The sequence below is a fragment of the Pinus tabuliformis genome, chromosome 9 (assembly GCF_031772625.1).
Source record: "Pinus tabuliformis cultivar Carrire ecotype Pingquan chromosome 9, CPIR1, whole genome shotgun sequence".
NCBI lineage: Eukaryota > Viridiplantae > Streptophyta > Pinopsida > Pinales > Pinaceae > Pinus > Pinus tabuliformis.
The window spans coordinates 533,438,867-533,583,045 of NC_142307.1; the positions used below are offsets into that span (position 1 = coordinate 533,438,867).

General features: G+C 36.8%; 1 long non-coding RNA gene and 2 pseudogenes across 1 annotated transcript; all 3 read right to left on the bottom strand.

Moving 5' to 3' along the window:
- Positions 1–6,773: 6,773 nt before the first annotated feature.
- LOC149149592 (uncharacterized) lies at positions 6,774–58,801 on the bottom strand (annotated as a pseudogene).
- Positions 58,802–67,094: 8,293 nt separating this feature from the next.
- Positions 67,095–109,689, bottom strand: LOC149149593 (transcription factor GAMYB-like; annotated as a pseudogene).
- A 1,337-nt stretch (positions 109,690–111,026) lies between these two features.
- Positions 111,027–112,209, bottom strand: LOC149149594 (uncharacterized). Its single transcript, XR_016263679.1, has 3 exons — positions 111,777–112,209; positions 111,206–111,687; positions 111,027–111,086 (listed from the first exon to the last, which is right to left on the bottom strand). It is a non-coding gene; the product is annotated as an uncharacterized LOC149149594 (long non-coding RNA).
- Positions 112,210–144,179: the final 31,970 nt, after the last annotated feature.

Consider the following 144,179-nt stretch of genomic DNA (forward strand, 5'->3'; position numbering starts at 1 on the left):
TTTATGGTTAGTTTTGATATTGTCTCTCTTTACACTAACATCCCCATTAATGAGGCTATTGATGTTATCAATCACATAACGGATCCTGATACTGCAAGGCTTATATAAATTTTCCTTACGTCAACCTTCTTTAGTTTTGAAGGTGAATTCTATGAGAAAATGTGCAGGGTGGCAATGGCTTCCCCCCTCTCTCCAGTGATTGTTAACCTCTTTATGGAAGATTTTGAAGCAAGAGATTTAGCTTTGGCTATATTTAAGCCAAAAATTTGGAAAAGATTCGTTGATGATACCTTCAACGTATGGCCCCATGGGTAGGAAAAATTGGTATCCTTTTTCAAGCATCTCAATAATCAATATAATTCCATTACATTTACCATGGAATGTGAGGTTAATGGAAGCTTTTCCTTCCTTGAAGTGTTTATCTCAAAGAAAGATAATGGTTTTTTCTCCCACCGGGATTTTCATAAGGAAACCCACATGGAACAGTATCTTCATGCTAAATCTCATCACTTTCCAACCCAAATACTAGGAGTTCTCAACACTCTAGCAACTAGGTCTTTAAGGATTTCTGATGAATAACATCTAGAGGTTGAGAAAACCCATCTCTTTAATGTCTTCAAGAAGAATTGTTATAATAAGTTCGAGGGTTTCCGATCCTTTTCAAAAGCTAGTCAAGGACCTAGATCTAAGAAAGAGGTTGAGGTGGCCTCTAGTATCCAACTTCCCTTTATCCAAGGGACGACTGACAAGATTGCTAGGATCTTGAAGAAGCATAAGATTGGATCCACCTTTAGACCTTTCAAAACCATTTGTGGCTCTTTAAGATCCGTCAAGGACCTGATTGATCCCAAAAGCATGAAGGGTGTTTATTTAATTCCATGTTCTTGTGGAACCCCCTACATTGGAGAGACTGGTCGTTCCATTTCTCAGAGGATTCAAGAGCATGCAACGGATCTTAGGCACTATAGGACTCACTCCTCTGCTCTAGCAGAACATGCTAAATTAATAAAACACCATATTTTCTTAGAGGATTATAAGGTCCTCGCGAGGGTTGATCATTTCCATCTTCGAAAATTAAGAGAAGACATCGAGATTGAAAAGAGAAGTAAGACTCTTAATAGGGACGATGGATGGAAGTTAAGCAACCCATGGGTACCTTCTCTTTGTTCTTAACCCCCCGCCGGGTTTCTCTCTCCTCCTTTGGTCTTTCTTCTTTCTCGATTGGAATGTGTATGGCTCTATGTTTTCTTTTATTGTAATTGTTTTGGATTTTATTTTGAATTTTGGTTTATTATTGATTATATGTATAAAAATATTATTATATTATTAGATAGATATAATTTAATTGGTTTTTATTAATAATATTATTGTTATTATAAAAAATTCCCTTCTTATTACATAAATATTTCTTTTAGTAAATCATTATTTATAATTAATATAATTTGAATTAATATGATATTTGAATCCTAAAAAAAAAATTAAAATTAAAAATTTGTTGGAGTATATAATAATTTCTGAAGTTTGAAAATTAAACAAATTAAATATAAAATTCAAAAATAAGTAACAATTAAATTGCTTTTATCCCTTAACCGATCTTTGCATTTATTTTTCTTTCTGAACATTGGTAATTTACCATTGCATCTCTGGTATAAATTAATGGTCAGTTGATCTTGCTCCTCATCCTTGTCCTGATGATGAACCTAGATAAAGGTTCGAAACGCATAGACCCTAAAATGGTTATGTGATTTCTTTGGAAGATCTTAGCTTATAACAATTAATAATGTTTCAAAAGAAACATTAATATTACTATGTATGATTTGAGTGCTTAAGGATTAAAAATATGTGCTTCTTTTGGAAAAAAACTATATATTCAAAGTTAAGAAAGATAAAATATATACACAATCACTCTGTAATACAAACCAACGTAGATCCATCTTAAGCACGGATCTAACATGAGCTGAGAGGACCAAATTTCTTTTGCAAAATTATTTTAGAGTGCAAAAAAAATAATGTGTAATTTTTCATTGTTTAAATTGTATTATTGAATGCTAGATATTTTTAAGTATGCATGATTCAATATTAATTCATATTAAAATATTTTATTCATAACCTACATGGGATATTTTATTATATACAACATTAAAATATTTTCTTTTTAATATTTTTTTCTATATATAGATAGGTATGAAGTTGATATTCACATAAGTTAAATAACATAGATATCCAAATAATTTATTTAAATAAAGTGTTAAAATATTTTTGAAAAATCTAAAGGTTTAAACATCTTACTCATTTGTATTTGTTTACTTCTAATTACTTTACATGAAATTATATTAGATTATATAGACAACTAATTAAACATGAATAACATATTCTTTTTTATTTTTTATTATAGGTGACATTGCTCTTCTATTTAGAGAATATTTTATTTTTATTTTAAGAGGGACATGTGTCAACTCCAAATTGAGCATGAACATACTTACACATTGCCTTCACATTGGGTTGTAGAATGAACCTCTAGAATCAATCATGCTATAACTTAAAATCACATAACCTTATGCTCTATGAAAAAAAATCCTCTTATAACACTATGCTCTATGAAGAAAAATCCTCCTAACCCAAATGTCACCCTCAAAATAAATTCTCCAAAAAAAAAAAAAAATTGAGGCGAAAAATTCCAACCATAAGGCCTTTATGAACCAAATTGTCAACACTTTAAGACGACGACAAACATTTGCTTCAAATAAACTAGCAATTGCGCAAAAAGGTGCAAAAAGAGGCCGATGGGTTTTTTAAATTGGAAAAATGATATGAAAACTGGTATGAAAAATTGTTGTGTGTGGAAACACCTTAGGGTCTTGGGTTGAAAACACCAACAGAGCGGAGGGCATACAACAAAAACAAATGTGCAGACAAAAATTCTAAATTCTTAAACTACTGAAGTGGGAAGATGTGGTATTACCTGGAGGTCTTACGTTCGAGGTCGATCTCGCAGGGTTCAAACCATCTCCTCCTTCTGATGCCTTTAGAACCTATATCTTATCCAAGAAAAAAATATACAACAACAGTAACAGAAAACATGTTCATGATATATGTGTTAGATCATATAAGCAAATGAGCAATTGAGCATTATATAAGATTTATAAGAAAATCACAACATGGATCAACACATAAACACGATAAATATCAAAAACAGGACAACATTTCTTTATTGATGTAAGCTAAATGAAAGGTGGAAAACTACAACCTGAGTCTTCCTCCAAAGCGGAACCGTCCTCCAGATACATCCTGTCCCAGCCTCAGCAATATTCCTTCATCGATACACACAAGGATGACATAAGAGGGATGAAAGACATCTCAAAAGAGGAAACAAAGGTTTACTATAACTTGGGAGTGCAGGAGGCACAGGCTTTTCTTCAGACTTGATCAGGGATCAATCAACTATAATAACAATATTTGATCCCTTCTCCCCTTAGGCCTTCCCATGGAGGTTTATTTATACTTCTCCAAATTAGTTTTTTCAGTTAGGAAACAGTTGGGCCACAAGCTATAGTAGGTGAGTAACAGGTAAAACCCGTAAACTCCACTCGAATTTAAGGAGATTATTTATTTGTAAGTGTTTTAATACATATATGCAGGTTGGGTATATACTGACCCATGTGTACACGCTTTTAACATCGGGCAAAGTAGCGTATGGGAAGTAAAACATTGTTTTTTAGAACTTGGACCAAGTCTGGAAAGGAAGGGTTACCCTAGGCCATAACCAAAGCATCAAATCTACCAACAGTGGTAAATGGTGCTATAACAGAAATATATAATTTCTAGAGCTCAAACTAAAACACTAATTTGATATACTTCTAACAAAATACTAAAAATCTAGACCAACGACTGTTGGAAACCACCATTTAAATTCAATTAAAATGATTGGATTATAACATCTATAGTCTAGATTATATTATTAATTAATATTTTTTTCAAAATAATTAAAATTTATTTACATTGTTTTTTAATTTATATATGAATGATAAGTGGTGCTATTTTAATTTCATATATAATCCAAATTAAAATACAAAATAATGAAATTTTGTAATAAAGATTAACTCCATATAAATATAAATTCTTAATAAAAATATATAATCGTTATATTTAAAGAAATACTCTTGTCATTCATAAAATTTATAATTTACTAATGCATAACTTCATAAATAACTTAACTATTTATAAAAGAAAAATTCAAATTATAAAATTTATAATTTAGGAATGCATAACTTCATAAATAACTCAACTATTTATAAAAGAAAAATTCAAATTATAAAATTTATAATTTAGTAATGTATAACTTCATAGATGACTTAACTATTTATAAAAGAAAAATTCAAATCGAAAGATACTCTCTCCATATATCTTGATATAAATATAAAAATTAATTGAACTTGTGTATGATTCTATAATTCGAGAAGATCAAAACCGAGAAACATATCAGAAACATTAACCTTGATAGGGGCGATGTGAGATTGTTTTAATTTTAATTGCTTTATGAGCAGTCGGCCAATGTTTATTCCAATGGTTTTAATTTGAACGAATGAGTATTTATCTATCTCTGATTTCACACACATTGTATCTATCATTCACTTAATGATTGTTCACATTTGTTTTACAGTTTTTGAAATTGTGATTAGAAGTATAGAGTTAAAATTCTGAAGAACTACATTTCTAATTCACAATGGTGTCAACAAAAATAATTGTCACATGCATGCGAATTAGAACATTAGCAAAACTAGCATGGTCAAATTTGACATAGTGTTTTAGAAGTCAACTACTATCATTGCAAAAAAACAATAATTTCTTTCTCTTTGGTTCCATGAAGTTCCTAGTAACATTAGCTAAAACCACAAATAACTGACATGCTACCCAGAACTCGAATATGAAGTTAACTTTTACCAAATATGGCTCGAAGCTCACTGGATACCTTAAAGTGTCACTCTTGTATAAAAAAATTGCATTTCAATCACTGGTATCCAAATAATGGCTTTCTGAGTATTAACTTTTACCAAATACAACTCGAATTTCACTAGATACCTTAAAGTGTCACTCTTATAATATAAAAAAATTGCATTTCAATCACTGGTATCCAGATAATGGCTTTCTGATTATTAATTAAAAAGTGTGTTTTCTACATAATGACCTAGCAACTACAATAGAGCCTGGCACTTAGAGATATTCTATTTCTAAGAAAAGCAAATCATGCTAACTCTAGCAATTTTCATATAATTAATAACTATGTATGCATCCACATAATGGATTTCTGAATATTAGTTCAAAGAACTTGCGCTCTGCATAATGCCCCTTATGACTATGATAAAGCCCAACTAGAGACCAATACTAATAAGTATTTTACTTCTCGTAAAAACACACTGTCCTAGTTCTGGAAATTTGAATATAATTAATAAACACAGTGCACATATTTCCATGAAATTCTTGCAAAGGGCATGCCCTTTTAGAAAATTTGCCAAATCTACCCATCCAAAAATTGATCATGAAAAAGTAAAAACATAATCAAACAGTACAAACAACTTGAAAAGTTAAAAATGGTAATAATTGCAATAAAATCAATTACCTAGGTATAGCCACCAAGTTAGTAAAAGGAAGACATCCCAACTATTATTGTTCATGTTCACAGTAATTACTTGCCAACAATTACTGCTCATATTAACGGTAATTACTTGTCAACTATTTACAGATGCAAGATGCATCTTTCAAATAAAATATTTCTAATGCAAAAGATTATCATATAGCATGACATCAGGAATATTATTTTGGCACAACACAAGAATGAATTGATGAACTTTACAAGTTTCATGCCACAACAATTATGACAAATAAAAGTGGGTATAGAAATAATATAAATTGTACATACAGACTGTATTATCTTAAACTTTAGGTTTTATATTTAGACAGATGCAATGGAAACTTAACATCTTTAACATAAGAAAATTTTAACTTTAGCTACTGATAAAAGGAAACAATAGCAGCAGTAATGATTAGTGTATAACATTGTAATTTTAATTACTGCTAACCACGCAGTAACAATTAACAACAAATTGCAAAAGGATAAAGAAACTAGACCACAATAACAAAGGGATTAGGATGTATTAAAATATATATATTTAAAATTCATGCATTTGAGATACAAAGGTCATAAACAAAAGATGCATGTTTTTTTTCACATAAAACCATAACTTCTTACTGAATCATAATTGGAAGAAAAGTGGATAAAGTAAGAATCAAACACAAACGTAACACCATCAAATATATCATCAAATGATATATTTCCAAAAATTATGATCGAACACACGAGACCACTAGAATCATAAAAAAAACCATCAAGGAGAATTACATAAGTACCAATAGATCATAATAATTTGTAGTGAATTAGAATTCTATATCAAAGACCTTCTACAATGACTATCCAACTACACATTTACAACAATTTCGCCTCACTACTGCTACTCTAGCAAAAGAAACTACTAATCTAATTGAAACTTAATCTTTGCCTTTAATATCTGGCTTAGCCCACACATAGTAGATGGATACCACTTTAATATACTATAAATATGCTTGCTTTTGCATTTGAAATCCAGTTAACCTGTTATAGCTATGTGTTGAAGACTATCAAGTGCAAAAATTCATTGAATTAGCTTTTGTTTACACTGTCTTGATACACCGACTATCTTCAAGACCCTATACTATAGTTAAAGATGAAATTCAAAATCTCAAGGAAGATCAGCAATTTGTGCGACACCAAGCATATTATTCCAATGGCAAGAACCAAACCCCCAAACATGATTTGATGTAGAAGGTCTTGAAGCCATTTGTTGAATATCTACATAGAAATCATCATTGATTAGAGTGGCAAGAGCATCACTAATAGCATATTTCTCTTTCTCAACAAGCTCAGCATAGGAATCTTACCAATCTGAGACAGGTGAAACATTTGACCTTGCAAGGTTCAATAACGTGGAAATTCTTCATCTCCACAGTTAGTGCTCGACATAGATTCATTGCGCTCTTCAATCTTTATGTTCACCCGTGACAAAAATGCAATTAAAAAAATGAGCCTTCTCAAAAAGAGGGGTGAGACTGTAACAGATTCAGTGCCTTTAGTTGCAATAATAGGTTTATGTAGTTTCCAAAATAGAAATATGTTAAGAGATGAAAATCTGTGTGTTTTCCCTATTCTTTTCATGAAAACAACTCACTGAATGGAAACACTTACCAATTGCTGACTGAGTGGATGATGACTCATCCCATGGACTGGTGCTCAAGAGATGGGGAGGCTGTTTTCACTGAATATTGAAGTAGCGGGACCACCCAGAGGGGTGATTGGATAACTTTATTCACTACATTATGTTTTTGACTCGCTTGCTCCAACACAATTGGTCAAGTTACTTCTTGATGAGATTGGTGGAAATTGTGTAATCATTTATGAAGATCACTTATTCCGGCCACCACCTATTGCTTGAGACTCATGCAGCAAAGCTTCTAACAACCCACAGTTGTGTGGGGAGAAGCCATCAACATGGGTGGATGGAATATGAGGTGGTAGTGTGTATGAGTTATCTTCTATAGGAGTAGTCATTGTCTCCATATGCGTGCCAGTGGTATGTGTTAGGTTCCTATACCAATAGGAGTCATAATTTTGAATGACTAAGGTTAAACCTTGTAATATTGTACATACCTTTGCTTTTGCAAATGTTTTCCATATTCAAAAAATTTAAAAATGTAAAGAGGGTATGTCCTAAAATAATAATCAAAGGACAAAAAGAACAAAAAGGTAAAAAAAGATGAAAAATATGAACCCCAAGAAAAGAAAAAAGACCATGAAAGTGAGCAAGCCAAAATGCCACTCCTATTTACTTTTTATGCATAATAATGATTGTGTGCAGCTTGTTATTATTACCACAATCCATGATAGTCAAAATGTTTAAACTTGGCTAGTTCATGTTTTCAATTTCATGTCTATAGATAGAAAATAAAAATCTGGCCAAACAGTGTAACCTTGGCATATAATCAGATAAGTAGAGTAAATAAAAGGAGCTCAACTGTTTAATCTAGGCCCTTGGAAGTAATAAGGTTAGATTTAGTTAGTTTACTATTGTAAAGAAAAAGAAAAATATTTGATAAGGGTTTGCTAGCTCAAATGCACCCTAATAAAGAGAAGTAAAAATGGTAGGATGAGTAGATGGGTAAGTAGAAGAAAGGTTGTAGAAGTATGACGATTGGCACATTTATCATATTTCAACATGTATTTCAAACGTGAATGGGAAATCAAGCATGCAAATGGACTTCAAAATCAATTAATTAACTTCCTCCATTAATTTCACCTTTTACTTGACTAATTTCCCATAATAAAGTTCTGAGTACAAAAACCTTTAAGTCAAAAGAAGCTAAGAGCATTTCTCTGACTTTTGAAGGGACCGGACACTTGGCTTAATGACTTAAAGACAACAAGTACTAGATTCTACCTCATAAATCCATCTCCCTTCATCCCCCCCTCATTTCCCTAGTAAAACCCATTTTCCTAAGGATAAAACACTATTTTCCTAGGGAAAATAATAACCCCCCATGAAAAACCCTTTTTTCCAAAAAAACCCACAAAAACACATTACCCTAAGCATTAATGTTAATATGTGAAAACATCAAAGCTCACAAAAACGAGCATTTGCTTATTGATTTTTCTTTTGTCCGCTCATCTTTTCACATTAATTACTAATTTATTATATTAAATCCAGATGAAAACCCCTTTCCCTATATATATATATATATATATATATATATATATATATATATATATATATATATATAGCTCCTACATATTAATTAAACCCACCCCTTAGTTTAAATATAAACTATAATATATAGTCACCCCAACCAAAATCTCTAATTGATCGATCTGCATTCAAAAGGAATAAAGTGCCATTTAAATGCTCCGTTAATCACCCTGATGGCTTAATCCCGCCTTAATCCATCATTAACCCTTATATCACCACACTTAAGCTCCTGCCGGGCCCCCCATTAGCCTCCGTGCAGCTTTCCCGCCCGATCACCGTGTGATCACTTCCCTCCACATCCAACGGCCCTTATCCATATCGGGCCAACCCATCCGCATAATGATACCCTCCCTGATAAAGTGGTTTGTCCACGAGCCCCGATGCTACGTGTTAGACGATGAGTGGAATCGGGTAGCCCCACCTGAATACCACCAAGCGCCCAAAAGTGGTGCGATAGAAACCATTTACCGACCCTCTACATGACAAAACAATCATTGTTCACCCTGTACTTGCCAAAATTGACTTTTACACATAAAGCCAAAAAAGCCCCAAATCATTTGTTTTCACTGGAATTTGAACTGTAAACCTCTATTTGCATGCACACCACCTTTCGAATGTTGAAGTCGTCAACCCACATCCAATTGCACTCCAAAGACGCCGCAGACCGCCAAGAGAACCTTACAGCCTATACAAAACCCCTTCAACCATCTGCAGTCACCAGCTACCCTGTTCATAGCCATTTTTACCTCATTTCGAGGTATTTAAGCCACAATTCACCGAAAAACCCTGTTAATTTCAAAGAAAACCAATGATTGATTAGTCTTAGTTAATTTTAAAATTAATTAAGGAATCTTAACCAACCTAAGCCTACTCTGTGTTAAACCACCATTGCCCTAAAACCACTGCAAATTACCTCCCCCATTCTCAAATCCACAAGAATTGAGAATGGTTGCCCCAATCGCCATGGATGTGAGACCCATCTCTACCCCCACTTAGACCTGGACCACCTCCCCCTGGCTGATAGGGATTTCCAGATAAAGGACACCTCTATCCATGAATCCCCACTCAAAGTATACTGCCAAAGTAGGGATAGATACTTGAACCAGGCTAATGAAATTGGTCTGTGGGAGTCCAATTTTCCTAAGTACCAGTTCCCTAGAGTCCACGTTTTCCCAGAAATTGTACATTATTGCCATGCCAACTATGTCTCCAGTCAAAGAGCCGTCATGTCCCCCAACAAGGCCATACTTTTCACTATCACTGTTGAATCTATAAATGAGATGCTACAACACTAGCCTGGCCAAAACTTAACTCCCCTCTCCATTGGAGACTTGTTGGACTTATATCCCAAACTCAGCCCTGCAAGATTGGCCCAAATAATCCAAACCTTCATCGTAGAAGAGAAGTATACCCCCAAAGACCCCCCTCCATATGTAGCAGCTTTATTTTCTCCTTGGGGCAGAAGTATTGTGGATATGATATCTAGTGTCTTGGGTTATACCACCAGTGAATATATTGATGAGATTATTTTAGCCTTCATGTCCATATACACTCCAGGACAGCCTCCTACTGTCATATATGACTATGCTCAGTTCATAGCTGACAGGATGCATGAACAGTTCCTCAGAATGAGTAATGAGAGAGTCTTCAAATACTCCTCGGTCTTGTATCACCTTTTCCTATATTACTAGTCAGACAAATTCCCACTTACCTTGCAAAAATTGGACACCAAGGGCCAACCAAGATCAGTTATCTTCTGGACCCCATTGATTCATCAACATCCCTCCCCCTATTCATATAATGAATTCATATATTCCTTTGTCCACCATGTGATGACCATGCTCAGTGGAACCCCTCCACTAAGAATCAGTCCTGAGATTAGGAGAGTCCTTCATCTAAACATCAATCATTAGGTGGGAGATTGGTACTTATACCAAAAACACACTAAAAGTAGGATTTATGGTTGTGAGTTGGCCCCATACAAACTACCTAAATACCTCCCAATGAGGTTATTTGCCCTGGAGTACTACAGGCAGATAATAAATTCAGATTAGGTAAACTTTGTTAAAGCCAAAAACAAAGCCTAGATCAAGATCAAAGACCAATTGGGTCCTTTTATTTGTAATAGCAGAGAAGCTGGAAAGGAGGAAGACTTGATCCTTCAGAGACTAAAATTAAAACAGAGCTTCATATGGAGATATGATCCCTTGGATTTCATCTACAAAAGAAGGCAGAAAAACAAGATGGCTCCCTATATCCATCACCGCATCCCTGAGATAGAAAAGTATGCCAACCAATTGCAATGGGTGGAAAACACTTTAGAGGACAAGGATAATACTAAAGTTGTTGTGGAAAACACATTAATAGATCTGGAAAAACAAATTGATGAGGATTCTTTCCTGCAAGTTCCAGGACAGTCAGATAGGCTAGAACAATCAGACAGGCCAGATCAGTCAACTAGAACATAACCATCAGAAGAACCAGCAACTACTTCAAGTGCCCTTCCAGTCATGCAAACTCCTTAGAATGAGGAAAAGGTCCCAAAAAGGAACAGAGAAGGGGCTTCTACTTCAAGAATGTCTACTTCTAATGTACAACAAGAGTCAAACAAAAGGCAAAAGCCCAATCCAGCCTCTGAGCAAGAGTTCACTAATGACTCAGCTGAGGTCACTAATACAGAGGTTGAAAGAAGCAAGCCCACCACTCCATCTGGGAGTATGCAAGAGCCCTCCACATCACAAACTCAGATATTGATGAGGCAACAAATTGTTGAGGCATACTCCTTTAGAATGCCTGCAGATAAAGATCAACACATAAAGGAAATATACAAAGAGATTAAAGCTAGGAATGAGAGGCTTAAAGCCCAAACATATGCATAGTATCTGAAAATGACCCCCACCAATCAAACAAGGCTAATGTCAGCCTTTGATATCAAAGAGGGGAAAATGCAGATGACATTTATCAAGCCAACCACTCAGCAGCCAAGAGCAGCATCAGATTTCATAAAGGTGGACTTTGAAGTACTGGCAAGGGATATTCATCCCATTGACCAGATTGAATTGCAAAAGCAAATAGGAGAGATGATTTACTCTACATTAATAGGGAAGGCAATTGTTGCCCACCAATTACAAAACTCCCTGAACAATATATCAGCACAATTTCAGTTGGAGAAGACCTCCTCACAGACTAAGGATAATAGAATCAAGTCCTTAGAGGACTTAGTGATTGAATTGGGACACAATCCCAAAGATGTAAAAGCTACAGAGCAACTGATTAAAAAGAAAAATGATGACATTGTTGCACTCAAGAACCAGCTAAAGATACCTCAGCTGCATCACCCACAGACACAGGAAGTCCTAGAAGCACAGCAAGGACATGAAGAGCTCATGGACTTGGTCTTGAAACTAAACGATCAACTCAAGGATACAGAGAATGAGTTGGACACTTTAATTCTGTCGAAGCAAAATGACTTGGCCACAACTTCTAGAACTGTCATCCCCACAGTATCTGCAGTAGTTCCTTCCACACTAGCAGCATCACTGGCACCCATAGCTCCACCTGCCACAGCATTGCCAGTGATAGTAGAGTCTACAACAGCAACAGGTACACAAGGAGATAAAGCAACAGAATTAGTAAAATCCATGGAAGAGATGTCTATCCAAGCTACAGAGATGAAGAGACTAAAGGACAAGGTAGCAAGTCTGGAAACTGATTGTAAACTTTCCCAGCTCTAGCAAAATGAAGAAACACAAAAGGCATTGAGAATGGGTGAGAGAATAAAAATACTGGAGAAGGATTTAACACTACAAAAACCACTGGGTCAAACCAAAGAAATTCTCTGGGCCAATATCATTAACTCTATCAATGACATTTGGCCATCAATTCAAGTTATATTTGAGCATACAGAATTAGTGAAGATAGCTACTGAAGCTATCCATAAAGTAAAGGAAGATCTACGGAATAAACCAGAAGATGCCAATCGACTCATCCACTTTCTAAACAGCAAGAACATATATGAGCTCCATGAGCTTAACATAGAATATAGGACTAAGGCCATTGTGGAGATTAGGAAGGTTCTTTCCAAAAGAAACCTTATGCTTAAGTTAGAAGAGAAATGCCATAACATGTAGGTAGCCATTGATAGATTCATGGCTAAGTTTCAGATTTTGAGGGAGAAGGGTCTTCCTAGTCCTATGGTCATCAATGACAAGCTCATGCCTCAGCTGGACTATGGAGATAGATTAAGAAAATTGGCTAAGGAACAAGCAAGTTCTTCTACAATTAAAGCCTTGCCAACAGGGAAAGTGTTATATACCACATTGGAGAAATTATTTTTTCTAGAGCATGAGGTGAAACACTTGTTCCTAACTAAGCCAAATTTTGTAAAGTACATAGAGGCAGATGAAATCTACAGAAGGATGATGAATGTAAAACTACCTAATGTGGAATGGTGGCAAAATATGACAGATTTACTGTAATAAATTTACATTAGAAAGTTATTGTACAGTAAATGAAGGCAACCAGTTAAAACAGGTAAAAGCAGAGCAACAGGGTCAAAGAGTAGCAAGGTCAAAGAGTATCAGTTGAAAGATAAAAGTGAAGAAGATTCCAGCATAGAAATGCTACAAATATTAGTCAGCTTAAAGGGCTCCAACTTAACTGAAAACGGCCAGCAACACCACAATAAAAGGGACAGCATGAAGCAGTTCAACATCTGTCTCTATCTTCATGCAAGAAGCTATTTTTATTCCTTAGATTAAGTCTCAAGTTGTTTTGAGATATTTTGTAAATATTTTTGTATATATACTTCATATTTCGAAGTATTAGGTGTGGATTCTTATACTTTCAATATAATTTTGTTCAAAGACTGTAAAAGCTCTTGTATCACTAACTGGGCCAGCATGCTAGATTGAGGAATAAAGATCATATATTTTAAGGGATTCATGTGTAAAGCAGAGTACAAATGAGTAATTTTCTTGTGTTGTTTTATCTCTCTTAAAGTTGTTTCAAAATATTAAATGTTTCAGAAGTCTTAATGTTTAACTTGAATATTATTTCAAAATTTGCTTACTGCACTCTCTCTTCCTGTTATACATTCTTAATGTTTTCTCTTAAACTATCTTAGCTAGGGAATTCTTAATTGCTCCTTAGCTTCCGTAGTTTCTCCTCTAGTCCATAGTAAAGGATTCTTAATTTCCCTTTACTCATGATTCACTGATGTTCCCTCATCTTAGCCTCGATATGAGGATTCTTGATTGCCCTCTCACCCACATTAAGACTCATTTTACCATTTAGTCCAAGGATTTGTACTTCACTCTGCTATCTTGCCCCTTGAACACTCCCTTTAGTGATCTAACTCCAGCTTTGATGCCCCTTCTTTGACTCCATGGCCCAATGGTCTAAAGGCATCAACCCATCAGCCTGTTTTAAGGATTCCACCACCAAATCTTAATATAAATCAAAAACCCCCCTAAACTCTAGAACTAGCCTAATATCTAAGAAAACATAACTAAATTATATATAGAGAGAGCCCTCTCTGAGCCATAGGTTGGCTAGAGCCTATGCTTAAAAGTTGGTTTGTGGTTACCTCGAAGCCTTCCCTTCTTCCAAAACTTCTAAGGAAAATTTTTGAGTAATAACATAGTGGCGACCATACTAGGGACTCGATCCCCAGTCTCCTAAAGCTTTAAGCAAATATTAATCATCATCTTGAGCCCCTTAAAGTCAGTTTCTACGCAATTTTTAAAATTTACACTAAAAAACATTTAAAAAATTATAATTCTGGCTACCAAGAAAGCTCATTATACCAGGGCCAACCCGGATCCAAACCTTGTAGTTATTGTGGATGATCCAGACAGAATTGTAAGAAAATCCAAAAAAGAAGAAAGTTCAGCTTATAAAACACCATTAGTTAAATCTAATTCTTGTCCTTATCAGTGGTTGTTTTTAGAAGATTTACCTTTTGATTTGCAATTTGATCTCTCATTGTTTAGAACAAAATCTGAAAGTGTGCTTAATGAAATTGTTCTAGATCCTGATTTTATTGCAGACCTTGAAGTTCCAAGAGCTAATAGATCAATTAATGAATATATTATGAATACTCCACTATCATTCATTAATACTGCTCTGACTGCTTAACTTTCTGCTCAATCCTCCAACGTTATTAATACCCCTTCCATCACTACCACACCATCTATTATTTCTACTACAGTTCATTCCACTGGCCCATTCATTCCACATCTCCCTATACAACCTAGAATCTTGTTTCCACCTATAGACACTCCCACTTCACCCATTAGCTCTTCAAGTTCACTTATAAATACTTCCATCTCCCCTATACACACAACTGTCCCTTTTATCCCAATTTCCGTTATAGAAACCCCTTCATCCACTGTTAATATTTCAAGTTCAATTGTAGATATTCCAAATTCCACTGTTAATACTTCCATTTCAATTAGAAATCTTTCATTTTCAACTGTAAGTACTGCTAGCTCATCCATCTCCATCTCAACCCAAACTAACCTTCCCTTATCTCCAAGCCAAGCCAAGGCTTTAGCCATGGCCAATAGATATGCCCCTTTGGTGTTGCCTGGTCAGTTACATGACCTACCTCAGGACTATCAAAGAAAAATTCAATTATTTGATGCTACAGGCCTATACACTGCTCAACAACATGTTAACAGAATGAATGATTATTTTGAGTTACATGAGATAGATGATGCAAATGTAAGAATGAGACTTTTTTCCCAAACATTAGTTGGGGAAGTTAGAACCTGGTTTAGAAACTTAGCTGTTGGTAGTATTGCAGATATGACAAACTTTCATAGGATGTTCATTGAGAGATGGGAAAGGAAGAAAAACCCATTGCAGATACTTTATGAGTATGAGAACATTAGGAGAGGTCCTAAAGAATCAGTTCAAGACTACTGCACCAGGTTTAATAGCACTTACAATGCCATCCTTTCCAACCTTAAGCCTCCTCCTGATCTCGTAATGATGAATTTCCCTAATGGTTTCAATCTAGATATGGCCTACCAACTTACGGAAAGAGAGCCTGAAACCCTAGAGAAAATCCAAACCAATGCAGTGAAAGTAGAGGCTAATCTTTTAGCCAAAAAATCCCAAGCAAAGATAGAAAGGAGAGTAGGATTTGCTGATGGAACTTCAACATCTGATCGTAAAGTAGATCTTTTGGCCAAAACTGTAGAAAGAATCATGGATAGACTTGACAACCTAGATAGAAAAACATGGGATAATCAACAAGTACCCCCAGTTAGGAATGCTAATTTCAAGAAAAACCAAAATCAAAACCAAAACACAGGAAAGAATGGACCTGATCAAAACATTAGACCCCCTTTTCAAGAAAACTATGCAAAATCATTTGATCCTGAACAAGATACCCAAATCAACCTAATGGGATTAGATGATCAAAACCCTATATTCCTCTCCTAGGATGAGGAAGAATTGCATATGTTACAACAACTTCAAACCCAATCTGGAGAGTCATTTGACTATAAACAGGGATATGACTCTGCCATATTTGAAGTGCACAAACAATATAATTTGAGAAGTAAAAATAATGTTGGTCCTCCTAACCAAACTAAGAAATCAATGGTAAATCAACCCAAAATAAAAATAAAGTTCATGTTTCGGAAGTGTGTAAAATCCTCCCTAGACCAAACCAAAATCCTCCTAGCCCCATCATTGAAGACATAACTGCCAACCAACCCCTAGTTGAGCAGCCATCCACATCAGTTCCACTTAAAGAACCACAGAAAAACACCCATAATGCTAGATCTAAAAGTCCCCATAAGGAAATCCCAAGTAAACAAAAGAAAGATAGTTCCACTGAAAACCCTGTTCCAAAGGTCTACAACCCTTCCTCATTATTCAATTTGGGAGCATAGATATCCAAGCTGAAAATTTCAGTCCCTTTGACTGAACTAGTTAAAAACGAAACTTACAAATCACAGGTAAATCAGAACTTGAACATTACTGAAAACGAAGACTCAGTTAACTTGTTTGATGATAAACCAGAATTAATATTTGGACCAGATGTTAATGGCAAACCGCAAGGAGGAATTCCCCCTTTTTACATTAGCCTTAATATTCATGATAAAATACTACACAATGCCATGTTAGATTATGGGGCTTCTCACAACCTAATGCCAAAATCAATGATGGAAAAATTGAAACTTGATATTACTAGACCTTACGAAGACTTGTTCTCTTTTGATTCAAGTCAAGTAGGATGTCTAGGATTAATCAAAGATTTGTGTATTACCTTAGTCCAATATCCTGCCAAGAGCATCCTCATGGACATTGTAGTGGCTGATATTCCACCAAAATATGGCATGTTATTGTCTAGCTCTTGGGCAGCCAAGCTTCAAGGATCCCTCCAACTGGATATGTCATATGCCACAATTTCTATGTTTGGACAACCCAAGAAACTATACAGAGAAACTTTCATGAAATACATGGTAAGCAGTCAAGATCGACCTCAAAACTATCCCATCTACTCCATGCATTCAGATGTAGACTCTTTTATCATGTTCAACTGATCTGGATTTAAACAGGAACGCAAAAAATTACAGAGATAACCATAAACACAGAGATGCAACGGAAGTAATACTTCGTTTCATTAATGTAAAATACTGAAATATGCTTACAAACAGCAATGGAAATAAACCAGCTAGGGCGATGGTAGCTTATCTCTGAGAAGAGATGTTGCAGCTACATGCCTCTAAGCTGCCTTACAATGAGGCTCAAGGGCCTTTTTATTATTAAACAATAAGAGCAAACCCTAAACAACCAAAACCCTAACCCGAGGAGATGTAACACCAAGAGTTTCTGGGCCCCGTTGGGGTGAGTTGGACAGCCAACTTCCCGGGGTCGCGACTTGGTCATATTATCTCCATTTGACGTGCATGATAGCATGTTAGAAAGATCTATCCGGAGAATATGATGGAAAAGATGATTTAAAAAAAAAAAATCACTAGTGGTGGATTTCTAAAGAAATGTCGTTTAGGGCCTCAAAACGGCTCCGGAAGTTTAGGACCTGAAAAACTACTAAAAATAGTAAACTCTGCAACAATTAATGAAACTGAAAAACTGAAAGAAGCGATGGTGGGGGTCCAAGTGGAATTGGTGGGTGGCCACCAATATCCACTTGGATCATTCCTCCCCCCTTAGGAATCAATGGTCCCCATTACATTGAGTTCCTCCATGAGATGAGGGAACTTCTACTAAACTTGGTCCCTGGTGAGCCACTTGCCTCCATGAAGGAGTTAGCCTGCTTTGACAACTCGATACAGTTGGATATTCTAGTGGCAAGTGTGCTTGATCTGTGTGTCCATGATCCGATCAGTTGCAGCTTGTTCCATGCAATATGGATTTAACTCTGTGGGTGTGAGTTGTTCGGCAATGTCGAATGTGTCTAGTAATGGTGGAAAGTATGGCCAAAGGCAGTCCATATTGAACACTGGGTGTAGGCCAAGGAATGGGGGAATGCTGAGCTCAAATGCATTGTCTCCCACAGCCTTGGTAATGGTATAAGGACCATATCGGAGTGGTCTAAGTTTCCGATAAGCTCCGGTAAGGTGTTCCTTTTGCAAATGCTACCAGACTTTGTAGCCCACCTAAAACTTGTGTGGTACCCGATGTTGATCATGTCGCTGCTTGTACTTAGCATTTGATTTCTCCAGAATGCCATGGATCTGCTGGCAAATATGTTGGATGTTCTCAATGAAGCTGTTTGCCTTATCTGTTTCAGACTAGACATGAGCCAAATCTGCGTGAGTAGCTACAAATGGCATGGCCACATCAATGGGACATAGTGGCTAGAATCCCAAGCCCACCTGAAAAGGGTTGTGGCCAATCGAGCTGTGGAGAACCCGATTATAGCTGTGCCGAACATAGGGGAGGCTCTCGTCCCATGTGCGTGGATGCTTTGAGTTGTACATGCACAGAATGTGTACGATCATCCTGTTGACAACCTCTGTCTGGCCATCAGTTTGAGGATGGAAGGTTGTGGACTTAGTGAGTTTGGTTTCCAACAACGACTAGAGACTGGACCAAAATGTACTGAGGAACTTGATGTCCTGACTTGAGATGATAGACTTTGGGATCCCAAAGCGTACCCACACTCGTTCAAAGAAGAGTTTAACAGTGGCTTCTGCTGTGATATTCTTCTTGCAGGCCGCCATAATGGCCATCTTCGAGAACTTGTTGATGACCACAAAAACATAGTCATTTCCATGCTTAGTGGAAGGAAGGCTTGACATGTAATCCATGGAGATGGATTCCCAAGGTTGACTAGGGGTAGGCAGCGGCGTATAAAGGCCTTGCTTCTTGATGGTTGGTTTGGCAATGGCGCAGGCATTGCATGATCTGATGTACTTCCTCACATCCTGTCGAAGATTCAGCGAATAGAAATACTTCTAGAGTACTGCCACCATTTTCTTGACCCCGAAATGCCCAGCAGCCCGACTGTAGTGTGCTTCCCAAATCATCTTGGCATGCTCGCTTGAAGAAACACAAAGGTGACCTAGGTAGAATAATAGGGCATCCTCGAGGTGAAAATATAGAACATGCTGACCCTCCAAGAGTGTCTGGTATGTGTGGCTGAATTCTGGGTCACTTTTGTAGAGAAGTGGCCAATCAGAAGTCTCATGCCCACAAGAGTTGAGCATGGTGGTTAATGCCATGATCAGTGGTCGACTCAGGCAATCTACAACATTATTGGTGCTGCCCTTCTTATACTTGATATTCAAATGGAACTATTGCAGGTATGTGGACCACTTCTGCTAACGATCATTCTGCAATTTCCCTCAGGTCTGTATGAACAGCAGGGGTCGGTGGTCTGTGTGGATGACTGTTTCCTTCCCCAAAATGTAATGCTTCCATTGTTGGCAGGCTTGAACAATGGAATACATCTCTTTGTCACAAGTGGGATACTTCCGGACTGTGTCTGAAAGTGTCTCACTGTGATATGCCACTGGATGCCCGTGTTGAGTAAGGACTGCCCCAATAGCATAGTTAGAGGCATTTGTCTCGACCTCAAATGGTTGTTTCAAGTTTGGTAATGCAAGCACTGGTGTCGAGCAAAGGCGATCTTTCAACTTTGTGAATGCCTTCTGTTGAGATCCGGACCAAAATATTTTTGCTTTCACTCCTCCCTTGGTGACTTGACTCAAGGGCCAAGTGATATGAGAAAATCCCAACATGAACCTGCAATAGAAGTTGGCAAGACCCAGAAAATTGCGAAGCTCTGTCAGAGTGGTTGGAGATGGCCAATCCCAAATGACTTGGATCTTGGCTGGATCCACTTGCACCCCATGTTCATCAATAATGTATCCCAAATACTGAACCTGGGTCATGCCAAAAGTGCATTTATCTAAATTGGCACATAATTTGTGTTTCCGCAGTGTTTGGAGAACCTGTCGAATGTGGTGAGGTGCTCTTCCCAACTCTGGCTGAAGATCAAGATGTCATCCAAGTATACCACTACAAATGAGTTGGTGAATGGCTGCAAGATGTCATCCATTAGCTTCATGAAGGTTGTAGGATTATTTGTCAATCCGAAAGGCATAACCAACCATTCAAAAAGGCCCTCCTTGGCTTTGAAGGCAGTCTTCCACACATCGGAGGGTTCGATTGGTACCTGGTGATATCTTGACTTCAAATCGATCTTGCTGAAATATTTTTCCCCCTTCAGTTGGTCTAGGAGGTCATCAATCCATGGGATCAGGTACCTATTACAGACAGTGATCTTGTTCAGCACTCGGTAGTCAATATAGAGTCTCCAAGTCCCATCCTTCATTATTACCAACACGATCGAGCTCCCACAGGGTGATGAACTCAGACGGATGTGACCTTTTTGCAGCAGCTCCTGAATCTGCCTCTTGATTTCATCGTTCTCCAAAATGGAGCACCGATAGATTGGTCCATTGGGCAGCAGCGCACCTGGGGTCAAATCGATGGAGTGCTTAACCTGACAGTGTAGAGGAACCCCTGCGGAGGAGGTGAAGATGTCCTCGTACTCCTCCACGACCTTGTCCATCTGTAGTTGTCATGCGGAGGAACCCTGTCTGGAGGTCGTGGCCACCGTCTTCTTCTTTCCTTAAGGGCGTATCATTAGGAAAACAAATTTCCCGGTTTTGGAAATGAGCTTACTACATTGTTTTGTAGTAACCAAAGAGATGGCAATAGGCAGTGCTACCTCTGGTATCTTGTACAACTTATTTCCCAAAGTAATAATAACAGCACAGGGTCTTGTTTCATACACAGCATGTCTCTTCCACAAGTATGGTTGTCTTAATTACAAACTTCAAGGGGAGCAATGTCACACAATACCTCATCTGTGAAGTCAGCCGATGGTGTACGGTTGGGGATGCGTTGTGGTCAATAAGCCCAGCCGCTTCATGACCTCTGCCGAAATGAGGTTCTTTTGGCTCCTGCTGTCGACAATGAACTGTAGCGGGGAGCCCTTTACCCACATCTGGGAGTGGAAGAGATGCTCCTCCTCCTCTGGATCTTTGGGTTCCTCCTTCTGGATCTTCATGGTGGCAACGGTGGTGTTGGGCTCCGCATCGATAATCTGCTTCCCTTTGTCATTCCCCTTGTTGGGTTCTGACTCAGAGTCAGAACATGCATCTGATTCTGAAACTTTTAGCTCAGCCACTAGTGATTGCTTCACCCGACACTCACTTGTGTTGTGAGTGGCGCTCTTATGGAACTCACACCACTTTTCTGTGTCCTTTTTTGGCTTCGTGGCGCTATTCTTTGCTTGCAGCTTTGCAGGGTTATCTTGGGCCACCCCACCTTGGCTTTGTCCTTTGTTCTGCAGCTTGGGAGCACCTTTCCCTTGCTTTGGATTCGTAGATCCAAAGTCTCGCTTCTTCTATTTAAACTTCTGCTCGACCTTGACAACATATCGGTATGCCATGCCGAGTGAGGAGATGTTCAATAATTCTATTTCTTCCTGGATGTACTCGTGCAGGCAGCCGCGGTACTTGAGTACCAAATGCTTCTCGGTATCCTTAATACCTAACTTTGTGTGAAGGGTATGGAAAATATTGGTAAATTCCGGCATGTCTTGGTCCCTTCCCTGCGACAACGTGGTCCACTTTATGCATTGATCCTCAAAGCTTCCGACAGGATAGTACTGCTCCTTGATGGCATCCCGGAATGAATTCCAAGTGGGTGTGGCTGAAAATAGTGAGCCTGTACATTCATCCTTCTGCTCGCAGTAGGTTTCCCACACTTCCTTGACATGGGGGGATGCCTTGAGAAGAGCGAAAATAATCTTTTCTCGACTAGAAAAATCATGAACAGAAAAATCACCCTCTAGCAGATTTAAACATTTATTGATGGCATCTGTGTCTATCTGACCCTCGAATATGGATATTTCAAAATTAACTTGTACCTTAAATGGTGTGGCATTTCCAGAGTAGCTGTTGGAAGCCGATGCGTCGCCCATGGGTAGCCACTAAAGGATCTGGGCAAAGCTGTCCATCATCGCGTTCCTTTGTCGCTTGAGGGCTTCTTCGAGCAAGATTTTGATAGGATCTCCAGCCCCCTTGTCTTTCTTTTCATCCGCCATGGGAGGCTGTCGGGATTTGCGAGGCTGGTCTTGCAAAGGTTCGACCAATTCAAGCCCTAACTCCTTATATCCCGACCTCATTGGGGACATGCAAATAAAAACAGAGAAAAAAAAGCTGACCGCTCTAATACAACTGATCTGGATTTAAGCAGGAACGCAAAAAATTACAGAGATAACCATAAACACAGAGATGCAACGAAAATAATACTTCGTTTCATTAATGTAAAATACTGAAATATGCTTACAAACAGTAATGGAAATAAACCAGTTAGGGCGATGGTAGCTTATCTCTGAGAAGAGATGTGGCGGCTACATGCCTCTAAGTTGCCTTACAATGAGGCTCAAGGGCCTTTGTATTATTGAACAATAAGAGCAAACCCTAAACAACCAAAACCCTAACCCGAGGAGATGTAACACCAAGAGTTTTTGGGCCCCGTTGGGGTGAGTTGGACAACCAACTTCCCGGGGTCGCGACTTGGTCCTATTATCTCCGTTTGACATGCATGATAGCTCGTTGGAAAGATCTATCTGAGGACTACGACAAAAAAGAAGATTTTAAACAAAAAAAAATTGAAAGTAGATTTCCAAAAAAAACGTCATTTAGGGCCTCAAAACGGCTCCAGAAGTTTAGGACCCGAAAAACTGCTAAAAATAGTAAACTGTGCAACAATTAAGGAAACTGAAAAACTAAAAGAAGCAATGGTGGGGGTCCAAGTGGAATTGGCAGGTGGCCATCAATATCCACCTAGATCATCAACATTGATCAAACACCAAACAAAACTCCTAACATTGTTGTTGCAGAACCAAAAGAAATTTCAGTTTCCTCTGCTAATGAATCTAAAGAAACTTTAGAATTGTATAATGAAGAAATTAATCAGATTGCTAGAAATAAAAATAAATGGGATACCAATGATGAGAACTATGTACATTAAATCTTATGGCATGTAGAATTCAATGGCTCTGGAAATAAGTTAGGAGCAGGAGTAGGAGAATGGATTTATAATTTAGAAAACAATCACTCAGAGGGCCATGCCTATAGGTTAAATTTTAGATGTACCAATAATATGGCCGAGTATGAGGCTTTGATTCTAGGTCTCAAGGTAGTTAGGAATTTAGGTGCTCAAAGAGTTTCAATCATAGGAGACTCAGAGCTAGTTGTAAATCAGATTAAGGGTGTATATATGACTAAAGACACTAGATTAGGTTATTATAGAGGAACCATTATAGAAATACTCAATACTTTTCTAGAAACACATCTTGCAGTAGTTCCTAGGAAGCACAATATGCCTGCCCATAGTTTGGCAATGTTTGCTAGTACCTGCAGGTTACCCTTCCAACCTAACCATCAGTACATCGCTGAGGTCAGGCATAGACCTTCAATCCCAGATAATGTGTAGAACTGGCAAGTATTCTCAAATGATAGACAGATAAACAACTTTTTAACTTTAGAAGAAGAATTTGCACACAGTAACATAGACATTGATAGATCCATAGATCTTAACTCTACGGATGAAGTAATAATAAATGAGCTAGAAGGTAATGAAGTAGATAGTTTTAATCCCACTAAATTCACAAGGTCAGATATAGACAACCTAGAACAGGTTGAGATTGATGAAACAATTAATGATGAAAACAAAGTAATTAATCTCAAGGATAATTTCTTACCAAAAGGTTTAACCCCTCTGGAAGACTTATTCGATTCAAATGATGTTCCTAGGAAGCCTAAAATGGAACCATTAAAATCTGATATTGAAGAGTGTAACATAGGCACTGCAGACAATCCCAAGCTAATTAAACTGTCAAAGTCACTCCCCTTAACAGAAAAGGTGAAATATATTGAGTTATTGAAAGAATTTCAGGATGTCTTTGCTTGGAGCTATGAGGACCTTAAATCCTATGACACCAGCATCATCCAACACAAAATTCCTCTCAAAGAGAATCAAAAACCTTTCAAACAAAAGCTTAGAAGAATTAATCTTGTCTTGTTACCTTCAATAGAAAAAGAAATTAAGAGAATATGTGATGCCAAGATAATTGCACCAATAAGGTTTTCTAAATGGGTCTCAAACTTGGTCCCAACCAGGAAGAAAATTGGTGAGATCATACTATGTGTAGATCTCAGAAACCTGAATAAAGCATAACTTAAAGACAATTACCCCCTTCCAAAATGGACCACATATTACAAAGGGTAGTTGGATCAACCAGGATCTCATTACTGGATAGGTTTTCTAGTTACAACCAAATTTTGGTTCACCCTGACGAGCAACCCAAGACTGCTTTCACCACTCCTTGGGGCACATTTATGTATGTCAAAATGCCTTTTGAGCTAATGAATGTAGGAGCCACTTTCCAGAGGGCTATCGATATAGCCTTTTCTAAAGAAATCCATTATTTCCTTGTGATATATCTTAATGATATTACTATTTTCTCAAAATCAGACAATCAACACCTAGATCATCTAAGGGAGGTCTTTATAAAAAGCAGAAAGTATGGCATCTCCTTAAACCCCAAGAAATCTTTATTTGGATTGGAAGAAGGGAAATTGTTAGGACATATCATTTTTAAAAATGGCATAAAAATACATCCTGCAAGAATTGAAGCCATCTTGTTGATAGCACCCTAGGAATATCAAAGAACTTCAAGCCTTTTTAGGAAAGATTAACTTCCTTAGAAGATTTATTTCTAACCTAACAGAGTTAATTAGAGCACTAAATAACATGTTGAAAAAGGATTCGACCCTAAGTTGGACTGTCGAAGCTAAGAAATCATTTGAAGACATCAAGATAACCTTGAAAAAAACCTCGATATTAGTTAGTCCCAAATTTGATAGGGATTTCAATTTGTTTTCCTTTGCTTCTGAGCATACAATAGTTGCAGTTTTACTGCACAAAAATTACCAAGGACATGAACAGCCCATTGTTTTCTTTAGCAAATCCTTAAGAGATGCTCCCTTAAAATACAACATAATGGAGAAACAAGGATTGGCTTTAGTCAAAGCTATCAAAGATTTCAGGGTATATATTTTGTATTCTCATATAGTAGCCTATGTTCCTAATTCTGTAGTCAAATACATCCTGACTCAGGAAGGTCCTGATGGGAAAAGGGGAAAATGGATTGCTACTATCTTAGAGTATGATATGGAGATCAAACCTACAAAGTTAATCAAAGGCCAAGGCTTAGCTAAACTTATGGCTGAGTCAAACTGTCAGGCCTTAGACATAAACTTTATTGCTGCACTAGATGAAGGAGAGGAGATGGCGACTCCACCGATCAGTCAAGCCTTTGTTGAATCACCATGGTATGCTGATATCACCTACATTTTACAAAACTTACAAGCTCCTCCTAGATTATCTAGAACCAAAGGTAGGTTTTTAAAAATGAAATCTTTGAAATTTTGTATACTTGATAATGCTTTGTTTTGGAAAGATCATGAAGGAATTCTTCTTAACTGTTTGTTAAAATATGAGGTTGAAAAATTTCTACAAGACTTTCATGCAGGTGACTGTGGTGGATACCTCTATTGGAGAACCACTGCAGATAAAATCTTAAGGACAGGTTTCTACTGGCCAACTTTGTTCTTTGATGTCAATAAATTTGTGACCTCTTGTCATAAGTGTCAAATTTTTTAAGGAAAAAGAAAAATTTTGTCATTACCCCTTAAACCAATCACTGTTGAAGTACCTTTTCAACAATGGGGTTTAGACTTCATTGGTGAAATTCACCCGCCATCCTCTGCCCAACATAAGTGGATCCTCACAGCCATAGACTATTTCACAAAATGGATAGAGGCCATACCTTCAAGGAAAGCCACAAATATTGTTATTATTAACTTCCTTGAAGCCAACATTCTATCTAGATTTAGATGCCCAACCAAGCTCATTACTGATAATGCAGCAGCTTTTAAATCCAAATGAATGATAGAATTTTGCAATAAGAATCACATTACCCTAGGTCATTCTATAGCCTACTGCCCTCAACGAAATGGACTGGCAGAATCTTCAAATAAAATCTTGGTTAACATTATTAAGACGTTACTAGAAGATAATAAGAAAACATGGAACAAGAAGTTAGTCAAAGCCTTATGGGCCGACAGACTGACCACTAAGAAGTCAATTGGTACATCCCCCTATCAGCTAGTGTATGGTATGGAAGCTATTTTTCCATCCTCTTTGGGAGTACCAGTGATGAAGATGCTTCAAGAACTGCAATCTGAACCAAATGATATAAAGAGAAGGATAAACCAGACTATTCATCCCCAACAAACCATAGAAGAGGTCTACATTAGATCTCAACTTATGCAAGAAAGGATCAAAAATAGTTTTGATAGAAGGACCAATGCAGATGATTTCTACTTAGGTGATAAAGTACTCAAGTGGGATTCAAGAAGGGAAGATAAGGGTAAGCATGGGAAATTTGATTTCCTATGGAAAGGCCCCTATATCATCTATGCTTACAGAGGGAACAATGCTTTCTTCCTTAAAGGACTAGATGGTATTGAAGAAGCAGGAGGACCAGTAAATGGTCGAATGTTGAACCACTATATTGAACCTAGTTACTAATTTCACTTATCATTTATACATACTTTGCTTTTAAAAGTCTAGAGTTGATTGGATGGTGATTTTTGAAGTTGAAGCCCGAAGAGAAGGCCCTAAGCTTTAAAAGTTTTACTGTCATAAATAGTAATAATGCAGAAACATAAAAGGGAAATGTTGCAAGGTAATATCACAGCAATTCAGAAGGCCATTGATCTACAAAGTTCTTGACATTTCACTAGGAAATGCCATCCCCAAGTGGAGCCACTGTTAGGTTCCTATACCAATAGGAGTCATAATTTTGAATGACTAAGATTAAACCTTGTAATATTGTACATACCTTTTCTTTTGCAAATGTTTTCCATATTCAAAAAATTAAAAAATGTAAAGAGGGTATGTCCTAAAAGAATAATCAAAGGACAAAAAGAACAAAAAGGTCAAAAAAGATGAAAAATATGAACCCCAAGAAAAGAAAAAAGACCATGAAAGTGAGCAAGCCAAAATGCCACTCCTATTTAATTTTTATGCATAATAATGATTGTGTGCAACTTGTTATTATTGCCACAATCCATGATAGTCAAAATGTTTAAACTTGGCTATTTCATGTTTTCAATTTCATGTCTATAGATAGAGAATAAAAATCTGGCCAAACAGTGTAACCTTGGTAGATAATTAGATAGGTAGAGTAAACAAAAGGAGCTCAATTGTTTAATCTAGGCCCTTGGAAGTAATAAGGTTAAATTTAGTTAGTTTACTATTGTAAAGAAAAAGAAAAATATTTGATAAGGGTTTGCTAGCTCAAATTCACCCTAATAAAGAGAAGTAAAAATGGTAGGGTGAGTAGATGGGTAAGTAGAAGAAAGGTTGCAGAAGTATGATGATTGGCACATTTATCATCTTTCAACATGTATTTCAAATGTGAATGGAAAATCAAGCATGCAAATGGACTTCAAAGTCAATTGATTAACTTCCTCCATTCATTTCACCTTTTACTTGACTAATTTCCCATAATAAAGTTCTAAGTACAAAAACCTTTAAGTCAAAAGAGGCTCAGAGCATTTCTCTGACTTTTGGAGGGATCGGACCCTCGGCTCAATGACTTAAGGACAACAAGTACTAGATTCCCCCTCATAAATTCATCTCCCTTCATCCCCCCTCATTTCCCTAATAAAACCCCTTTTCCTAAGGATAAAACACTATTTGCCTAGGGAAAGTAATCACCCCCATGAAAAACCCCTTTTTCCCAAAAAAACCCACAAAAACACATTACCCTAAGTATTAATGTTAATATGTGAAAACATCAAAGTTCACAAAAAAGAGCATTTTCTTATTGATTTTTCCCTTTTCCGCTCATCTTTTCACATTAATTACTAATTTATTATATTAAATCCCGATGAAAACCCCTTTCCCCATATATATATAGCTCCTACATATTAATTAACCCCACCCCTTAGTTTAAATATAAACTATAATATATAGTCACCCCGACCAAAATCTCTAATTGATCGATCTATGATCAAAAGGAATAAAGTGCCATTTAAACCCTCTGTTAATCACCTTGATGGCTTAATCCCGCCTTAATCCATCATTAACCCTTATATCGCCACACTTAAGCGCCCGCCCAGCCCCCCATTAGCCTCCGTGCAGCTTCCCTACCCAATCACTGTGCGATCACTTCCATCCACATCCAACGGCCCTTATCCATATTGGGCCAACCCATCTTCCAAATGATACCCGCCCGATAAAGTGGTTTTTCCATGAGCCCCCGATGCTACATGTCAGCCGATGAGTCGAATCGGGCGACCCCTCCCGAATACCACCAAGCGCCCAAAAGCAATGCAATAGAAACCATTTACCGCCCACCCGCTACACGACAAAACAATCATTGTTCACCCCGTACCCATCAAAATTGACTTTTGTGCATAAAGCCAAAAAAGCCCCAAATCATTTGTTTTCACTGGAATTTTAACTATAAACCTCTGTTTGCATGCATGCCACCTGCGAACGTCGAAGTCGTCAACCCACGTCCAATTGCACTCCAAAGATGTCGTAGACCGCCCAAACAACCTTGTAGCCTATGCAAAACCCCTTCAACAGTCTGCAATCACCCGCTGCCCTGTTCAGAGCCATTTTTACCTAATTTCCAGGTATTTAGCCACAGTTTACTGAAAAACCTTGTTAATTTCAAAGAAAACCAATGATTGAGTAGTCTTAGTTAAGTTTAAAATTAATTAAGGAATCTTAACCAACCTAAGCCTACTCTGTGTTAAACCACCATTGCCCTAAAAACACTGCAAATTACCTCCCCCATTCTCAAATCCACAAGAACTGAGAATGGTTGCCCCAATCGCCATGGATGTGAGACCCATCTCTACACCCCACTTAGACCTGGACCACCTCCCCCTGGCTGATAGGGATTTCCAGATAAAGGACACCTCTGTCCATGAATCCCCGCTCAAAGTATACTGCCAAAGTAGGGATAGATACTTGAACTACGCTGATGAAATTGGTCTGTGGGAGTCCAATTTGCCTAAGTACCAGTTCCCCAGAGTCCACATTTTCCTAGAAATTGTACATTATTGCCATGCCAACTATGTCCCCAGTCAAAGAGCAGTCATGTCCCCCAACCAGGCCATACTTTTCACTATCACTGCTGAATCTATAAATGAGATGCTACAACTCTAGCCTGGCCAAAACTTGACTCCCCTCTCCATTGGAGACCTGTTGGACTTATATCCCAAACTCAACCCTGCAATATTGGCCCAGATAATCCAAACCTTCATCATAGAAGAGAAGTATAACCCCAAAGACCCCCCTCCATATGTAGCAGCTTTATTTTCTCCTTGGGACAGAAGTATTGTGGATATGATATCTAATGTCCTGGGTTATACCACTAGTGAATATATTGAAGAGATTATTTTAGCCTTCATGTCCATATACAGTCCAGGACAGCCTCTTGCTTTCATATATGACTATGCTCAGTTCATAGCTGACAAGATGCATGAACAGTTCCTCAGAATGAGTAATGAGAGACTCTTCAAATACTCCTTGGTCTTATATCACCTTTTCCTATATTACCAGTCAGACAAATTCCCACTTACCTTGTAAAAATTGGACACCAAGGGCCAACCAAGATCAGTTATCTTCTAGACCCCATTGATTCATCAACATCCCTCCCCCTATTCATATAATGAATTCATAGATTCCTTTGTCCACCCTGTGATGACCATGCTCAGTGGAACCCCTCCACCAAGAATCAGTCCTGAGATTAGGAGATTCCTTCATCTAAACATCAATCTTCAAGTGGGAGATTGGTACTTGTACCAAAACCACATTGAAATTAGGATTTATGGCTGTGAGTTGGCCCCATACAAACTACCTAAAGACCTCCCAATGAGGTTATTTTCCCTGGAGTACTACTAGCAGATAATAAATTCAGATGAGGTAAACTTTGTTAAAGCCAAAAAGAAAGCCCAGCTTAAGATCAAATGCCAATTGGGTCCTTTTATTTGTAATAGCAGAGAAGCTGGAAAGGAGGCATACCTGATCCTTCAAAGACTAAAATTAAAACAGAGCTTCATATGGAGATATGATCCCTTGTATTTCATTTGCAAAAGAAGGCAGAAAAACAAGATGGCTCCCTATATCCATCACCACATCCCTGAGATAGAAAAGTATGCCAACCAATTGCAATGGGTGGAAAACACTTTAGAGGACAAGGATACTACTGAAGTTACTGTGGAAAACACATTAATAGATCTAGAAAAACAACCTGATGAGGATTCTTTCCTACAGGTGCCAGGACAATCAGATAGGCCAGAACAATCAAACAGGCCAGATCAGTCAACCAGAATAGAACCATCAGAAGAACCAGCAACTACTTTAAGTGCCCTTCCAGTCATGCAAACTCCTCAAAATGAGGAAGAGGTCCCAAAAAGGAACAGAGAAGGGGCTTCCACTTCAAGAATGCCTACTTCTGATGTACAACAAGAGTCAAACAAAAGGCAAAAGCCCAATCCAGCCTTTGAGCAAGAGTTCACTGATGACTCAACTGAGGTCACTAATACAGAGGTTGAAAGAAGCAGGCCCACCACTCCATCTATGAGTATGTAGGGGCCCTCCACATCACAAACTCATATATTGATGAGGCAGCAAATTGTTGAGGTATCCTCCTTTAGAATGCATGTAGATAAAGATCAAGACATAAAGGAAATATACAAAGAGATTAAAGCTATGAATGAGAGGCTTAAAGCCCAAACATATGCACAGTGTCTGAAAATGACCCCCACCAATCAAACAAGGCTAATGTCCGCCTTTGATATCAAGCCAACCACTCAGCAGCCAAGAGTAGCATCAGATTTCATAAAGGTGGACTTTGAAGTACTGGCAAGGGATATTCATCCCATTAACCAGATTGAACTGCACAAGCAAACAGGAGAGATGATTTACTCTACATTAACAGGGAAGGCCATTGCTTCCCACCAATTACAAAACTCCCTGAACAATATATCAACACAATTTCAGTTGGAGAAGGCCTCCTCACAGGCCAAGGATAATAGAATCAAGTCCTTAAAGGACATAGTGATTGAATTGGGACATGATCCCAAAGATGTAAAAGCTGCAGAGTAGCTGATTAAAAATAAAAATGATGACATTGCTACACTCAAGAAGTAGCTAAAGATGAGCCAGCTGCATCACCCACAGACACAGGAAGTCCTAGAAGCACAGCAAGGACATGAAGAGCTCATTGACTTGGTCCTGAAACTGAACGATCAACTCAAGGAGATAGAGAAGGAGTTGGACACTTTAATTCAATCGAAGCAAAGTGACTTGGCCACAACTTCTAGAACTATCATCCCCACAGTATCTACAGCAATCCCTTCCACACTGGCAGCATCACTGGCACCCACAGCTCCACCTGCCACAACATTTCCAGTAACAGCAGAGTCTACAACAGCAATAGGTACACAGGGAGAGAAAGTAGTAGAATTAGTAAAATCCATGGAAGAGATGTCTATCCAGGCTACAAAGATGAAGAGACTAAAGGAAAAGGTAGCAATTCTAGAAACTGATTGTAAACTTGCCCAACTCCAGCAAAAGGAAGAAACACAAAAGGCACTAAGAATGGGTGAGAGAATCAAAATCCTGGAGAAGGATTTAACACTACAGAAACCACTGGGACAAACCAAAGAAATGTTGTGGGCCAATATCATTGACTCTGTCAATGATATTTGGCCATCAATTCAAGCTATATTTGAGCAGACAGAATTAGCGAAGATAGCTACTGAAGCTATCCAAAAAGTAAAGGAAGAACTGGGAAATAAACCAGAGGATTCCAATCGACTCATCCACTTTATAAACAACAAGAACAAATATGATCTCCATGAGCTTAACATGGAAGATAGGACTGAGGTCATTCTGGAGATTAGGAAGGTTCTTTCCAAAAGAAACCTTATGCTTAACTTAGAAGAGAAATTCCATAACATGCAGGTAGCCATTGATAGATTCATGGCTAAGTTTCAGATTTTGAGGGAGAGGGGTCTTCCCAATCCTATGGTCATCAATGACAAGCTCGTGCCTCAGCTGGACTATGGAGATATATTAAGAAAGTTGGCTAAGGAACAAGCAAGTTCTTCTGCAATTAAAGCCCTGCCAACAGGGAAAGTGTTATATGACACATTAGAGAACTTATTTTTTCTAGAGCATGAGGTGAAACACTTGTTCCTCACTAAGCCAAATTTTGCAAAGTACAGAGAGGCAGATGAAATCTACAGAAGGATTATGAATGTAAAATTACCTAATGCGGAATGGTGGCAAAATATGACAGATTTACTGTACTAAATTTACATTAGAAAGTTACTGTATAGTAAATGAAGGAAACCAGTTAAAACAGGTAAAAGCAGAGCTGCAGGGTCAAAGAGTAGCACAGTCAAAGAGTATCAATTGAAAGATAAAAGTGAAGAAGATTCCAGTGTAGAAATGCTACGAATATCAACCAACTTAAAGGGCTCCAACTTAACTGAAAACAGCCAGCAACACCACAATAAAAGGGACAGCCTGAAGCAATTCAACATATGTCTCTATCTTCATGCAAGAAGCTATTTTTATTCCTTAGATTAAGTCTCAAGTTGTTTTGAGATATTTTGTAAAGATTTTTGTATATATACTTCAGATTTCGAAGTATTAGGTGTGGATTCTTATACTTTCAATAGAATTTTGTTCAAAGACTGTAAAAGCTTTTGTATCATTGACTTGGCCAGCATGCTGGATTGATGAATAAAGATCAAATATTTTAAGGGATTCATGTGTAAAGCGGAGTACAAATGAGTAATTTTCTTGTGTTGTTTTATCTCTCTTAAAGTTGTTTCAAAATCTTAAATGTTTCAGAAGTTTGAATGTTTAACTTATATATTATTTTAGAATTAGCTTAACTACACTCTGTCTTACTATTATACATTCTTAATGTTTTCTCTTAAGCTATCTTAGGTAGGGAATTCTTAACTACTCCTTAGCTTTCGTAGTTTCTCTTCTAATCTATAGTAAATGGTTCTTAATTACTCTTTACTCATGATCCATTGTTGTTCCCCCATATTAGCCTCGGTCTGAGGATTCTTGATTGCCCTCTCACCCCCATTAAGACTCATTTCACCATTTAGTCCAAAGATTTGTACTTCACTCTGCTATCTTGCCCCTTGAACATTCCCTTTAGTGATTTAACTCCAGTTTTGCTGCCCCTTCTTTGACTCCATTGCCCAATGGTCTAAAGGCATCAACCTATCAGCCTATTTTAAGGATTGCACCACCAAATCTTAATACAAATCAAAAACCCCCTTGAACTCTAGAACTAGCCTAATATCTAAGCAAACATAGCTAAATTATATAGAGAGCCTTCTCTGAGCCATAGGTTGGCTAGAGCCTATGTTTAAAAGTTGGTTTGTGGTTACCTCGAAGCCTTCCCTTCTTCCAAAACTTCTAAGGAAAAGTTTTGAGTGATAACAGTATGCACAGGCTCCACAAGTTGGCTTGAAGGGAGCTCCAACTTCACACTTGGGAAGGGTGTAGGAGGAGAGAGATTTCCAATGAAAAGGACATGGCTGCCAATCTTCAAACCCCCAAGGGGTGTTGATAGATTATGATTGGAATTCCTATTGCTCAAATTAGGATCATAAGGAAAACCATTTGCCCCAAACCCATCCAATCTTGGAGGTTGAGCATGTGATGACCCATCCAATCTAATATATTCACATAGAATTTTCTCCTTCAGTTTCTTGTCTTGTCATATATCTCTCTCTTCATACCTTCTACAACACGTAAACAATTTATTAACAACCTCTAAATAAATAACAATTACATAAACTTCAAGAAACAATCTAAGGTACACAGAATGAGTAGAACAACAAAGTCTCATTGAAAAATTACCATCATTCAATCCCTGGAAAGAGCTTTGAAAGAAAATAATACTCAAAAGAATAAAATCCTTACCCATTCATCTAAGACGCCTTCTGTAGGACCATGAGGTTTTGCAGCCTTGTAATCTACAGGCTTCTTGTGTGCTTCATTATGAGCTTCTACTTCTTCTATAGGCTTCTTCAATTTCTCGAGCTCCTTGTAGAAACAATTAACATTTTAGGGCTTTCAAGTCACAAAAATAAATGCAAAACCAATTTAATTTGAATGACCTGAATAAAAATTGAGTCCATCTTGTGAAGAACCATAAATTATATCTTGAATGGTTGTTGTGGATCAACAAAACCACACGCAATTCATTCTCCACTACTAGTGACTCCTTATTCTCGTCAAACTTCAGATCAAGACAATGGTCATGTTTCAGTTTTGATAACAAAAGAATAAACATTTCAAATTCCAATGCCTTAAATCCACATAAAGAACAAAATGATTATTATTTAACCTATACTATTTTTACAAAGGGATGAAATAGTGATCCAATTTCACAGAAACTAAGTACGTATATCTTAAAAAATATCAAAATTATAATAAAAATTTCCAAAACCACAATGTGCGTAAAGATTCTACCAATATTAAAAAATCTAAAATCCACCCAAAAGAGCTAATATTAAATCAATCAAAATAGGGCACTGAGAAAATTAAAGATAAAGAAATTTAATGAATGTCTCAGCAATGAGAAGAATGGCTAATTATGGTTGAAAGGTATAATAACAGTATGTTCGTGTTGAATCAAAAGGGTTGGAAGCAATGCATGGTGGTTCTAAGAGTTTTAAAACAGAACTCCACAGACCAGTTCTAGAGTAGATTCAGTGCCCTCTCTTAGGTTAAAGCTCACAATTTTGAATTTATCCTTCGTCTTCTTCTTTTTCTGAGGGTTTTTTTGGCTTCTCTACAAATTTTACAACAGTGCCAAATTATCATCACTATCAGAAAACCTCTTTTGGAAGCCACGCATAACATCCAAACATAACATTGATTTAATTATAAAGAAAAGGCATTGTTCAAATCCATGCTCCCAAGTACCATATAGCTCAGAAAGTAAAACTAAGTATTTTATATCACCAAGACTTGTATTTTACCAGTTGTAGTTATGGAATCTTTGAACCAAGGATACCATTTGGAGGTCTCGTAAAAGATATTTTGGGAGCATTTTACTGGAACTGCAAGCATCATTCAAAAACATTTAGTAACAGAGTAAAACAATCGAGAACTTCTTTTGAATGAGATTTGGTTGGATTGAAAATGTATACATAACTCCCTAAATCCAATTGAAATCTTCTCGTCAAACTTTAGTTCAAGACAATGGTCATGTAAGTTGAAATTTACAAAGGCAAACCAAGAGTCTGAGAGTGGCAGAATCCTTTCTGGAAAAATTACAAACCATATAGTGGAGAAGGCAAATGGAGTTCTATTATTAATCAAAAATACTTAAAAGGCAAGCCCATAGTTACTGGTACAGGATGAGATCTCTGGGCACGGGAAGAGGATCATCCATCTGGCGCGGCTTTAGAAAGGTACAGGACCTCTTCTTTCTCTTTTTACGATGGCGCATCACAACTGGCTCCAGCATACTAATTGGGCTTGACTCCACGGTTCATGGTTTGGAAAAAGTGCTCTCTCCTGATCTCATCTCGTTTCTGCAAACAAGGGGTCACTTTACATGGAATTCTCTGATTCAATCTTGGTCCTCTACTTCGCCAATATGGAAGGATGCCGAGGTCCTTCGTCTCCCTCTCTCTATGCGACAGATTTGGGATGCGGCGGTCAAATATTTCAATGAAAAGGGTATTAAAAAATCTGGATCCAAAGATACATTGGTATGGTCAGCGCCGACTTCAACACAGCCAGTTCGCGTCAAGGACTTATATGAAGTCGCATTGGAGAACATTCAGCCAAGACCCTCTCCTTTTTTCCCAGCGAAATTTTGGAAAGCCACAGGCCCGCTCAAGGCAATATTATTTTCATGGTTGTTGTTCTCCAATCGGAACCTCACATGGGAGGTGCTCCAGCGAAAGGGATGGGCTGGTCCAGGCCGATGTGTCATGTGCTGCCAGGCTTCAGAAACCAATGCCCACATGTTCTTCCACTGCCCAGCAACGGCGCAAATATGGTATGATCTCTCCGTTTCTCATGGATTTCCTCACAATGTTTTCTCTTCTGTACAGGAGGGGTTTATGTGGTGGAGTGCCCAGCGTCCAGAATGGAGATCTCTTTTTATCATCACGTGTTGGTGTCTCTGGAAGTGGAGGAATGCCTGCATCTTCCAGGATTCCAAGTCTCCTATTGCCTCTACGCTGGATGTTATATCTGCAATGCTTCAACAGGCTTGAATAATTTTGGCTCCGCTCTTTATGTTTTCATTTATCTGGATCTATCTCTTCTTCTTATATAGTCTAATTGCTGCACCATGCGGAACTTCTTCCATATCTTTTTGGAAGCATATTCTCGGTTATTTTGTTTTTTTCTGGATAACCTCTTATGGTTCATGTTACAGGCCTGTATCAGAAGGCTTATGTGTTTTGGCTCTATATGTACATGCTCATTATATTTCCTGAATATAATATATCTTGATTTTCTCTCTGAAAAAAAATACTTGTGTAAACATGAATATAAATTTAAACCATACCGCAACCAGAAGAAAGGTTCCTACAAACTAATATTATACACAGATTCTTGTCATCTAAAAGTATTTTCAATGATAATCTCTTATGCATTGATAACTAGTCTGCATATAAAGCAAACTCAAACTTAACATAGACCCTATATACAAAACATACCCAAAATTAACACAGACCCTGGAGCATTATTGCTGAAGATAGACGAAAAGAAGTGGGGTTTTCAACATAATACCACTAAACGCTTGTTGAAGAGGGCCGAACCCTGATACTGCAATCACAAGAGGCTGAGGTTGTTCAACTGAGATAAACAAAAAAATAATGGTAGTTAAACAAAGAAGGAACAATAATTAGTGAAACATTTACGTTGTTGTCGAAATTGCAAGCCATGCTTGTTCATTCGACTACGAACCAAAGCAAGGAAATGAAGAAGATGAAACATAAGACAGTCATTGGTGATGATTGTAAGCCAAGAACAACAGTCATGTGTATGAGGTAGAAACCATAGTGAAACAAGGGTTTGAGAGGAATTTTTCTCCAGCAGCAAACCCCTTGACCCTAGAAATAATCTTTATATCAGTCATATTTAAACACAAGGGACAAAACCTTTACTAAATGTTTATATGATATTTCTTAACTCTTCTCGCAGCAATTCTCGCATTTTGGTGTCCTCCATGTTCAGTGCCATAAAAACAACACTAAAATTCAAATGGACTCTCCTGAAAATGGTACACACAAATGTCAAATGGAAGGCAGAAAGGTGGTCTAAAAATCTGTGCACAGATGTCAGGCGGACACTAAAAGTGTAGATGGTCGACTGATTCAAAAGAAGGCCTATCGGCCTAAACATCTGATAACATTGCCACGAATACAAATCCACCTAGCCCAAATATCACCTTCCAAAAATGAGTCTCAGGCTGAAAATTCCAACAGTATGGCCCTCGTACTAAATTTCAATACATCCAACAATGAAGTGAATCCTTAACTCTTTGTGGGTCCAAATTGTCAGTCATCTTGAGGACAAACAATTGATTTTCAGTGGAGTTTGATTTGGAATGTATGTCATCCCACAATCTGTAAGTAAAAGAACAAACTACAATTAATTAAATCATAACAATGCAAAATTCCTAAATTGCTTGTGGGATTTGGTAAAAGAGATAACCAATCAACCTTGAGAGCTTACTTCTTGTTAAGGGAACCTTTTTCTTGACACTACAATTTAGGGAGGGTGTTATGTTTTATTGAGATTTTTGATAATTATTTTATATTTATAAAAAGGACTAAAATTAAATTTAAATCAATGAAAATATTTTTAATTAATTTAAATAATTGAGTTTAGGAGATAACCAATCAACCTTGAGAGCTTGCTTCTTGTTAAGGGAACCTTTTTCTTGACACTACAATTTAGGGAGGGTGTTATGTTTTATTGAGATTTTTGATAATTATTTTATATTTATAAAAAGGACTAAAATTAAATTTAAATCAATGAAAATATTTTTATATTAATTTAAATAATTGAGTTTAGTAGTGTTGATTGAGAAAAATGTTGTTACCTTGTTCATTTACATTTAAATTTATTATGAATATTTTTTATAATGATTTTGTTTAAGCAATTCCTCAAAACGAAACATATATATATATATATATATATATATATATATATATATATATATATTAAAATATATATATATATATATATATATATATATATATATATATATATATATATAATCTATATTGGGCCTGGAGTATGCCCTAAAACGGCTTCTGCTTGGCTAAGAGCTCGTCTTCCTCGGACGTAAGGAAACAGGTTAACGGCCCAAGACCCAGAGGCATCTGGCAGGAGTGAAAGCCTGCTCCCTTACGGACCACCAGCGGGTTATTTCAGGTGGCGTGGTTTTCCTTGATAACAGTGATGTGTCAACTGACATTCGCGGATAGCAGCCAGAGATGGCTGTCCTCACTGTTGGTTTGACAAACTGAGTTTGATAGGTTTTTCCACCTTTTGAAAAAAAAAAAAAAAATCTATATTCACATATTAATAATTAGAATTTTATGTGATCTTATACTTTTTCTATAATATGAATGGATTAAGCATGAATATTAGAATATAATAACTTGAAGCAAAGGAAAGGGAATGTTGTAGTTTTAATGATAAAGAGTTTTGTTTCTAAATAGAAAACAAATGTAACAAAACATTTTCTACCAAAAAAGAAATTATATGGTAAAAATATAATATACTAACTTATTTTATAGAATTTATAGAGTAGATTTTTTTAAGGAAAAAAAATAATAATAATAATAATAATTAATATAACATGATTAGTATATTATCAAATTATTGATATCAAATTATTATTATCAAATATTTTTATTAATTAAAATTTCAATTATTGAAATATTATTTATATCAATTTTTTTAAATTTTATTATAAAATATTATAAATATATAGATTTAAATAAAATAATATAAACACAAGAAATTTTAAATATTTTTGAACATATAATATAAATTCAATGCAAACTACACATAATTTACATAAAAAATGAGAAACTGCATGATCACAAGGAGCGATGACCCATAACAATTAATATAATAGGGAAAATGTAATCACATGTTAATTTAGATTTCATAGTTTGTTTTCAGAATTATGATATTACAAGTTTATTTTTGAGTCAAGACGTGTATTCCACAGCCAGTATAATGGTTAACGTTGTTCATCCATTTGTCATCAAAATTAAAATTTTGGTTATATCGACCAAAATAAAAAAAATTTAAAATCTAAAAAATAAATAACTAACTCTACAAAACATTTAAATAATGTCAAAATCATAAAAAATTGCACATAAAAAATTAGATTTCTCTACTCATATTAGACCCATATTTAAAATAAATCTATACTAGTTCTATACCTACATTGTTATTAAAACATTATTAAAACCATGTTAAAATTATGTTCTTACACGTTTATTTTTCCATACCTATCATTGTAAATATAGAAGTATGCGCATTTCGATTAGTGTATATGTCTCTCTTTCATATCTCCATACCAATCAATGTATTTATAGAAGTATGTGCATTTCAATTAGTGTATATGTCTCTTCATTTAAATTGAGAAGGTGGATTTTATACTTTGGGAGGTCCACGATTTTTACGATGTTTATATTTATTGTTATGAAAAGGTAGCCATTGCTATGAATTACCCATTAACATGTGATAAGGGATTTTAATCAAGGTGATCCATTATCAAAATGAGAATGCTATTCAAGATGAGGGAACTTTTAAAAACAAAGGTTTATATATATAGAAATTAAATAAAGCTATTATTAAAATTAATATGAAAATAAATTTTATTCATAATAATAAAAATTTAAATTTAAATTAATTTTATTTATGTATATATATATGAGTGAGCATATAATATGTGTTCTTTTTTATATATATAACTACAATGTAATTTATTTTGAGTTGGTAAAAAATATGCACAAATGGCACTAAACAGAGTTGACTTACATTCATATTTTCATAATAGTCATAAAATTCAATTTCATGTTAATTTAATTTAATGATAATTATCTTTGAATTTTAAATGTAGAGAATGGATATATATAATTATATGCTATACACATGCAATATATAAATTTATTTTAACTTGGGATTTTTTAAGCATTAAGAGATTTACATTTTAATGGAGTTGTTTTTAGTGTGATTTTTTGGAATTTTTATGGTAGGTTTTTCTGGTCAAATTTCTCTAAAATCTGACAAGAATTTATTGAAATCACAAGTTTGATGGGTAATCCTATGGAATCAAAGTGCCCTAAGGGTTTTCCAGGGTGTTGAATCCATATATATAGTCAAAAAACTAATTTAAATAACACAAATCAAAATTTCACCTAAATTTTTTCCACCAGATTCTGGCACGAGAAAGTCTAAGAAATCGCACTAAAAAAACTCTCATCTTAATTATTTTTTGGACCATTCATAATGTTTAATAAATTTGGAGTTAAGATGGATTTACATTAATAATATCTCAAATCCAGATTTTAATAGAACACATATTACATTTTTAACAAAAAAGATTAACCAGAAGAGTAACCATGATAAGTATAAAGGAATTTAATGAGAAATTAATGAAAGTTTAATTAATCTCTTTAGATTTGATTTCTATGTCATTGTTTGATATAAATTTACATATAAGTGAAGTTATGATTTGATTTACAATACAAAATACTAAGTGAATAACATTTGCAGTTATTAATCATGGCTAAGCACACTATATTTTTTCGTATACAGTCAAACCAATTTGACTTTAATTACTTTACTTCTATATAAATATTTTAAATTTTACTAATGTTTAGAGATAAGTAACAAAAATGTTATTTATGTATTTTGCTTAATTATTTATATTCAAACGGGAAAGGGAAAAAAGAAAAACAACATGTCATCTTTAAGTTTGGCCTCTAAGGGGAGTTATTATACCATGGAAATATTTTTCATTCCATGAGTAAAACTTTTGTTAAACATTTCGACATAAATCGAGTTCATTTAATATGTTTTTTCAAATGTAATAAATATATAAGTGGGAAATTGTTCCATAATATTTTACAAGATGATGTGGAAAAAAGGTGGAATTTACTTAAGCATGGCATGATCATGGCATTATTAGATGAAGAATATGAAAAAAAAAATAGGTGGTATCACTTTGAGAAGATTTTTTTTGTAAGCTAGTAAAAAAAATTATTAATAAAAAGATTTTACATTGATATCATGATTGTCCAAAAAGACTAATCTAGAAGTATAAGTCTCCAACCAAATATTCCTAAAAGAGCATCCAGGCTTCCAAAAAGAAGGATCAAAATTGATCAACATTTGCTATTGTTCTTATAGAGCTAATACAAAGATAAGCAATAAATTTATGTGCTCCGAAACCAAAAGAGTTAACAAAACTAGTATCAGAAAACTATGCCAAGAGTGAGCCTTTGTTATCATTTTGTTGCATCAAGAACCATTGAGAAGGTCTAAAATAGAAGAGAAAAAAACGCCAACATCATTTGTTTGCCTAAAAGATACAACTAAAATGTCATACCTGTTGATACTACTGAAATGAAAGAAACTATGAACTCCTTGGAATCAAGAATAAAACACAAGTACAAAAGAGGGACCAAAATCTTTGGGTTGGGCCCAAACCCAAGGGTCTCAGACCTCTGAAACTAACTTAGATGCAACTTAGTATCCAACTTCACATTATCATAAAGTAAAGGTCTCATACATCACATAAAATTTCAAAATGATAATGTCAAGCTTCAAGCTCAATAGCTACACCTAGCTGAATAAAAACTTCAAATCCTAATGAGATTTTCTTATTTTTTATTTATAAAAAATGGTAGCTGATAGTAGCTCCCTTGAAAATAGGAGTGATTCCCTCCTTGATCTCGGAAATGGTGGATCTTGTCCCTCTTGAGCTTCACTTGGACTAGGATTTACTCGGCTTCCAATGAATTCAAACTAGTGAGAGAGGATGTTGTGATCCCAAGCCGAGTTAGGGAGTTAAGGAGGTGGGAAAATCCCCTAGATTCTCTCATGGTTGACTCCATAAAGCCCCTACACAGTAATCACCTAAAAATGTTTATTTTTCCTACAATTAAACCACATTAGGCCGCATGCAATGACAAACCCCTTTTACTCCTCTTACTAAGCATAATATAACAAAAATTGTGTATTAATGTGAGATAATGATAGTTTTAAGGCTAGAGGATGGCATGATGATCTTCAAAATATACCTATTGATGGGACTCATCAGCAGGATCATGAAGGTTATTCACAAATTTGTCGGCCATAATTAGGGTTTTCTGACTTTACGCCCAACCGGTCTAAATCTACTATAAATCTCCACAAAATACCCAAAGAAACCTTCTCTTATACAAATATGATTCATAAACTGCCATGGATATTCCATCGAACAATTCGTCACAGCATATCTGATAAAATTATATTTAAAATCTGAAATTCTACACTATTACAGATTTATTAAATTTTTGGATCTATATATTTATTGTTAATAGTTGATGAAAGGTGGTTTTCCCCTTGATGAAAGGAGATTTTGGGGTAAGTAAAAAAACCCCTTTCATTTACAAATTTCGATCCTGAGCCTTGTGGATTATGAACCCACTCTTTATCGGAAGCGTTAAAAATTGCACTCAACCTCAAAACCCAGGACCATACAACATATCGGAATACATGGATGCACAGGAAATACACGGAAAACCCGACCCTAAACACTTAAGGCCAGACTTCAAAATTATACACCCATGTTCAGAACTCCATCGGATCCATACAGGTCCAAAGCTTTTCCACTACTCCGATCATTCATTATCAGCCATCGGCACATCGCATTCCTCGAAATCCGATCACCGATCAAATCAGGACCGTCGATCCTGGCTCAAATCTGACGGTCCTCATTCAATCACAAAACCGCTATCGCATCATCTCTTCGGCCAGTTCTGATATCGTTCCAATGGGTTTTCTCCGATGCGATATATCAGTGATCGCTCATCGGCATTTCTTGAAGCCTGAGGCTCGTCCCTTTGTAAACCATATTTGCCGATGCGATATTGATGCGACTCTGTCCTCAGCGATATGATCCTATCCATTGATCATATCGATCCAACGGATCCTGTGTATTGACCCATCCATTCCTCTTTGGCTTGGTCTCGTTTGCCTTTGATGGATCTCTGCGTTAAAACACGAATCTGCCACATTCGTTTAAGCACGCAACACAACAATTAATTCTATATCTTTAGATCGCCATTGATCCTACAGTGATCGATGGTCGATCAACAATATCGCAACACAGGATTTAACTCATTTATGAAATACACACACAGGTGTACAATATCAACACTGAAACACACTTTTATATTATACATCTACAGGCTTCTATTACAGCCTAAGGCATTTCAGCCTTAGGAACAGTTCTCCTTCGATTACATTTTGATCACTCTGTTCTCACAAATTTCTATCTATCACTCTGTATTCCTCTCCCTGTCTGTCTCATGATATATATATAGAACACGCAGGTTCATCGTTACAAAAATATTGGATCGGATCACTAAAAGGATCCGATCAATCCTCTCCTTGATTTCCTCTCACAAATCACTCAACAATGCATACATGGAAGATAATTACAAATGACAAGTCTTCTAGAGACTCTATTAATTCCATCAAATAAGCTCTATTTTAAAGAAATTTTCCCCGGTTTACTCCAATGGTCCACGTCTCCTCCTTCTCCGCTTTAAAATTTGCATTTTTATTAAGGGGGGTTAGATGCTCCCGCATCAATAGTGCATGCATGCGAATTAAAATTATGAAAAAAATAGAGAATGGAAAAATAAAAACTTGCACATACATTTGACACAAGATATGCTCAAGGAAACCCTTTCGAGAGAAAATCCCAATTGGAAGGTAACACTGCTTCACTTTCTTTCTTTGTATGGAAATATGGCTACAGGTTCAGACAAATCCTCTCTATGTACTCTACCTCCTATAACTCTTGGTTATTTTTTTCAGTTATGGAACAAATGCACTCGAAAGAATGAAACCCATTTTCCTCTCTGTGGCCCGGTTATAACACAACCAAATAACCTACTAGTGGTTAGGATTGACTAACTAAAATCTTAACTAGAGTTACAATATATACTCTTATAGAGTTTTCTACATCATAATAACATTGATAGCCCCTTTTCCATGAATATTGGGGGCTAACATTGTATCCTTACGAATTATGGTGGTGAAAATAGGAATGTCAACTTCTAAGTGGCATAACTTTTGCATACTAACTCTGATTGACACAATTCTTGCACCATTAGAAAGGTATCTATGTGTAGAATAGGAAAAAAAGATTACATATTAAATTAGTATTTTTCTACTACAACACCCTCCAAAATTTCACTACATTTGAATTTTGGAGCCTACTTTATTGTCATATCGACTGTCACCTTGGTTTTCAAGTGTCGTTTTGTGTCGATTCATGTGTTTTGAGTGTTCTTAAGTGTTTTCGCATTGATTTAAATATCCACATATGAATTTCATGGCCACAACACCTTTCTTGTCATAAAATGACACTTTTGGGTCGCAGTCGCACACACTTCACTATTTGTACTTAGGAAATTTGCATAAAGTGGTGTTTTGATGTATATTCATTGTTGGTAGCATTTGTCTAATATTTATTGATGATTTAGTATGTGTTTCACTTATTTTTATGTCCAAAACTCATCTTTCCCATTCCTTGACCAATCGTCCACACTTCGAAAAGTTTCAGTTGAAAAGAGAGCCTATTAATGCCAAGAGCACATGAGCGCACTCCAAAGCCTTGATGGGAGATCCTTAATTTCTCAGAAGCGTGCCTTGTGCCCTCCCTCAGAGCTGGGTGCACTCTCAAAGCATGAATCCCCTTCCTTGTCCCAAACTACGCCCTCTAAGAATGACTAGGTCTTTCTAGAGTGAACTCCTTTGAGTCGAAGAAGTGCACCCTCCTTGAGTGCACTGGTACATCCTGAAGACCCAAATATTATCCCTTCAACCTTCCCCTATGCGCCATATGCCCTCCTGAACTTATTGAGCACATTGTCGCATCCTGAAGGCACAAATCCCAAGCCTTCAGTCTTCAGAATTGTGCCCTGCACCCTCCTTGTGCCCTCTTGAGCACATGAGCTCACCTCAAAGGCATGAAGCTTTAGCCTTTAGCCTTCATGAGTGTGCCCATGTGCCCTTCCTCTCTCACTTGAAAGCATAACGCACTTGGGAAGCTCGAATATTTTCCCTTCCTCCTTCAAACTTGTGGCATGTGCCCTGCCCTGCCTACCTTGCTTTTTAGGTTGCATGAGCACATCCTGAAGCCTCAAAGCTCCTCCTTCTCAACCCTTCAGTATTTCAAAGTGCACCCTTATGTTGTGTAGCTCCATTGACTTTTTTAGGCATGCCCAAAAGGCATGAAGAGTAAAATCTGCATAAAACATGGTAGAGTAGGATATTTTTAGGCTGGTGGTTGGTCATCATGAGTGATTGTAGAAACAGGTATTATAGGGACCTCACGGAAAGCACACAAAAAGAAGATAGGATAAAGAGGATAAACAAATGAAGCACTAGAAGAACCAAGAATACACTTGAAACTTGATGATCAAGGTACCATGAATACTCCAAGATTGAAGACCCTTCGGAGGGTGGAAGCATTGTGAGCATAATATGATAAAGAAAAAACATAGCAACAACAATGTCATCGGTAAAGCAAGTCCATATAATTAGTCACTATTAGTCCCAGTCATGTCAGATGGTGATGTGTCAAGCTTCATCATATGATGACATGGAATACAAAATATATTTTTATAAGTATTGTAAATACAAGCAAGTAGAAGTCCAAGAGTCATGTAAATTCAAGAGTCACCAAAGTCCAAAGGACATTTAATACCACAACTCATACGTAATTCCAAAAGTCATTTAGAACTTCAAAGGTTGTAGAGGTCCAAAGGCCACTAGAAGTTAGAAAGTCAAGAGCCATGAGGATATGAAAGGTCACTCCTCAGGTTATAAATAGATCATAATTTCTCATATAAAGGACTTTTAGCCTTGGCTTCTCCCACAAAGCATAAGAGAGATAAGTTAGTACTTTTGGGGAGGAAGTAGTTGTCCCAATGCTCCACTATTGGAGCAAGTGATGTTTGTTGTATTCCTGCATCTTGGAACTTTCCCTTAATATTTGAAGCCTTGATGGCCAGCACATTTTCACACATGGATTATGGATGTTTCTAAGACTATTCTATAAATGTTCATGGTTCATTTTTTCTTTCACCAGTACTAAGGTTTGTGAACTATTTCAGTTATTTTAGTGTGTATTCTATTGAGAATGTGTTGTAATGGTTATAACATTTTTTGTGTTCGTGTGGACTAATTTTTTTGGATGTTAGACGAGGAATCCTTGTTTTTATGTGTCTTTATTTGGGTGGTACTATTACCTCTCTCCTAGAGGCTCACTTTCTTTCCCCTCTATGGTAGAAGAACCTTGATGCACTAGCAACTAAAATTTCTCCAGGCACACTTGTTTGCTTTCCAAAGGTACATATGTGACTCTCTCTCTTACTGAGAACTAAATCCAATGAGGTCTAGCTGGGACCACATGCCAGGGAGACCCCTTGAATGTTTATAGGTCCAGCACTATCAACAATGCTGGAGCTAGAAGGAGGGCATCTATATTTTTATAGTTGATAACTCCACCCACCTACATCATACTTCCTCTGGACATGGCAACAAAATTCCCAGCACTTCTCTGACTCATATTCTTGAAGCAAGCAGATATTCTCAACCCAACCCATAACAAAGTTGCGAGATTTCTTACGAGCATATCTGGGCAATTCGACCCATAACTAATAAGTTCACAAAGGTTATCGAATTAATTCTTGCAGCAAATAATATTCCTTATTTCCGAAGAATAAAGCAACCACTCCTACTGGGATAGTGGTTTATACAGTAGAATATTTTATTTTCGCTACTCTCAAAGAGTTGGCGAAATTTGTAAAAAATATATAAAAATGAGAGCAACCTCCATCTTTTAACGTGGGTGATGGGGACAACATTGTGCTTTCAGACGATACTTTCCACATGTTATGAGGACACAAATAAGAGGAATAAGATCCCTCGGATTCTAAAAAAGAGGAGGAGGAACAGATAAAGACATTGCATACCAATGTCTGGATTGGATGACTTAGAGTCCACTTTCCCTTTGGGTATTTTACATAAGATGCCAAGACACCCAGAAAATATATTAACAAAATATGATCCTGACAAGGCGATCAAAGAAAAAGACCATTTGGATAATTTCTACCTACACTTGCATATGCTAGAGGTACCTTACGATAATGTTGCATGTAGAGTCTTTCCTTGTACCTCATATGGTAGAGTGATTGCTTGGTATCATAGTCTTCCTGCAAATTCAATTCAGAATTGAAGGGGGTTTAAGAATTTGTTTCTAGAAAAGTTCGTCGATGGCAAAACAACAACCATGTTATTAAAAGAGTTGGGGAATGTGAAGATGGGGGGAAATAAAAGGTGAAGGACTTTAATCATAGATTCAATTGAATATTGAACCAATTTCCTCCGGAGACATCACCTCATGCCTCCATTATAATTGATTACTATACTTTTGCCTTGCCAACAAGCATATCATAGTTTGTGAAGAGGGAAGTGAAATAAACTTTGGCGCAAAATTTTGATGAAGCCATTGTTGTTGAGAATAACTTGCGTTCAATCGGGGTCATGTTGATGATGATTCATCCAAATACTCCAAGGATATAGACAAAAGGGGCCTCTTCAAATAAGGCCAAAGACAAAGAAGCTACTGATCTGGAAAGCTTAACCCTAACGATCAAGACTATGTCCAACGAGTTGGCAGAACTACAACCGAGCACAAGTTGGACCACTTTCAGCAGTAAGCCCTTGAAGTCTAACTTCTTGAGGAAGTTAAATAACAACAACAATAAAAATAGTAAGCAGACTAAGTCTATACTGAGCTCGAATGTCGTGTTGAATGTCGAGAGTATGGGCATGGACCAATATTGTTCTTTTCACCAAGAATATCATTCAAAAAATACATGCCCACAGTGGAATCACAACATGAATGCTTTAGCTTCACATATGATTGACTCAGTGCTTGCAGATGAGAAGATTGAACAAACAAAAGAAAAGTAAGAATCTAAGGCGGCTGAAGGGACTGCAAGTTTCGAACACACAATTAATAGTTTCGTTTGTGTGTTCAATGATAAGAAGAAAAACACTAAAGAACCACCACCAAATGAGGCCCCAACTCAAAATCGAAAAAACCAATATAAATTGAGACATCAAGGGCCCGTTCCTAAACAAGACATGACGAGGCAAAAGATGAAAGAACATCAATTAATAAAACTCACTCTTCCCATCAGCCAAGCTTCGAGCAAGTCTGGAGATACTAACACAACAAACAAGACTTCTGCCAACACTAAAAGCAAGACCATCACACCAAAAGTACCAGGTAAAGTCACTCCTCCAGACACTTCAGCAATCCTCGCTACACTTGACTACAACATAGTCGAGGATATGAAGAAAGAAAATGCAAATATTTTAATCTTTGACCTCACAAGAATAGCAGGCCAGCTGGAACTTCTTGTACGAGCCCTTGATTAGGCCTCATCAGGCAATAATGCTTCTTCCCAAAGGATATCTGGTAATTCTTTTGTTCCCATTGATTATTTTGTTAACGCTGCAACATTAGAAGATAATACTCTTTGCCCTCCATTTCTATTGACTTAAAATTTTCAATTACAATGTTCACAATTGTTTAGTTGATTCTGGTGCATCCATAAATGTAATTCCATTATCTGTTGCAAAGAAAATAAATGCCAAATGGGAAAAAATGAAGGCACAAATTATTTAGTTGGAAAGATCTTTGGTCGAGGCTATTGGTGAACTTAGAAATGTTCTTATTAGATTATCTAAAGACAATCGAGTTCACCAATGTATAAATACCATATTCGAGACATACCAGAAGCATATGGTTCACTCCTTAGTCAAGATTAGTCAAAAAAATTACAAGTTTATTTTCAAACCGACTGGCCACATGTGGCTTCCATATAGGGGAAAGAACAATCAAATCCGAGTGGAAACAGAAACTTACATGAAATACACGGTTACATCCTTGGAAGGTAAAAATGAGTTGATCGCTTTCGCTGAACTATTTTTTGGTAATTTCTTTTTGGAAACTGACCTTGGGTGCTATCTTGCACAACCATCACTGATTCCACCAGATACACAGCTGGAGCACCTTCCTTTCTCTCTAACTAGTGAAAATTATTTATGTAATATAGATGTACATAGTATTACTAGCCATAATGGTAGTAATTGTACATGAAATAGCTTCGTATCTTGTAAATTTTGGACTCTTCACTTTGATGGTTCCACAGTAGGTTGTGTCCTTACAGACCTGTAAAATAAGAGACATGTACCTTCATGCCATCTATAGTTCGAGTTCACTAATAACACTGCAAAATATGAAGCACTCATACTTGGATTGAAGAAAGTTATAGTCCCGAAGGTAGAGTTTCTAAAGGTAATCGATGACTCAGAGGTAGTCACTCGTTAGGTACGAGATACTATACATTGCGTTTCATCTCATCTCAAAAACTATGAACAGGAGGGATGGTGTTTGAAAAATCATTTTAAATATTTCAATATTGTTTCTATTACAAGAGTTAGAAACGCAACAGCATATACATTATCAAATGCTACTACTAGGATGTCGCCATTGAAAAATGGTTTTTCTATTGAAATTTTATATAAACCATCTTTTCCTAACAATGCCACTAATTTACGTGTATATAATGACGATCGAAAGATACTACACTTTATGGAAAATTTTGATGTATTTAAATACGTCGCCATAAAGGAGGATGAACACAAGCAGGATCTACAAGAAGCATCTCAAGCACCAAAAGGAAACACCATGCCAAAAGGCATAGTGTCCTTAGAGAAATTATATGAGTTTCAGAACCGGTTTATAGGGCCAACAAATAAAAAGACTCAGAGTTCAAAGCTTGCATCTGAACAAGTATATCTAGGAACCCCACAAGATCCAAAGTATGTCAATATTGGTACCTTCTTTTCTCCACAAGAGCGACAAGAATTTATTCATTTATTTAAGTAGTATCAAGATGTGTTTTCTTGGATATATGATGATTTAAAGACTTATGATACCCACATCATACAACACATGATTCCTATCAAATAAGGGGTGAAATCGTTCCAGCAGAGGCTATGAAAAATCCACCCAACACTCGAGCCCATTATTCAGAAAAGATTGAGAAAGTTGTTGGATGCTCGGATCATCTTTAAAATCAGACATTCCACGTGGGTGTCCAACTTGGTCCCAGTAAGAAAGAATTCTACTTAAATACGTCTGTGTATTGTTTTCTAAAATATTAACTAGGCTTCTCATAAAGAAAACTATCCAGTGCCATCCATGGAGTAGATACTCCATACTCGGGAGAATGTTGGGTTGTGTTATATTCTTTCCACGATTAGTCCACGTAGTTAACCAGGGGGTTAGAGGGGGGGCGGAGCCCCCCCCTTCATTGTGCCGATTGCGTAGCGAGGGGGTCACAGGGGGTTTGAGGGGTGCATGTAACCACCCTCTATGGGGTCCAGGGAAGCGCCTCGGAAAAAATTGTTTTTTGGACCATATATTAGGTTGGGCGGACCTACTTATGGTTTTTTGCAATATTTTCACACATGGTTTTGGACGCAATGGTTTTTGGTCCATGGTATTGGATGATTCAGCATGTATAAATATGTATTGTAACATTGAAAGGAAGATAATGAAAAATCAAGATGGTAGTCCCGGTTTTGGGATCCAGGGGAAAATCTCAGTGTATATGTGTTCTATGTGTTATGCTCTTGCATTGTTTATTTTCTGTGTGTTAGAATTCGTATGCAGGTAATTTATGTATGGGGTTAAAATCTACAAGTTTTACCAAGTGATCTATGTTTTATTCTTAAAACAACATTCATAATTTATCTACAGTTTAATTCTCTTTGAGTTGTTTCCATTTTTCTCACACTCACCCTCCTACAAAGAATTAATTCCATCAGTAGGACTGTCTACCTTGCCCTTGTGTAAAAAAATTTCTCTCTTCATTTTATCACTCGACAAATAATCAATTTGACATGAATCCATGCCCAGTGCATTTGTCTTCTTTCTTACCAGCAACCTTTGAAAATCATACCTTATTTAGCACTATACCTAGCCTAAAATCATATTAGTTGAACAAACTAAGTGAGAGAGGCCTCTCCAAGGATAGAAGGGCTAAACTCTAGCCTAAAAGTGGTTTTGTTGTTACCTCTGAATTTCTCTCCTCGGCATAAGGAAATTATGGAGTGCTAACATTATGGCATCATTGTCGGGTAACAAAAGGTTCCATCTTCCCCAGGAAAGATCATCAAAGTTTCAGGTTTGATTTTTGATGGTGGACAACAATCAGACACATGAAGGTTGTACCAATCACCTGGAAACTCCAATCAAGTTCCAACCTGATCCAAAGACTCCATTGGTGGCAAGATCCAGAAACTAGAGTTTTACTGGCAACTCTATTGGCCAAAAATGAACTCAAATGTGAGGTATGCGCCCATGAATCATGCTCACATTCCTAGTTTTCCAAAACGAATGTCTTGCATAGATTGGAAAACTTATTTATTGAGATTCAAATATCAGGTAAGAGATTATGTTGCACTTCACTTGGTCAAATTTCACATGCATGTGTGTAAGCTAAGGGTTGATTTTCATGAATATTTTCTCATGAAGATGTTCATGGTATCCTTGGAGGGAAATGCACAATCATGGTATGAAAAAGTTCCAATTGCTAGTTTATATTGTTTAAAGGATTTTCATACAAATTTCTCTGAAAATAAAAAAGAATCTTATCCATATTTATTGTTGGTTCAAAATTGATGTGGACATTTTGAGAGTTTCATTGAAAATTTAGAAAACTTGTATGGAGATAACAAGTTCATCGATGAGGAAATTTTAGAGGCCCTTCATGATAATCCTTTTCAACATCAAGAAGAAATGTTAGAGGCTAGCTGCCATAACACTCAAGACAATCTTTAACACAATACAATTTCTCCTTTGATTATAGATCAAAATTTTAATGTTCAAATTCATACTTTTGTCCTTGAGAATGTTGATCAAATTCTACAGTCCTCAGAAGCTTTAAAGAATCAAAACAATGATTTGGATAAGTCATCAAATTTTGGAATTCTCTAATCTTTTTATGAGTCACCTACTCAAGTAAACAGTCAGATTAGATTCAATGAAGAGTTGATACCTGCATATGAAAATTGTGATTTGGAGCTTAAAAGAAGATATAAAAAAGAAAATGTTGCTCTAGGTCCTTGAGTGCACTGGTGCACTCATTTTTAGAGCGCACTCATTTGACTCGAAGAAGTGTGCCCTCCTTGAGTATACTGGCACATTATGATACCCAAATATCATCCCTTCAACCTTCCCCTATGCACCATATGCCCTCCTGAACTGTTTGAGCGCATTGCCACATCCTGAAGGCACGAAGTCCAAGCCTTCAGCCTTCAGGAGTGCACCTTGTGTCCTCCTTGAGCCCTCTTGAGCAGATGAGCACACCCCGAAGGCACAAAGCTTCATCCTTCAGCCTTCAGGAGTGTACCTTGTGCCTTCCCTCTCTCCCTTGAGTGCATAGCACACTTGGGAAGCCCGAAGCTTTTCCCTTCATTCTTTGGACTTGCGACATGCGCCCTTCCCTGGCTACCTTGCTTTTTAGGGTGCATGAGCGCATCTCGAAGCCTCTAATCTCCTCCTTCTCAACACTCTAGACTCTCGAAGTGCATCCTTTGCACCATATAGCTCTGTTGACTGTTTTAGGTGCACCCAAAAGGCATGAAGAGTAAAATCTACATAAAACATGGTAGAGTAGGAGATTTTCACACTGATGGTTTTTCATCATGAGTGATTATAGAAACAGGTATTACAGGGACCTCATGGCAAGTACACACAAATAAGATCGAGCAAAGAGGATAAAAAAAGGAAGCACAAGAAGAACCAAGAACACACCTGAAACTTGATGATCAAAGTACCATCAAGACTCCAATATTGAAGACCCTTCGAAGGGTCGAAGCACCATGAGTAGATTATGAGAAGGAAAAAACACAGTGGTAGCCATGTCACCACTAAAGAAAGTACATATCATCAGTCACTATCAGTCCTAGTCATCCCAGATAGTGACATGTCAAGTTTCATCATATGATGACATGGAAGAAAAAATATATTATTGTAATTATTGTAAAATACAAGCAAGTAGAATTCCAAGAGTCATATGTAAACTCAAGAGTCACAAAAGTCCAAAGGACATGTAATACCAAAATTCATATGTAATTCCAAAAGTCATTTGGAACTTCAAAGGTTGTAGAAGTCCAAAGGTCACTAGAAGTTATAAAGTCAAGAGTCATGAGGATATGAAAGGTCACTCCTTAAGTTATAAATAGATCATCATTTCTCATGTAAATAACTTTTAGCCTTGGCTTCACCCATAAGGCATAAGAGAGATGTTGGGTGTGGAGCCTGATTATCTTCTATAGTACCGGCATTTTGGACCCCAGTTCAAAATGGGGCGGCAACGCCGCCCGTAAAATAATCGCTGCCGTGGGGGGTCTAGGGGGGGGAGGCAGCGACTTTTGGGAGCCCCCCCCTGGCGGGGGGTTTCGGGGGCAGCGCCCCCGAAGCTAAAAACAGCTGTAAAATTGCCTTGTAAAAGTATAGTAATTTCTAGTCAATCTGGGCCGTTCATTAGGCGGATGATCTGATGGTAGAACTTATGTTTAGTTTAGGGTTTTTTGCCCTATAAGGAAACCCCTCTCTTTATATGAGGGCATTGTATTTGAGGTTGTGAGATATAGATGTGTATTCGGTGAGCGAGAAACATAGAGGTGAGACTGTGAGAGAAAACAGAGGATATTACAGCGGTTTTTCTGTAGGTTGTATCTCTTCATTTTGCTGGATAATAGAAAGGAAGGACTGGCTATTCGGGGTGGACGTAGCCCAAACTGGGTGAACCACGTATATCTGTGTCTCTCTTGTTTTGTGCGTTTTATGTGTTTATATTTCTGCAATATTTTATGTGTTCCATTGCTCCGTAATATATAATTTTCTAACAAGAGATAAGTTAGTACTTTTTGGGAGCAAGTAATGGCCCCAACGCTCCACTATTATAGCAAGTGATGCTCTTTGTATTCATACATCTTGGGGCTTTTACTTAATATTTTGAAGCCTTGATGACCAACACGTTTTCTCATGGTTCATTTTTGCTTTCACCACTACTAAGGTAGTTGAACTATTTCAGTTATTCTAGTGCTTATTATATTGAAAATGTGTTGTAATGGTTATAACATTAGCCGTATTCATGTGGAATATTATGTTCGATGTTAGACGAAACATCCTTGTTTGTGTGTGTCTTTATTAGGGTGGTACTATTACCTCTCTCCCATAGGCCCAAAATTCATATGTAATTCCAAAAGTCATTTGGAACTTCAAAGGTTGTAGAAGTCTAAAGGTCACTAGAAGTTATAAAGTCAAGAGTCATGAGGATATGAAAGGTCACTCCTTAAGTTATAAATAGATCATCATTTCTCATGTAAATAACTTTTAGCCTTGGCTTCACCCATAAGGCATAAGAGAGATAAGTTAGTACTTTTTGGGAGCAAGTATTGGCCCCAACGCTCCACTATTAGAGCAAGTGATGTTCTTTGTATTCATACATCTTGGGGCTTTTACTTAATATTTTGAAGCCTTGATGACCAACACGTTTTCTCATGGTTCATTTTTGCTTTCACCACTACTAAGGTAGTTGAACTATTTCAGTTATTCTAGTGCTTATTATATTGAAAATGTGTTGTAATGGTTATAACATTCGCCGTATTCATGTGGAATATTTTGTTCGATGTTAGACGAAACATCCTTGTTTGTGTGTGTCTTTATTAGGGTGGTACTATTACCTCTCTCCCATAGGCTCACTTTCTTTCCCCCCACCAGTAGAAGAACCTTGATAAGCTAGAAACTGAACATTCACCAGGCACACTTTGCTTGTTTTTCGAAGACACATATGCGACTCTCTCTCTTGTTGATAGCTAAAGCCAAAGAAAATATTTAAGTAAATGACAGTCAGGTCATATTCTGGATGGGGCTCCTATCCCATATCGTGTGAGGTCTAGTTGGGACCAAATATCGGGGAGACCCCTTGAATATTGGCAACTCCAATGCTGTAAAAAAGAAACAAGGTTTTACCCCCAAAAAAATGTCAGTTGATGCCTCAAAATGATCCTGGAAGGTTTCAGACCCTATTTTGCTAAACTAGGTCCCACTGGTAAAAGCGGTCCCGTGAGTTGACTCCTCCAGTTTTTCCACTCTAAAAGCATCGAGATAGATGAAAAGCAACATAATGATCTAATCTAGATCAACAAAGCCTTTTTCCCACACTCCCCGTATAGCCTTTCTCTGCACACCAAAATAGATCAGTGTACATAGTATTGCCACATTATTCACTTCACTAAAATCATCAAAATCCTCACAATAACTTTAATTTTGGAAACAGTGGTCGCTTTTGCCAAAAATATTTCTAATATTCCCGAGAATTAACGAAATGTTTGTGGCCTTTAAGTCTAGTGAATAAATTAAGAATTTATAGTGGTTGAACAAAAATTTACAAGAATTTATAAATGTTAACTAATAAGAATGTGTGTTTGATGAATAAAGGAACTTGTATCTGAGTTTTATATAGACAAAGAGATAGTGTGTAATAAGATTTAAGAAACCAAAGCGCCCAAAACATATGTCAGGTGTAATTTTTTTTATTCTTTAAGTTAAAAGGTATACAAAATTTTGCATGGATCATTCCTATCGAGCAATAGAGGTGAAAGAGATTGATGTCCCTAATCAAATCCTTGGCCCGTTTATTTAGAAAGTAAAGGCAATCCCCTTTGTCGCAAGAAAATAACAACAGGGTTTCTCCTCCTCATCTTATTCTTCTCTAGGTGTTGCATCTACATTAATACTAGTGATTTTTTCCTAGCAATGATTACAAAGGAAGCACAAGGTCCTTGTGATAGTATCCACAGCCAAAATGAGCTTTGAATATTGTTGTTATCATTATCAACCCATGCAAATGAATGATTAGATTTAATCTCTCATTTGAGAGAGGAGGAGGATTTTACCTTAAGATAAGAAATTGTTAGCAAAATCACGAGTACTTCTTCCTAAGTCGTCGACTGTTAAGAAATTTACTGCATAACATAAATAATTACTGAGAGGAATAAATATAAAAATAACCAGCAACAACCATAAACACATAAGCACAAATGTTTATCCGGGAAAACCCCAAATCTGGGGAAAAACCCAACCTAATAAGACCTTATTAGCATTGGCCAAAACTCTGACCAATCCAACCAAGTGAACCTTCACCGCTCACCTCCAGGTCTTGCCTTACAATGAAGTCCTTCCAGCTTTTTATAAGCTCCATTACATATAATACCACGGGCAGAATACCATGGGTGCACAATACCATGTGCCCCAAAACCATCACTGTTTAACCTGGTCAACTTTGACTCTATCTCGAGTCAAGTTTACCTAACAATTCCCCCCTTAAACTTGACTTGGGGTTCCTTGACTAACTCCAGCCAAACCTGCTAAGTGAGACAATCCCGCTCACTCTAGCCCTTACCCCCCTCAAAGTTTTTACCCGGGGTATTGTTAACCCGACATCCCCCCTCTCAGGGGTACACATGCCTTACCAGGTCTTACAGCAGTATGCCCATTTTCATGCAATAATTTTGACTTCATTAAAATATTTTTTTTTGTTTATTGCTGCTGCCATTCTGATCCATCCTCTCTTAATTTGATTTGCTCAAAAACTTCTATCAAACCGCTCCAACTGCAAGCCCGACGAGAACCTCATAGATTCCAGCACCGGTGGCCTCACGTAGCAGAAAACGAACAATTTTCGAAGCCGCATGAATCCCGAACAATTCGTCAGCATGTTCCAAACCGGTAAATATCGCAAATGCACTGCGATCCCTGGCAGTTACGGACATTCTCCTCGAGGTTCCACGTACGATTGTTCCACCATTATTTTCAGACCCAGATATGTAAAAAGGTTGCATTGATCTTATCAAGCACTATAAACCCCTGGCATCAAAGAATCCCTTTGAAGCTGCATTGATCTTATCAAGCACTATAAACCCATGGCATCAAAGAATCCCTTTGAAGCCAAAATCTGGCTCTGATACCAGTTGTTAAGAAATTTACTGCATAACATAAATAATTACTGAGAGGAATAAATATAAAAATAACCAGCAACAACCATAAACACATAAACACAAATGTTTATCCGGGAAAACCCCAAATCTGGGGAAAAACCCAACCTAATAAGATCTTATTAGCATTGGCCAAAACTCTGACCAATCCGACCAAGTGAACCTTCACCGCTCACCTCCAGGTCTTGCCTTACAATGAAGTCCTTCCATCTTTTTATAAGCTCCATTACATATAATACCACGAGAAGAATACCATGGGTGCACAATACCATGTGCCCCAAAACCATCACTGTTTAACCTGGTCAACTTTGACTCTATCTCGAGTCAAGTTTACCTAACATCGACTGCCCCACCTCATTTGTTAACATTACAATGAAGGTGTGCACACCGATATCCATTGTGCCATAAAAGGAAATTTCTTTCTATTGTGAACAACATGATCCATGAGAAAACACATTAGTGCGAAATTAGTTGTATGGAAGAGGAGTATGTGCAAGAGAAACTTTATTCTGCACACATCCCCACCTTCATACACATATTGTTTTGCACAACTACCAAGCCATCTAATACATAGTTTGGCCCACGCCACTATTACTTGTGTGTTGTAATCTCATTTGATATCAAGTTGTAAATATTTCAAGCAAAACCATTTTGTTCAAGGCCAGATATTTGTTCAGCACCCGCCCCTCCTCGGGCCTCCGATGCTTACATAAGGAACTTGACACCCCATTAGTTCTAGCATCCTTGGGCAGAACAATAGCAGTGTCAAGAGTAACAATGTTAGTGTCAGTGTCAGAGCGTTCACTGACAAAATGGCCACTTACAATATTAGCCCTTTTTTTCATTTTAAAATGATTTGTCATGCATTGGAAAATAGGAAAAGAAATCCACTCTGCCAGGGCTATTAGGTCCCATCAAAGTGCTCTAGGACTATCAGAAAATGAGAAATACATTTTTCAAAAATTATAATTTTTTTTTAATAATTTAATGAAAATTGAAAATAAGGAAAAATCGCTACAACTTTGATTATGCACATGAAACTTTGGTTAAAGTAATAAATCTTAGCAAACTAATCCATAGTCAATGGACTATTAACTATGAGGTGATTGCTATAGTCCCCAGTAGAGGTGAAGACTAATAATGGCTTTTTTGTGAGTGGATAATGCCCTTAAGTGGAAAAAAGAAAAAAACCATAAAGAATTCCTCATAAATTACAATAATACTCTCATCGGATATGAGCAACATCTTAACAATGAGTAGAGTAATGTTTTTTTTATCCCTTCTTGTCTTTTATTCAAGAAACCCAGTATTCCTCGGAGGTACAATTTGGAATTTCAAAATTGGGTTGGCTTAAATGAAAAATATTTGATAGCTCTAAAAAAATTTAACTATAATTATATTTGATAGAAAAGAATAATTAATTTATTACACTTCATCATATTTAAAAAATAGTTTGTAATTAAAAACAATTATTAACGGAAAATTGAATAATTATAATAAATCTAACTATTTTAATTCTAGTAATTATGATAACATTAATCCTAATAACTCTAACATTTTAGATAATTCTAGTATCAGTAATAATCCTAATAATTCTTCATTTAATAAAAATAATAATAAGTCTTCGTTTAATAATAATAATAATAATAATGAATCATTCGCTTGCTCTTTAAGAATTAGGTTATTAACCTTTCTAAGTTCTCTTTTGATCCTCCGATCTATAATCTTCTTGAGAAAGTTTTGAATTTTTCCCTAGCCTCTAGAAAGATTCCAGTTGAGGAGATCATCTGCTCCACTGAATCTGGCATCAAGGAGTTGCCTAATCACACTGAGGATGTTATTAGGAAATATTGTTCCATGATTCTTAGGAATTCTAAGCCGCCTAAAAGAAATATTAGCAAGGCTGAATTTGAAGCCCTAAAATCTTTAAACAACCTTGATGTTGTTGTCCTTAAAGCAGATAAAGGAGGAGGGGTGGCGATTTTAGATAGAGATGATTACAGGAAGAAGATGTTATATCATCTATACAACAGTAGGAGCTATAGAAAGCGAAATAAGAACCCCTTTAAAATGGTTTCAAAAGTTGTTTCCCTGGCAATTAAGTCTAATACTTTTGTAAGCTCATTAAGTCACAAGCTTATAGAAAGTAACCCTCTCACTCTTCGAGGATATATGGGCTTCCCAAGATTCATAAGAAAGGGACCCCCCTTAGACCTATTGTCAACACCATAGGTGGACGAACGTATCTCCTTCCTAAGTATTTAGCTCAGAAGCTTAAGCCATTGGTAGGTAAGTCTAGTTCTTTTGTTAAGGATTCTTTCTCTTTTGTGAATGAATTGAAAAATGTAAAAATTGAGCCTGAAGATATTATGGTTAGTTTTTATATTATCTCTCTTTACACTAACATCCCCATTAACGAGGCTATTGATGTTATCAATCACATAACGGATCCTGATACTGCAAGGCTTATAGAAATTTTCCTTACGTCAACCTTCTTTAGTTTCGAAGGTGAATTCTATGAGAAAACGTGCAGGGTGGAAATGGGTTCCCCCCTTTCTCCACTGATTGCTAACCTCTTTATGGAAGATTTTGAACCAAGAGATTTAGCTTCGGCTAGATTTAAGCCAAAATTTTGGAAAAGATTCATTGATGATACCTTCAACATATGGCCCCATGGGTAGGAAAAATTGGTATCCTTTTTCAAGCATCTCAATAATCAATCTAATTCCATTACATTTACCATGGAATGTGAGTTTAATGGAAGCTTTCTCTTCCTTGAAGTTCTTATCTCAAAGAAAGATAATGGTTTTTTCTCCCACCAAGTTTTTCATAAGGAAACCCACATGGAACAGTATCTTCATGCTAAATCTCATCACTTTCCAACCCAAAAACTAGGAGTTCTCAACACTCTAGCAACTAGAGCTTTAACGATTTCTGATGAAGAACATCTAGAGGTTGAGAAAACCCATCTCTTTAATGTCTTCAAGAAGAATGGTTATAATAAGTTCGAGGGTTTCCGATCCTTTTCAAAAGCTAGTCAAGGACCTAGTTCTAAGAAAGAGGTTGAGGTGGCCTCTAGTATCCAGCTTCCCTTTATCCAAGGGATGACTGACAAGATTGATAGGATCTTGAAGAAGCATAAGATTGGATCCACCTTTAGACCTTTCAAAACCATTTGTGGCTCTTTAAGATCTGTCAAGGACCCGATTGATCCCAAAAGCATGTCAGGTGTTTATTTAATTACATGTTCTTATGGAACCCCCTTTATTGGAGAGACTGGTCATTCCATTTCTCAAAGGATTCAAGAGCACGCAACGGATCTTAGGCACTGTAGGACTCACTCCTCTGCTCTAGCAGAACATGCTAAATTAATAAAACACCGTATTTTCTTAGAGGATTATAAGGTCCTCGCGAGGGTTGATCATTTCCATCTTCAAAAATTAAGAGAAGCCATCGAGATTGAAAAGAGAAGTAAGACTCTTAATAGGGACGATGGATGGAAGTTAAGCAACTCATGGGTACCTTCTCTTTGTTCTTAACCCCCCTGGGTTTCTCTCTCCTCCTTTGGTCTTTCTCCTTTCTCGATTGGTATGTGTCTGGTTCTATGTTTTCTTTTATTGTAATTGTTTTGGATTTTATTTTGAATTTTGGTTTATTATTGATTTTATGAATAATAATATTATTATATTATTAGATAGATATAATTTAATTGGTTTTTATTAATTGTTATTATAAAAAATTCCCTTCTTATTACATAGATATTTCTTTTAGTAAATCATTATTTATAATTAATATAATTTGAATTAATATGATATTTGAATCCTAAAAAAAAAAATTAAAAATTTGTTAGAGTATATAATAATTTCTGAAGTTTGAAAATTAAACAAATTAAATATAAAATTCAAAAATAAGTAACAATTAAATTGTTTTTATCCCTTAACCAATCTTTGCATTTATTTTTCTTTTTGAACATTGGAAATTTACCATTGCATCTCTAGTATAAATTAATGGTCAGTTGATCTTGCTCCTTATCCTTGTCCTGATGATGAACCTAGATAAAAGTTCGAAACGCATAGACCCTAAAATGGTTATGTGATTTCTTTGGAAGATCTTAGCTTATAACAATTAGTAATGTTTTAAAAGAAACATTATTATCACTATGTATGATTTGAGTGCTTAATGATTAAAAATATGTGCTTCTTTTGGAAAAAAACTATAAATTCAAAGTTAAGAAAGATAAAATATATACACAATCACTCTGTAATACAAACCAACATAGATCCATCGTAAGCACGGATCTAACATGAGCCGAGAGGATCAAATTTCTTCTGCAAACTTATTTTAGAGTGCAAAAAAAATAATGTGTAATTTTTCATTGTTTAAATTGTATTATTGAATGCTAGATATTTTTAAGTATGCATCAATATTAATTCATATTAAAATATTTTATTCATAACCTACATTGGATATTTTATTATATACAACATTAAAATATTTTCTTTTTAATATTTTTTCTATATATAGATATATATGAAGTTGATATTCACATAAGTTAAATAACATAGATATTCAAATAATTTATTTAAATAAAGGTTTAAAATATTTTTGAAAAATATAAAGGTTTAAACATCTTACTCACGCGTATTTGTTTACTTCTAATTACTTTACATGAAATTATATTAGATTATATAGACAACTAATTAAACATGAATAACATGTTCTTTTTTATTTTTTATTATAGGTGACATTGCTCTTCTATTTAAAGAATATTTTATTTTTATTTTAAGAGGGACATGTGTCAACTCCAAATTGAGCATGAACATTATTACACATTGCCTTCACATTGGGTTGTAGAATGAACCTCTAGAATCAATCATGCTATAACTAAAAATCACATAACATTATGCTCTATGAAAAAAAATCCTCCTATAACACTATGCTCTATGAAGAAAAATCCTCCTAACCCAAATGTCACCCTCAAAATAAATTCTCAAAAAAAAAATTTGAGGCCGAAAATTCCAACCGTAAGGCCTTTATGGACCAAATTGTCAGCACTCTTTAAGACGACGACAAACATTTACTTCAAATAAACTAGCAATTGCCCAAAAAGGTGCAAAAAGAGGCCGATAGGTTTTTTAAATTGGAAAAAAGATATGAAAACGGGAAAACTGGTATGAGAAATTGTTACGAGTGGAAACATCTTAGGGTCTTGGGTTGAAAACACCAACAGAGCAAAGGTCATACGACATAAACAAATGTGCAGACAAAAAGTATAAATTCTTAAACCACTGAAGTGGGAAGAGGTGGTATTACCTAGAGGTCTTACGTTCGAGGTCGATCTCGCAGGGTCCAAACGATCTGCTCCTTCTGATGCCTTTAGAGCCTATAACTTATCCAAGAAAAAAATATACAACAGCAGTAACAGAAAACATGTTCATGATATATGTGTTAGATCATATAAGAAAATGAGCAATTGATCATTAATATAAGATTTATAAGAAATTCACAACATGGATCAACACATAAACATGATAAATATTAGAAACAAAACAACATTTCTTTATTGATGTAAGCTAAATGAAAGGTGGAAAACTACAACCTGGGTCTTCCTCCAACTCCAAGCGGAACCATCCTCCAGATTCGTCCTGTCCCGACCTTAGTAATATTCCTTCATCGATACACACAGGGATGTCATAAGAGGGATGAAAGACATCTCAAAAGAGGAAACAAGGTTTCCTATAACTTGGGAGTGCAGGAGGCACGGGGTTTTCTTCATACTTGATCAGGGATCAATCAACTATAATAACAATATTTGATCCCTTCTCCCCTTAGGCCTTCCCATGGAGGTTTATTCATACTTCTCCAAATTAGTTTTTTCAGTTAGGAAACAGTTGAGCCACAGGCTATAGTAGGTGAGTAACAGGTAAAACTTGTAAACTCCACCTGAATTTAAGGAGATTATTTATTTGTAAGTGTTTTAATACATATATGTGGGTTGGGTATATACTGAACCATGTGTACACGCTTTTAACATGGGCAAAGTAGCGTATGGGAAGTAAAACATTATTTTTTAGAACTTGGACCAAGTTTGGAAAGGAAGGCCATAACCAGAGCATCAAATCTACCAAGAGTGGTGAATGGTGCTATAACATAAATATATAATTTCTAGAGCTCAAACTAAAACACTAATTTGATATACTTCTAACAAAATACTAAAAATCTAGACTAACAACTGTTGGAAACCACCATTTAAGTTCGATTAAAATGATTGGATTATAACATCTATAGTCTAGATTATATTATTAATTAATATTTTTGTTTTTCTAAAAATTAATTAAAATTTATTTACAGTGTATTTTAATTTATGTATGAATGATAAGTGGTGCTATTTTAATTTCATATATAATGCAAATTAAAATACAAAATATTGAAATTTTGTAATCAAGATAACTCCATGTAAATATAAATTCTTAATAAAAATATATAATCGTTATATTTAAAGAAATACTCTTGTCATTCATAAAATTAATAATTTAGTAATGCTTAACTTCATAAATAACTTAACTATTTATAAAAGAAAAATTCAAATTATAAAATTTATAATTTAGTAATGCATAACTTGATAAATAACACAACTATTTATAAAAGAAAAATTCAAATCATAAAATTTATAATTTAGTAATGCATAACTTCATAAATAACTTAACTATTTATAAAAGAAAAATTCAAATCGAAAGATACTCTCTCCATATATCTAGATATAAATATAAACATTAATCGAACTTGTGTATGATTCTATTATTCGAGAAGATCAAAACCGAGAAACATATCAAAAACCTTAACCTTGATAGGGGCGATGTGAGATTGTTTTAATTTTAATTGCTTTATGAGCAGTCGGCCAATGTTTATTCCAAATGGTTTTAATTTGAACGAATGAGTATTTATCTATCTCTGATTTCACACACATTGTATCTGTCATTCACTTAATGATTGTTCACATTTGTTTTATATTGTTTGAAATTGTGATTAGAAGTATAGAGTTAAAATTCTGAAGAACTACATTTCTAATTCACAATGGTGTCAACAAAAATAATTGTCACATGCATGCGAATTAGAACATTAGCAAAACTGGCATGGTCAAATTTGACATAGTGTTTCAGAAGTCAACTGCTATCATTGCAAAAAAAAAAAAATCTTGCTCTTTGGTTCCATGAAGTTCTAGTAACATTAGCTAAAACCACAAATAACTGACATGCTACCCAGAACTCGAATATGAAGTTAACTTTTACCAAATACAACTCGAAGCTCACTGGATACCTTAAAGTGTCACTCTTGTAATAAAAAAATTGCATTTCAATTACTGGTATCCAGATAATGGATTTCTGAGTATTAACTTTTACCAAATACAACTCGAATTTCACTGGATACCTTAAAGTGTCACTCTTATAATAATAAAAAAAATTGCATTTCAATCACTGGTATCCAGATAATGGCTTTCTGAGTATTAATTGAAAGGTGTGTTTTCTACATAATGCCCTAACAACTACAATAGAGCCTGGCACTTAGAGATATTCTATTTCTGAGAAAAGCACATCATGCTAACTCTGGAAATTTTAATATAATTAATAACTATGTATGCATCCACATAATGGATTTCTGAATATTAGATCAAAGAACTTGCACTCTCCATAATGCTCCTCACGACTATGATAAAGCCCAACTAGAAACCAATACTAACAAGTATTTTACTTCTCGTAAAAACACAGTATCCTAGTTCTAGGAGTTTGAATATAATTAATAAATACAGTGCACATATTTCCATGAAATTCTTGCAAAGGGCCTTATAGAAAATTTGCCAAATCTACCCATCCAAAAATTGATCATGAAAAAGTAAAAACATAATCAAACAATACAAACAAATTGAAAAGTTAAAAATGGTAATAATTGCAATAAAAGCAATTACCTACATATAGCCACCAAGTTAGTAAAAGGAAGACATCCCAACTATTGTTGTTCATGTTCACAGTAATTACTTGCCAACAATTACTGCACATATTAACGATAATTACTTGTCAACTATTTACAGATGCAAGATGCATCTTTCAAATATTTCAAATAAAATATTTCTAATGCAAAAGATTATCATATAGCATGACATTAGGAATATTATTTGGCACAACCCAAGAATGAATTGATGAACTTTACAAGTTTCATGCCACAACAATTATGAAAATAAAAGTGGGTATAGAAATAATATAAATTGTACATACAAACTGTATTATCTTAAAATTTAGGTTTTATATTTAGACAGATGCAATGGAAACTTAACATCTTTAACATAATAAAATTTTAACTTTAGCCACTGATAAAAGGAAACAATAGCAGCAATGATGATTAGTGTATAACGTTGTAATTTTAATTACTGCTAACCACACAGTAAAATTATCAATAAATTGCAAAAGGATAAATAAACTAGACCACAATAACAAAGGGATCAAGATGTATTTAAAAAAAAAAAATCTTTACAATTCATGCATTTGAGATACAAAGGTCATAAACAGAAGACACATGTTGTTTTTCACATAAAACCATAACTTCTCACTAAATTCCATCAAAACATAATTGGAAGAAAAGTGGATAAAGTAAGAATCAAATACAAACGTAACAACATCAAATATATCATCAAATGCTATATTTCCAAAAATTATGATCAAACACACGAGACCACTAGAATCCTAACAAAAACCATCAAGGAGAATTACATAAGTACCAATAGATCATGATAATTTGTAGTGAATTAGAATTCTATATCAAAGACCTTCTACAATGACTATCCAACTATACATTTACAACAATTTAACCTCACTACTGCTACTCCAGCAAAAGAATCTACTAATCTAATTGAAACTTAGTCTTTGCCTCTAATATTTGGCTTAGCCCACACATAGTAGATGGATACCACTTTAATATACTATAAATACACTTGCTTTTGCATTTGAAATCCAATTAACCTGTTATAGCTACATGTTGAAGACTATCAAGTGCAAAAATTCATTGAATTAGCTCTTGTTTACACTGTCTTGATACACCGACTATCTTCAAGACCCTATAATATAGTTAAAGATGAAATTCAAAATCTCAAGGAAGATCAGCAATTTGTGTGACACCAGGCATATTGTTCTAATGGCAAGAACCAAGCCCCCAAACATGATTTGATGTAGAAGGTCTTGAAGCCATCTGTTGAATATCTACATAGAAATCATCATTGATTAGAGTGGCAAGAGCATCACTAATATCATATTGCTCTTTCTCAACAAGCTCAGCATAGGAATCATACCAATCCAAGACAGGCAAAACATTTGACCTTGCAAGGTTCAATAACGTGGAAATTCTTCATCTCCACAGTTAGTGCTAGACATAAATTCGTTGTGCTCTTCAATCTTTATGTTCACCTGTGACAAAAATGCAATTAAAAAAATGTGCCTTCTCAAAAAGAGGGGTGAGACTATAACAGATTCAGTACCTTTAGTTGCAATAATAGGTTTATGTAGTTTCCAAAATAGAAATACGTTAAGAGATGAAAATCCATGTGTTTTCCCTATTCTTTTCATGAAAACAACTCACTAAATGGAAACACTTACCAATTGCTGACTGAGCGGATGATGACTCGTCCCATGGACTGGTGCTCAAGAGATGGGGGGGTGTTTTCACTGAATATTGAAGCAGCGGGACTACCGAGAGGGGTGATTGGATAACTTTATTCACTGCATTCTATTTCTGACTCACTTGCTCCAACATAATTGGTCAAGTTACTTCTTGATGAGATTGGTGGCAATTGTGTAATCATTTATGAAGATCGCGTATTCCGGCCACCACCCATTGCTTGAGACTCATGCAGCAAAGCTTCTAACAACCCACAGTTGTGTGGAGAGAAGCCATCAACATGGGTGGATGGAATATGAGGTGGTAGTGTGTATGAGTTATTTTCTGTAGGAGTAGTCATTGTCTCCATATGCATGCCAGTGGTATGTGTTAGGTTCCTATAACAATAGGAGTCATAATTTTGAATGATTGAGGTTAACCCTTGTAATATTGTACATACCTTTGCTTTTGCAAATGTTTTCCATATTCAAAAAATTAAAAAATGTAAAGAGGGTATGTCCTAAAAGAATAATCAAAGGACAAAAAGAACAAAATGGTCAAAAAAGATGAAAAATATGAACCCCAAGGAAAGAAAAAAGACCATGAAAATCAGCAAGCCAAAATGCCACTCCTATTTACTTTTTATGTATAATAATGATTGTGTGCAGCTTGTTCTTATTACCACAATCCATGATAGTCAAAATGTTTAAACTTGGCTATTTCATGTTTTCAATTTCATGTCTATAGATAGAAAATAAAAATTTGGCCAAACAGTGTAACCTTGGCAGATAATTAGATAGGTAGAGTAAATAAAAGGAGCCCAACTAACCCCAAGGGTTAGCTCCATCGGTCAAACCGGGGCCTCGCCAATGGGAGGTCACAGGGTCGAAACCCGAAAGCTCTTGGGGTCAGGTCAGTTAATAGGCCGAGGGGTGTGACCCCCTTTGGGTGGGGTCCACCCTAGCGTTGTTCGATCCTGGACGTAGCGGACCCACTAACCATGGGTATCCGTGAACCAATAGTTAAAAAAAAAAAAGGAGCCCAACTGTTTAATCTGGGCCCTCGGAAGTAATAAGGTTAGATTTAGTTAGTTTACTATTGTAAAGAAAAGGAAAAATATTTGATAAGGGTTTGCTAGCTCAAATGCACCCTAAGAAAGAGAAGTAAAAATGGTAGGATGAGTAGATGGGTAAGTAGAAGAAAGGTTGGAGAAGTATGATGATTGGCACATTTATCATCTTTCAACATGTATTTCAAATGTGAATGGGAAATCAAGCATGCAAATGGACTTCAAAGTCAATTAATTAACTTCCTCCATTCATTTCACCTTTTACTAGAATAATTTCCCATAATAAAGTTCTAAGTACAAAAACTTTTAAGTCAAAAGAGGCTCAGAGCATTTCTCTGACTTTTGGAGGGACCGGACCCTCGGCTCAATGACTTAAGGACAACAAGTACTAGATTCCCCCTCATAAATCCATCTCCCTTCATCCCCCCTCATTTCCCTAGTAAAACCCATTTTCCTAAGGATAAAACACTATTTTCCTAGGGAAAGTAATAACCCCCCATGAAAAACCCCTTTTTTCCAAAAAACCCACAAAAACACATTACCCTAAGTATTAATGTTAATATGTGAAAACATCAAAGTTCACAAAAAATATCATTTGCTTATTGATTTTTCCCTTGTATGCTCATCTTTTCACATTAATTACTGATTTATTATATTAAAGCCCGATGAAAACACCTTTCCCCGTATATATATAGCTCCTACATATTAATTAACCCCACCCCTTAGTTTAAATATAAACTATAATATATAGTCACCCTGACCAAAATATCTAATCAATCGATCTGCGATCAAAAGGAATAAAGTGCCATTTAAACCCTCCATTAATCACCCTGATGGCTTAATCCCACCTTAATCCATCATTAACCCTTATACCACCGCACTTAAGCGCCCACCGGGCCCCCCATTAGCCTCAGTGCAACTTTCCCGCCTGATCACTGTGCGATCGCTTCCCTCCACATTCGACGGCCCTTATCCATATCATGCCAACCCATCCGTCGAATGATACCTACCCGATAAAGTGGTTTGTCCACGATCCCCCGATGCTACGTGTTAGCCGATGAGTGAAATCAGGGAGCCCCTCCCGAAAACCATCGGGCGTCCAAAAGCGGTGCAATAGAAACCATTTACCGGCCCGCTACATGAAAAAACAATCACTGTTCACCCCATACCTGCCAAAATTGGCTTTTGCACATAAAGCCAAAAAAGCCCCAAATCATTTGTTTTCACTGGAATTTTAGTTGTAAACCTCTGTTTGCATGCACACCACCTGCGAACATTGAAGTCGTCAACCCACATCCAATTGCACTCCAAAGATGCCACAAACCGCCCAGATAACCTTGCAGCCTGTACAGAACCCCTTCAACCATCTGCAGTCACTAGCTGCCCTGTTCATAGCCATTTTTACCTCATTTCCAGGTATTTAAGCCACAATTCACTGAAAAATCCTGTTAATTTCAAAGAAAACTAGTGATTGAGTAGTCTTAGTTAAGTTTAAAATTAATTAAGGAATCATAACCAACCTAAGCCTACTCTGTGCTAAACCACCATTGCCCCCGAACGTAAAGTAATGGCTCTCGTGCAACGTCGAAAGGGTCCTAATGTAGTTGGATCGTTCGGATTGTTACAACCTTTAGTAGATGGTTTGAAATTAGCTATGAAAGAACCTATTTCACCAAGAAACACTGCAAATTACCTCCCCCATTCTCAAATCCACAAGAATTGATAATGGTTGCCCCAATCGCCATGGATGTGAGACCCATCTCTACACCCCACTTAAACCTGGACCACCTCCCCCTGGCTGATAGGGATTTCCAGATAAAGGACACCTCTATCCATGAATCCCCACTCAAAGTATACTGCCAAAGTAGGGATAGATACTTGAACCAGGCTGATGAAATTGGTCTGTGGGAGTCCAATTTGCCTAAGTACCAGTTTCCCAGTGTCCACATTTTCCCAGAAATTGTACATTATTGCCATGCCAACTATGTCCCCAGTCAAAGAGCAGTCATGTCCCCCAACCAGGCCATACTTTTCACTATCATTGCTGACTCTATAAATGAGATGCTACAACACCAGCCTGGCCAAAACTTAACTCCCCTCTCCATTGGAGACTTGTTGGACTTATATCCCAAACTCAACCCTACAATATTGGCCCAGATAATCCAAACCTTCATCGTAGAAGAGAAGTATAACCCCAAAGACCCCCCTCCATATGTAGCAGCTTTACTTTCTCCTTGGGGCAAAAGTATTGTGGATATGATATCTAGTGTCTTGGGTTCTACCACCAATGAATATATTGAAGATATTATTTTAGCCTTCATGTCCATATACACTCCAAGACAGCCTCCTGCTATCATATATGACTATGCTCAGTTCATAGCTGACAGGATGCATGAACAGTTCCTCAGAATGAGTAATGAGAGAGTCTTCAAATACTCCTCGGTCTTGTATCACCTTTTCCTATATTACCAATCAGACAAATTCCCACTTACCTTGCAAAAATTGGACACCAAGGGCCAACCAAGATCAGTTATCTTCTGGACCCCATTGATTCATCAACATCCCTCCCCCTATTCATATAATGAATTCATAGATTCCTTTTTCCACCCTGTGATGACCATGCTTAGTGGAACCCCTCCACCAAGAATCAGTCCTGAGATTAGGAGAGTCCTTCATCTAAACATCAATCATCAGGTGGGAGATTGGTACTTGTACCAAAAACACACTGAAATTAGGATTTATGGTTGTGAGCTGGCCCCATGCAAACTACCTAAATACCTCCCAATGAGGTTATTTTCCCTAGAGTACTACAAGCAGATAATAAATTCAGATTAGGTAAACTTCGTTAAAGCCAAAAAGAAAGCCTAGCTCAAGATCAAATACCAATTGGGTCCTTTTATTTGTAATAGCAGAGAAGTTGGAAAGGAGGCAGACCTAATCCTTCAGAGACTAAAATTAAAACAGAGCTTCATATGGAGATATGATCCCTTGGATTTCATCTGCAAAAGAAGGAAAAAAAACAAGATGGCTCCCTATATCCATCACCACATCCCTGAGATAGAAAAGTATGCCAACCAATTGCAATGGGTGGAAAACACTTTAGAGGACAGGGATAATACTGAAGCTATTGTGGAAAACACATTAATAGATCTAGAAAAACAACTTGATGAGGATTCTTTCCTGCAAGTTCCAGGACAATCAGATAGGCCGGAACAATCAAACAAGCGAGATCAGTTAACCAGAACAGAACCATCAAAAGAACCAGCAACTACTTCAAGTGCCCTTCCAGTCATGTAAACTCCTCAGAACGAGGAAAAGGTCCCAAAAAGGAATAGAGAAGGGGCTTCCACTTCAGGAATGCCTACTTCTGATGTACAACAAGAGTCAAACAAAAGGCAAAAACCTAATCTAGCCTCTAAGCAAGAGTTCACTGATCACTCAGCTGAGCTCACTAATACAGAGGTTGAAAGAAGTAGGCCCACCGCTCCATCTGGGAGTATGCAGGAGCCCTCCACATCACAAACTCAGATATTGATGAGGCAACAAAGTGTTGAGGTATCCTCCTTTAGAATTCTTGCAGATAAAGATCAAGACATAAAGGAAAGATACAAAGAGATTAAAGCTAGGAATGAGAGGCTTAAAGCCCAAACATATACCCAGTGTCTGAAAATGACCCCCGCCAATCAAACAAGGCTAATGTCAGCGTTTGATATCAAAGAGGGGAAAATGCAGATGAAATTTATCAAGCCAACCACTCAGCAGCCAAGAGCAGCATCAGATTTCATAAAGGTGGACTTTGAAGTACTGGCAAGGGATATTCATCCCATTGACCATATTGAACTGCACAAGCAAACAGGAGAGATGATTTACTCTACATTAACAGGGAAGGCCATTGTTTCCCACCAATTACAGAACTCCCTGAACAATACATCAACACAATTTCAGTTGGAGAAGGCCTCCTCACAGGCCAAGGATAATAGAATCAAGTCCTTAGAGGACTTAGTGATTGAATTGGGACACGATCCCAAGGATGTAAAAGCTACAGAGCAGCTGATTAAAAAGAAAAATGATGACATTGCTACACTCAAGAAGCAGCTAAAGATACCCCAGCTGCATCACCCACAAACACAAGAAGTCCTAGAAGCACAGCAAGGACATGAAGAGCTCATGGACTTGGTCCTGAAACTAAACGATCAACTCAAGGAGATAGAGAAGGAGTTGGACACTTTAATTCAGTCGAAGCATAGTGACTTGGCCAAAAATTCTATAACTGTCTTCCCCACAGTATCTATAGCAGTTCCTTCCACACTGGCAGCGTCACTGGCTCCCACAGCTAAACCTACCACAGCATTTCCAGTGACAGCAGAGTCTACAACAGCAACAGGTACACAGGGAGAGAAAGCAACAGAATTAGTAAAAGCCATGGAAGAGATGTTTATCCAGGCTATAGAGATGAAGAGACTAAAGGAAAACGTAGCAATTCTGGAAACTAATTGTAAACTTGCCCAACTCCAGCAAAAAGAAGAAACAAAAAAGGCATTGAGAATGGGTGAGAGAATAAAAATCCTAGAGAAGGATTTAACAATACGGAAACTACTAGGTCAAACCAAAGAAATGCTCTGGGTCAATATCATTGACTCCATCAATGATATTTGGCCATCAATTCAAGTTATATTTGAGCAGAGAGAATTAGTGAAGATAGCTACTAAATCTATCCAAAAAGTAAAGGAAGATATGGGGAATAAACCAGAGGATGCCAATCGACTCATCCACTTTCTAAACAGCAAGAACATATATGAGCTCCATGAGCTTAACATAGAAGATAGGACTGAGGCCATTCTGGAGATGAGGAAGGTTCTTTCAGATTTTGAGGGAGAAGGGTCTTCCCAGTCCTATGGTCATCAATGACAAGCTCATGCCTCAGCTGGACTATGGAGATAGATTAAGAAAATTGGCTAAGGAACAAGCAAGTTCTTCTGCAATTAAAGCCCTGCCAACAGGAAAAGTGTTATATGACACATTGGAGAAATTATTTTTTCTAGAGCATGAGGTGAAACACTTGTTCCTCACTAAGCCAAGTTTTGTAAAGTACACAGAGGCAGATGAAATCTATAGAAGGATGATGAATGTAAAACTACCTAATGTGGAATGGTGGAAAAATATGACAGATTTACTGTAATAAATTTACATTAGAAAGTTATTGTACAGTAAAAGAAAGCAGCCAGTTAAAACAGGTAAAAGCAGAGCAGCACAGTCAAAGAGTAGCATGGTCAAAGAGTATCAGTTGAAAGATAAAAGTGAAGAAGATTCTAGTGTAGAAATGCTACAAATATCAGCCAGCTTAAAGGGCTCCAACTTAACTAAAAATAGCCAACAACACCACAAGAAAAGGGACATCATGAAGCAGTTCAACATCTGTCTCTATCTTCATGCAAGAAGCTATTTTTATTCCTGAGATTAAATCTCAAGTTGTTTTGAGATATTTTGTAAATATTTTTGTATATATACTTCATATTTCGAAGTATTATGTGTGGATTCTTATACTTTCAATAGAATTTTACTCAAAGACTGTAAAAGCTCTTGTATGATTGATGAATAAAGATCAGCCTAGGGCCTATGCTTAAAAGTTGGTTTGTGATTACCACGAAGCCTTCCCTTCTTCCAAAACTTCTAAGGAAAATTTTTGAGTGATAACATAGTTTTGACCATACTGGGGACTCGATCCCTAGTCTCCTAAAGCTTTAAGCAAATCTTAATCATCATCTTGAGCCCCTTAAAGTCATTTTCTACGGAATTTTTAAAATTTACACTAAAAAACATTTTAAAAGTTATAATTCTGGCTACCAGGAAAGCTCATTATACCAGGGCCAACCTGGATCCAAACCCTATAGTTATTGTGGATGATCCAGATAGAATTGTAAGAAAATCCCAAAAAGAAGAAAGTTTAGCTTATAAAACACCATTAGTTAAAGCTAATTCTTGTCCTTACCAGTGGTTGTTTTTAGAATATTTACCTTTTTATTTGCAATTTGATCTCTCATTTTTTAGAACAAAATCTGAAAGTGTGCTTGATGAAACTGTTCTAGATCCTTATTTTATTGCGGACCTTGAAGTTCAAAGAGCTAATAGATCAATTAATGAATATATTCTGAATACTCCACTCTCATCCATTAATACTGCTCTAACTGCTGAATTTTCTGCTCAATCCTCCAACGTTATTAATACCCCTTCCATCACTACCACACCATCCATTATTTCCACTTCATTTCATTCCAGTGGCCCATTCATTCTACATATCCTTATACAACCTAGAATCTTGTTTCCACCTATAGACACTCCCACTTCACCCATTAGCTCTTCAAGTTCACTTATAAATACTTCCATCTCCCCTATATCCACAATTGTCCCTTTTATCCCAATTTCCGTTATAGAAACCCCTTCATCCACTATTAATATTTCAAGTTTAATTGTAGATATTCCAAATTCCATTGTTAATGCTTCGGTTTCAATTGGAAATCTTTCATTTTCAACTGTAAGTATTGTTAGCTCATCCATCTCCATCTCAACCCAAACTAACCTTCCCTTATCTTCGAGCCAAGCCATGGCTTTAGCCATGGCCAATAGATATGCCCCTTTGGTGTTGCCTAGTCAGTTACATGACCTACCTCAGGACTATCAAAGCAAAATTCAATTATTTGATGCTACAGGCCTATACACTGCTCAGCAACATGTTAACATAATGAATGATTATTTTGAGTTACATGAGATAGATGATGCAGATGTAAGAATGAGACTTTTTTCCCAAACATTAGCTGGGGAAGTTAGAACCTGGTTTAGAAACTTAGCTGCTAGTAGTATTGCAGATATGACAAAATTTCATAGGATGTTCATCGAGAGATTGGAAAGGAAGAAAAACCCATTGCAGATACTTTATGAGTATGAGAACATTAAGAGAGGTCCTAAAGAATCAGTTCAAGACTACTACACCAGGTTTAATAGCACTTAAAATGCCATCCCTGCCAACCTTAAGCCTCCTCCTGATCTCATAATGATGAAGTTCCCTGATGGTTTCGATCTAGATATGGCCTACCAAATTAGGGAAAGAGAGCCTGCAACCCTAGAGAAAATCCAAACCAGTGCAATAAAAGTAGAGGCTAATATTTTAGCCAAAAAAGCCCGAGCAAAGATGGAAAGGAGAGTAGGATTTGTTGATGAAGCTTCAACATCTGATGGTAAAGTAGATATTTTGGCCAAAAATGTAGAAAGAATCATGGATAGACTTGACAACCTAGATAGAAAAACATGGGATAATCAACAAGTACCCCTAGTTAGGAATGCTAATTTCAGGAAAAGCCAAAATCAAAACCAAAACACAGGAAAGAATGGACCTGATCAAAACATTAGACCCCCTTTTCAAGAAAACTATGCAGAATCATCTGATCTTGATGATCCCGAACAAGATACCCAAATCAATCTAATGGGATTAGATGATCAAAACCCTATATTCCTCTCCCAGGATGAGGAAGAATTGCATATGTTACAACAGCTTCAAACCCAGTCTGGAGAGTCATTTGACTATAAACAGGGATATGACTCTGCCATATTTGAAGTGCACAAACAATATAATTTGAGAAGTAAAAAGAATGTTGGTCCTCCTAACCAAACTAAGAAAGCAATGGAAAATCAACCCAAAATAACAAATAAAGTTCCTGTTTCGGAAGTGCTTAAAATCCTCCCTAGACCAAACCAAAATCCTCCTAGTCCCATCATTGAAGAAATAACTGCCAACCAACCCCTGGTTGAGCAGCCATCCACATCAGTTCCACTTAAAGAACCAGAGAAAAACACCCATAATGCTAGATCTGAAAGTCCCCATAAGGAAATCCCAAGTAAACAAAAGGAAGATAATTCCACTCAAAACCCTGTTCCAAAGGTCTACAACCCTTCCTCATTATTCAATTTGGGAGCAGAGATATCCAAGTTGAAAATTTCAATCCCTTTGACTGAACTAGTTAAAAACGAAACTTACAAATCACAAGTAAATCAGAACTTGAACATTACTGAAAACGAAGACTCAGTTAACTTGTTTGATGATAAACCAGAATTAATATTTGGACCAGATGTTAATCGAAAACCGCAAGAAGGAGGAATTCCCCCTTTTTACATCAACCTTAATATTCATGATAAAATACTACACAATGCCATGTTAGATTCTGGGGCTTCTCACAACCTAATGCCAAAATCAGTGATGGAAAAATTGAAACTTGATATTACTAGACCTTACAAAGACTTGTTCTCTTTTGATTCAAGTCAAGTAGAATGTCTAGGGTTAATCAAAGATTTGTGTATTACCTTAGTCCAATATCCTGCCAAGAGCATCCTCATGGACATTGTAGTGGCTGATATCCCACCAAAATATGGCATGCTGTTGTCCAGATCTTGGGGAGCCAAGCTTCAAGGATCCCTCCAACTGGATATGTCATATGCCACAATTTCTGTGTTTGGACAACCCAAGAAACTATATAGAGAAACTTTCATGAAATACATGGTAAGCAGTCAAGATCGACCTCAAAACTATCCCATCTACTCCATGCATTCAGATGTAGACTCTTTTATCATGTTCAACTGATCTGGATTTAAACAGGAATGCAACAAATTACAGAGATAACCATAAACATAGAGATGCAGCGGAAATAATACTTATCTCTGAGAAGAGATGTTGCGGCTACATGCCTCTAAGCTGCCTTATAATGAGGCTCAAGGGACTTTTTATTATTGAAAAATAAGAGCAAACCCTAAACAACCAAAACTCTAACCCGAGGAGATGTAACACCAAGAGTTTCTCGGCCCCGTTGGGGTGAGTTGGATAGCCAACTTCCCGGGGTCGCGACTTGGTCATATTATCTCCATTTGACGCGCATGATAGCCCATTGGAAAGATCTATCCGAGGACTACAATGAAAAAGAGAAATTTTAACAAAGAATTGATGGCGGTAGATTTCCAAAGAAGCGTCGTTTAGGGCCTCAAAACGGCTCCAGAAGTTTAGGACCCAAAAAACTGCTAAAAATAGTAAACTATGCAACAATTAAGGAAACTGAAAACTGAAAGAAGAGATGGTGGGGGTCCAAGTGGAATTCGCAGGTGGCCACCAATATCCACTTGGATCATTCCTCCGCCCTTAGGAAGCAATGGTCCCCATTGCGTTGAATTCCTCCATGAGATGAGGGAACTTCTGTTGAACTTGGTCCCTAGTGAGCCACTTGCCTCGGTGAAGGAGTTGGCCTGCTTTGACAACTCAATACAGTTGGATATTCTACTGGCGAGTGTGCTTGATCTGTGTGTCCATTATCCAATCAGTTGCAGCTTGTTCCATGCAATATGGATTTAAGTCTATGGGTGTGAGTTGTTCAGCAATGTCGGATGTGTCTAGTAATGGTGGAAAGTATGGCCGAAGGCGATCCACATTGAACACTGGGTGTAGGCCAAGGAATGGGGGAATGTTGAACTCAAATTCATTGTCTCCCACAACCTTGGTAATGGTGTAAGGACCATATCGGAGTGGTCTAATTTTCTGATAAGCTTCGGTAAGGCATTCCTTTTTCAAATGCAACCAGACTTTGTCACCCACCTAAAACTTGTGTGGCACCCGATGTTGATCATGTCGCTGCTTGTACTTGGCATTTGATTTCTCCAGAATGCCATGGACCTACTGGCGAATATGTTGGATGTTCTCAATGAAGTTGTTTTCCTTATCTGTTTCGGACTGGACATGAGTCGAATCTGCGTGAGTAGCTATAAATGGCATGGCCACATCAATGGGACATAGTGGCTAGAATCCCAAGCCCACCTGAAAAGGGATGTGGCCAGTCGAGCTGTGGAGAGCCCGGTTGTAGCTGTGCCAAACATAGGCGAGGCTCTCATCCCATGTGCATGGATGCTTGGAGTTGTACATGCACCGAATGTGTACAATCATCCTATTGACAACCTCTGTCTGGCCATCAGTTTGAGGATGGAAGGCTATGGACTTAGTGAGTTTGGTGTCCAACAATGACCAGAGACTGGACCAAAATGTACTGAGGAACCTATTGTCCCGACCTGAGATGATAGACAGTGGGATCCCAAAGTGTACACACACTCATTCAAAGAAGAGTTTAGCAGTGGCTTCTGCTATGATATTCATCTTGTAGGCCGCCATAATGGCCATCTTCGAGAACCTGTCGACGACCACAAAAACACAATCATTTCCATGCTTAGTGGAAGGAAGGCCTCACATGTAATCCATGGAGATGGATTCCCAAGGTCGACTAGGGGTAGGCAGTGGGGTATAGAGGCCTTGCTTCTTGATGGTTGGTTTCGCAATGGCGCAGGCAGTGCATGATCTGATGTACTTCCTGACATCTTGTCGAAGATTTTGACAATACAAATACTTCTAGAGTATTGCCACCATTTTCTCGACCCCAAAATGCCCAGCAACCCGACTGTAGTGTGCTTCCCAAATCATCTTGGGACTCTCGCTTGAAGGAACACAAATGCTACCCAAGTGGCATAATAGGGCATCCTCAAGGTGAAAATCTAGAACATGCTGACCCTCCAAGAGTGTCTGGTATGTGTGTCTGAATTCTGGGTCAATTTTGTAGAGAAGTGGCCAATCAGAAGTCTCATGCCCACAAGAGTTGAGCACGGTGGTTAACGCCATGATCGGTGGTCGACTCAGACAATCTGCAACATTATTGGTGCTGCCCATCTTATACTTGATATTCAAAGAAACTATTGCAGGTATGTGGACCACTTCTGATGGCGATCATTCTGCAATTTCCCTCAGGTCTGTATGAACTGCAGGGGTCAGTGGTCTGTGTGGATGACAATTTCCTTCCCCAAAATGTAATGCTTCCATTGTTGGCAGGCCTGCACAATGGAATACATCTCTTTGTCATAAGTGGGATACTTTCGGACTGTGTCTGGAAGTGTCTCACTGTGATATGCCACTGGGTGCCTATGTTGAGTAAGAACTGCCCCAATAGCATAGTCAAAGGCATCTGTCTCGACCTCAAATGGTTGTTGCAAGTCTGGTAATGCAAGCACTGGTGTCGAGCAGAGGCGATCTTTCAACTTTGTGAATGCCTTATGTTGAGATCCAAACCAAAATATTTTTGCTTTCGCTCCTCCCTTGGTGACTTGACTCAAGGGCCAAGTGATATGAGAAAATCCAAACACGAACCTGTGATAGAAGTTGGCAAGACCTAGAAATTTGCAAAGCTCTGGCAGAGTGGTTGGAGATGGCCAATCCCGAATGACTTGGATATTGGCTGGATCCACATGCACCCTGTGTTCATAAATAATGTATCCTAGATACTGAACCTGGGTCATGCCAAAAGTGCATTTCTCCAAATTGGCACATAATTTGTGTTGCCGCAAGTGTTTGGAGAACCTGTCGAATGTGGTGGAGGTGCTCTTCCCAACTCTGGCTGAAGATTAGGATGTCATCCAAGTAGACCACTACAAATGAGTTGGTGAATGGCTGCAAGATGTCATCCATTAGCTTCATGAAGGTTGTAGGAGCATTCGTCAATCCGAAAGGCATAACCAACCATTCAAAAAGGCAAGGCAGTCTTCCACACATTGAAGGGTTCGATTGGTACCTGGTGATATCCTGGCTTCAAATCGATCTCGCTGAAATATTTTTCCCCCTTCAGTTGGTCCAAGAGGTCATCAACTGTGGGATCGGGTAGCTATTACGGATAGTGATCTTGTTCAGTGCCCGATAGTCAATACAGAGTCTCCAAGTCCCATCCTTCTTCTATACCAACACGATCGGGCTCCCACACGGCAATGAACTTGGACGGATGTGACCTTTTTGCAGCAACTCTTGAATCTGCCTCTTGATTTCATCGTTCTCTAGAATGGAGTGCCGATAGATTGGTCCATTGGGCAGCGGCGCACTTGGGGTCAGATTGATGGAGTGCTTGACCTGATAGTGTAGAGGAACCCCTGCAGGGGAGGTGAAGATGTCCTCGTAATCCTCCATGACCTTGTCCATCTACAGTTTTCGTGCGGAGGGGCCCTGTATGGAGATCGTGGCCACTGTCTTCTTCTTTCCTTGAGGGCATATCATCAGGAAAACAAATTTCCCAGTTTTGGAAATGAGCTTACTACATTGTTTTGCAGTAACCAAAGAGATGGCGGTAGGCGGTGCTACCTCTGGTATCCTGTACAACTTATTTCCCAAAGTAACAATAACAGCACGGGGCCTTGATTCATACACAGCATGTCTCTTCCACAAGTATGGTTGTCCTAATAATACATTACAAAATTCAAGGGGAGAAATGTCACATAATACCTCATCCGTGAAGGGCTTGATGTTGTATGGAAGGCGACACTGCTGGCTTATGCGGAGATGCCATCCTTGGTGAAGCCACCTGATGGTGTACAGTTGTGGATGTGTCATGGTCGGTAAGCCCAGCTGCTTCACGACATCTGCCGAAATGAGGTTCTTTTGGCTCCCGCTGTTGATAATGAACTATGCGGGGAGCCCTTTACCCACATCTAGGAGTGGAAGAGATGCTCCTTCTCCTCTGGATCTTCGGGTTCCTCCTTCTGGATCTTCGTGGTGGCAACAGTGGCATTAGGCTCTGCATCGATAATCTACTTCCCTTTGTCATTCCTCTTGTCAGGTTCTAACTCAGAGTCGGAACATGCATCTGATTCTAAAACCTTTAGCTCAGCGACCAATGACTACTTTGCCCGACACTCACTTGTGTTGTGAGTGGCGCTCTTATGGAACTCACACCACTTTCCCGTGTCCTTTTTCAGCTTCGCGATGCTATTCTTTGCTTGCAGCTTTGGCGGGTTATCTTGGGCCACCCCACCTTGGCTTTGTCCTTTGTTCTGCGACTTGGGGGCACCTTTCCCTTGCTTCGGATTCACGGATCCAAAGTCTCGCTTCTTCTATTTAAACTTTTGCTTGACCTTGACAGCATATCGATATGCCATGCCGAGCGAGGAGATGTTCAGGAATTCTATTTCTTCCTAGATGTACTTGTGCAGGTAGCCGCAATACTTGAGTACCAAATGCTACTGTGTATCCTTGATACCCAACTTTGTGCGAAGGGTATGGAAAATATTGGTAAACTCCAGCATGTCTTGGTCCCTTTCCTGCCACAGCATGGTCCACTTTATGTATTGATCCTCATAGCTTCCAATAGGGTAGTACTACTCCTTGATGGCATCCCAGAATGAATTCAAAGTGGGTGCGGCTAAAAATAGTGAGCATAAAATTTCATCCTTCTGCTCGCAGTAGGTTTCCCACCAATCCTTGACGTGGGTGCTGCTTTGAGAAGAGCAAAAATAATCTTTTCCTGACTGCAAAAATCATGAATAGAAAAATAACCCTCTCGTAGATTTAACCATTTATCGACGGCATCTGTGTCTATCTGACCCTCGAATATGGATATTTCAAAATTAACTTGTACCTTAAACGGTGTGGCGTTTCCAGAGTAGCTATTGGAAGTCGATGCATCACCCCTGGGTAGCCGCTGAAGGATCTGGGCAAAGTTGTCCATCATCGCGTTCCTTTGTCGCTCGAGGGCTTCTTCAAGCAAGATTTTAATAGGATCTCCTGCCCCCTTGTCTTTCTTTTCATCTGCCATGGGAGGCCGTTGGGATTTGCGAGGCTAGTCTTGCAAAGGTTCGACTAGTTCAAGCCCTAACTCCTTATATCCCGACCTCATTGGGGACATGCAAATAAAAACAGAGAAAAAAAGCAGACCGCTCTGATACCACTAATCCAGATTTAAATAGGAACGCAAAAAATTACATAGATAACCATAAACATAGAGATGCAATGGAAATAATACTTCGTTTCATTAATGTAAAATACTGAAATATGCTTACAAACAGCAATGGAAATAAACCAACTAGGGCGATGGTAGCTTATCTCTGAGAAGAGATGCGGCGGCTACATGCCTCTGAGATGCCTTACAATGAGGCTCAAGGGCCTTTTTATTATTGAACAATAAGAGCAAACCCTAAACAACCAAAATGCTAACCCGAGGAGATGTAACACCAAGAGTTTCTCGGCCCCATTGGAGTGAGTTGGACAACCAACTTCCCGAGGTCGCGACTTGGTCATATTATCTCCGTTTGACACGCATGATAGCCCGTTGGAAAGATCTATCCGAGGACTACGACGGAAAAGAAAATTTTAAACGATATATTGTTGGCAGTAGATTTCCAAAAAAACGTTCTTTAGGGCCTCAAAAGAGCTCCAGAAGTTTAGGACCCGAAAAACTGCTAAAAATAGTAAACTGTGCAACAATTAAGGAAACTGAAAAACTGGATGATAAACCACCTGTCTGGCCGCTCATTGAAGCCAGCATCATTTCTGCTTTCAGAGAACTGCCTGAGCCGCCTCCCCCAAAGACTCGTCGACCAAATCCCCCTCCCATCATTGATCAGAGTACTCCCTGGGCGTATTTCGATGGTGCTGCAAATGCCCAAAGCTGTGGGGGTGGTTTCATTCTGCACATTTCCACGAATCTTTCATATCATATCAAAGCGGGACTGGGGGTAGGCACCAACAATTTCGCGGAGCTAATCACTTTACGCCATCTCCTTCACTTTGCTATTAGTCATCAGTGCTCTAGTATTAACATATTTGGAGACTCACAGATTATCATTAACTGGTTCAATGAGATCTCAATATGCCACTTGCACACACTCAGAGTCATATTTGATGAAGTTCGGCAACTCAAAGAGGTTTTTAACCATATCTCTGTTGCTCACATTTACAGGGAGCATAATATGGCAGCTGACAAGCTGTCAAAGGAGGTCGCGCTGATGGAACGTGGAACATGGGAGATCACAAAATTTTTGGATCAGCAAGAACAGAAATTTTATCATAGGCCTTATATAGACCCGGGTTATCCTACAGCGGGTCCACCACACTTCTAATATATTTGACTCGGCAGCAACATTACAGAACACAGCTTTATGCATAAACTTACTCTTTCTTTGAACAGACTGAAGGTTGCTGACAAGCAACACAACTTTTGATAGATAAACAGAGCACAAAATGTTTATATCAGACAGGAATATATGTAATTTTTGTATCTTTGTACAGATCTACAGCGATCATGGCATATGCTATAGCATCTACATATGTAATCTTTTCATATATTAATGAAAACTTTACGGATTTTTCCAGTGGAAAAAAAAAAGGAAACTGAAAAACTGAAAGAAGCAATGGTGGGGGTCCAAGTGGAATTGGCGGGTGGCCACCAATATCCACTTGGATCATCAACATTGATCAAACACCAAACGAAACTCCTAATAGTGTTGTTGCAGAACCAAAATAAATTGCAGCTTCCTCTGCTAATGAATCTAAAGAAACTTCAGAATTGTATAATGAAGAAAGTAATCAAGTTGCCAGAAATAAAAATAAATGGGATACCAATGATGAGAACTATGTACATGAAATTTTATGGAATTTAGAATTCGATGGCTCTGTAAATAAGTTAGGAGCAGGAGTAAGAGTATGGATTTATAATTTAGAAAACAATCACTCAGAGGGCCATGCCTATAGGTTAAATTTCAGATGTACGAATAATATGGCCGAGTATGAGGCTTTCATTCTAGGTCTCAAGGTAGTTAGGAATTTAGGTGCTCAAAGAGTTTCAGCCATAGGAGACGCAGAGCTAGTTGTAAATCATATTAGTATGACTAAATACACTAGATTAGGTTTTTATAGAGGAACCATTGTAGAAATACTCAATACTTTTCTAGACACACATCTTGCAGTAGTTCCTAGGAAGCACAATATGCAAGCCTATAGTTTGGCAATGTTTACTAGTACCTGCAGGTTACCCTTCCAACCTAACCATCAGTACACTACTGAGGTCAGGCACAGACCTTCAATCCCAAATAATGTGCATAACTGGCAAGTATTCTCAAATGATAGACAGATAAACAACTTTTTAACTTTAGAAGAAGAATTTGCACACAATAACATAGACATTAATAGATCCATAGATCTTAACTCTACGGATGAAGTAATAATAAATGAGCTAGAAGGTAATGAAGTAGATAGTTTTAATCTCACTAAATTCACAAGGTCAAATATAGACAACCTCGAACAGGTTGAGATTGATGAAACAATTAATAATGAAAATGAAGTAATTAATCTCAAGGATAATTTCTTACCAAAAGGTTTAACCCTCTGGAAGACTTATTCGATTCAAATGATGTTCCTAGGAAGCCTAAAATGGAACCATTAAAATCTGATATTGAAGAGTGTAACATAGGCACTGCAGGCAATCCCAAGCTAATTAAACTGTCAAAGTCACTCCCCTTAACAGAAAAGGTGAAATATATTGAGTTATTGAAATAATTTTAGGATATCTTTGCTTGGAGTTATGAGGACCTTAAATCCTGTGACACCAGCATCATCCAACACACAATTCCTCTCAAAGAGAATCAAAAACCTTTAAACAAAAACTTTGGAGAATTAATCTTGTCTTGTTACCTTGAATAGAAAAAGAAATTAAGAGAATGTATGATGCCAAGATAATTGCACCAATAAGGTTTTCTGAATGGGTCTCAAACTTGGTCCCAACCAGGAAGAAAACTGGTGAGATCAGACTCTGTGTAGATCTCAGAAACCTGAATAAAGCATCACTTAAAGACAATTACCCTCTTCCCAAAATGGACCACATATTACAAAGGGTAGTTGGATCAACCAGGATCTCATTACTGGATGGGTTTTCTGGTTACAACCAAATTTTGGTTCACCCTGACGACCAACCCAAGACTGCTTTCACCACTCCTTGGGGCACCTTTATGTATGTCAAAATGCCTTTCGGGCTAATGAATGCAAGAGCCACTTTCCAGAGGGCTATGGATATAGCCTTTTCTAAAGAAATCCATGATTTCCTTGTGATATATCTTGATGATATTACTGTTTTCTCAAAATCAGACAATCAACATCTAGATCATCTAAGGGAGGTATTTATAAAATGCAAAAATTATGGCATCTCCTTAAACTCCAAGAAATCTTTATTTGGATTGGAAGAAGGGAAATTGTTAGTACATATCATTTCTAAAGATGGCATAAGAATAGATCCTGCAAGAATTGAAGCCATCTTGCTGATGCAGCACCCTAGGAATATCAAAGAACTTCAAGCCTTTTTAGGAAAGATTAACTTCCTTAGAAGATTTATTTCTAACCTAACAAAGTTAATTAGAGCGCTAAATAACATGTTGAAAAAGGATTCTACCCTAAGTTGGACTGTCGAAGCTAAGAAATCATTTGAAGACATCAAGATAGCCTTGACAAAAACCCCAGTATTAGTTAGTCCCAAATTTGATAGGGATTTCATTTTTTTTTCCTTTGCTTCTGAGCATACAATAGCTGCAGTTTTATTGCACAAAAATGACCAAGGACATGAACAGCCCATTGCTTTCTTTAGCAAAGCCTTAAGAGATGCTCCCTTAAAATACAACATAATGGAGAAACAAGCATTGTCTTTAGTCAAAGCTATCAAATATTTCAGGGTATATATTTTGTATTCTCATATTGTAGACTCTGATCCTAATTCTGTAGTCAAATACATCCTGACTCAGGAAGGTCCTTATGGGAAAATGGAAAAATGTATTGCTACTATCTTAGAGTAGGATATGGAGATCAAACCTACAAAGTTAATCAACGGCCAAGGCTTAGCTAAACTTATGGCTGAGTCGAACTTTCAAGCCTTAGACGTAAACTTTATTGTCACACTAGATGAAGGAGAGGAGATGGCGACTCCACCGATCAGTCAAGCCTTTGTTGAATCACCATGGTATGCTGATATCACCTACATTTTACAAAACTTACAAGCTCCTCCTGGATTATCTAGAACCAAAGGTAGGTTTTTAAAAATGAAATATTTGAAATTTTGTATACTTGATAATGCTTTGTTTTGGAAAGATCATGAAGGAATTCTCCTTAACTATTTGTTAAAAGATGAGGCTGAAAAAGTTCTACAAGACTTTCATGCAGGTGACTGTGGTGGACACCTCTATTAGAGAACCACTGCAGATAAAATCTTAAGGGCAGGTTTCTACTGGCCAACTTTGTTCTCTAATGTCAAGAAATTTGTGACCTCTTGTCATAAGTGTCAAATTTTTTAAGGAAAAAGAAAAATTCTATCATTACCCCTTAAACCAATCACTGCTAGAGTACCTTTTCAACAATGGGGTTTAGACTTCATTGGTGAAATTCACCCGCCCTCCTCTGCCCAACATAAGTGGATCCTCATAGCCATAGACTATTTCACAAAATGGATAGAGGTCATACCTTCAAGGCAAGCCACAGATACTGTTATTATTATCTTCCTTGAAGCCAACATTCTGTCTAGATTTAGATGCCCAACCAAGCTCATTACTGATAATGCAGCAACTTTTAAATCCAAACGAATGATAGAATTATGCAATAAGAATCACATTACCCTGGGTCATTCTACAACCTACTACCCTCAAGGAAATGGACTGGCAGAATCTTAAAATAAAAGCCTGGTGAACATTATTAAGAAGTTACCGGAAGATAATAACAAAACATGGAACAAGAAGCTAGTCAAAGCCTTATGGGCTGACAGACTCACCACCAAGAAGTCAATTGGTACATCCCCCTATCAGCTAGTGTATGGCATGGAAGTTATTTTTCCATCTTCTTTGGGAGTACTAGTGATGAAGATGCTCCAAGAACTGCAATTTGAACCAAATGATATGAAGAGGAGGATAAACCAGACTATTCATCTCCAGCAAACTAGAGAAGAGGTCTACATTAGATCTCAACTTGTGCAGGAAAGGATCAAAAATATTTTTCATAGAAGGACCAAGGCAAATGATTTCTACTTAGGTGATAAAGTACTCAAGTGGGATTCGAGAAGGGAAGATAAGGGTAAGCATGGGAAATTTGATTTCCTATGGAAAGGCCCCTATATCATCTATGCTTACAGAGGGAACAATGCTTTCTTCCTTAAAGGACTAGATGGTACTAAAGAAGCAGGAGGACCAGTAAATGGTCGAATGCTCAAACACTATATTGAACCTAGTTACTAATTTCACTTATCATTTGTACATACTTTGCTTTTAAAAGTCTAGAGTTGATTGGATGGTGATTTTGAAGTTGAAGCCCGAAGAGAAGGCCCTAGGCTTTAAAAATTTTACTATCATAAATAGTAATAATGCAGAAACATAAAAGGGAAATGTTGTAAGGTAATATCACAGCAATTCAGAAAGCCATTGATCTACAAAGTTCTTGACATTTCACTAGGAAATGCTATCCCCAAGTGGAGCCACTGTTAGGTTCCTACACCAATAGGAGTCATAATTTTGAATGACTAAGGTTAAACCTTGTAATATTGTACATAACTTTGCTTTTGCAAATGTTTTCCATATTCAAAAAATTAAAAAAATGTAAAGAGGGTATGTCCTAAAAGAATAATCAAAGGACAAAAAGAACAAAAAGGTCAAAAAAGATGAAATATATGAACCCCAAGAAAAGAAAAAAGACCATGAAAGTGAGCAAGCCAAAATGTCACTCCTATTTAATTTTTATGTATAATAATGATTGTGTGCAGCTTGTTATTATTACCACCATCCATGATAGTCAAAATGTTTAAACTTGGCTATTTCATGTTTTCAATTTCATGTCTATAGATAGAGAATAAAAATCTGGCCAAACAGTGTAACCTTGGCAGATAATTAAAAGGTAGAGTAAATAAAAGGAGTTCAATTGTTTAATTTGGGCCCTTGGAAGTAATAAGGTTAGATTTAGTTAGTTTACTAATGTAAAGAAAAAGAAAAATATTTGATAAGGGTTTGCTAGCTCAAATGCACCCTAATAAAGAGAAGTAAAAATGGTAGGGTGAGTAGATGGGTAAGTAGAAGAAAGGTTGGAGAAGTATGATGATTGGCACATTTATCATCTTTCAACATGTATTTCAAATGTGAATGGGAAATCAAGCATGCAAATGGACTTCAAAGTCAATTAATTAACTTCTTCCATTCATTTCACCTTTTACTTGACTAATTTCCCATAATAAAGTTCTAAGTACAAAATCCTTTAAGTCAAAAGAGGCTCAGAGCATTTCTCTAACTTTTGGAGGGATCGGACCCTCGGCTCAATGACTTAAGGACAACAAGTACTAGATTCCCCCTCATAAATCCATCTCCCTTCATCCCCCCTCATTTCCCTAGTAAAACCCATTTTCCTAAGGATAAAACACTATTTGCCTAGGGAAAGTAATCACCCCCCATGAAAAACCCCTTTTTTCCAAAAAAACTCACAAAAACACATTACCCTAAGTATTAATGTTAATATGTGAAAACATCAAAGCTCACAAAAAAGTGCATTTTCTTATTGATTTTTCCCTTTTCCACTCATCTTTTCACATTAATTACTAATTTATTATATTAAATCCTGATGAAAACCCCTTTCCTCGTATATATATAGCTCCTACATATTAATTAACCCCACCCCTTAGTTTAAATATAAACTATAATATATAGTCACCCCGACCAAAATCTCTAATTGATCAATTTGCAATCAAAAGGAATAAAGCGCCATTTAAACCCTCCGTTAATCACCCTGATGACTTAATCCCGCCTTAATCCATCATTAACCCTTATACCGTTGCACTTAAGCGCCCGCCAAGCCCCCCATTAGCCTCCATGCAGCTTCCCTGCCTGATCACCGTGCAATCTCTTCCCTCCACATCTAACAGCCCTTATCCATATTGGGCCAACTCATCCGCTGAATGATACCCGCTCGATAAAGTGGTTTGTCCACGAGCCCCCGATGTTATGTGTCATTCGATGAGTGGAATCGGGTGACCCCTTGTGAATACCATCGAGCACCCAAAAGCAGTGCAATAGAAACCATTTACCGCCTGCCCGCTACACGACAAAACAATCACTCTTCACCCCGTACCCACCAAAATTGACTTTTGCGCATAAAGCCAAAAGAGCCCCAAATCATTTGTTTTCACTAGAATTTTAACTGTAAACCTCTGTTTGCATGCACGCCACCTGCAAACATCGAAGTCGTCAACCCATGTCTAATTGCACTCCAAAGATGCCGCAAACTGCCCAGACAACCTTGCAGCCTGTACAGAACCCCTTCAACCATCTGCAGTCACCAGCCGCCCTATTCAGAGCCATTTTTACCTAATTTCCAGGTATTTAAGCCACAATTCACCAAAAAACCCTATTAATTTCAAAGAAAACCAGTGATTGAGTAGTCTTAGTTAAGTTTAAAATTAATTAAGGAATCTTAACCAACTTAAGCCCACTCTGTGCTAAACCACCATTTCCCTAAAAACACTACAAATTACCTCCCCCATTCTCAAATCCACAAGAACTGAGAATGGTTGCCCCAATCGCCATGGATGTGAGACCCATCTCTAAACCCCACTTAGACCTAGACCACCCCCCCCTAGTTGATAGGGGTTTCCAGATAAAGGACACCTCTGTCCATGAATCCCCGCTCAAAGGATACTGCCAAAGTAGGGATAGATACTTGAACCAGGCTGATGAAATTGGTCAGTGGGAGCCCAATTCTCCTAAGTACTAGTTCCCCATAGTCCACATTTTCCCAGAAATTGTACATTATTTCCATGCCAACTATGTTCCCAGTCAAAGAATAGTCATGTCCTCAAACCAGGCCATACTTTTCACTATCACTACTAAATCTATAAATGAGATGCTACAACTCCAGCCTGGCCAAAACTTAACTCCCCTCTCCATTGGAAACCTGTTAGACTTATATCCAAACTCAGCCCTGCAATATTGGCCTAGAAAATCCAAACCTTCATCATAGAAGAGAAGTATAACCCCAAAGACCCCCTTCCATATGTAGCAGATTTATTTTCTCCTTGGGGTAGAAGTATTATGGATATGATATCTAGTGTCCTCGGTTATACCACAAGTTAATATATTGAAGAGATTATTTTAGCCTTCATGTCCATATACACTCCAAGACAACCTCCTGCTGTCATATATGACTATGCTCAGTTCATAGCTGACAGGATGCATGAACAGTTCCTCAGAATGAGTAATGAGAGAGTCTTCAAATACTCCTCGGTCTTGTATCACCTTTTCCTATATTACCAGTCAGACAAATTCCCACTTACCTTGCAAAAATTGGACACCAAGGGCCAACCAAGATCAGTTATCTTCTGGACCCCATTGATTCATCAACATCCCTCCCCCTATTCATATAATGAATTCATAGATTCCTTTGTCCACCCTGTGATGACCATGCTCAGTGGAACCCCTCCACCAAGAATCAGTCCTGAGATTAGGAGAGTCCTTCATCTAAACATCAATCATCATGTGGGAGAATTGTACTTGTACCAAAACCACGCTGAAATTAGGATTTATGGTTGTGAGCTGGCCCCATACAAACTACCTAAATACCTCCCAATGAGGTTATTTTCCCTGGAGTAATACAGGAAGATAAAAAATTCATATGAGGTAAACTTTGTTAAAGCCAAAAAGAAAGCCCAGCTCAAGATCAAAGACCAATTGGGTCCTTTTATTTGTAATAGAAGAGAAGCTAGAAAGGAGGCAGACCTGATCCTTCAGAGACTAAAATTAAAACAAAGCTTCATATGGAGATATGATCCCTTGGATTTCATCTGCAAAAGAAGGCAGAAAAACAAGATGGCTCCCTATATCCATCACCGCATCCCTGAGATAGAAAAGTATGCCAACCAATTGCAATGGGTGGAAAACACTTTAGAGGACAGGGATAATACTGAAGTTGTTGTGGAAAACACATTAATAGATCTAGAAAAACAACTTGATGAGGATTCTTTCCTGCAGGTTCCAGGACAGTCAGATACGCCAGAAAAATCAGACAAGCCAGAGTAGTCAACCAGAACAGAACCATCAAAAGAACCAACAACTACTTTAAGTGCCCTTCCAGTCATGCAAACTCCTCAGAATGAGGAGAAGGTCCCAAAAAGGAACAAAGAAGGGGCTTCCACTTTAGGAATGCCTACTTTTGATGTACAACAAGAGTCAAACAAAAGGCAAAAGCCCAATCTAGCCTCTGAGCAAGAGTTCACTGATGACTCAGCTAAGGTCACTAATACAGAGGTTGAAAGAAGCAGGCCCACCACTCCATCTGGGAGTATGCAGGAGCCCTCCACATCACAAACTCATATATTGATGAGGCAGCAAAGTGTTGAGGTATCCTCCTTTAGAATTCCTGTAGATAAAGATCAAGACATAAAGGAAAGATACAAAGAGATTAAAGCTAGGAATGAGAGGCTTAAAGCCCAAACATATGCACAATATCTGAAAATGACCCCCACCAATCAAACAAGGCTAATGTCATCCTTTGATATCAAAGAGGGGAAAATGCAGATGACATTTATCAAGCCAACCACTCAGCAGCCAAGAGCAACATCAAATTTCAGAAAGGTGGACTTTGAAGTACTGGCAAGGGATATTCATCCCATTGACCAGATTGAACTGCACAAGAAAACAGGAGAGATGATTTACTCTACATTAACAGGGAAGGCCATTGCTGCCCACCAATTACAGAACTCCCTGAACAATATATCAACACAATTTCAGTTGGAGAAGGCTTCCTCATAGACCAAGGATAATAGAATCAAGTCCTTAGAGGACTTAGTGATTGAATTGGGACACGATCCCAAAGATGTAAAAGTTGCAGAGTAGCTGATTAAAAAGAAAAATGATGACATTGCTGCACTCAAGAAGCAGCTAAAGATAAGCCAGTTGCATCACCCATAGACACAGGAATTCCTAGAAGCACAACAAGGACATGAAGAGCTCATGGACTTGGTCCTAAAATTGAACGATCAACTCAAGGAGATAGAGAAGGAGTTGGACACTTTAATTCAGTCGAAGAAAAGTGACTTGGCCACAAATTCTAGAACTGTCATCCCCACAGTATCTACAGCAATCCCTTCCACACTGGCAGCATCACTGGCACCCACAGCTCCACCTGCCACAGCATTTCCAGTGACAGCAGAGTCTACAACGGCAATAGGTACACAGGGAGAGAAAGCAGCAGAATTAGTAAAAGCCATGGAAGAGATGTCTATCCAGGCTACAGAGATGAAGAGACTAAAGGAAAAGGTAGCAAGTCTGGAAACTAATTGTAAACTTGCCCAAATCCAGCAAAAAGAAGAAACACAAAAGGCACTGAGAATGGGTGAGAGAATCAAAATCCTGGAGAAGGATTTAACACTACAGAAACCACTGGGTCAAACCAAAGAAATGTTGTGGGCCAATATCATTGACTCTGTCAAATATATTTGGCCATCAATTCAAGTTATCTTTGAGCAGACTGAATTATTGAGGATAGCTACTGAAGCTATCTAAAAAGTAAAGGAAGAACTGGGTAATAAACCAGAGGATGCCAATCGACTCATCCACTTTCTAAACAGCAAGAATAGATATGATCTTTGAAATTTTGTATACTTGATAATGCTTTGTTTTGGAAAGATCATGAAGGAATTCTCCTTAACTGTTTGTTAAAAGATGAGGCTAAAAAATTTCTACAAGACTTTCATGCAGGTGACTGTGGTGGACACCTCTATTGGAGAACCACTGCAGATAAAATCTTAAGGGTAGGTTTCTACTGGCCAACTTTGTTCTCTGATGTCAAGAAATTTGTGACCTCTTGTTATAAGTGTCAAATTTTTGAAGGAAAAAGAAAACTTTTGTCATTACCCCTTAAACCAATCACTGTTGAAGTACCTTTTCAACAATGGGTTTTAGACTTCACTGGTGAAATTCACCTACCCTCCTCTGCCCAACATAAGTGTATCCTCACAGCCATAGACTATTTCAAAAAATGGATAGAGGCCATACCTTCAAGGCAAGCCACAAATATTGTTATTATTAACTTCTTGAAGCCAACATTCTATCCAGATTTAGATGCCCAACCAAGCTCATTACTAATAATGAAACAGCTTTTAAATCCAAACGAATGATAGAATTTTGCAATAAGAATCACATTACCCTGGGTCATTCTACAACCTACTACCCTCAAGGAAATGGACTGGCAGAATCTTCAAATAAAAGCCGGGTGAACATTATTAAGAAGTTATCGGAAGATAATAACAAAACATGGAACAAGAAGTTAGTCAAAGACTTATGGGCTGACAGACTCACCACCAAGAAGTCAATTGGTACATCCCCCTATCAGCTAGTGTATGGCATGGAAGCTATTTTTCCATCCTCTTTGGGAGTACCAGCGATGAAGATGCTTCAAGAACTGCAATCTAAACCAAATGATATGAAGAGGAGGATAAACCAGACTATTCATCTCCAGAAAACCAGAGAAGAGGTCTACATTAGATCTCAACTTGTGCAGGAAAGGATCAAAAATAGTTTTGATAGAAGGACCAAGGCAGATGATTTCTACTTAGGTGATAAAGTACTCAAGTTGGATTCGAGAAGGGAAGATAAGGGTAAGCATGGGAAATTTGATTTCCTATGGAAAGGCCCCTATATCATCTATGCTTACAGAGGGAACAATGCTTTCTTTCTTAAAGGACTAGATGGTATTGAAGAAGCAGGAGGACCAGTAAATGGTCGAATGTTGAAACACTATATTGAACCTAGTTACTAATTTCACTTATAATTTGTACATACTTTTCTTTTAAAAGTCTATAGTTGATTGGATGGTGATTTTTGAAGTTGAAGCCCGAAGAGAAGGCCCTAAGCTTTAAAATTTTTACAGTCATAAATAGTAATAATGTAGAAACATAAAAGGGAAATGTTGCAAGGTAATATCGCAGCAATTCAGAAGGCCATTGATCTAGAAAGTTCTTGACATTTCACTAGGAAATGCCATCCCCAAGTGGAGCCACTGTTAAGTTCCTATACCAATAGGAGTAATAATTTTGAATGACTAAGGTTAAACCTTGTAATATTGTACATACCTTTGCTTTTGCAAATGTTTTCCATACTCAAAAAATTAAAAAATGTAAAGAGGGTGTGTCCTAAAAGAATAATCAAAGGACAAAAAGGTCAATAAAGATGAAAAATATGAACCCCAAGAAAAGAAAAAAGACCATGAAAGTGAGCAAGCCAAAATGCCACTCCTATTTAATTTTTATGTATAATAATGATTTTGTGCAGCTTGTTATTATTACCGCAATCCATGATAGTCAAAATGTTTAAACTTGGCTATTTCGTATTTTCAATTTCATGTCTATAGAAAGAGAATAAAAATCTGGCCAAACAGTGTAACCTTGGCAGATAATTAGATAGGTAGAGTAAACAAAAGGAGCTCAATTGTTTAATCTGGGCCCTTGGAAATAATAAGGTTAGATTTAGTTAGTTTACTATTGTAAAGAAAAAGAAAAATATTTGATAAGGGTTTGCTAGCTCAAATGCACCCTAATAAAGAGAAGTAAAAATGGTAGTGTGAGTAGATGGGTAAGTAGAAGACAAGTTGTAGAAGTATGATGATTGGCACATTTATCATCTTTCAACATGTATTTCAAATGTGAATTGGAAATCAAGCATGCAAATGGAATTCAAATCCTCCATTCATTTCACCTTTTACTTGACTAATTTCCCATAATAAAGTTCTAAGTACAAAAACCTTTAATTCAAAAGAGGCTCAAAGCATTTCTCTGACTTTTGGAGGGATCGGACCCTCGGCTCAATGACTTAAGGACAACAAGTACAAGATTCCCCCTCATAAATCCATATCCCTTCATCCCCCCTAATTTCCCTAGTAAAACCCCTTTTCCTAAGGATAAAACACTATTTGCCTAGGGAAAGTAATCACCTCCCATGAAAAACACCTTTTTTCCAAAAAAACCCACAAAAACACATTACCCTAAGTATTAATGTTAATATGTGAAAACATCAAAGTTCACAAAAAAGAGCATTTGCTTATTGATTTTTCCCTTTTCCACTCATCTTTTCACATTAATTACTAATTTATTATATTAAATCCCGAGGAAAACCCCTTTCCCCATATATGTATAGCTCGTACATATTAATTAACCCCACCCCTTAGTTTAAATATAAACTATAATATATAGTCACCCGACCAAAATCTCTAATTGATCGATCTGCGATCAAAAGGAATAAAGTGCCATTTAAACCATTTGTTAATCACCCGATGGCTTAATCCCACTTTAATCCATCATTAACCCTTATATTGCCGCACTTAAGCTCCTGTCGAGCCCCCCATTAGCCTCCGTTTAGCTTCCTTGCCCGATCACCGCGTGATTGCTTCCCTCCACATCCAACGGCCCTTATCCATATTAGGCCAACCCATCTGCCAAATGATGCCCGCCCAATAAAGTGGTTTGTCCACGAGCCCCCGATGCTACGTGTCAGCTGATGAGTGGAATCGGGCGACCCCTCCCGAATACCACTGAGTACCCAAAAGCGGTGCGATAGAAACCATTTACCGCCCGCCCGCTACACAACAAAACAATCGCTGTCCACCCCGTACCCACCAAAATTGACTTTTGCACATAAAGCCAAAAAAGCCACAAATCATTTGTTTTCATGCCGCAGACCGCCCAGAAAACCTTGTAGCCTATATATAACCCCTTCAATCGTCTGCAATCACCAGCTGCTCTGTTCAAAGCCATTTTTACCTAATTTCCAAGTATTTAAGCCACAATTCACCGAAAAACCCTGTTAATTTCAAAGAAAATCGGTGATTGAGTAGTCTTAGTTAAGTTTAAAATTAATTAAAGAATCTTAAACAACCTAAGCCTACTCTGTGTTAAACCACCATTTCCCTCAAAACACTGCAAATTACCTCCCCAATTCTCAAATCTACAAGAACTGAGAATGATTGCCCCAATCACCATGGATGTGAGACCCATCTCTACACCCCACTTAGACCTGGACCACCTCCCCCTGGCTTAGGGGTTTCCAGATAAAGGACACCTCTGTCCATGAATCCCCGCTCAAAGTATACTGCCAAAGTAGGGATAGATAATTGAACTAGGCTGATGAAATTGGTTTGTGGGAGTCCAAGTTGCCTAAGTACCAGTTCCCCAGAGTCCACATTTTCCCAGAAATTGTACATTATTGTCGTGCCAACTATGTCCCCAGTCAAAGAGCAGTCATGTCCCCCAACCAGGCCATACTTTTCACTATCACTGCTGAATCTATAAATGAGATGCTACAACTCCAGCCTGGCCAAAACTTAACTCCCCTCTCCATTGGAGACCTATTGGACTTATATCCAAAACTCAACCGTGCAAGATTGGCCCAGATAATCCAAACCTTCATCATAGAAGAGAAGTATACCCCCAAAGACCCCCCTCCATATTTAGCAGCTTTATTTTCTCCTTGGGGTAGAAGTATTGTGGATATGATATCTAGTGTCCTGGGTTATACCACTAGTGAATATATTGATGAGATTATTTTAGCCTTCATGTCCATATACACTCCAGGACAGCCTCCTACTGTCATATATGACTATGCTCAGTTCATAGCTGACAGGATGCATGAACAGTTCCTCAGAATGAGTAATGGGAGAGTCTTCAAATACTCCTCGGTCTTGTATCACCTTTTCCTATATTACCAGTCAGACAAATTCCCACTTACCTTGCAAAAATTGGACACCAAGGGACAACCAAGATCAGTTATCCTTTAGACCCCATTAATTCACCAACATCCCTCCCCCTATTCATATAACGAATTCATAGATTCCTTTGTCCACCCTGTGATGACCATGCTCAGTGGAACCCCTCCACCAAGAATCAGTCCTGAGATTAGGATATTCCTTCATCTAAACATCAATCATCAAGTGGGAGATTGGTACTTGTACCAAAACCACACTGAAATTAGGATTTATGGTTGTGAGCTGGCCCCATACAAACTACCTAAATACCTCCCAATGAGGTTATTTTCCTTGGAGTACTACAGGCAGATAATAAATTCAGATGAGGTAAACTTTGTTAAAGCCAAAAAGAAAGCCCAGCTCAAGATCAAAGACCAATTGGGTCCTTTTATTTGTAATAGCAGAGAAGCTGGAAAGGAGGCAGACCTGATCCTTCAAAGACTAAAATTAAAACAGATCTTCATATGGAGATATGATCCCTTGGATTTCATCTGCAAAAGAAGACAGAAAAACAAGATGGCTCCCTATATCCATCACCGCATCCCTGAGATAGAAAAGTATGCCAACCAATTGCAATGGGTGGAAAACACTTTAGAGGATAGGGATAATGCTGAAGTTGTTGTGGAAAACACATTAATAGATCTGGAAAAACAACTTGATGAGGATTCTTTCCTGCAGGTTCCAAGATAGTCAGATGGGCCAAAACAATCAGACAGGCCAGATCATTCAACCAGAATAGAACCATCAGAAGAACCAGCAACTACTTTAAGTGCCCTTCCAGTCATGCAAACTCCTCAGAATGAGGAAAAGATCCCAAAAAGGAACAAAGAAGGGGCTTCCACTTTAGGAATGCCTACTTCTGATGTACAGCAAGAGTCAAACAAAAGGCAAAAGCCCAATCCAGCCTCTGAGCAAGATTTCACTGATGACTCAGCTGAGGTCACTAATACAGAGGTTGAAAGAAGCAGGCCTGTTATAGACATTTTTGTGCCTTGCATCACTGAGCATGAAATGTCAATAATCAAGGGATCCAAAGTCCCTAAACATGTTGTTCCTACCCCTAGAGGAACAAGGCCAGCAAACTACAGCAATTCACTGAAGTTCTCCACCTGAAAACACTCAAAAACAGGCCAATTCTAGATCATGTCAACTGCTCCACTGAGCATCTGCGCTGAATGTCAACTGCTCCACTGTCTACCTGCGTTGAATGTCAACTGCAACAAAGGCTACCTGCGCTGAGCGTAACTGGACAAGTGGCAGGCTCATTTCTCAAGGTGTCAATGCCCAGGAAGCTTCCAAAATGACACTTGGATCAGGGAATTCGACTGGTGATGAGTAAGAGGTTCCAAATCTCCAAGTGGAAGCAAGAACCTCCAAGTGGACTCAAGAACTGAAGTGGGAGAGGACACTAGTCAGTTTCATACCAGCCTCAAGCTGACTCATCCTCTCTTCAAAACTCCTATATATAGATCTCTCTCCATGAGGTCAAGGGGGCTGGAATGTTGTGATTGCAAAGAATTGCTGTTGGTTTGTGGTTAGATCATTGGGTGTTTATGCTTTGAAAGGGGCTGAAGAAGGAATTCCATTCTGCTGGGAAGGAGATGCTGGGTTGGAGGCCTATGGGTTGTATCTCTTCCTGAACCTTGTTTATCAATCAATAAAGCTTCTTGGTTATTTCCTATATGCTGGTGTATTTTGTATGATTTGCATTAGTATATTTGATTTACTTCTAATCCTGAATCATTTATGAATATGTATATTTGCCTTTGTGTTGTGTCCTTCTCTTGTCGCAAGTAGTTGTTCTCTTGTCACAGGTAGCTATTCTCTTGAGCAAGCGAGGAGGCGAGTAGCTGTGGACACCCCAAAGAGGAGAGGATCTAGATCGAGGGACAACCGAAAGATAACAGTAAGTCTACCAATATCCTCTCTTTCATATTTCATAAAGGAAGAAACCGAAGTAGCTGTATTCGTTTGTTGCTAAAGTACTGTCACACCTTAGGTGGATAGGATCGTCCTGCATAGGCATTTTTCCCCACAACAAATTGGCGACTCCGCTGGGGAAATTTGTTTTAGTCATTTTGTTTGTGTTTGCATCATTGTTTACTTCATAGACTCAACGGCAACAATCGAACTGCTTTGCAAAGTAGAATGTTGCTGCTTTGATCCTTCACTGGGTTTTTGTCTATGATCTCAACAATGGACTCACAAATGACTTGATGATCCTTTGTGATAGTCTTTAGTACCCTCTCAAAGCATCCCTCTGTTTATACCTTGCTTGTGTTTCTGATTTGGCCTGAAACAGTTGATTTTTGAGCATTTTATGACCCGGAAACCAAGAGAAACGAGAGTTTCTCCTTTCAGCGCAGACACTGTGAAGGCAGTCTACATTTCAACACAGGTCCCGTGAAGGCAGTCTGCATTTCAACGTAGGTCCCGTGAAGGCTACCTACGCTGAATGTCAAACTGACAGTGTTACACTTGCGCTGAACCAGTGCGGCCTTGTGCAGCTGGGGTTCCTTGCCGTCTTTTGCCCTGTTTTGATCTCTGTTTTTGCAGCCTTTAACCAGCATAGGTACCACCTCTGATAACCCCTTTTCTTTGCTTGAATTCCGCCTCATTTTTGTACAAAAAGACTGTAGGTGTTTTTATGTGTTTGTGGCGTCATTTACAGTTTTCCTTTGCATGAGCGAAATAGTCATCCAGTAGCCTTGATTCAGATCTGATTGATTGATTGATTGTGATCTTAGGAGAGAGTTCATTGGCTGTTTGCAGTTTGATTATCATTTACTTTTGCTTATTGGTTTGAATTTGTCACTTTTAAGTGTCGAAACAAGTACTTCTTTCGAAAAATCGCAAAGTGATTGTAATCTCTTCTACCCTTGCTGATTTTGGAAAAAGTAAACTTGTTTATTTTCAGTCATTTAAAAGCAAATTCAAAGTTGTACAAAGAGCTTTCTTTGTAGGCATTTATACTAAGAAAGTGGAAAACAAACACCTGCATTGTGCATTTGCATTTTGATGAGTTTGCATGATTGATTTAGGAAGAGTGCATTAGAGTGTGCTGATTGCTCTTTGAGAAAAGATAGTCGCTCTCTTTTCCCTTAGTAGCTAGGATTTTCAAAGTTGAAAGATTATAAAGCTTGCTTATCATCTTAGACTGCATTTAGGAATTTGTACCATACATCTCGTGGTGATCCTGAAAGACAAACTTTAAAAAAGATCAACTTAAAATAAACTGAATGAACCTAACAACGCTTTGCAACATAACGCACAACATAGAGGTCTAGGTAGAGACGTGTTCCGGCGTCGTTAAACCTAGTGACTGTCGATCTCAAAGAAGGTGGGTGATTCCTCCTGAGCGACGATAGCGCTAATACGGACTTGTGTTCCCACGTACCGTCGCGTATATATTGGGAGACCCCTATAGGCATATATCCTTTATCCTTAGGAAGCCGTGTCGACCGCCCTACTGATCGCAATGCAGTGAACACAGCATTCACGAAGATCGACCACCCGTACCGTAAAAAGTATTCTGTGGTTTTGCGAAAAGTTTGGCACACCCTCTGCCTAGATCTCCAGAGCAGTTTCTTTTGGCCTTTTTCAGACTATATAACAGAAAAAGTCCATCCGAGCATTTGTCACTTCGGGCTTGTTAAAACATCGAAGGAGACTAGAGTCATCTTTAGTTTTTTCTCGACTCTTTAAAACTGAAAAAGCAAGTTGTGTCTAAAGCATCGTTAACAATTTATTTTAAACGGAACAATCACCCTTATTCCCGCGTTGATCTTTAGGTTGAAAAGATGGAGCACACCAACCAAGGAGTTCCCCTTGGTGGAAATCCTAGTCCCTTCTCCTCTTGGGGAGATGTTGGTGCGCCCCACATGGCCACATTGTCGCTTCCAAGACTGACAATTGCCCTACCAGTTTGGCTCTTTTCAACCAATGTCGTTCAGAATACCACCATTCCTGAACAGTCGAGTCAACAGTTAGATCAGACAAGAGTTGCCTCCCAGCCTTCTACTTCATCTTCCTCTCCTCCTTCCTCTTCGCTTAACGGAACTGGTCGGTCAAAGAACCGGGTTCCTAAAGAGAAGAAGGAGAAGAAGAAGAAAGAAAAGAAGCAGAAGGAACCTAGGGCGACTGGGGGCAAACAAGCGTCATCTAACAGAAATACACACACAGCACTCGTAAGGCCTAAATCGCCATGTGTCATATGCAGGGGAGACCACTTCCATAGAGATTGTCCATGTATCCCCCAGATACTAAGAGACTGGTCCCCCCGTTTGCACAATTCGGTAGCATCGACCTCTGATAGCCATGTCGATTGTTCACCGTCAACTAGTGGGAGTGAAGCTCCAGGACAGAGCGGGAAAGCTAAATTTCCCTGCAGACTGTGTGAAGGCGATCACGCCATCCACCGTTGTCCCTTCTTAGACGAGGCAAAAAGAGTTCTGGAAGATCGCCCGATATTACGAGCAAATCTTCCTCCTGGATATCAAAAACTCTTGCCAAGTCCCTCGCTAGTTGAGAATCCGGTTGACCCGCCCAGGTGGTCAGCCGAAGCACCTGTCATTGAAGATGAACCGTCTGAATCCATACCTGACGAAAGTCTAAAGGTTGAAACGGCAGTTGACCCGGTTTTGCCTTCAGAGGCTCTATCTTCGGATGACACCATCACAGAGGAGAATAAAGACGACATCGTCCAAATTCTCTTCATCAGCACTGACTCTGATGATCAAGGGGGCAATGCCACCATTCCTTTATCGCAGGAAGGAAGTTCATCAGAGCGCTATCCGGCCGTCTACTCGGTCCTACCACCAAGCAACCTGGTTGTGTCCTTTGACTGGAACCAACTAGGCAGACCCTGCTTGCCGGCTAGCATACCATTCAGAGTTATTGTCCAAATATACAGAATGGTAATGGCTGGTACAGTTATTGATGAAGGGGAATCTGTGAGTATCCTTTCCTCTATTGCTTGGAAAGCGCTTGGTTCGCCTGCGCTTTTGCCTGAAATGAGAAATCTATCAGGCTTTGATAAGGGAACCAGTCGCCCTTTAGGGATCCTCCCCAATGTGCCAATAACATTGAAAGGGAAGACCGTTCAACTAAACGTGATGGTCGTTCAAGGACCCTTGGATTATAACCTACTCCTTGGACGAAACTATATATATTGCATGGGAGCTATAGTCTCCTCACTCTTTAGAGTAATGTGTTTTCCGCATGAAGGAAGAATGGTCAAGCTCGTGGACCAACTTTCGTTTCCCGGATCACACATCGCAAATAGTCATATACCATCCCTAAATGGTCTGTTCACGAAAGAAGTGTCTCAACCCACGGTCCGTCCTCCTGATGAGCGCGAGTAATCCGGGAGGATATGACTGGAACCCAGGGGGCATGCGTCCTGGTCTGCTTCGACAGAGAACTTTGGGTATAAGATAGGTTTCCGCGGGAGAATATGACTAGTCCGTACCCCGTCCGTAGAGGAAAGAGGGTTGTTCTAGAATAAGATTCTTTTGTCAAAGTTATGTGAGTGGAATAATCTGCTTTTCACTCACCTTTGTCTATTTCGGTAGGCATTGCCGAGGAAGTGTTTTGTTTAATCTGCTAACGAGACAATCTTTGGGTAACCTGAAAGAGGTAAGCCTCTCCCGGTAAAACGAAAGTTTTAGTGGAAAAGAAGTAGAGGTAACCTTGAAATTCTATCTTATGCCTGGGGGCATGCAAACCTTTTGGAGTGCTTGCAAGGGGCGACTATTTATTTTTTAAATTTTTAGGTCCTTCCCTTTAAACCTGTAGGTCTAACCCTTTAAACTCGTAGGATTAGTCGTTTCCAAGCTTGCATAACGAAAGGATGTTGAGAAAAGCGTAGTGAGATGAAGCTCCGGGAAAAAATAGCAATCTCACATGAGACACTCTTATCATATGACTGGTATAATCGAGCAGTTTTACCGCGGAATTTATGCTCGTTAAAAAATAGAAAAGCGAGATCCGAGCAGTTTTAGCACATAGTTCATGCTCGTTAAAAAATAAACATAAGATTGAGCAGTGTTTTGGCGCATTCAAGCTCGTTAAAAAATGAACCCATCCCGGTAAATAACCATTAAGAATGTAACCTGATCAACCATAAAAGCCTTGGTCGTGTTTGTGTACCGTCACCTCCACTTTTCATTTGGCCGATCGTTTACCTCCATATGATTGTTTACCCATTTTGAGGAACAGCTGCGAAGAGTGATTTCACCTAGCCATCCTTGTGACACTGCCGTGATTGGAAAATTCCAACCTGTACCTGGAATCAGCTGCTAACCCTGTTCATCACTCGTTCCTCGAAAGACGAGTCTTCTTTAAGCTCTTTTCAATTGACTCGTAAAATATGAAAAGATTGCCGAGTTTTGGCCTTCCAGCTCGTTAAACGACCGGAAGAGCTATCCCTCCTCTAGATTTTAATCTTTTTGGACCTGAGGGATTATTGCACAAAAAGATCGAGCGCTTGTTTTGTTCGGCTCGTTAAAAATACCGAAAATTCATCCCTTCTGTATTGTTTTATACTTTTTCGGACTTAAGGGATTAGATGACGAAAAAGGAATTTTGGAGTTAACTTTATGTACCTTTTCAGACTCTCTAAAAATGAAAAGGGCCGAGTTTTCCTTGTCGTTAGATTCGTTAAAATCACTAAATAGCGACAAACTTGTCTTTAGACGAGAACGAGTTTCACTATTGCTAGGCTCGTTAAAACATAGCGATGGGCTTGCCCGAAGGGCAAGTTATAGAACAAGCATATGTTATCCTCCTCAAGCTTGACAAAAATAAAGAGGTACTGGTCAGCAATGACTGGGGAAAAATTGGGAAAAATCAAGAAGTTTTTGATGGTAGCAGGTCGCTCTTGAACATGACACTTTTCCTCCGTACCACATCGGGTTGGGTTGTTTCATTCACCGGTCATATCACCATGGTCTCGCCATACCATCCATACTTGGGGTAATGATACCAATCCATCGCATCAGTGTCGCCATATGTTCAAGAGAAGTCGTTCAGAAAGAGTCAACCGGGTCCCATCCACTGCCATACATTATCCTTCATCCATTCATGACCGCCACCCTGAATCATATGTCACAGATTGTTTTCACCTCCACTAAAATCATTAGCTCCGTTCCGTGTCACTGATGTGGGATTCATTAAGGCCCTCCCTTGACGGATCGCTTCTTGTCGACATCAGCTCATTATCCAAGAAGTTGATCTAGGAACAACCCCTTCAGTACTTTGAAGCTTGCATGCCTCAATGGAAAGTTTCTCACTTCCGGCGACAGGTATACCTCAATGACCTTCGACCGGGAGATTTTGCGTGGTGTTCGACGCCAAGTCCTTTATTCACACCACGTGAATTGTACTGCAGTACCTTGAGGGTCATTATCATTATCGGTGATTCCTCTCGCGCTTGTTAACGGTTTACATCATTGACCGGTAATCAAGCGATGTCTTTCCATGTTCGACTTCAGCGCAATTCTCACATGGATCGACTTGTACTTAGAGTGAAGATCGAATGAGTTTGAAGACCCCGGATCTAGTTTCATCCATCCGGGCTGCGATATATATTCAGGAAAAATAAAGACATTTGACATGTACATTATTGCAGCAGATGATCATCCTACTCAAAGGATGATAGTTTCGCCAGAATTATCAGTCTACCATCAGACGATCGTCTGTTCTATGTACCAAAATGTATTTATAAAGCTGAGCATGGGAATGCCCGCCTCAGCTAGATCATGAAAGCAGAATGAATCATAATGTATTGTATTGTATCTTATTACAGGTCTCCTCCCAGCAAATGGATGAACTTCGGACTCCCCTGGATAAAGCATTTCACCCGATAAACGGCCTCATACTTTAGGGGGCAACTGTTATAGACATTTTTGTGCCTTGCATCACTGAGCATGAAATGTCAAAAATCAAGGGATCCAAAGTCCCTAAACATGTTGTTCCTACCCCTAGAGGAACAAGGCCAGCAAACTACAGCAATTCACTGAAGTTCTCCACCTGAAAACACTCAAAAACAGGCCAATTCTATATCATGTCAACTGCTCCACTGAGCATCTACGCTGAATGTCAACTACTCCACTGTCTACCTGTGTTGAATGTCAACTGCAACAAAGGCTACCTGCGCTGAGCGTAACTGGACAAGTGGCAGGCTCATTTCTCAAGGTGTCAATGCCCAGGAAGCTTCCAAAATGACACTTGGATCAGGGAATTCGACTGGTGATGAGTAAGAGGTTCCAAATCTCCAAGTGGAAGCAAGAACCTCCAAGTGGACTCAAGAACTGAAGTGGGAGAGGACACTAGTCAGTTTCATACCAGCCTCAAGCTGACTCATCCTCTCTCTAAAACTCCTATATATAGATCTCTCTCCATGAGGTCAAGGGGGCTGGAATGTTGTGATTGCAAAGAATTGCTGTTGGTTTGTGGTTAGATCATTGGGTGTTTATGCTTTGAAAGGGGCTGAAGAAGGAATTCCATTCTGCTGGGAAGGAGATGCTGGGCTGGAGCCCTATGGGTTGTATCTCTTCCTGAACCTTGTTTATCAATCAATAAAGCTTCTTGGTTCTTTCCTATATGCTGGTGTATTTTGTATGATTTGCATTAGTATATTTGATTTACTTCTAATCCTGAATCATTTATGAATATGTATATTTGCCTTTGTGTTGTGTCCTTCTCTTGTCGCAAGTAGCTGTTCTCTTGTCACAGGTAGCTGTTCTCTTGAGCAAGCGAGGAGGCGAGTAGCTGTGGACACCCCAAAGAGGAGAGGATCTAGATCGAGGGACAACCAGAAGATAACGGTAAGTCTACCAATCTCCTCTCTTTCATATTTCATAAAGGAAGAAACCGAAGTAGCTGTATTCGTTTGTTGCTAAGGTACTGTCACACCTTGGGTGGATAGGATCGTCCTGCATAGGCATTTTTCCCCACAACAAGGCCCACCACTCCATCTGGGAGTATGCAGGAGCCCTCCACATCACAAACTCATATATTGATGAGGCAGAAAATTGTTGAGGTATCCTCCTTTAGAATTCCTATAGATAAATATCAAGACATAAAGGAAAGATACAAAGAGATTAAAGCTAGGAATGAGAGGCTTAAAGCCCAAACATATGCACAGTTTCTAAAAATGACCCCCACCAATCAAATAAGGCTAATGTCAGCCTTTGATATCAAAGAGGGGAAAATGCAGATGAAATTTATAAAGCCAACCACTCAGCATCCAAGAGCAGCATCAGATTTCAGAAAGGTGGACTTTGAAGTACTGTCAAGGGATATTCATCCCATTGACCATATTGAACTGCACAAGCAAACAGGAGAGATGATTTACTCTACATTAACAGGGAAGGCCATTTCTGCCCACCAATTACAGAACTCCCTGAACAATATCAACACAATTTCATTTGGAGAAGGCCTCCTCACAGGCCAAGGATAATAGAATCAAGTCCTTAGAGGACTTAGTGATTAAATTGGGACACGATCCCAAAGATGTAAAAGCTACAGAGTAGCTGATTAAAAAGAAAAATGATGACATTGCTGCACTCAAGAAGCAGCTAAAGATGAGCCAGCTGCATCACCCACAGACACAGGAAGTCCTAGAAGCACAACAAGGACATGAAGAGCTCATGGACTTGGTCCTGAAACTGAACGATCAACTCAAGGAGATAGAGAAGGAGTTGGACACTTTAATTCAGTCAAAGCAAAGTGACTTGGCCACAACTTCTAGAACTGTCATCCCCATAGTATCTACAGCAATCCCTTCCATACTGGTAGCATCATTGGTACCCACAACTCCACCTGCCACATCATTTCCAGAGACAGCAGAGTCTACAACAGCAATAGGTACATAGGGAGAGAAAGCAGCAGAATTAGTAAAAGCCATGGAAGAGATGTCTATCCAGGCTACAGAGATGAAGAGACTAAAGGAAAATGTAGCAAGTCTGGAAACTGATTGTAAACTTGCCCAACTCCAGCAAAAAGAAGAAACACAAAAGGCACTGAGAATGGGTGAGAGAATCAAAATCCTAGAGAAGGATTTAACACTACAGAAACCACTGCGTCAAACCAAAGAAATGTTGTGGGCCAATATCATTGACTCTGTCAAAGATATTTGGCCATCAATTCACGTTATATTTGAGCAAACAGAATTAGTGAAGATAGCTACTGAAGCTATCCAAAAAGTAAAGGAATAACTGGGGAATAAACCAGAGGATGCCAGTCGACTCATCCACTTTCTAAATAGCAAGAATAGATATGATCTCCATGAGCTTAAAATAGAAGATAGGATTGAGGCCATTCTGGAGATTAGGAAGGTTCTTTCCAAAAGAAACCTTATGTTTAACTTAGAAGAGAAATGCCATAACATGCAGGTAGCCATTGATAGATTCATGGCTAAGTTTCAGATTTTGAGGGAGAGGGCTCTTCCCAGTGCTATGGTCATAATGACAAGCTCGTGCCTCAGCTAGACTATGGAGATAGATTAAGAAAATTGGCTAAGGAACAAGCAAGTTCTTCTGCAATTAAAGCCCTGCCAACAGGCAAAGTGTTATATGAAACATTAGAGAACTTATTTTTTCTAAAGCATGAGGTGAAACACTTGTTCCTCACTAAGCCAAATTTTGCAAAGTACACAGAGGCAGATGAAATCTACAGAAGGATTATGAATGTAAAATTAGCTAATGTGGAATGGTGACAAAATATGATAGATTTACTGTAATAAATTTACATTAGAAAGTTACTGTACAGTAAATGAAGGAAACCAATTAAAACAGGTAAAAGCAGAGCAGCAGGGTCAAAGAGTAGCATGGTCAAAGAGTATCAGTTGAAAGATAAAAGTGAAGAAGATTCCAGCATAGAAATGCTACGAATATCATCCAGCTTAAAGGGATCCAACTTAACTCAAAACAGCCAACAACACCACAATAAAAGGGACAACCTAAAGCAATTCAACATCTGTCTCTATCTTCATGCAAGAAGCTATTTTTATTCCTTAGATTAAGTCTCAAGTTGTTTTGAGATATTTTGTAAATATTTTTGTATATATACTTCATATTTCGAAGTATTAGGTGTGGATTCTTATACTTTCAATAGAATTTTGTTCAAAGACTGTAAAATCTCTTGTATCACTGACTGGGCCAGCATGCTAGATTGATGAATAAAGATCAGATATTTTAAGGGATTCATGTGTAAAGCGAAGTACAAATGAGCAATTTTCTTGTGTTGTTTTATCTCTCTTAAAGTTGTTTCAAAATCTTAAATGTTTCAGAATTCTGAATGTTTAACTTATATATTATTTCAGAATTTGGTTAACTACACTCTGTCTTACTGTTATACATTCTTAATGTTTTCTCTTAAACTATCTTAGCTAGGGAATTCTTAACTGCTCCTTAGCTTTCATAGTTTCTCTTCTAATCTATAGTAAAGGATTCTTAATTTCCCTTTACTCATGATTCACTGTTGTTCCCCCATATTAGCCTCGGTCTAAGGATTCTTGATTGCCCTCTCACCCCCGTTAAGACTCATTTCACCATTTAGTCCAAGGATTTGTACTTCACTCTGCTATCTTGCCCCTTGAACATTCCCTTTAGTGATTTAACTCCAGTTTTTCTACCCCTTCTTTGACTCCATTGCCCAATGGTCTAAAGGCATCAACCTATCAGCCTATTTTAAGGATTCCACCACCAAATCTTAATACAAATCAAAAAACCCCCTGAACTCTAGAACTAGCCTAATATCTAAGCAAACATAGCTAAATTATATAGAGAGAGCCCTCTCTGAGCCATAGGTTGGCTAGAGCCTATGCTTAAAAGTTGGTTTGTGGTTACCTCGAAGCCTTCCCTTCTTCCAAAACTTCTAAGGAAAAGTTTTGAGTGATAACAGTATGCACAGACTCTGCAAGTTGGCTTGAAGGGAGCTCCAACTTCACACTTGGGAAGGGTGTAGGAGGAGAGAGATTTCCAATGAATAGGACATGGCTGCCAATCTTCAAACCCCCAAGGGGTGTTGATAGATTATGATTGGAATTCCTATTGCTCAGATTAGGATCATAAGGAAAACCATTTGCCCCAAACCCATCCAATCTTAGAGGTTGAGCATGTGACGACCCATCCAATCTAATATATTCACATAGAATTTTCTCCTTCAGGTGCTTGTCTTGTCATATATCTCTCTCTTCATACCTTCTACAACACGTAAATAATTTGTTAACAACCTCTGAATAAGTAACAATTACATATACTTCAAGAAATAATCTAAGGTACACAGAATGAGTAGAACAACAAAGTCTCATTGAAAAATTACCATCATTCAATCCATGGAAAGAGCTTTGAAAGCAAATAATACTCAAAAGAATAAAATCCTTACCCATTCATCTAGGACGCCTTCTGTAGGACCATGAGGTTTTGCAGCCTTGTCATCTACAGGGTTCTTGTGTGCTTCATTATGAGCTTCTACTTCTTCTATAGGCTTCTTCAATTTCTCGAGCTCCTTGTAGAAACAATTAACATTTTAGGGCTTTCAAGTGACAAAAATAAATGCAAAACCAATTTAATTTGAATGACCTCAACAAAAATTGAGCCCATCTTGTGAAGAACCATAAATTATATCTTGGATGGTTGTTGTGGATCAAGAAATATCACACACAATTCATTCTCCACCACTAGTGACTCCTTATTCTCATCAAACTTTAGATCAAGACAATGGTCATGTTTCAGTTTTGATAACAAAAGAATAAACATTTCAAATTCCAGTGCCTTAAATCCACAGAAAGAACAAAATGATTATTATTTAACATATACTATTTTTACAAAGGGATGAAATAGTGATCCAATTTCACAGAAACTAAGTACGTATATCTTAAAAAATATCAAAATTATAATAAAAAATGCCAAAACCACAATGTACGTAAAGATTCTACCAATATTAAAAAATCTAAAATCCACACAAAAGAGCTAATATTAAATCAATCAAAATAGGGCACTGAGAAAATTAAAGATTAAGAAATTTAATGAATGTCTCAGCCATGAGAAGAATGGCTAATTATGGTTGAAAGGTATAATAACAGTATGTTCGTGTTGAATCAAAAGGGTTGGAAGCAATGGATGGTGGTTCTAAAAGTTTTAAAACAAAACTCCACAAACCAATTCTAGAGTAAATTCAGTGCCCTCTCTTAGTTTAAAGCTCACAATTTTGAATTTATCCTTCGTCTTCTTCTTTTTCTGAGGGTTTTTTGGCTTCTCCACAAATTTTACAACAGTGCCAAATTATCATCACTATCAGAAAACCTCTTTTGGAAGCCACGCATAACATCCAAACATAACATTGATTTAATTATAAAGAAAAGGTATTGTTCAAATCCATGCTCCCAAGTACCATATAGCTCAGAAAGTAAAACTAAGTATTTTATATCACCAAGACTTGTATTTCAGCTGGTTGTCTGGCCAGATATATCTCTCCTTGTACCTTCTACAACACAAAAATAATTTATTAACAACCTTTAAATAAATAACAATTACATGAACGTCAAGAAACAATCTAAGGTACAGAGAATGAGTAGCACAACAAAGTCTCATTGAAAAATTATTGGCATACAATCTGTGGAAAAACCTTTGAAAGCAAATAATACTCAAAAGAACAAAATCCTTACCCATTCATCTAGGTCACATTCTATAGGACCGAGAGGTTTTGCAGCCTTGTCATCTACTGGCTCCTTGCATGCTTCATTATCAACTTTTGTTTTTTCTATATGCTTATTCAATTTCTCCAACTCCTTGTAGAAATAACCAACATTTCAGGGCTTTTGAGTAGCTAAAATAAATGAAAAAGCAATTTAATTTGAATGATATGAATAAAAAATGAGCTCATCTTGTGAACAGCCATAAATTATACCTTGGATAGTTGTTGTGGATCAAGAAATACCTCACAAAATACTTTCTCCACTGCCAGCGACTCCTTATTCTCTTCAAAATTTAGGTCAAGACAGTGGTCATACAAGTTGAAATTTACAAAGGCAAACCAAGAGTTTGAGAGTGGTAGAATCCTTTTTGGAAAAATCGCAAACCATATACTTGTGTAAACACGAATATAAATTTAAACCATGCCACAACCAAAAGAAAGGTTCCTACAGACTAATATTATACATAGACTCTTGTCATCTGAAAGTATTTTCCATGATAATTGCTTATGCATTGATAACTAGTCTGCATACAAAGAAAACTCTAACTTAACATAGACCCTACATACAAAACATACCCAAACTTAACACAGACCCTGGAGCATTATTGCTGAAGATAGACGAAAAGAAGAGGGGTTTTCAACATAATACCTCATAATACCTCTAAACGCTTGTTGAAGAGGACCGAACCCTGATACTGCAATCATAAGAGGTTGAGGTTGTTCAGCTGAGAAACAAAAAAGAAAAATGGTAGTTAAACAAAGAAGGAACAATAATTAGTGAGACCTTTTCGTTGTTGCCGAAACTGCAAGCCATGCTTGTTCATTCAGCTACGAACCAGAGCAAAGGCAACGAAGAAGATGAAACATAAGACAGTCATTAGTGACGACCGTAAGCCAAGAACAACAGTCTTGTGTATGAGGTAGAAACCCAAGTGAAACAAGGGTTTAGCAGAGGAATTTTTCTCCAATAGTAAACTCCTTGACCCTAGAAATAATCTTTATATCAGTCATATTGAAACGCAAGGGACAAAACCTCTACTGAATGTTTATATGATATTTCTTAACTCTTCTCGCAGCAATTCTCGCATCCTGGTGTCCTGCTGTTCAGTGCCATAAAAACAACACTAAAATTCAAACGGACTCTCCTGAAAATGGTACGCACATATGTCAAATGGAGAGCAGAAAGGTGGACTAAAAATTTGTGCACAGATGTCAAACTGACACGAAAAGTTCAGATGGTTGATTGATTCAAAAGAAGGTGTATCAGCCTAAACATTTGATAACATTGTCGCAAATACAAATCCACCTAGCCAAACGTTACCTCCCAAAAAAGATTCTTAGTCCGAAAATCCCAACGGTATAGCCCTCATACTAAATTTCAGTACATCCAACAATGAAGTGAATCCTTAACTCTTTGTGGGGCCAAATTGTCAGTCGTCCTGAGGACAAACAATGTTTGATTTTCAGTGGAGTTTGATTTGGAATGTATGTCATGTCACAATTAAATCATAACAATGCAAAATTCCTAAATTGCTTGTGAGATTTGGTAAAAGAGATAATCAATCAACCTTGAGAGCTTGCTTCTTGTTAAGGGAGGGTATTATGTTTTTATTGAGATTTTTGATAATTATTTTATATTTATAAAAAGGATGAAAATTAAATTTAAATCAATGAAAATATTCTTTTTATTAATTTAATTAATTAGATTTAGTTATTAATTTAATTAATTAGATTTAGTTTTGTTGGTTGAGAAAAATGTTATTATCTTGTTCATTTACATTTAAATTTATTATGAATATTTTCTATAATGACTTTGTTTAAGCCATTCCTAAAACAAAATAAAACAAAACTATATATATATATATATATATGATAAATAAATAAATAAATACATATAATCTATATTCACATATTAATAATTAGAATTTTATGTGATCCTATACTTTTTCTATAACATGAATTGATGTCTTTTTCTATAACATGAATTGATTAAGCATGAAGATTAGAATATAATAACTTGAAGCAAAGGAAAGGGAATATTGTAGTTTTAATGTTAGAGAATTTTGTTTCTAAATAGAAAACAAATGTTACAAAACATTTTCTACGAAAAAATTATATAATAAAACTATAATATAACAATTTATTTTATAAAGTAGAATTTTTAAGAAAAATACAATAATAATATGTATAAAAAAAAAATTAATATATCATGATCAGTATATTATAGAATTATTGATATCAAATTCTTGTTATCAAATATTTTTACTAATTAAAATTTCAATTATTGAAATATTATTTATATCAATTTTTTTTAATTTTATTTTAGTTTTTTTTAATTTTTTTAATTTTATATATATATATATAGAAGAAATTTTAAATATTTTTTAACATATAACATAAATTCAATGCAAACTACACATAATATACATAAAGAATGAGAAACTGCATGATCACAAGGAGCGATGACCCATAACAATTAATATAATAGGGAAAAGGTAATCACATGTTAATTTAGATTCTATAGATTGTTTTCAGAATTATGATATTACACGTTTATTTTTTAGCCAAGAGGCATATTCTACAACCTAGTATGATGTTTAACCTTGTCTATTTGTCAGTCATCAAAATTAAAATTTTGGTTATGTCGACCAAAATAAAAAAATTTAAAAATCTAAAAATAAAAATAAAAATTAAATAATTATACAAAACATTTAAATAATGTCAAAGTCATAAAAAAAAATGCAAATGAAAAAATAGATCTCTCCACTCATATTAAATCCATATTTAAAATAAATCTCGTTTTATACCTACATTATTATTAAAACATTATTAAAACCATGTTAAAATTATGTTCTTACACGTTTATTTTTCCATACCTATCATTGTAAATATAGAAGTATGTGCATTTCGATTGGTGTATATGTCTGTCTCTTTCATATCTCCATACCAATCAATGTACTTATAGAAGTATGTGCATTTCAATTAGTGTATATGTCTCTTTATTTAAATTGCGAAGGGGGATTTTATACTTTAGGAGGTCCACGATTTTTACGATGTTTATTTTATTGTTATGAAAAGGTAGCCATTGTTATGAATTAACCATTAACATGTGATAAGGGATTTTAATCAATGTGATCCATTATCAAAATGAAATTGCATGCTATTCAAGATGAGGGAACTTTTAAAAACAAAGGTTTATATATAGAAATTAAATAGAGTTATTATTAAAATTAATATGAAAATAAATTTTATTCATAATTATAAAAATAAAGATTTAAATTAATTATCTTTAATTCTATTTATGTTTTTATTTGTATATATATGAGTGAGCATATAATGTGTGTTCTTTTTTACATATATACCGATCATGTAATTTATTTTGAGTTGGTAAAAAATATGCACAAATGGCACTAAACAGAGTTGACTTATATTCATACTTGTATAATAGTTGATAAAACTCAATTTCATGTTAATTTAATGGCAATTATCTTTGAACTTTAAATGTAGAAAATGGATATGTATAATCAATTTCATGTTAATTTAATGGCAATTATCTTTGAACTTTAAAAAGTAGAGAATGGATATATATAATTATATGCTATACATTCTTAATATATAATTCATTTTAATTTGAGATTTTTAAGCACAAAGAGATTTAATTATTTTTTGGACCATTCATAGTGTTTAATAAATTTGGAGTTAAGACGGATTTACACTAATAATATTTCAAACATGAATTTTAATAGAGCGCATGTTACATTTTAAAAAAAAAATTAACGAGAAGAGTAACCATGATGAGTATAAAGGGATTTAGTGAGAAATTAATGAAAGTTTAATTAATCACTTTAGATTTGATTTCTATGTCATTGTTTGAAATAAATTTACATATAAGTGAAGTTATGATTTGATTTACAATACAAAATATTAAGTGAATAGCATTTGCAGTTATTAATCATGGCTAAGCACACTATATTTTTCTCTATATAAAGTCAAACCAATTTGACTTTAATTACTTTACTTGTATAGAAATATTTTAAAGTTTACTAATGTTTAGGGATTAGTAACAAAAATGTTATTTATGTATTTTGCTTAATTATTCATATTCAAACAGGAAAGGGAAAAAAGAAAAATAACATGTCATCTTTAAGTTTGGCCTCTAAGGGGAGTTATTATACCATGAAAAAAAAATTCATTCCATGAGTAAAACTTTTGTTAAACATTTAGACATAAATCGAGGTCATTTAATATGTTTTTTCAAATGTAATAAATATAAGTGGGAAATTGTTCCATAATATTTTACAAGATGATGTGGAAATAAGGTGGAATTAACTTAAGCATGGCATGATAATGGCACTGTTAGATGAAGAATATGAAAAAATAATAATATGTGGTATCACATTGAGAAGATTTTTTTTTTGTAAGCTAGTACAAAAAAATTTATTAATAAAAAGATTTTACATTGATATCATGATTGTCCAAAAAGACTAATCTGGGAGTATATGTCTCCAACCAGATATTCCTAAAAGAGCATCCAAGCTTCCAAAAAGCAGGATCAAAATTGATCAACATTTACTACTTTTCTTATAGAGATAATACAAAGATAAGCAATAATTTATGTGCTCTGAAACCAAAAAAGTTAACAAAACTAGTATCAGAAACTATGCCAAGAGTGAGCCTTTGTTATCATTTTGTTGCGCCGAGAGCCATCGAGAAGGTCCAAAAAAGAAGAGAAAAAAGCTCCAGCATCATTTGTTTTCCGGAAAGATACAACTAAAATGTCATACCCGTTGATACTACTGAAATGAAAGAAACTATGAACTCCTTGGAATCAAGAACAAAACACAAGTACAAAAGAGGGACCAAAATCTTTGGGTTGGGCCAAAACCCAAGGGTCTCAGCCCTCTGAAACTAACTTAGATGCAACTTAATATCCAACTTCTCATTATGATAAATTAAAGGTCTCATACATCACATAAAATTTCAAAATGATAATGTCAAGCTTCAAGCTCAATAGCCACACCTAGCTGAATAAAAACTTCAAATCCTAATGAGATTTTCTTATTTTTTATTTATAAAAAATGGTCGCTGATAGTATCTGCCTTGAAAATAGGAGTGATTCTCTCCTTGATCTCGGAAATGGTGGATCTTGTCCCTCTTGAGCTTCACTTGGACTAGGATTTACTCGGCTTCCAATGAATTCAAACTGGTGAGAAAGGATGTTATGATCCCAAGCCAAGTTAGGGAGTTAAGGAGGTGGGAAAATCCCCTAGATTCTCTGATGGTTGTCTCCATAAAGCCACTACATAGTAATCACCTAAAAAATGTTTCTTTTTTCCTGCAACTAAACCACATTAGGCCACATACAATGACAAACCCCTTTTACAATTCTTACTAAGCATAATATAACAAAAAATGTGTATTAATGTGAGAGAATGATAGTTTTAAGGCTAGAGGATGGCATGATGATCTTCAAAATATACCTATTGATGGGACTCATCAACAGGATCATGAGTGTTATTCACAAATTTGTCGGCCATAATTAGGGTTTTCTTACTTTACGCCCAACCGATCTAAATCCACTACAAATCTCCATAAAATACCCAAAGAAACCTTCTCTTATACCAATATGATTCATAAACTGCCATGGATATTCCATTGGACAGTTCGTCACAACATATCTGATAAAATTATATTTAAAATCTGAAATTCTACACTATTACAGATTTATTAAATTTCTGGATCTACATATTTATTGTTAATAGTGCATGCATGTGAATTAAAATTATGAAAAAAATAGAGAATGGAAAAATAAAAACTCACACATACATTTGACACAAGATATGCTCAAGGAAACCCTTTCGAGAGAAAAACCCAGTTGGAAGGTAACACTGCTTCACCTTCTTTCTTTGTATGGAAATATGGCTACAAGTTCAAAGAAGTATGGCATGTGGCCTGTGGGCTGCTAAAATGCACAAATCCTCTCTATGTACTCTACCTCCTATAACTCTTGGTTATTTTTTTCAGTTATGGAACAAATGCACTCGAAAGAATGAAACCCCTTTTCCTCTCTGTGGCCCGGTTATAACACATCTAGATAACCTCCTAGTGGTTAGGATTGACTAACTCAAATCTTAACTAGAGTTACAATATATACTCTTATAGAGTTTTCTACATCATAATAACATTGATAGCCCATTTTCCATGAACATTGGGGGCTAACATTGTATCCTCACGAATTATGGAGGTGAAAATAGGAATGTCAACTTCTGAGCGGCATAACTTCTGCATACTAACTCTGATTGACATGATTCTTGTGCCATTGGAAAGGTATCTATGTGTAGAATAGGAAAAAAAGATTACATATTAAATTAGTGTTTTTATGTTACAACACCCTCCAAAATTTCACTACATTTGAATTTTGGAGCCTACTTTAATGTCATATCGACTGTCACCTTGGCTGTCAAGTGTCGTTTTGTGTCGATTCATGTGTTTTGAGTGTTCTTAAGTGTCGTTGCATTGATTTAAATATCCACATATGAATTTCATGGCCACAACACCTTTCTTGTCGTAAAATGAAACTTTTGGGTCGCAGTCGCACACACTTCAATATTTGTACTTAGGGAATGTGCATAAAGTGGTGTTTTGATGTATACTCATTGTTGGTTTCATTTTTCTAAGATTTATTGATGATTTAGTATGTGTTTCACCTAGTTTTATGTCCAAACTCATCTTTCCCATTCCTTGACCAATCATCCACACTTAGACAAGTTTCAGTTGAAAAGAGAGCCTATTAATGCCAAGAGCGCATGAGCGCACTCTAAAGCCTTGATGGAAGATCCTTCATTTTTCAAAAGCATTCCCTGTGCCCTCTCTCAAAGTTGGGTGCACTCTCAAAGCACGAATCCCCTTCCTTGTCCCAAACTATGCCCGCTAAGAATGACTAGGTCTTTTTAGAGTGAACTCCTTCAAATCGAAGAAGTGCGCCCTCCTTGAGTGCACTGGTACATCCTAAAGACCCAAATATTATCCCTTCAACCTTCTGCTATGCGTCATGCGCCCTCCTGAACTGATTGAGCACACTGTCGCATCCTGAAGGCACAAATCCCAAGCCTTCAGTCTTCAGAAGTGCACCCTGCGCCCTCCTTGTGCCCTCTTGAGCACATGAGCTCACCTCGAAGGCATGAAGCTTTAGCTTTAACCTTCATGAGTGTGCCCCTATTCCCTCCCTCTCTTCCTTGAATGCATAATGCACTTGGGAAGCCCGAAGCTTTTCCCTTCATCCTTCAGACTTGTGACATGTGCCCTGCCTTGAATACCTTTCTTTTTAGGGTGCATGAGCACATCCTGAAGCCTCAAAGCTCCTCCTTCTCAGCCCTTCAGTCTTTCAAAGTGCGCCCTTATGTTGTGTAGCACCATTGACTTTTTTAGGCACGCCCAAAAGGCATGAAGAGTAAAATCTGCATAAAACATGGTAGAGTAGGATATTTTTAGGTTGGTGGTTGGTCATCATGAGTGATTATAGAAACAGGTATTATAGGGACCTCATGGAAAGCATACACAAAGAAGATCGGATAAAGATGATAAACAAAGGAAGCACAAGAAGAACCAAGAATACACATGAAACTTGATGATCAAGGTACCATGAATACTCCAAGATTGAAGACCCTTCAGAGGATGGAAGCATCGTGAGCATATTATGATAAAGAAAAAACATAGAGGCAACCATGTCATCACTAAATCAAGTCCATATAATCAGTCACTGTCAGTCCCAGTCATGCCAGATAGTGATGTGTCAAGCTTCATCACATGATGACATGGAATACAAAATATATTCTTATAATTATTGTAAATACAAGCAAGTATAAGTCCAAGAGTCATGTAAATTCAAGGGTCACCAAAGTCCAAAGGACATTTAATACCACAACTCATACGTAATTCCAAAAGTCATTTGGAACTTTAAAGGTTGTAGAGGTCCAAAGGCCACTAGAAGTTAGAAAGTCAAGAACCATGAGGATATGAAAGGTCACTCCTCAGGTTATAAATAGATCATAATTTCTCATATAAAGGAATTTTAGCCTTGGCTTCTCCCACAAAGCATAAGAGAGATAAGTTAGTACTTTTGGGGAGGAAGTACTGGTCCCAATGCTCCACTATTGGAGCAAGTGATGTTTGTTGTATTCCTGCATCTTGGCACTTTTCCTTAATATTTGAAGCCTTGATGGCCAGCACATTTTCACACATGGATTATGGATGTTTCTAAGACTATTCTATAAATGTTCATGGTTCATGTTTTCTTTCACCAGTACTAAGGTTTTTGAACTATTTCAGTCATTTTAGTGCATATTTTGTAATGGTTATAACATTTGTCATGTTCATGTGGACTATTTTTTTGGATGTTAGATGATGCATCCCTTTTTTTTTGTGTCTTTATTAGGGTGGTACTATTACCTCTCTCCTAGAGGCTCACTTTCTTTCCCCTCTGTGGTAGAAGAACCTTGATGCACTAGCAACTAAAAATTCTCCAAGCACACTTGTTTGCTTTCCAAAGGTGCATATGTGACTCTCTCTCTTACTGAGAACTAAATCCAATGAGGTCTAGCTAGGACCACATGCCAGGGAGACCCCTTGAATGTTTACAAGTCCAACGTTGTCAACATTGTTGGAGCTAGAAGGAGGGCATCTAGATTTTTATAGTTGATAAATCCACCCACCTACATCATACTTCCTCTGGGCACGTCAACAACATTCCCAACACTTCTTTGATTCATATTCCTGAAGCAGGTAGATCTTCTCAACCCGACCCTTAACAAAGTTGCGAGATTTCTTACGAGCACATTTGGGCAATTCGACCCATAACTTGTAAGTTCACAAAGGTTATCGAATTGATTCTTGGAGCACATAATCTTCCTTATTTTCCGAAGAATAAAGCAACCACTCCTACCGGGATAGTGGTTTATACAGTATAATATTTTATTTTCGCTACGCTTAAAGAGTTGGCAGAATCTACAGAAAACATAGAAAAATGAGAGCAGCCTCCATCTTTTAACGTGGGTGATGGGGACAACATTGTGCTTTCAAACGATACTTTCCACATGTTAGGCGGACACAAAGAAGAGGAAGAAGATCCCTCAGATTCTAAAAAATAGGAGGAGGAACAGATAAATACATGGCATACCAACGTCTGGATTGGATGACTTAGGGTCCACTTGCCCTTTGGGTATTTTACATAAGATGCCAAGACACCCAGAAAATATATTAACAAAATATGATCCTAACAAGGTGATCAAAGCAAAAGACCATTTGGATAATTTCTACCTACACTTGCATTTGCTAGAGGTAACTTACGACAATGTTGCATGTAGAGTCTTTCCTTGTACCTCATATGGTAGAGTGATTGCTTGGTATCATAGTCTTCCTACAAATTCAATTCAGAATTGATGGGGGTTTAAGAATGTGTTTCTAGAAAAGTTCGTCGATGACAAAACAACAACCATGTTATTAAAAGAGTTGGGGAATGTGAAGATGGGGGGGAAATAAAAGGTGAAAGACTTTAATCATAGGCTCAATTGAATATTGAACCAATTTCCTCTGGAGACAGCACCGCATGCCTCCATTATAATTGATTACTATACTTTTTCCTTGCCAACAAGCATATCATAGTTTGTGAAGAGGTTAGTGAAATAAACTTTGGCGCAAAATTTTGATGAAGCCATTGTTGTTGAGAATAACTTGCGTTCAATCGGGGTCATGTTGATGATGAGTCATCCAAAGACTCAAAGGATATAGGCAAAAGGGGCCACTTCAAATAAGGTCAAAGATAAAGAAGCTATTGATCTGGACAGTTTGACCCTAACGATCAAGACTATGTCCAATGAGTTGGCAGAACTGAAACAGAGCACAAGTTGGACCACTTTCAGTAGCAAGCCCTTGAAGTCTAACTTCTTGAATGTTGTGTTGAATGTCGAGAGTATGGACATGGACCAATATTGTTCTTTTCACCAAGAATATCATTCAAAAAATACATGCCCACAGTGGAATCACAGCATGAATTCTTTAGCTTCACATATGATTGACTCAGTGCTTGCAAATGAGAAGATTGAACAAACAAAAGAAAAGGAAGAATCTAAGGCGGCTGAAGAGACTGAAAGTTTCGAAGACACAATTAATAGTTTCGTTTGTGTGTTCAATGTTGAGAAGAAAAACACCAAAGAACCACCACCAAATGAGGCCCCAACTCAAAATTAAAACAACTAATATAATTGAGACGTCAAGGGCCCGTTCCTAAACAAGACATGACGAGGCAAAAGATGAAAGAACATGAATTAAGAAAACTCACTCTTCCCATCAGCCAAGCTTCGAGAAATTCTGGAGATACTACCACAACAAACAAGACTTCCACCGACACTAAAAACAAGACCATCAGACCAAAAGTACCAGGTAAAGTCACTCCTCCAGACACTTCAGCAATCCCCGCTACTCTTGACTACAACATAGTGGAGGATATGAAGAAATAACATGCAAATATTTTAATCTTTGACCTCACAAGAATAGTAAGCCATCCGAAACTGCTTGTCCAAGCCCTTGATTAGGCCTCATCAAGTAATAATGCTTCTTCCCAAAGTATATCTGGTAAGTCTTCTATTCCCATAGATTATTTCATCAACGCTGCAACATTAGAAGATAATACTCTTTCCCCTTCATTTCTACTGACTTAAAATTTTCAATTACAATGTTCACAATTGTTTAGTTGATTTTGGTGCATCTGTAAATGTAATTCCATTATCTGTTGCAAAGAAAATAAATTCCAAATGGGAAAAAATGAAGGCACAGATTATTTAGTTGGAAAGATCTTTGGTCCAAGCTATTGGTGAACTTAGAAATTTTCATATCATATTATCTAAAGACAATCGAGTTCACCAATGTATAAATACCATAATTTGGGACATACCGGAAGCATATGGTTTACTCTTTAGTCAAGATTAGTCAAAAAAATTACAAGTTTATTTTCAAACCAACTAGCCACATGTGGCTTCCATACAGGGGAAAGAACAATCAGATCCAAGTGGAAACAGAACCTTACATGAAATACATGGTTACATCCTTGGAAGGGAAAAATGAGTCGATTTCTTTCGCCGATATAATTTTTGGTAATTTCTTTTTGGAAACTAACCTTGGGTGCTATCTCACACAACCATCACTGATTCCACCAAATACACAGTTGGAGCTCCTTCCTTTCTCTCTAGTTGGTGCAAATTATTTATGTAATATAGATGTACATAGTATTACTAGTAATAATGGTAGTAATTGTACATGAAATAGCTTCGTATATTGTAAATTTTGGACTCTTCATTTTGATGATTCTAATACGCAGGATGGTTCTAGAGTAGGTTGTGTCCTTACAGACCCGGAAAACAAGAAACATGTACTTTCATGCCATTTGGAGTTTGAGTGCACTAATAAAACTGCAGAATACAAAGCACTCATACTTGGATTGAAGAAATTTATAGACCTGAAGGTAGAGTTTCTAAAGGTAATCGATGACTCAGAGGTAGTCACTCATTAGGTACGAGATACTATACATTGTGTTTCACCTCATCTCAAAAACTACCAACAGGAGGTATGGTGTTTGATAAATCATTTTAAATATTTCAATATTGTTTCTGTTCCAAGAGTTAGAAATGCAACAACATATACATTAGCAAATGCTACTGCTAGGATGTCACCATTGAAAAATGGTTTTTCTATTGAAATTTTATATAAACCATCTTTTCCTGACAATGTTACTAATTTACGTGTTTTCAATGACGATTGAAGGATACTACACTTTATTGAAAATTTTGATGTATTTAAATACGTCGCCATAAAGGAGGATGAACATGAGAAGGATCTACAAGAAGCATCTCAAGCACCAAAAGGAAACACCATGCCAAAAGGCATAGTGTCCTTAGAGAAATTATATGAGTTTCAGAACCGGTTTAGACGACCAACAAACAAAAAGACTCAGAGTTCAAAGCTCGCATCTGAACAAGTATATTTGGGAACCCCACAAGATCCAAAGTATGTTAATCTTGGTACCTTCTTTTCTCCACAAGAGCAACAAGAATTTATTCGTTTATTTAAGCAGTATCAAGATGTGTTTTCTTGGACATATGATGATTTAAAGACTTATGATACCCGCATCATACAACACATGATTCCTATAAAATAAGGGGTGAAATCGTTCTAGCAGAGGCTATGAAAATTCCATCCAACACTCGAGCCCATTATTCAGAAAAGATTGAGAAAGTTGTTGGATGCTCGGATCATCTTTAAAGTCATACATTCCACATGGGTGTCCAACTTGGTCCCAGTAAGAAAGAATTCTAGTGAAATACGCCTATGTGTTGATTTCTAAAATATTAACCAAGCTTCTGATAAAGAAAACTATCCAGTGCCATCCATGGAGTAGATACTCCATATAGTATCTGGGTCTGAAATGTTTTCACTACTAGATGGATTTTCAGGCTATAATCAAGTGCTTGTAGCGGAACTGGACAGGTTGAAGACTATGTTCTAGACTAAATGGGGAACATTCACGTTCAAAAGAATGTCGTTTGGACTAATCAATGCTGGTGAAAATTTTCAAAGAGTGATGGACATTGCCTTTCGTGGCCTTATAGGTTAGAGAATTATTGTCTACTTAGATGATGTCAATGTATTTTCTAAGAAAAGGTCGGATCATGTACGTCATCTAAAGAAAATATTTGAGCGGTGTCGAAAGTACGAAATTTCTTTGAATCCTAAGAAGAGAATCTTTGGTGTGCCTGAAGGGATCCTGCTATGGCACATCATAACAAAGAGCAGTATTAAGATTGACCCTGATAGGGTCAAGGCTATCACATAGATCTTGTTCCCGATGAATAAGAAATCCATGCAGTATTTATTAGGGAAAGTCAATTTCCTCATAATATTCATCTTTGATTACGCACAGATAGTCAAACCCATACAGGAGATGGTTAAGAAAGATGTAGTATATAAGTGGGACAAATGGGAGAAAGACACTTTTGCTTGGATTAAACAGGATATTGTCAATGCACCTGAACTCTTTAGTCCATATTATGGTAAGGATTTCCTACTCTATACATTTTCTTATCAATTTATGTTGTATTATATTAGAAGGACAATGAAGGAAATGGGAAACCTATCTCTTTTATGAGTGCTAATCTATAGGGACCAAAATTAAATTACATTGCCATTGATAAACAAAAATAAGTAGTATATAAGGCAGAGAATTATTCCAGACCCTACTTATTGAAAGTTCACACCACTGTGTTCGTACCTCACCTAGCAGTAAGAATGTTGCTTGTGCAACAAGAGCTAGGAGAGAAAGGGATAATTGGGTGACCTGTATTCAATAATATGATCTAGAGTTTAAAATAGTTCATACTATAAAGAGTCATGGCCTATGCAAACTAGTTGTTGAAGCAAAGGATTCTCTCGAACAAGATATCTCGAGATGGGAACAGTAAATTGAAAAGTATAATATTGATTGCATTCCTCATTCCACATCCACAGCACCCTATTATGAAGAGTTACGACAGTTTTTGGAAACTCACACCTTTCCCTTGCACTTATCAAGTAAGCAGAAAAGGGAACTTAAACACTATATCATATCAAGTGGTCCATGGAATGTTATTCCAAAAGCACCATAATGGAGTTCAGTTCAGGTGACTTAAGCCGCAAGATATGGAGAAGGTTATGAAAGATCTACATGATGGATCGGCTAGTGGTCACTATGCGGGTGATACCACAACACACAAAGTTATGGGGGATGGTTATTATTGGCCCACTCTTTTTAATGATGCTCACACCTATGTCTGCAAGTGCCAAGCTTGTCAAAAATGCATCGGCCGTGATCAAAGGTTGGTCGCTCCACTTCTCCCAATAGTATTCGAAGAACCATTGCAACAATGGGGCCTTGATGATATAGGATAGATTATTCCACACTCATCAATGCAACATTGATATATCCTCACAACTACAGATTATTTCACTCTGTGGTCGGAAGCAGCTTTACTTAAACAAGTAAATGACCAGGAAGTCATTCACTTTATACAACAGAACATCATCACTAGGTTTGGCATTCCTATGTCACTTGTCTTTGATAATGAAACTTCTCATCATTAAAAATTTATGAGTTTGCATTGGAAAATGGGATTGTTCTCAAGCATGCATCTAATTACTATCCCCAGGGAAATGGTCTAGTTGAATCCACAAATAAAAATCTTATTTGCATCATTAAGAAGACCATTTTCTCTAAAAATAAGAGTTGGAATATTGCTTTGACTAATGCCCTTTGGGCCGACTGTGTTACCCCTAAGCCTTCTCTGAGAACCTCGCCATACTTTCTGGTGTATGGTAAAGAAGTTATCTTACCTCTAAACCTGTACCTCCCAACCTTGCAACTCTCTTAGGAGTCACAAGGTAAACCTTGCTTACTGGTTCAAAACATGATAAACACTTTACTAAAACTCGAGGAAGAGCGGCTCAAAGCCAAAGACTAATTTTCTATGCATCAAAATCGTATAAAGTGTTGGTTTGATAGAAAATTCGCAGGGGCGAAGAGCTTTGATGTGGGCGACCTAGTTCTAAGATGGGATAAACCCCATGAAGATAATGGTAAACATCCAAAGTTCCAACCATTGTGGATTGGACCATTCATAGTTGAAGAGAAACTCGGCCATAATGCTTTCAAGCTCAAATATTTGGACGAGAGGCTTGACCCCCTACCCATGAATGGCCAAGATCTAAAGCATTATTTTCAGTAGCAACTACAAGCTGCAATTCCTATACATATTTTTTTGCATCTTTTCTTTATTTGTTTGTTTTGTGTTGTCATCTATGAGTTTCATGTCTTTTATGTTTTATTGTGTTGGTCACTATACATAAATAAGAATTGTGTATGAAAGTGCATGGACCAATTAGGAATTTTTAGTGCAATAAAAGAGGAATGTGACAACTTCAACACTTGGCTATCCGTTTATTCTCTTTCCATGATTGGGGAAAATTACTTAGGTTAAGGTAAGTCTAGATGGAAAATATGATTCATCCAATAGGAGAACGTTGAGGGAACCTATTAGATCTATGCGTATGATAGCACCTGAACTGCTCAACTTGGCCTATGTATTCTTATGTGTTAACACATGTCCAATCTAGTATAGAAGGGATAAGGGGAAAATTTAAAGAGAGAAAACATAAATCAGAGGTCGATAACGGTGTATCTTTATGTGAGTTCAACCAAGTAGAGAAAAGAGAGGATGATGTGTATGAAACCAGGTTGAAAGGGGAACTTGGGGCAATCAATACTTTTTGAAGGTTTGATCATTAACCAAAATCTAATTCCCAGAAAGGGAAGTTGAAGTTCACCCAGTCTATCACCAAGTGTTGTTGTTGCTACAACACCCTCCAGAATTTCATTACATTTGAATTTTGGAGCCTACTTCATTGTCATATCGAGTGTCACCTTGGTCATCAAGTGTCATTTTGTGTTGATTCATGTGTTTTGAGTGTTCTTAAGTGTCGTCGCATTGATTTGAATATCCACATATGAATTTCATGTCCACGACACCTTTCTCGTAGTAAAATGACACTTTTGGGTCACAATCGCACACACTTCATTGTTTGTACTTGGGGAATGTGCATAAAGTGGCATTTTGATGTATATTCATTTTTTATTACATTTGTCTAAGTTTTCTTGATGAGTTAGTATGTGTCGCACTTGGTTTTATGTCCATAACTCATCTTGTCCATTCCTTAACCAATCATCCACACTTAGACAAATTTCGGTTGAAAAGTGAGCCCATTAAGGCCAAGAGCGCATGAGCACACTCTGAAGCCTTGATGGGAGACCCTTCATTGTTCAGAAGTGTGCCCTGTGCCCTCCTCAAGAGTTGGGCACTCTCAAAGCACGAATCCCCTTCCTTGTTTCGAAATGCACCCTCCAAGAATGACTAAGTCTTCCTAGAGTGCAATCCTTCAACTTGAAGAAGTGCACCCTCCTTGAGCACACTGATGCATCCTGAAGACCCAAAGCTCAGCCCTTCAACCTTTCCCTATGCACCATGTGCCCTCCTAAACTGATTGAGTGCATTGTCACATCTTGAAGGCACGAATCCGAAGTCGTCAGCCTTCAGGAGTGCACCTTGCACCCTCCTTGAGCCCTCCTAAGTGCATGACTGCACCTCGAAGGAATGAAGCTTCAACCTTCAGCCTTCAAGTGTGCGCCACGTGCCCTCCCTCTCTCCCTTAAGCACATAGAGCACTTGGGAAGCCCGAAGTTTTTCCCTTCATCCTTTGGACTTGCGACATGCACCCTGCCCTAACTGCCTTGCTTTATAGGATGCATAAGCACATTCAGAAGCCTCGAAGCTCCTCGTTCTCAACCCTTCATTCTCTCAAAGTGTGCCATTGCACCTTGTAGCTCCATTGACTATTTTAGGCACACCAAAGGAACGAAGAGTAAAATCTTCATAAAGAATTTTAGAGTAGGGGATTTTCAGACTGATGGTTGATCATCATGAGTGATTGAAAAAACGGGTATTACAGGGACCTCATGGAAAGCACACACAAAGAAGATCAAACAAAGAGGATAAACAAAGGAAGCACAAGAAGAACCAAGAACAAACATGAAATTTGATGATCAAAGTACCATGAAGACTCCAATATTGAAGACCCTTCAGAGGGTGGAAGCACCGCGAGCAGATGATGGGAAAGAAAAAACACAATGGCAACCATGTCACCACTAAAGCAAGTCCATATCATCAGTCATTGTCATTCCCAGTCATCCTAGATGTGACGTGTCAAGCTTCAACATATGATTACATGGAAAACAAAATGAATTATTGTAATTATTGTAAAAGACAAGAAAGTAGAATTTGAAGAGTCATATGTAAAGTCAAGAGTCACAGAAGTCCAAAGGACATGTAATACCAAAAGTCATATGTAATTCCAAAAGTCATTTGGAACTTCAAAGGTTGTAGAATTCCAAAGGTCACTAGAATTTAGAAAGTCAAGAGTCATGAGGATATAGAAGGTCACTCCTCAATTTATAAATAGATCCTCATTTCTCATGTAAAGGACTTTTAGCCTTGGCTTCTCCCATAAGGCATAAGAGAGATAATTTGGTACTTTTGGGAGCAAGTAGTGGCCCCAACGCTCTACTATTGGAGCAAGTGATGTTTGTTGTATTCATATATCTTGGGACTTTTACTTAATATTTGAAGGCTTTATGGCTAGCACGTTTTCACACATGGATTATGGTTGTTTGTAAGACTATTCTGTAAATGTTCATGGTTCATGTGTGCTTTCACTAGTACTAAGGTAGTTGAAATATTTTGGTTAGTTTAGTGCTTATTCTATTGAGAATGTGTTGTAATGGTTATAACGGTCATTGTGTTCATGTGGACTATTATGTTGGATGTTAGACGAAACAGCCTTGTTTGTGTGTGTCTTTATTAGGGTCGTATTATTACCTCTCTCCTAGAGGCTCACTTTGTTTCCCTTTTGTGGTAGAATAACCTTGATGCAACAACAATTGAACATTCACCAGGCACACTTGCTTTCTTTTCAAAGACATATATGTGACTCTCTCTCTTTCTGACATCTAAAGGCAAGGCAAATCTTTAAGTAAACGACAGTTGGGTTGTATTCTGGATGGGTCTCCCATCCAATATGGTGTGAGGTCTAGTTGGGATGACATATCGGGGAGACCCCTTGAACGTTGGCGTGTCCAGAACTATCAACAAGCAACAAATTTTTACCCCCAAAAAACGTCATTTGATGCCTCAAAATGCTCCTGGAAGGTTTCAGACCTTGTTTTGCTAAACTAGGTCACACCGGTAAAAACGGACCATTGAGATGATTCCTCCAGTTTTTCCAGTCTAAAAGCATTGAGATGGATGACAAACAACATAATGATCCAATCCGGATCAACACAGCCTTTTCCCCGCACTCCCCTTATCTGCACACCAAAATATATCAGTCTACATCCTTGCCACATTATTCACTTCACTAAAATCATCAAATTCCTTGCAATAACTTTGATTTTGGAAAAAAAGGTCGCTCCCAGACTTTAACAAAACATTTGGGGCCTTTAAGTCTAGTGAAGAAATTAAGAATTTATAGTGGTTGAACAAAAATTCACAATAATTATAAATGATAAAGAATAAGAATATGTGTTCGATGAATAAAGGAACTTGTATCTGAGTTTTATATAGACAAAGAGATAGTGTGTAATAAGATTTAAGAAACCAAAGCGCTCGGAACATATGTCGGGTGTAATTTTTTGAATTCTTTAAATTAAAAGGTAGAGAAAATTTTGCATGGAGCATTCCTGTCAAGTGATAGAGGTGAAAGAGATCGATCTCCCTAATCAAATCGTTGGTCCATTTCTTTAGAAAGTAAAGGAAATCCCCTTTTTCGCAAGAAAATAGTAACAAAGTTGCTCCTCCTCATATTGCTTTTCTTTAGGTATTGCATCTACATTAAGACAAATGACTTTTAGTCAGCAATGATTACAAAGGAAGAATAAGGTCGTTGTGATAGTATCCACGGCCAAGACGAGATTTGAATATCGTTGTTATCATTGTCGGCCCATGCAAATGAATGATTAGATTTAATCGCTCATTTGAGAGAGAAGGTGGATTCAACCTTAAGGGCAGAAATTGTTAGCAAAATCGTGAGTACTTCTTCTTGAGTTGTTGATTGCCCCACCTCATTTGTTAACGCTACAATGAAGGGGCGCACAATGATATCCAAATTTTGCACCATAAATGGAAATTTCTTGCTATTGTGAACAACAGGATCCTTGAGAAAAGACATTAGTACGGAAGTAGTTGTGTGGAAAAGGAGTGTGTGTAGGAGAACCTTTATTCTACACACACCCTTACCTTAATACATCTATTGTTCCACACAACTACCAAGCCATTTTGATACATAGTTTGACCCACACCATTATTACATGTGTGTTGTAATCTCATTTGATATCGGGTTGTAAATATTTCAAGCAAAACCATTTGGTTCAAGGCTCGATATTTTTTCAGTGTCCGCCCCTGCCTCCCCACCCCCCTTGAGCCCCCCATGCTTACATAAGGGACTTGACACCCATCAGTTCTGACATCCTTGGGCATAGCAATAGCAATGTTAGGAGTAACAATGTCAGTGTCAGTGTCAGATCATGCACTGACAAAATGGCCACTTACAATATTAGTTTTTTTTTTTCATTTTAAAATGATTTGTCATGCATTGGCAAATAGGAAAATAAAAATGCACTCCACTAGGGCTATTATGTCCCATCAAAGTGCTCTAGGACTATCAGAAAATGAAAAATACATTTTACAAAAATTATAAAATTCTTTTAATAATTTAAAGAAAATTGAAAATAAGAACAAATCCCAAAAACTATGGTTATACACATGAAACTTTGGTTAAAGTAACAAATCTCAGCAAACTAATCCATAGTCAATGGACTATTAATCGTGAGGTGATTGCTATAGTCCCTAATAGAAGCAAGAACTAATAATGGCTTTTTCGTGAGTGGATAATGCCCTTTAAGTGGAAAAAAATAAAAAATAAAAACGCATAAAAAATTCCTCATAAATTACAATAGTACTTTCATGGGATATGAGCAACCTCTCAACAATGACTAGAGTAATGTGGTTTTTATTCCTTGTTGTCTTTTATTCAGGATTCCCTGTATCCCTCAAAGGTAAAACTTAGAATTTCAAAATTAGATTGGCTTAAATGAAAAATATTTGATAGTTTTAAATTTTTTTTGCTATAATTATATTTTCTAATAAAAAATTAATTAATTATTCAATTTCATCTAATTTCAAAATAATTTGTAATTAAAAATAATTAATAATATTAAAAAATATATTATTATTTACTTAATGATTAAAAATATATATTTTTTTGGAAAAAATAAAAATAAATTCAAAGTTAAAATAAAATATATACACAATCACTCTCTAATACAAATCATGCTACAACTAAAAATCACATAGCATTGTGTGCTATATGAAGGAAAATCCTCCTAACCCAAATGTCACCCTCTAAAAAAATTCTGAGGCCGAAAATTCGAACCGTAAGGCCTTTGTGGACCAAATTGTCAGTACTCTTTAAGACGACCACAAACATTTGCTGCACAACTGAAACATCTGATAACATTGCCGCGAATACAAATCCACGTAGGATCCAAAAAAGAATCTTAGGCTGAAAATTCCAACGGTACGGCCCTCGTGCTAAATTTCAGTACATCCAACAATGAAGTGAATCCCTAACTCTTTGCGGGGCCAAATTGTCAGTCGTCTTGAGGACAAACAATGTTTGATTTTCAGTGGAGTTTGAATTGGAATGTATGTCATGTCACAATCTGCGAATAAAAGAACAAATTACCAGTAATTAAATCATAACCATGCAAAATTCCTAAATTGCATGTGGGATTTGGTAAAAGAGAGAACCAATCAACCTGGAGAGCATGCTTCTAGTTAGGGGAATCTTTTTCTTGACATTAAAAAAAAAAATGAGGGGGTGAGTTTTTTTAGAAGACGCTGTATTAATCCGAAATTCACAATTTACATATATTTACAGAAGTGAGATTGAATTCGCAATGTACACATATTTATAGAAGTGTGATTGTTACAATACGCTGCTCCGCAGTGAAGCAAGATTAAAATTGATCAACAATAAGCTGCGGAGAAGCTGGAAGCATGCATCGAGGGATTGAACCCAGGTGGGAAGGCAAAAAGCTGTCTGTCCCCAGTGTGGGGTAAGCCTTTTTCTTGACATTATAGTTTAGGGAGAGTATTATGTTTTTATTGAGATTTTTGATCATTATTTTATATATGTATTAAAAGGATGAAAATTAAATTTAAATTAATGAAAATATTTTTTAATTAATTTAATTAATTGGGTTTAGTTTTATTGGTCAAGAAAAGTGTTGTTATTTTGTTCATTTACATGTAAATTTATTATGAATATTTTTTATAATAATTTTGTTTAAGCAATTCCTCAAAACAAAATATATATATTCCTCATATAAAATATAAAGATATTTGGTGAAAAATAAATAAATATATATAATCTACATTCACATATTAATAATTAGAATTTAATGTGATGATATATTTTTTCTATAATATAGATAGATTAAGCATGAAGATTAGAATATAATAACTTGAAGCGAGAGAAAAAGAATATTATAAATTTAATGTTAGAGAATTTTGTTTCTATGTAAAAATAAATGCATCAAAACATCTTCTACTAAATATATATATATAATGTAACAATTTATTAAAAATTATTCATTTTATAGAGTAGAACTTTTAAGAGAAATACAATAATAATATGTAAATAATAATAATAATAATATAATATAGTGATTGGTATATTATGATTATTAATACAAAATATTTTTAATCAATTATTGAAATATTATTTATATCACTTTTTTTTAAATTTTATTACAAAATATTATAAATATATGGACTTAAATAAAATAATATAACAAAAAAAAATTGAACATATAATATAAATTCAATGCAAACTATGGCATAATTTACGTAAAGAATAATAAATCGCAAGGCAAGTAACTTTGGCTTGCCAAAATATATGTTATTAGTTTGAAGACTCATACTTCGACATGAGAGTTTAAATTTAAATTGCAGACTTGTTATTAGCTATTTTCATCAATTAATGAAGTGTTGTTGAAGTTTTAACTTCTAGTTTTAAGTTTGTGTGCTTGCTTGAGCCATGGAGGGCCCATATTTCTTGAGCTAGTACATTTTGTTCTTGTTATGCAATATCTTAGTAAATACTTGTTGTTTCATATATTTTTTCATCATATTTCCATTTGTATATTCACTAATGGCATCCTTGTACATTCAGGTTTGAATCGGGTTATAAAACTAGTTTCTTAGACAGTAAGCCTTGAAAGCTAGTTTTGAACTGTTGGTTATAGGTGTCTTTTCCTTTTTGTTTTATGACTGTAATACTCACTTTCTAGAGTTGTCAATGTTTTTTTAATATATTTTTATCAATTGGTTATTTAGTGTAAGGTAATTAACATAACAATCATATTCTTTTAACTTTGCATAAACAATCATACTTGTTTAATTTTGCATCAATGGAATACTTAGTGAAGGTTTAAATGTGTTTAAGGAATATAAATTAGCCATTGGTTGAATATAAATATTAGTTAGATACTAAATACTAGTCACTATTTACCAATTACGAGTTATTGGTTCTTAGTTATTTATTTTAGACTTCAATTAGATACTAGCTATCAAATTATATATTGATTAGACATACTTACATTTGATTAGCATACCTACATTAGTTTATATATACTTTGGTTTGATTAGTTTAGATCTACTTTGGTTTGATTAGCTTAGATATATTTTGGTTTGATGAGCTTGGATATACTTTGGTTTGAATCATAGTTATCATAGTAACATTTGATAAGCTACGTCACTATTGCATTGCATTATTGAATTTGTATTCTTGCTCAAGGCTCATAGATTCCAATCTCATTTCTAGTTCTTTATTACCAAAGATTAGTTGTTGTTTGAAGAATCAACTTTACTGGCCAAATTTCCCAAGGTGTCGAGAGTGTCATTCACCAACTTGCTAAGAGAAGAAGGCCCAAACTCTTGAGGACTTTTCTTATTTCCTTGAATATTTTAAACACCATAGTCCCCTGCTTTTGTTGACTACTTTCCTAGAATAGAATGATGGTTTGTGAACATGTCAACTAAAGGGATGAGTAGAAGACTATGAGTGACCACTCATCTTCACTCTCATAGATGGGGAAGGTTAGAGTGTGTTCTCATCCTCTTAACTAGTATGGGTCAAAATTGATTGAGTTGATTTAAATACTACCATAGTGTCCACTTTACTCCATTGGCATGAAAGACCCTAATGTATGAGTCAACCTCTTTGATTGAAAACCCATTTGGTCATTTTTATTTCCCAATATTTGAGTGAAAGTTTGACATTTTGAATATGGTTGCATAGAGAACTTGGATTTGTGTGATAAATCCCAGTATATGCCCAATATGAAGTATTCTTAAGTCAACTCATTATGATTTCCATTTCAAGCTTGTGTGTTACAAGTTTTGTTTCATGCTTCCTTAACATAGTTGTTAGTTTTAACTTAGACGTGACAATCAATCTAACTTTGATCCTGCACATTATTCTTGCACCTCACAAGTTTACCAACCTAGATTGATAAATCAAATCTAACAAAATTCTAGTACAATTGAATTGACGACAATAATATCTCTAATTTCACAAGGTTAAATGTGAGTGCTATTAATGAAGAAACAACGGAAAAACTTAATAAATTTTTACAATATTCAAGGAGGAATATGCAATTTGAAAACTCCAAACCTAATGATATTGATGCCCTTACAAAGAAGTGGATTAGAGTTCCTTTACCTCTAAGTGCTAATCCTAGTCCCCTACCAACCTAAAAGAAAGATGATGTTTCTTTAAACATTGCTTGATGGTTGTATTGAGAATGATCTGTGTTGCATGGTCACTTTTAGAAGTCATGATGACCGTGACCCATTCTTAATGTGGAAGCCTTACTATAGATAATAACACTCTTATTTCCATATTGTTAGTTCTTAATGCAGCTAATTTAATCAAAGTTACAGTAACCCTTGCATATTTGTTGCTTATCATCCTGTCATCCTTCCATAAAACAATGAAATTTTTGTATATGAATCACTTAGATGCTGCTTGATAGCAATTTTAAAGTAATATTTAGATAATATCTACATGTACAAATGTTTTTGTACCAGCGTAGATTCATTTTAACCCTAGATTTATAAACATTGAGAAGGATTTTCCAGTTCTGCACTTCAAAACAGGTTTCATCAGAAGAGATTAGATAGTTCTCCATGCTTGATAGATTTGGGGTTAACATGGATCTATGTTGCTAAATGGAGCTATGTTATTTAGTTATACATTTATTAATCAAATTTATTAAGTTTTTATATATTTATAAATTATATGTTGTGAAATATGATAGTTACAAATATGAATAACTATTACTTAAATTTACTTTAATGATATGCATATTATGAGTTTTTTTTAGAAAATATTGTTAGTAATTTTATTAATAAAACAAAATTATAATATAACAAATTGAATTGAATTGCTTTATTATTTTTATTACTTTTTTAGTGGATCTGAAATTATTATTATATTATTATTATTATTATGCTTCATTTTATAAACATTACAACATCTCTCCCATATTTAGCCGACATTTAAATGTTTATACCCATTTACCAACACTACAACATCTCCCCATTCTGGGTTGTAGAGCACCGTGCAATTATTATTATTGTTATATTATTATATGCATCTTACATTTTTTAAAGTTGTGCCCTAATCCATATAAAAGAGAAATGTTGTAAAAATGGAAATTATTATCCATTTTGATTATGAAATTGATGAATAGCTCGTACTTGTGAATTATATTTAACATCTAAATTATGAAATGAATGTGTAATGAAGTAGATCAACCATAGAAGTATAATGAGAGAATGAGAGATTAGGAAAAATGAGTGATGTTAGGGATGAAGATTGCTTAAGAGACTCATGGAAATATTGTGGAGGAAGTTGAGGAAATGGTTTTAACAAGAATCTAACTTGAACATAATTGTTATGTTACCTATCATTATATATTATAACCAATTGTACAATACAAACACAAGAGAATATGTATTACATATCACCCTCTATATCCATTATTCCTCATGAATATCTATTATAACCAACAAAAAATTAAAAAAAATGATCTCTTCCTTTCCGAGGACAAACAATTAAAAAAAATAAAAACAACAACAACACAGATTTAATCTCTATAACGCATTGACAATAACAAAATCGCATGAGTCTTTTTAAGTGAAGTTTTTTTTTTAGGGTGGTTCATGGACACTGAGTGGCTGCTACATCCACAGGGAAATCCAAATAGAACAATCTGAAGGAATCTACCTGCTGATGAAACTAGCAAGGCCTAACCCTAAGGGTGTCGAGGAGATTTGACCCCGTGACCTCCCAATAAGTGAAGTACTTAGCAACAAAAACTTGACCAACTAAATTATCGCTTAAAATTTATAATTTCTAAATAAAACATTTTAATAAAAACACTAAAATTATTCCAGTGATCACAAAAGTAAGGAACTGTACTATCAACTATTATGATGGTTCTAGGCAACACCTTCCTCATAGTAAGTTGCCACAAGATGTTTGTTAAGTGTTATAAATCCTATCCATGGAGGTCAAGTGTAAGAAATGTAGAAGTTCCAACATTTTCGAGAATATGCGAGCCAATATTTATTCAACTCAATGGAGCGACTCCCAGAGAATTAAAAGAAATTAACGGAGTCGTCTAACGAGGCGAAGGAATTGCCCGAACGGCTAAAAGCAGCCGGAATCCAGGCAAAAAAATTTCAAGAAATCTTGTAAAGACGGTGTTTGAATCATGTTTTAAATGGTAGAAATTGATTTAGAACCATCAAAAACTTCTAAGACACCTAAAATTTTGAAGTTTAACAACTATAACTTAAATTTATAAAAATCCTTGTCAGAGTGTCTCTAAATATGACCATAATTTCCATAACTTCCTAGGCAATTCCTCCGGCTAATTAGACTACAGCAAAATTAACATGAAACAAATTTAATAGATGAAGCGGAGTATTGACATGCGTAACACCAGATGCCCCATCCACAATTCACAAAAACCCATAATTCAATGTTAAGTTTATTGAATGTTAATTTATTGCATTTAAGCCACGTTGGCCAAATCTGACCCCAAAAAAATCCACGTATAGTATTTTAAATTAACACGATTCCCATTAAATATCCTATCTCACCTGTTTTTCCCTTTTAAATGTTTCTTTATAAAATGTGTGAGTCAATACTTGGTAGCTACTATTTTGTTTTGTTTATATTTCTTAGAAAATGTGTAACTAAATTCTTGGACAACAACTTCTGCTTTGACTAGGTAAATCGGTGGCCTTTCCTTAACTAGATTACATTTGATTCGATTCGAACTCTGTGAAGCAACGTGTGTGTTCGGTCCTTTAGCTGCACGCCTGCACCATGAATGCCCACACCATGAATGCCCAGTGTCCTTAACTCTTGTGGGGCCCAATGGCCAACACGTTTGAGATGAGGACAAAGAGAGTTTGATTTTTTGTGTGGAGTATTATTTGGCATCTCTGTCATGTCACACACCATGAATACCGAGGAAATTATAACCGATTAAATCATGAAGATTGAATATTCTTAAATTGAAGGTCATATTCGGGGATAGGGATAAACAAGTTTGAGTGTGTTTTAAGTTAGTGGTTGAGTGTGTTTTAAGTCCGTGGTTTTTAGTAAGATTTTTTGGAAGTTTTTCCAATCTAATTTCTCTAAAATTTAGCAGGAATTTATTGAAACGCTAGCTTAATGAGTAACCCCTACACAATCGAACTGCCATAGAGATTTTCAGAGTGATGAATCTATATATACAATCAAACCAGTGTAAATAACAAATTCACAAAACTTTTTTAAAACAATAAATATGACTTAAAACATCAAATATTAAAATAATTTATGTCTATATAAAACCAAACTCATGTTTAAAACTCTAAAAACAGTCATACATTTATTTAACCATATAGATTGATTGAGGTATGAGAATTAGACTAACACACTCAAAGTAGGGAGAACAAAGATGGAAAGGCATTATGGTGATTGTGATGTTTAAATATTGAGAAATTTTGTTTTTGATGAAAAATAAATATGTTAAAGGTGTTTATTAGTGTAAGGGTGAATGGAGATAAGTGTATGGTAAGAATATGTGATATAATAGATTGTCAAAATACTCTCTTTTTTAGTAGAGGTTATGAGAAAATTGTATTAGTGATATATAAAAAGAACTTTTAAATGTTAGTAGATTAGAAGGTAATGGAGAGTCACGAGTATATATTAAGACGTTAATATGAAACATTTTCAATAATTCAAATTTCAACCATTAAAAAGTAATCTATATCAATTTTTTAAAAATCTCATCATAAAATACTAACAATATTTACTTTCAAATGAGATAATATAAAAAAGGTTGTTTTACCACTTTTTAACATATACTATAAGTTCAATATAGACTATGGTGTATTTTACATAGATAACGAGAAGCTATAACTAATAATAATTAATCTATTAAGAGAATGTACCTATTAAGTTATAATTTCATGGATAACTTTGAAAATTAACATGTTAAACCATTTTAAGGTTAAGTTCTTGTGCTTTTATTTGCATATGTATATGTATGCATGGAATTAAATGCACCTCAATCGACATGTAGTATTTGTTTTTTTTATAAATATTAAATACTATATTTAAATTAGGAATGGGGGGTTTCCTTTTCTAACGAATCCATTAATTGGATTATTAAAATGCTTATTGTTAGTGTTATGAACAAATGGGCATTGTCATGAACTACCCATTAACTACTGACCAAAAAGACCGTATTCAACATGGTCTATCATAAAAAATGAGAGTGTTGTTAAGGGTGAGGAAATATTACAACACAAAAAGTAAAAATAAGTGTTATATTTTGTTTACTTTCACTTATATACATATCCATTCTCTACATTTAGATTCTAAAGGAAATTGCCAACTAAATTAACATGAAAATGACTTTTATCAACATAAGCATAAGCCATTTACCTCATTATTGTTTTGTTTAATAAACTATCTAGCCTTAGTATTATTATGATAAAAAAAAGTATAAACAACACTTTATGTGACCTTCAACTTGGGAAACCATGACCATAGGAGTGACAATATATCATAATTTCCATCATGCCAAAAGCTACAATATGTTAGACACCTAATCCATAAGCATAGGTGTGGAGGAATCCCAAAAGTCACGAAAGTTCTTGGTATATGAAACCAAGGGTCAAACATATGTATTAATATTTAGATGTTGTAAATGAAATGCATCTCACGTTGATCCTAAGACAATGTTTTTTTCATGAGTGCTTAACATGGTATCAGAACAAGCCTATTCCTACCTTGCTTAAGTTTGAGCCACTATGTAGCCTCCCTCCACCATAAGATTTGTGGTCTAATCAACCTAGGTGCACTCTACATGTGTTAATGTTGTCAATTTCGCAACCAGTCCCACGATCTATCAGGTTTTCCATTACTATATGAGTCACTCTAGTTATTCCTTTGTGGAAATACATTCATTTTTCATGCTGATCTAGCACTTAGTCTAGTGTGTATTGCCCTGCTCAGACCTGTTTTCCTGTGTGCATTACCAGTTTGTCAACACAACACCATATTTACAATCCCTGCCTTTTTGTATGTCTATTAGCACAGCCACTCGTTACCTTTCTCAAGTTTGCAATGTTGTCAAATATGTTATATTCTGAATGGCATTGATTTATTTAGTGTTAATTTCAATTATTCTATGCACTTCCTTCAAGCATTGAAAGTGTTCATCATTCTATGCACTTATGCTCTTCCTCGACCTAGGATTTCTCTCTCCTCTATGTAATGTTTGCACCTCACCTAGACTTGGATTTTCACCATCTCCATGAGCTCCCTCTTATCCAAACTCTAGTCCAGAAACCCCCCATGCACTAAGGCATTATTCTTTAATCTCAACATTAATCTTCTCATTATATGCGTGAATGCTCCAAATTTATGTTTTGATCTTGGCAAAGCATACCTTTTAGGTGGCTCAATTCCTGTGATAGGGTGATGATTTTGGCACGAGCTTGGTATGAAAACTTTAGCATATGTGATTCAATTTCCAACATGCCTGCAACCAATTTTGGGTGTTTTTGACACAATCCACATTGTAACTCACAATTTAATGTAATACTTGTGGTCATTGCGATAATAGAGAAACCTCAAGAAAGAAGATTAAGTAAGTGGGTTGTTCTGGCTAAGTATTTTCAATTTTCTTATCATGTACCTACAATTGTAATGAAAAGAAAATCCCCCACCCCCCCTCCAATTCATAAAAATTGGCATTGTTGTAAAATATGTTATCCACAACATTGCTCTTTGAAATCTCGTTTGAGTAAAAAATATTTGGAGTTAACATATTTATCATGTCGTTGTTACCAAGGTAATTGTAGCTCACAATCAAGTTTCCTTATAATCAATGCAACTAGGAAAACCACAAGCACTGACCGGTACTCTTTTCCATATTCTCTATTGGTTCGTCATCTTCATTTTATGTTGGAGCTTAAATTTTTTTTTGCATAGTCGTTTCTCTTCCTATGCATCCCAAGTTGGCTGAAAAAAATTAACTTGAAGAAAACCAAACATGGCATGACTTGGTTAGTTCAGTTAACTATAGGAGCTAAAAGAATAATAGTTTAACTTGTGAAGGAATGTCCCATAAATATGAATGGGCTAGATACAAAACAAAATTTAAACATAATACCATTGGGATCATATGATTACCTAATTGGCATGGGTTGGATGGAAAAGCATCATGAATCACTAGAATGTTACAACAAAACATTTTCTTGTATGGATGAAGAAGTACAATAAAGGTAAGTGGAGGGAATACCAACACCATTTTCTATTAGGGAAATATCAACTATGTAGCTGAAAAAAGGTTTCAGAAAAGGATCCCAAATTTATGTAACCCCCATGGAGGAGATTCCTAAGGATTGGGCACCAAGTCTGGGGGACCACCTAGTACTTAAGGAATTTGAAGATGTGTTTTCCTAAGTTCCATGGTTTCTGCCTAAATGAAACATTGACTTCTCTATAGACTTGGTACCTTGAGTTGCACCAATACCCAAAACACCATACATGATTAGTACTCCAGAATTGAAAGAATTACAAATGCAACTAGAAGAGCTATTAAGGAAAAGGTACATATTCCCAAGTGTATCACCATAGGGTGCCCCAGTCTTATTCATTAAAAAGAAGGATGGTACACTAATACTGTGCACCGACTTTCATCAGTTGAACAAGGTCATAGTGAAGAATAAGTATCCATTTCCATGAATACTAATGATTTATTTGACCAACTCAGGGGAGTTAAGGTATTTCTAAAATTGATCTAAGGTTAGGGTATCATTAAGTAAGGATTAAGGAAGAGGACATCGGTAAGACAATGTTTCAAACTTGATATGGGCATTATGAGTTTGTAGTGGTGTCATTCAAGTTATCTAATCCACTAGGTGTTTTCATGTGCCTCATGAATGATATATTCTAGAATTATTTAAATAAGTTTATTTTTATGTTCTTGGATGATATCCTCATATATTCCAAATTTGAGGAAGAGCATTAACAACATTTGTGGATTATGCTACAAGTTAGTTATATGCCAAACTGAGTAAGTGCTCATTTTATCAGTTAAAGATTCATTATTTGGGTCATATCATTTCAAAATAAGGGATAAGTACAATAGACCCAACAATGATTAAAGAAATTAAATAGTGGCCAACACCCAAAAATGTGACAGAGGTAAGGTATTTCATGGGTTTAGTAGGTTACTACAGAATTTTATTAGAGTTTTCTCAAGGATAGCCCATCCTATTACCTCCTTGGAAAGGAAAGGTGAAATATTTGATTGGTATAATGAATGTGAAGAGGTCTTTCAACATTTAAAGAGGTTGCTAACAAGTGCATGGTCACTTTTAGAAGTCATGATGAGTGTGACCCATTCTTAATGTGGAAGCCTTTCTATAGATAATAACACTCTTATTTCCATATTGTCAGTTCTTAATGCAACCAATTTAATCAAAGTTACAATAACCCTTGCATATTTCTTGCTTATCATCCCATCATCCTTCCATAAAATAATGAAGATTTTATATATGAATCACTTGGATGTTGCTTAATAGCAATTTTTAAGTAATATCTAGATAGTATCTACATGTACAAATGTTTTTTTACAAACATAGATCCATTTTAACCCTAGATTTATCAATAAATGAGAAGGATCTTCAAGTTTTGCACTTCAAAATAGGTTTCACCTGAAGAGATTTGATCATTCTCCATGCTTGATAGATTTGGGGTTAACATGGATCTATGTTTTTAAATTGAGCTATGTTATTTAGTTATACATTCATTAATCAAATTTACTAAGTTTTTATATGTTTATAAACTATATGTTCTGAAATATGATAGTTACAAATATGAATCATTATTACTTAAATTTACTTTAATGATATGCATATTATGATTTTTTCCTAAAAAATATTGTTTGTAATTTTATTAATAAAAACAAAATTATAATATAACAAATTGAATTGAATCACTTTATTATTTTTAATATTTTTTTGTAGTTGATCTGAAATTATTATTATTATGTTTCATTTTATAGACATTACAACATCTCTCCCATGTTTAACCGACATTTAAATGTTTATACTCATTTACTAACACTACAACATCTCCCCCATTTTGGGTTATAGAGCATTGTGTAATTATTATTATTTTTATATTATTATATGCATCTTACATTTTTGAAAGTTGTGCCCTAATCCATATAAAAGGGAAATGTTGTAAAAATGGAAATTATTATCCATTTTTATTATGAAATTGATGGAATAACCCCTACTTGTGAATTGTATTTAATATCTAAATTATGGAATGAATGTGTAATGAAATAGGCCCACCATAGAAGTCTATGGGGAGAATGAGAGATTAGGAAAAACGAGTGATGTTAGGGATGAAGATTGCTTAAGAGATTTATGGAGAGATTCATGGAAATATTGTGGAGGAATTTGAGGAAATGGTTTTAACAAGAATCTAATTTGAACATAATTGTTATGGTTACCTATCATTATATATTATAACCAATTGTACAATACAAACACACGAGAATATTTATTACATATCAATCTCTATATCCATTATTTCTCATGAATATCTATTATAACCAACAAAGGTTTTTAAAAATGATCTCTTCCTTTCCCGAGAAAAACAACTAAAAAGAAAAAACGACAACAACAACAAAGATTGATCTCTATAACGCAATTCAAAATCAACATGAATGGGGTGGCAAGAGGGGGATGGATTCTCATTAATATTGAAGGAAACATCGAAGATAGATATGCTTGGGGCCTAGATAGATAGAGGAAACGATACGCATTCCCTAATCATAGTCATGTGTTCCAAATATTGGACCGAGGTCGACATTCTTGGCTCAACCAAGATTTTAGGAAGGCAAAGCAATTTTGAAATCTTAGGGTATTTAAACCAATATCCGTTACCCCCCCTCTCTTCTTTCTTTCTCTATATAATCCCCCCCGACCCTTCCTCCCCCTCCCCTCATCTCCCATTTCACTTCTCCTCCCTAGCCCTCGTCACCCTTCTCCTTCCCATACCATTAAGCCTCATTTCCATTTCGTTCCTCCTCCACTCCATTCAGTTATGCCACCCTTCTCCATTTCATTCCATCTCTCGCTCCTCGGTCCCTGTCTCATCGGTCGTTACTCGGCTTGACCCGTCCTCACGCCTCGTGGCGTTGAAAGCCTCACCTTGCTGCAACAACGTGGCATCTTCCATCAAGAAGGTACTACACTTGGTTTAGGGAGATCTCACAATGTGAGAACCAAACCCACACGACATAGAATCTGTTGTAATGGTTGGTGATCTAGCATAGGAGACAATAGGATAATGGGAGAGCATGAGAAACATTTAATCCCTCTGCTCCGAACTTCTCAGACCGCACGTGGGAGGAAGGCGTGGGTTAGGATGGAGGACGATGATAATAGATGGGAAATTTTGGTTGAGCATTGGGATCTCAACTTCATGACTATCAATCTCTAATACTGCATCAAAATTTAGACCTGCACCTTTTATAAATGGGGTAACAATTCGATCTATTGCCATGGTTTTTGGTTAATCTCTACCCAAGTAGTCTCTGTGAAGGCCCAACGGCTGAAGCTGGGGTCACTAAGCAATTTTTGTAGGTTTCAGGTCAAAGCGTCGACTATCATGGTGGTCTTTAGTGGCGTTTGCACTCGAGAGGGGAAGCTGGTTGCTGATATACAAAGTGTTGGTAGACTGAGTGTTGTAAAGAATTGTGTTGGTAAGTTGAGTTGAGCGGGGGATTTTAAGCAGCAAAACGCGGGCTTTGGGTTAAGTGTCTAGAACATTCTTG